At 40.4% G+C, this 144,179-nt stretch overlaps 3 protein-coding genes and 2 long non-coding RNA genes across 8 annotated transcripts; 1 reads left to right on the plus strand and 4 right to left on the minus strand.

Annotated features, from left to right (window-relative positions):
* Positions 1-10,722: 10,722 nt before the first annotated feature.
* ENY2 (ENY2 transcription and export complex 2 subunit) lies at positions 10,723-17,340 on the minus strand. 2 transcript variants are annotated; one of them, XM_066177305.1, is made up of 5 exons: positions 17,237-17,340; positions 16,739-16,832; positions 14,833-14,903; positions 13,305-13,379; positions 10,723-12,411 (listed from the first exon to the last, which is right to left on the minus strand). In XM_066177305.1, the coding sequence occupies exons 2-5, from the start codon at positions 16,804-16,806 to the stop codon at positions 12,335-12,337; spliced, it is 291 nt and encodes a 96-aa protein (XP_066033402.1). In that variant the 5' UTR covers positions 16,807-16,832; positions 17,237-17,340; the 3' UTR covers positions 10,723-12,334. The 2 variants fall into 2 exon arrangements, with proteins under 2 accessions (XP_066033402.1, XP_066033407.1); XM_066177310.1 differs by lacking the exon at positions 17,237-17,340 and adding an exon at positions 17,016-17,040.
* Positions 17,341-17,480: 140 nt separating this feature from the next.
* On the plus strand, positions 17,481-54,716 carry NUDCD1 (NudC domain containing 1). 3 transcript variants are annotated; one of them, XM_066177319.1, is made up of 10 exons: positions 17,481-17,663; positions 28,448-28,602; positions 38,425-38,610; positions 40,332-40,512; positions 43,137-43,322; positions 45,322-45,529; positions 47,609-47,753; positions 49,066-49,191; positions 50,859-51,018; positions 52,236-54,716. In XM_066177319.1, the coding sequence occupies exons 1-10, from the start codon at positions 17,546-17,548 to the stop codon at positions 52,526-52,528; spliced, it is 1,758 nt and encodes a 585-aa protein (XP_066033416.1). In that variant the 5' UTR covers positions 17,481-17,545; the 3' UTR covers positions 52,529-54,716. The 3 variants fall into 3 exon arrangements, with proteins under 3 accessions (XP_066033416.1, XP_066033424.1, XP_066033426.1); XM_066177327.1 differs by lacking the exon at positions 17,481-17,663 and adding an exon at positions 18,015-18,033; XM_066177329.1 differs by lacking the exon at positions 17,481-17,663 and adding an exon at positions 22,072-22,963.
* Positions 54,717-81,287: 26,571 nt separating this feature from the next.
* On the minus strand, positions 81,288-89,597 carry TRHR (thyrotropin releasing hormone receptor). The gene is made up of 4 exons (XM_066204494.1): positions 89,532-89,597; positions 88,575-89,422; positions 82,190-82,570; positions 81,288-81,373 (listed from the first exon to the last, which is right to left on the minus strand). Exons 2-4 carry the CDS (start codon positions 89,367-89,369, stop codon positions 81,368-81,370), a joined length of 1,182 nt encoding a protein of 393 aa, XP_066060591.1. The 5' UTR covers positions 89,370-89,422; positions 89,532-89,597; the 3' UTR covers positions 81,288-81,367.
* Positions 89,598-106,665: 17,068 nt separating this feature from the next.
* Positions 106,666-110,690, minus strand: LOC136301461 (uncharacterized). Its single transcript, XR_010723879.1, has 4 exons — positions 110,407-110,690; positions 109,954-110,187; positions 108,850-108,991; positions 106,666-108,325 (listed from the first exon to the last, which is right to left on the minus strand). It is a non-coding gene; the product is annotated as an uncharacterized lncRNA (long non-coding RNA).
* A 2,936-nt stretch (positions 110,691-113,626) lies between these two features.
* LOC136301466 (uncharacterized) lies at positions 113,627-116,273 on the minus strand. The gene is made up of 3 exons (XR_010723881.1): positions 116,190-116,273; positions 114,732-114,832; positions 113,627-114,072 (listed from the first exon to the last, which is right to left on the minus strand). It is a non-coding gene; the product is annotated as an uncharacterized lncRNA (long non-coding RNA).
* Positions 116,274-144,179: the final 27,906 nt, after the last annotated feature.

Genomic DNA, 144,179 nt, shown 5'->3' on the forward strand with positions numbered 1-144,179 from the left:
CACGGTGGTGCTGGGCTGTCCGCGGCCCGCCCCCGGCCGCCTTCCTCCCGCGCCCGCAGGGGCTGGGCGGGTCTGAGGCGGCTCTTTGGCCCTCCGGGGAACTGGGAGAAAAAGGCGTTGGACTTAAACCGCGTCGGGTTGCTGGCCGCGTGGCAGTAAAGGTGCTCCTCTGTGGTCGACAGGATGCTGAGCTGTATACTTGGATGTTACTAAAAAGCACACTTTGCTCAAGTTGCTTCTGAGAGGTGCAGCCCCAGTGTCCCAGTTTGTTCACCAACTGCTTCTCCACTTTAGTAGCTGTTTAAGTGATGTTAAGGTTAATGTAAGGCATTCCAGAGCTCTGTGTAAACCCCCAGTTGTGTTACACTCGGTAGGTGAGGTAAATAGGGGTTGTTTCTCTCCCATGGAAATCTAGTCAGTTCTAGAGCAGCACTAATACAGCATTTCTTTCAACTCAACTCCAAGCTGTAGCTCTCACTTCATTATGTGCTCTTTAAGTATCTTCCCCTAAAGACTTCTGTTCTGCCACTGGATTTACTCAGCTGCTGTGTGCCATGTGTGTGTCAGGCAGTGAGGAGATGGATGATAGGACAATGGCTCTCTTGAGGAGGCACTGGTATCAGATAGTTCCTTCATTTCCCCTTTCCCATGTCATAAGAGCCACCATGACTGCGCTTCCACAGCTCTTCATCAGGGAGCTGGTCCCAAAGGGACAAGGAGACAAACATGATATATCTGACCATGGGGCAAGGACCCTGCCAGCCAGGACGCAAGCAGGATGATCTGGGGGCAGCTCAGAGTCCAGACTACCAGGCACGTTTCTGGTGATGAGGCAGATCTGAGGACAAGCCAGTGAGTCTGCACTGGTCCAAGATCAGTAGAGTCCATAGCAAGTCAGGACACGGTTGTGGCCAAGCTTAAGGGCAGCATTCCTGTGACACTGTTGAGATGGGGGTTGACACCCTTATGCTTGCAGAACCCACCTTCAATAAGAGAAACCCATATGCAATGCTGATTTTAATTTTAAAACCATTTCGAAACCATTAGTGTAGCAGAGGTATACCTTTCAGTATAAGTTTCTATCTAAAACAGAAACTGGAAGATCATCTTTGTCTGCATTCACACAGAAAAGCAAAACTGCAAGTGTGACACACTGCGAAAGGTCAGGTTACAGAGATAGCCAGTTACATTTCTTTTGAGAACACATTCAGGTTTTGGCATTACAGTCTATATATTCAGTAGGGAATATGCCACAGTGAGAAGGAAGGATTCTAACATATGCATATAAACACCCACACAATGTAAAAACTGCCAGAAAGGCTCACCCACACTATCCTAAATGCTCAACAAACCTGTGTGTGGCTGTTGCATTAATGAAAAAATGCTGGAAATTGACTGACCACTTATGGAAAATAAGTCTTCTCTAAAAACATAATTATGCAGTTTCAAAATTAGTAATAATATAAACATGTCTCAATTTCTAAAAGCAATGTTCACAGGGATAAATACCTAATTGCTCAAAAATGTCATTAACCCTCAGCTCTGAAGTTTTAAACTTGGATTCCTTTGGCTCAGTTAATTTTCCTGAAGAGATGTCCTGAAGTCTTGGGTATTTCATTACCATATTGAATGCAGTACTGCTACAGTAAACTAGTCAAGTTAGTTAGAGAACTATGTATTTTTAATATCTTTTACAGATATTAAGACAAATATATTAAACCACATTACCTGACAACTTGCAAGCGTGCTAATGTCACTTCTTCTATGGCAATTTCCATCAAAGTTTGAAAGTTCCATTATCCTGATACATTCATGTCTACTTAATAACCTCATTCTGTCTGTAAAAGTGATACAATCTCTCTTTCAATATGAATTCTCTCTCCTAAGGGATATGTGCTTCATTTGTTTGTTTGTTCTCTCAAGTGGTTTATTAAAGCTACAAATAGCTTTTGACTAAGAGTACCTTTCCTCAATTACACACTTGATGCATTTTGTAGTAATTCAAGTTTTACATTTATGGAATTAATTTTACCTTCAACAAGTGTTTGATTAAGGTCAAAGTAGAGCTTTCATAGTTCTAACCACAGAAAAATTGGAGGTTTTAACTGTAAAATTCAGAAGTAATTTTATACACTGCTGCTACAAATTTTATCATTAAAACATCTTGAAACTCCAGATGAGAAGAGGCAGTTCCACTGTTCCATTTTCCATTCCTTTGTAGTATTCCTGAGCACATATTTTGGGTAATATCTAAGTATTGTCCAAACAATTTGCTTAAGTTTAGACAAATGTGTATCCTAGCTTGTGTGAAAATATGACCCAAGTAAGTAGCCAAGCAGTCACAAAAGCCTCTCTTCTCTCTAAAGGTCTTCCTGGCTGAAGGTGTAACTCTCCTCTGCCTCTGCCACTGCCAGCATACCTTAAATTCCTTCCCTTATTCCCACTAAGGCTTGAAATACCTTGTGGAGGAAAATTCCAGATCGGTGATCTTGGTAAGAGGCCTTTATAGGAAAATTCAACAAACTGACTTTTAGCAAGCATGTAATATATATAAAAAAAATACTTATAAATTTGAAATGCTCAAAGCAGCTTTTTTGGAAGCAGTGGCCAAAAGAGGCCAAAGATCAGCAATAACTGCCTAGGTCTCCCTGAGCTCAGACAACTGTTTAGATCTGGTCTTCTGCTGGACTGGGCAGTTTCATTGCACCCCTGAGAATGTTTCAGGGGTTCTTTCTCCTTCAAGCATCTCTCTCTGAGGTACTGCGTAGGGATGCATTTCCCACACCAGCAAGTGTTTTCTATATAGGAAAAAGTTGAAGACTCACCCCTTGCATTTCTTATAAGGAAAAGAACCCAGAAACTTCTTTGCAGTTCTCACAGTAATTGGCTCAGAGCAAGAGATAAGCGTCTATTGGACCTTGTCACTGTTCTTCAAACCCTGTATCTCTCTCTATGGGCTGCAAGCCAAATTATCCCTCCTAGAACATTCAGTATTTAGGAAGGAGCACTAAGGAAGTAAAGGCTTTTCGGAGTGTTTTTTAGCGAGCTGTCCGAAGTTTCTTGAACCCCTGTGCGCGGCTTTTCTTTTGTTTTCTGTAACGTTTGTTATTTTGTTATTTTTCCTTATTAGATCTTTTCCTTTACAAAACACCTCTGAAGAGCAGTCTCGCTAACTAATTTTAGCCACTTCTCTGCAAAGGCTGGACCCTCAGAGATTGATACATTAGCACGCAGTTTATAAGACTCTGGCCACATGCTAACCTGTATCAGTACTGACCTTCTGTCTTGGTTTAGGAAGACAGGTATCTGCTAGGTAAAATTACAATCAGAGGCTCTTTGGCAAAGATTTGGGAAATAGGAATAGCAGTTCTTTACTAGTATGTAATACAAAGCAAACAAACACAAAAAAAAACTCCCCCCCCCACCAAACAACTACAGCATTAATGTCAAACGACAACAGTACCAAGAACCTTGAGGGCTTTGTTTCACAAAACCCAGGGCAGTTTGGTTTCGGTGTCTCTGCAGGATCTTCAGAGCACCAAGCTGGAACAGTGGAAAAGTCCCGGGCTGGGAGCTGGGATGGCAGGGTGTCTCGGCAGGCAGGGGCAGGATGTCCCGGCAGCGCAGGGGGTGCAGGGTCACGCTGCAGCAAGAGGAGCAGCGCCGAAGAAGCCGAAGGCGAGGCAGAAAAGCGGCCCAGCTTCCGCGAGTGGCAGAGAAAAACTCAGGATTCAGGTCGAACCGGTGATAGTAGATTTCCCAGGACTGGATCCCTTTGGCCACAGTGAAACTCCTCCAGCCAGCAACAGCCGTTCTCCGCTCGGCGTGCTTTGCGGCGGCTGAGCTCCTCCAGGAGCGGCAGACACGCGTCTCCCCGAACGCCGGAAGCAGAAGAGCCCGCAGCTGCCTCAAGCTTTGTCTTTTACCTGCGTTATCTCCCCCTTCCACCTTTTGTCCACCTCTTTGTTTCGGTTAAGTACTCTCCAGTATCCAACACTTGGTCTCCTTGGTAACTTGTGGGGAAAAAATTCTTTAGAGAAAAAAAAGGAACAAACCTAACCCCCAACACCTTCACACTGGAGCCTGCTCAACTGACAGGACCGTTTATGAGGCAGAATCCCCAGTCAGCCTAGAGGAATACCCACCCCAGGTTGAAACAGGCAAGCTGGTTTTTTCAGTGTTATAAGAACTGAGAGGTGATAAGGAATGTGTGATTTTAGCCTATTGCTGAGTAATTTCCTGGAGACTATCCTGAGTTCTCTTGTCTGCTGACAGCATCAGCTCCTTCTTCCTAGGATGTTTCTGTATGTAATAAGTTAATATGCAGAATGATAGGAATGCTACCAAAACCCAGTTTTCCTTGTCCCTGCAATATTACTTATATTTCTCAACTAAAATATCTGGGAGAGGATAATGTGACCTCTTTTTTTATACAGTTAATTTATCACTTCATTACGAAACAGAAAATCTTCCTTCCATCCTGTCATATGCAGCCATTAAATAATCTTTCTTGACTTACACACACAGCCTGTCTTTTGTTCTTATAAGGTAAAAAAAATTATTAAGTTGAAGTTATCAGGCACCATGTTAGCATTTGAATTCAAATCCTCTAAATACATGAGTATCTAGCATGTTGCTTTATAAAAATATTTATTTACGTGGGTGTGTTTGCGTGTGCATGCCTGCAAATGTATTATTTGCAAGAAAACAGGAGAGAGAGGGCATAGCATGGAAACATAACATCATGAAATTTTATTGGAAAAGGTGTTTAGGAAAGCAAAGGGTTTTTTTCCAAGGGTTGTTTTTGGTTGTGGTTGGTTGTTGGTCGGCTGCTTGGTTGGTATTTGAGGGGAGAGAATAATGAAGATATTCTTTTTCTTCATACTTCAGCATTTATTAGAGGAATTTCTACAAATTTAGAAAATGCAAGTTCCTTTAATTTATGCCCTTTTCCAGATCAAATGGTTTAATTTCAAGCAGGATTACTCTGAAGTTAGGAAAAGAACTTAATGAAAAAATATTAATAATGAGTCCTCACTTTTCCCATCTTAAAACAGTTCAGGAAAAAAGACCTATGTTATAGCCCCAAAACTTCAAAACTTGCATTCTTATCTGAACACCAGTGTGCCAATACCAAGTGGCTGTTGGAAGTGTTGAGTTCCCAAAATTTGTCTAAAACAATGCTAGCTTCAGACAAACTTTACTGCCTCAGTAAAATTTGGATTGGGAAACTAGATCCCAGTTTTGATGTGGAAAAAAATCAACAGCTCATTTTGAATATAACTGTGTAACCTCATGTCTTAAGTCTTAAGGAGAGAGCAATCAAAGAACGGATATGAGGAAGTAAAATAAATAAAATTTTTCATTCATTATACAACTTCCTTGTGAGGGGAAGAGGAGGGGCAGACACTGATCACTTCTCTATGGTGACCAGTGGCAAGACTCAAGGGAATGGCCTCAAGTTGTGCCAGGGGAGGTTTAGGCTGGACATCAGGAGAAGGTTCTTCACCCAGAGGGTGGTTGGGCCCTGGAACAGCTCCCTAGGGAAGTGGTCACAGCACCACTGACAGAGTTCAAGAAGCACTTGGACCATACTCTCGGACACATGGTGTGATTCTTGGGGATGGTCCTGTGCAGGGATAGGATTTTGACTTGATCCTCGTGGATCCCTTTCAACTCACCTTATTCTGTGATTCTGTGATGATCACGTTTTCCTGCTCACTTCATGATAGTTGGGAAACATTTGAACGTATATTTATCATTACAGCAGTCAGTAGGCTGAAACCAGGCTTAAATCACACTCTTTTGGATCTTTATTCAACAAAGTAAGAACAGTCCTTTTCTGGCCATTGACTATTACATGAAACTCCTCCTGAAAAATGTGTATCAACAGGTATTTTGAAATGTAAGCTGAACCACTCAAATATTAGCAAATTAATCCAGGGTTTGGGGAGAAACTTAATTCAGAATTAAATGTGCATGAAAATGTTAACAGGTTAGCTAGAAGCAGCATTTTTAATCCAGGTTACAAAAAAGGACTTTGTAATGCTTCACCTTTTACTGCTTCTTCCATTGTAGCTTCCGAGACAATGCATTCCACCCAGCTACAGCTGTGTGTAGGGTTAACAACTTACACTTGTGTTCAACTAAAGAAGCATTTCTCGTTGTGGAAAGTGTTTAATCTGGCTTTCCTTTGTCCTCTGGAAGAAACTGAGCAACTGCTGCCAGCTCCAGGGAGCATGAATAGGTAAGTACTATATTTCCAGAAAGTTTGATTAACTCTGAACTAAAGCAGTTCTTCCTTAGAGGCATATTGTACTCAGGAAAGCCTTGAAAAATGAAGGATCCACCATACTTCTTCACTGTTTGTTCAAGTGATTAAGCAGTTGTTTTAAATTTTGTCATCTATTCTCATGTATTCTTTAATCCTTTCTCTGTTTAAGTTTCCTTTGTTTCCTTTTTTCTCCTTGAGAAGATTATCACACATCACAACCATATTTTGTATCAACTTTCTTTTCAATAGAATAACACTGGAAGATTTTTCAAGCTTAGCTAACAGAGTTACCCCTCGACAATTCCCTTTTCTCTTTCAGTGCTCCCTTTTATTCCTATTTCCTTTCAAAATTTCAAATTGAGCATCAGACTCACCAATGCAGCATTACAAAGCTAGGATCAGTGTTATGCTCATCTCTGCTCATATGTATTCAGCGAAACCTTAGAAGCAGATGATGAGCTTTTCCCTACGATTTCCAGTATCATTGCTTTCCAGGGACTTGTGTTGTTTTTGCCCTGAGTACTAGATGCAAAACCCCAACACTGTGCTGACCTTGTACACAGACAGTGGATGAGAGCCAAGCTGCAGAAGAGGCCAGGTTGCTCTGCCCTTGTCAGGGTTCACCCACAGGCTGACAAACACAGATTTGATCAACAGCAACTTTATATCTTACCTCAGGGTCAGTGATTGAAAGAATGGAACCTCTTTCCTAGTGACTCCAACAAACAGAAATTAACAGGGATTTTTTAGAGGGACATTTTTTATGATCTCTTACTAAATCACTAGCTAAAAGCTAAGCATAAAAAACATATTTAAGAATAATACTATTCAGATGGAAAGCATCATGGTAAATATGAAATACACTAAAGTGAGATTAGGCCTTTTGTTATTCCAAGCAGAATACCAATTAACCTATTTATTACACTAAGGTGGTAAAATATAAATTATTTATGAGGAAATGAATTTGTTTTTCCTAATTTTGAGCTCCAGTCATTACACATTTGGCTCTGCAGCCACAGCTGCTTCTTTTTTGGAGAATGAATAGCTGAGAAAAAACAGGCCAAGTAGAACACAACTCTGATTTCAATTGCAAATACTTTGAAATTTAAATAAAGCCAAAGAGACCCAGCAGGTAGAAACACTGTATATTTTTCATTGCTCCAGTGAAAACTCAATCACTAAGTTAAAGCCAAACTCTCAAGGTGCTACAATTAAACATATTCCATAAGATGATGGCATGGATGAGATAGTGCAGAGCTGTCACCTCAAAGGACCCTCCAAAGAGAAATGAGAAGCAGCAAATATTTTGTAATAGCACTGAAGGAATCTTACTGGATTTAAACAGACTTCAGATGTACTTGTTCTCCAAGTGATAAAGGGCCATACTGAAACATTATGGCAGTAAACAAGAATGAAGAAGGAATGGGGAGAAAAGAAGATAAATAATACACCCCCCCCCAAAAAAAAAAAAAAAAAAAAAAGGAAAAACCTATGATAGCAAAATCATTCTAAGATGTGAGTAAAAGTTTGACATCCCAGCAGAAATTATTGGTGATGTCACTGGCTTGTAACATTTTTTGACTGGACTATGTCAATATAGAGAAGTATTCATGGGAGAATAATTATCTAACAAATTAGAATCAAACAAATTTCAGCACATTGTGCATTTCAGACCCCTTAGGGCCTGACTAAGGGACAGGCTAAGTTAACTTTTTTTTCTATTGGCCTTTCATTGACAGCAGTAGAACTATTCAATTTGCTGTCACATGGAATCTGGATTAGTGCACATCCAGATACCAATACCAATTTACTCCAGCTGTTATCCAACCCATTATTTCCATGTCTGTTTAGAAACTATTTTATTTTTTGCGGACTTGTCTATAAAAAGAAGCTGAACCAGCTATTGGAGTGTATATGTACTAGGCCAGCTAAAAGAAATATATTCCCACAGTTGAGGTAATTCACATCAATCCTGAATTCTCACTTCATGGCTGTTTAGTTCTGGGTGCTGTCTGTCTTTGTATGGAATCATGACATTGAAAATGTGGAAATTTTGAAGAAAAATTAGTTAATGCATCTATCTGTCTGTATATGCTAGAGGCATGGAACCTTTAAAAACACAAATCATTGTATTTTTCAGTATGGGAAAAAGAACCTCAGCAAGACAATGCTCTGACTGAATCCTAAATGTTACTGTTTTCAATACTCAAACAAACTAGTAGAAACTGAGACTGTGCAGGGAACAGTTTACAAAACAAGCCAGCCTATGCATTTGAGAATAAACCTGCAGTTTAAACAAAAATATGAGGCCACAAAGAAACCATCTCTCATTGCTGATATCACCATCTAACTTCATTCTTAGAAGATCCATCAAGATAACTCTGACCAGGACACTCCACTCCAGTCTAATTTGGATCTGCACATGTTGTCCAACATGCTTTTTGCTGGCTACTGAATGGAGGTTGCACTGGTGTGATTAACAGAACTCACGCGGGGAACAAGTGACATTGGACTGCTTACGGCAAAGAGCAGCCAGTGGAACCTTGAGAGCCACTGCTGTGTCTCTGGAATGCAGTCACTCTCCTCTTCCTTCTTGGTCTCTGAACACTTGCATTTTAAGCCAGTCTGGGCAGAACTTTACAGCTTATTTTTGGCAGCATGTGAAAGAGCTTGTTGTCAAGCCTGTAGCTTCAGGTTGGTCAGCACAATTTTCTGAAAATTTGTACAGTATTCAGTCTTTATTTTGTGCCAAGTATGAGCTGACTGCAGAGGACTACATTGCACTTAGAGCAACTGCACTTCAGCTGTCATGTTCCAGGTGGAGCTTCAAATGTTTACAGATGAGACAAGTCTTCCACAGTTCAGTGCATGAACACCTTAAATCTGTCCCTCTCCCACCACAGCAAAGGTAATCAATTGGTGTTGTAGTGTACCTGATTCCCCCCCGTTCTCCCTCAAAGTTGGTCTTGCCCATAATGTTCCTGCCACCCGTCCTGTCCATCAAGTTGACCCTGCCCTTTGTTCCTGACCCTTCTATGCCAGTCCTCAGTTATGCCAACCCCCTGCCTATCCATCAAAGATCACCCCTTCCCCTTTACCCAGAATGTTCTGTGTTCCACGTCACCTGGTTGGTGCCTGAGCTTTGTATCCTCCCCTTTATATGCACCATTGGTTGGTGTTATTTGTACCTCCCATTGATTTTCCTGCCCGCTGGATACCCATTGGTTGTTGCTTTGTTCCACCCACTGTACCACCCCGTTTAAAAGCTGCTACACAGTAGTGTCTGTTCTTCTCTCCCTGACTCTTTTGATGTTAATAAGCTTGTGGAAACCTCCCAGAGAGTGCCTCCCTTGCCTCCTTTGTCTGGGTCCTTGTCATCGATTTCTTCACACGGTGTAGGGCTGAAAGCCCTAAAGGTTCGGCATTGGCACCGTTTGTGCCCTACCATTCCTCACGCTTGCCGTTCAGCTCCTTGCTCCTAGCCAGAGCTTTAGAGACCAATAGGAGCAGAACAACAAATTGTTAGCTCTGGAGCAAGTTAATTGTGTGCCCATGACATGCTGCAGCCATCATTAAGTGGAGACTTTTAAAGTCATGTGCAAAATATTGAAGAACATTAGCAAAGACCTCTAAGAACAAAAGGGTAGAAGTACTGATGGTTTTTACAGCTTTGACATGTAAAACACGCTCAGTAGCATATATTCTGCTAGATTGTGTGAAGAAACATAATGTACTCCATCAAGTACTAGTCTGGAATGAAGAACTCATAATCATTATACATATATGCAATTCAAATAGAACATACAGCAAATAAAGTTTCAAACATTGAATTAACATACTATGCTGGTTTGGCTGGGATGGAGTTAATATTCTTCATAGTAGCTATTACAGGGCTGTTTGCAAATTTTTACAGGCTGTGCTCAAAATGTGTTAAGATGTCTCTCTGCATTATTGCTGAGCAGTGCTTACACACCATCAATGCCTTTTCTCCTCCTCACCCCACCCCACCCCACCAGTGAGGGGACCGGGGATGCACAAGGAGTGGGGAGAGGACCCATCCAAGACAGCTGGCCCCAACTGGGGGTCAGCACATAAAGGTGGAGGGAGATTGAAAGGGGGGATATTTGGAGGGGTCGCATTTGTCTTCCATAATAACCAGGGATGGAGCCCTGCTTTCCTGAAGGTACCTGAATACCTGCCTGCCAATGGGAAGTGGTGAATAAATTCCTTGTTTTGCTATTCTTGTGTGCATGGCTTTTGCCTTACCTATTAAACTGTCTTTATTTCAACCCACGAATTTTCTAACTTTTACGCTTCTGATTCACTTCCTCATCCCACTGGGTGTTGGGGGGAGTGAGTGAGCAGCTGTGTGGGGCTGAGTTGCCAGCAGGGTTTAATCCATGATACATACCGAATGCAAAAACACATTTTAGAACACAAGATGGATATTTAAGTGAAAGAATTGTCTTTTTTCTGACCTCCACCATGATTTAACAACATAGAGGCAATGACATACAGCAAATATGCTCAAACTGACATGAAGGTAGATTTATAACAGTGCAGGCAAGGCCCTCGAGGAATATCTGCAGCAGATTCACAATCCTGGCTCCAGTGTTGTTTCAGTCTTAGCAGGAACTTGGTCTTTGTAGACAAGAGATGTTCATGACCATTTACATCTTGTCCCGTTGATGTTGGTATTGCCCTGTTTATACCAACTCCTGTCTACAGCCAAACTTCACCTTTGGCTGTTGCCAGACTTTTCTCAGGCCTGTTCCCAGTCTGAGCAGGCACTGGAGCCCTCTCAACCAGGCACTGCCGTTGTCGCCGTGCTCGGGGCTGAGCGGCAGTAAGGGAGCATCACTGTGCCTTCTCCACAGCCCTGCAGTTCTGTCCCCGCGGGCTGCAGGGCGGAACGGGAGCGGAATAGGAGCGGCCGGCACCCTCCCCGTGCGCTGGGCGCGGGTGCCCCCGAGCGGCTCCTCAGCTGGGAGCTCGCAGCAGTGATGGAACAGCACAACCCACTGGCACAGGAATGACTTTCTAAGTGGCAGCTTTTACAGTATTCTTCTAATTCGGAGTATGAATGTTATGTTGAGTCAGTAATTTTTCACAATAGCCACCGAGTCACAAGAATATCCGATTGCTCATTCAGTTTCTGCTTGTGCTTGTGTTTCTCCTCCCCTTTATAGCCTATTCTAAACCACAAATACAAGATGGGAAAAATTAAACGTTCTCACTTCAAAGCCTTTTTCTTGATCATCTCTATTCATCAAATTTATTTTTTGCAGCTATGTATAGACCTGGCTGATGTTACACTTCGAGATACAAGAATTAAAAATGCATCGTTAGGAGACATACAGTGGCAAATTATTGAACTATACTTCAATTTCAAAAGGCCCAGAAGATCCACATAAAAAAAAAAAATCAGTAATATGAGCAAAGCTAGAAAACAGTAGTTGTTGAGAATTAGAATAGCAACTCAAAGTAAATGTGAAAAGAATTGCTGATGAAAGATACAACTGCCTTTTTCTTGAAGAATTCAAACTCTTATGAATTGCTGAGTAAATACTTGCAACCCATGTCAGACACTTCAAACAACTTCATTCTCTAGAAAAGAAGTTCAAAAGGAACTTCACCAACAGTTTCACATAGTCTTAACTTTCTCCTGCTTACTCTGGGAAAATCAGAAAGGCTATGCTCAGCAGTATGTCATATCCCATTTTCCACACTTTTTTTTTTTTACACCTTTCTGCATTTCTAGTGAAGATACTTGTTAACTGTGTTTCTTTTCCGAAAATCTTTGCAAGGTTCCACAATTGTATAAAGTTACAGATTATTAAAAACTGGAACAGGTGACACCACACTATAGTCCACTGAGAGAGAGAACCACTTTAGAACCATGAGTCCACAAAATTTTTTATTAAAATAACAGCAAGTTTAAGAAATTGATGCAATGCAAAGAAAATTTAATGATTTTTCATCCTTAAGTATGTAAACTGCATTACAATCCTGACATGATTGATGTAATACAGGAAATTGTATCCCAGATGAATGTCAAAGTTAAAGACTGGCATGCTGAGCAAGGAAAGTTCTTATTCTTTGCAAGAGCTCTTTCTTTACACTGTCTGGTACCAAAGCTGAAACACAAATAAGAAAGCAAAAAGTAAAAAAAAAAAAGACAAAATAAAAAGTATTCTAAAACCATATTTTTACAACAGCCATTTCTATTCTTTCATTGTTCTTGCAATTCTGTTAATACTGTAAAGTAACTGAAACAACTTCATTTTCATATAGCACATCTGTATTTTTCCCATTTAAAACAGAGTAAAATTGGGATCTATTGAGAACAATGTTATTACTGGTAATTTTTTTTTTTTTTTGCCCATTCATAGTCCAGAAAATTGGAAAGTTTGAGGAAAAGGATTATTCAATGGCAAACAGGATATAATCGCCAGAACAAATGTGGTGATCCTACATTTTTCTTCACAAATTTAAGACAAAAAAGTCTCAACCCTGGCCTCTGAGTAAGGGTGTCATGCAAGCTATTTTGAAGGCCTGTTTTCATTTAGAACTTAATGAAGTTTCTACCACTAACATCAAACCCTGCTAGAGAGCCCGAGAGGAACAATATAAAGAGGACTGCAGTTTCCTTAAATGATTTATTTTTTTTCCTATCTCTATCCTATGTCCTTTACTCTTCCCATTCCCATTACATTAGAACTGTTAGTTCTGATTTTCCATCTTAAAAGATTTGGAATTTTCAAACATCTGTGTTGCATACACAGCTCGGGACCATTAAGTCAATTATAAAAATGAATATAGACATTATTAAATAATGTAATCTGAAAAAGTAATCTGAAGGCTGCTATACAATACAAATTCATGTTTAATTTGTAGTTAATATCAAGCTATTAACATTTTCCTTGAATCCAACACAGGCAAGCTCATGATACTGCTTTCAAAATATTAATGAAACAGAGATAGGTATGTTTATTGATGTACTACTCCATCCACATTTGCATTTTCTTACCTCTGCCTTTGGGAGTGATTTCTGCCACCAAATCATCGACAGTAACGTGCTCTAATCCTTTTTCTTTAATGACGTCTGGGGAAGACCAAGACCGATACTTTAAGTCTCTTAATCCATTCATAAAATGACAAAACCTGCCTACATAGTCATGAGAGAATATGAAGTAGCATGGGACCTAATATAAGTTATTAGCTTAGTACCTACTGCACTGTACAGTGGATTTTTGTCTCTCACTCAAGCCATAGGTTTAAGGATGGGAACTTGTCACTACTGATGCATCTTGATCAGCTCATATTTTAAAAAAAAACATTAGAACATTTTATCTCATCTGTGCATTACCAGATGTGCCTGTTAATGGAGTGCTGGAGCAGTTCACAAGTTGGCTCACTGATCTCTTAAAACACATTATTTACACAGTAGTAAGAAAGATGCAGCTGGAAAAACACTTTGGAACATACAATAAAGAAGAGCAAAGACAGTAAGTCCTTACTATTCTTCCAATTGGTTTACACAAGATTTCTGTACATATTTCAGCGAAGTCAAGAAGTATGTCAGAGAGAAAGGAATAAATCTATAGCAAAATAAAGGCTATTATTAATACACATCAGTATTAAAACAACTCTTATAGTGCCTTGCACACTACTGAAAAATGCACAAGTCAAAGCTGTGAAGTAATCTCAATTCAGTAGCATGTTTAAACATAAGTGTCAAGTTGCCAGGGATACATGTCGGAGTCCAGGGCATTCCTCTGGATGCCCTGGGAGGCCAGAGACCTGAGCAAGAGGGTTTGAGATCTGTTCAGGGGGGTTTGGAATCTGTACAGGGGGGTTGGAGACCTTGGCACAGAGCTCAGGAGGACACTGCGTTTGACTTCAGTCCATGGGAACAGCTTCCAACATTGAGGGAAGAATTACAAACCACAAAGATGTGAAAAAAAAAGTAGTTTAGTATACGATGAAAAATTATGTAGTTTTGAGTTTTAGAATATAGGTCCATGGGGGACAAGATGGAGGATTTAGGGTGTTGCCCTTAGTTCTTCCTTCTTCTCCCCTGGCCTCCATCTTTTGGTGACGGTGGCACAAAGTAGTTTAAGGAGATTGGATTAAAGTTGACCATTTTAGTATAGGTGATAGGTATTGGAATTTAAGTGTAAACAGGTGATATGTAACTTTCTGTATAAAGGGACTGCGACATCCCACTGTGGGGGGAGTCATCTCATGTCCTAGCTACTGTTCAGATCTCGGCTGGGCACGGAGAACATTTTAAGATATGAAATAATAAACAACACAAAATGTCACGAAAACTAGACCTTGAAGACTCCGCTTCTTTCTTGCAACCTGGCTTGGGGCTTTCAGAGGGAAAAAGACTTTTTATCATCTTTAAGCTCGGGTGCGGAGACCAAACCCGACAGATTCATTCCTCTTGCCCAGGTCTTCTTTAAACTGTCAGTAAAGCCGTAAATCTGGGGCTTTTATGTGGCCAGAATCTCAGTTGACTACAAAGGAAATTAATTAATTGACCACTGTACCTTTGCAATGTGCCTTCAACTGATCCTTCCAGCCACATTCAATTAACTTGGCTCTCAGCAACTCTTTAAGGCTGTTAAGACAATATAAAACTTGTTAGAACAGCAAACATTCCTGACAGCTTAAATACGCTCCACTTTGAAAATCAAGCCTACAATTACTACCCAAGAGCTCCCAGACCAGCAGCAGAAATGGCTGAACAGCAGGTGAATCCAAACCCAAATGAGTTCCAATTTCAGTTTACCATGTTGGACTATGAAGATTTGGTGCCTCCAGAGCTATCTCACAGAACAGCTTCAGGGAATGTTGATGCTGCAGCCAAGGAGAAGAAGGGAGAAGCCCTCAAACTGACTGAGTCTACTCTGGTAGCATATGCATGCAAACTTTCAAAACCGGAGTATTTCACCTAATACCACATCTTGAAAATAAGTAAAACCTTCTCCCTCACCTTTTGGGAAGAATTCTGCACTGCTCAACTGCAGCTTTATCTCCCCACTTACACATTACCTCATTCTGGGTGAAAATGAAAGATCCTATATCTTACTTTCCTAAGCATGGTTAGCTGTGTGAGCTTAAGCAACAAGGATTCAGGCATTAATGGAAAAGACACAACAATCTGCCACAATGAAGCATCTACTCCATATATCAAAATAGAATATTGAAAGTTAGCTAAAAATGTGAAAATTAGTATAAAAAAAAGAAGGGAAGATGAAAGTAAGATATGATAAATAACTTTAATATCTTTTACTCTTCTCTCCGTTAGCTAGCAAGCCTGTTTATCCTGTACTATCCTAAATAACTCTAGCAAAACCCTGTTTTTATGAAAGGATTGCAGCAAGAGGCAGAACAGTGTAGGTCTAATCCCTTTTACTCAGTGAATTGTGTAGGGGGCAGCTGAACTAATGACAAAAAGCAGAGTAAGAATACAGGTGAAATTGGCTGCCTTTGGATATTTCTCAGTTCAAGGAATACAAGTGCTCTGCTTCTGATCACAGTACAGCTCTGATAAAGCTATTTATAAGACAGCTTTTGATGTCCTGATAAAACCCTTCCCATTCTTAAATTAGCATAAAATACATCTCAATACCATTTCACGAAATTGCTTGCTTTGCTGATGCTCTGTGCAATCTCCAAGAGGATGGTCACAACCAGGAAAGATGTAGAGCAGAGATACCACATCAGGGTACAAAAGGTTACACCAGGTACAAGGCTATGCCATGACCCAGGAAAAAAAATTTCTTCTCATACAGGCCTTTAAAAATGATGGAAATAGAGCTTTCGGTGCATGGTGTTGCAAGCACAGTGAAACAATGAGGGAAATGTCATAAGCACTCTAGTGATATGTAAATACAACGTCAACAGAACAGACTGAAGAGACAACAGTAGGCCAAAAATATTGTGCAATTTACTTGTTTGCCTTTATTGGGATCTGTACAATGACTTGCGCAAGTGCTGCTTTATGTATTCTACTATGTATTGCTTTACCTAACAAGAGAAGAGCTAAAAACACAAGAAAATCTTAAAAGCAAAAAGGAAAGTTTTGTTTCATTTTCCGTATCAGGAAATAACAAGATTTAACTGCGATAAATTTTATGGAACAATGATTCTTACATGAATTTAGGCCGTTCCAACACAAACTACCTGCATAAGAGGAAGCTTTAGAGTTCATAAACCAATTACCCCATCCTTTATATCCCCACTATCTCTTTTCAATTGGAAAACTAAAATAAAACTGTTCAAAAGGCGTTTTTAAAAACAGTTTATGTAACACTCAAAACTTTCATGTGCAAGCATTTAAAGAATTTAGAGTTGAGCTTATTTTATTGAGTTTACTTTGCTTCTAGGTGCAGTACAAGTTTGATGCATTTTCAAAGCCTCTCACCGGCTTGGAGTAGGAAGTCAACTTACCGTTCTCGTTCTCCTGTTTCTATTAGCTTTTGGTTAATGGTTGCTCTCATCTGCGCATCTTTATTCATTTTGGAAATCTAGGTTTTCCACAAACCTACACAGAGCAAAGCAGAGTTTTGACAAGTGTTCGTGTCATTAACTCAACAACAACAACAAAAAAAGGAGTCACCAAAACAGAATGACGTGCAGTGTTCTGTCCACTGACACATCCCCGCGGTTAATGACCGGAGCACCAGTGTGTGACCGGCTCCGGGGACGAGCTCGGCACGGCACGCACCCGGCTGTGGCTGCCCGAGCGCCGGGCACCGCCAGGTCACCGGGCCGCCTGCGCGGGCACGGCCCACCCTCTCCGGGCGCGGCCTCTCCGCAGCCCGGCCCTCCCACCCGGCCCCCCCCCCCCGCGCCCCTGGCGCTCGGCCCGCCCAGCGGCGCCCCGGAGCGAGGGAGCGGCGCGGGGAAGGCCCGGCCCGGTTCGCTCCCGGCTGGCTCCCGGCTCACCGCCCGCCGCAGCCCCGCCGGTCCGTGCAGCAGAGGCGGAGCCGCCTGCAGGACGCGCCACGCGCCGCCAGCCCCACCGCTCCTGCGCGCGGGCACCGCCGGGAAACGTAGTCCGAGCTCGGCGACTACAGCTCCCAGCGCGCCCCGGGCGCACGGCTGCCTGCGGGCCCGGACTACGACTCCCAGCATGCACTCCGGCGGCTGGCGCCGGCGCACCCTCTTCCCGTGGTGCTCCGCGGCCGCTGCCGCGCGTTCCCCGAGGGCCCGCGGAGTTGCTAGCGGTTCCCGAAGTTTTCCCGGAGCTGCGGGATGGCGGGCGCCGCCCACTGTTCCCTGCAGGCCAAGCGCCTGCTGCTGGACCCCAAGTTCGAGGGATACAAGCTGTCGCTGGAGCCGCTGGCCTGCTACCAGCTGGGGCTCGACGCGGGTGAGGAGCGGGCGCGGCGCGGGGCTGATCCCGCCGGGCATCCCTTGGGCAGCGCGGGGGGGACGGAGCCCCCGCGTTCCCCTTCGTCCCCTCGCGGTGCTCCTTGGCCGGGCAGCGGCCCTGGGTGCAGGCTGCCCCGAGCTGGGCACTGCCCGGCCCGCAGCGCCGCGAGTCCCGCGCCTCTCGGACGGACGGCGGGGGTTTCGGAGACCGAGCGCTTCGTCTCGGCGTGTCTCGTTACGATCGCTGCAGCTGGCCAGGGGCCTCCGCCGTCCTCCCCGCCTGATGGCTTCTGGTGCGTCGAGGTCTCTCACTTGTCACGCCTCTGCCTTGTAGCTGCCTGCTCCTGGTGCGCTGAGTTCCTAAATGAGTAAGGAAACCTGTGTCCTAAATCTGGTCTTGCTTGTGCAGACGAGGTGAGGCCAGATGACCAGCTGAGGTAGTTCAAAGTGAAGTGTGAATGGAGCACATGGGGTTTAGAAAAATACAAATGATAGTAACATTTTATGCAAACTTCAGCAAATTAGCTGTTTTTCTTTCTTACTCTGCCCACAGTTCAGAGGTGGATCTTCATGCCATGTGTTCCATGCCCTGCTTTCTCTGCCAGGCATCATTAGTATTTGAGATCCTGGTCCATTAACAGGCTAATTCATTGACGAGTACATTAGCACAAAGTCCTGTTGGATATGTGCCTACAATCTTAGCCATGCCTTGAAATATCTCAGCATTTTGCATTTACTGATTTGTTATATTCAGGTCTTTTTGAAAGGTGAATGAATTAGTTTGATTTTCTTTGTAAAGGTGAGACAATAAGCACGATTTGTGTGGACTGATCTCTGTATATTTACTGAATGATATACCTGTCTACAGAGTTACCCATTACATGTTACTTTAGTTTTGTGTACAACATAATTGTACTCGTAGTAGATCAGAAACTTATGTTTGCCATGCTGAATTGTCAGCATTAGGAAGGAAGGTTTTAGATAAATTTTATCTTGAAGGTTAAGTGAATGAGACTGTGAGTGTACCTATGGTAGGACTGGAAAATTTAACGAGAGTAACGTTTTTACTGTGAGGCTGCTTTTGATGTCAGAAGGCCGCCCAAATGCAGGTGAGTGGGTGTGGGTTGTAAGTGTGGGGCAGTTGTGTCAGAGACAGCAACAGTGTAGCCTTGGTGCACTCCCTTGGCTTGTCTCTTACTTGCTGTTCTGACTATGGTCAAGCAACCTTTGCGGTCTTTGAATAGTCAGTTGTGCGCCTGTTCTAAATAGGTGAGGATTACAGATCTTCATTAAAATACATGAACAGTGGAGTTGCTACTGGAGAGATGGATCTATTCAGTTCTTGTCCGTTCAGATATTTTACATAATGGTTACAGTAACTCCTGTAATAGAGGATTGGTATGTGTGACTGCTCTTTTCTTTCCCGACTTCCCACTGCACATAGACACTGCCTCATTTCAGTCTAACTTACTCAACTGTCCTACAGAGTCACTGAATGACTTTTTGTGTTCTGTGTGCATATACATTGATATAGACACTGGTCCTCTGGAGAGTGGAAAGCTTTTATTGTTGTTCTTGTGTTTTGGAATTAATAACAGGAAATGTATCAGGCCTTATATATCTGTCTTCCAGATGTTTTGATTGCAGCCTGCACTTTGGCCATACAGCTGTGTCTTTCTCCTTGCTGGTTTTTTTTTGTGTCCTTCAAGGCAGTTTACTCACAGTGCAGAGATGTTCTGCACCTGACTTTTGTGTATCCCAATGTCAGTGATCTACACATGTGTTAGATTTAGGGTATCCTTCCAAAACTTGATTTTTGTGTTGTACAGGAGTAATGGGTTGAGTTGTAGAGGCTGTGGATGTTGTGTAGGCTGTGACTTTTTCAAATTTTTTCATGGGAGAAGAAACCAATTTTGTGTGGGAAGGCCAAGAACTTCTGCATTCCAGCATTCTTGTGTGCAGATTCAAAGCCTCTAGAACATGATGAGGAGCTTAGTAGTTTTTGGGTTATTAAATCAGTATTTGTCACTGTGTGAAGAATTTAGTTTCATTTCCTCAAAGTGGGATTGAGTGCAATAGCTGAAAAAAATCTCAAATGCTTAGGAACACTGTCAGTATAATTATTTCTGGTTTTATTCACGGCTATTTGCAAAAATATTGTAGTAGAATCTGGAAGATTAATGTAAAAAGGCAATTGATTTTTTGTTTTACAGAAAATATTTAATGAGTGTTTGTCTCAAATGACCTGAGATTTGTAATTCTGCCTGTGTGGCATCTCAAATTGGTGGCAGTTAAGAGGAATATGTGAGTTTTAGAATACTTGTAATACATAACAATAGAAAGAAATAAGTGCTTGTTCTTAAGTAGAACTGCGTTTTAACTCAGCTGTAGTTGAAGTCTTTATTAAGTGTTATTACAAACTTGCATAGTGAACTTTGGAGTATCAATCTTCTCTCAATATTTCTCTCTTTTTTTTTTTTTTATTTATCTATTTTCATGAATTTCACTGCTAGCTATAAAATAAAATGACCAAAAAAATTGCCCTGGGGAATGGATTCAGTCTTCTGCCCCTGGAGCAGGTGGATAGCAGCATGTGGTGTGTGACAGCTTGTGGTGGTTGTCATGTTCCTGAGGACTACAGTCAGCTTCATTTTCTGACCATCATGTAAAACTTAGTCTTCAGTTCTAATATGCCTTCAACTGGTTGACTGTGGTTGCCAAGAATTTGCTGTGGTCAGATGTGTGGTTGACAAAGAAATGCATTTTAAGAAACTTTTTATTTCTTAGATCTGCGATAGAAGGTGATTTTTCTAGTAAATTTTTTTTAAATGTATGGTCACAGTGAAGAACAATGGCTGAAGTGCAATACCATCCCTCGTCCCTCTTCCCTCTCCTCTCCTCTCAATTTCCTTCTTCTTCTTTTATTTCTTCCTTATTCCAACCCATTCTGTCCGAGTTAATGGTAAACTCACACAGTCATTTGTTTTCTCATCTCTCCTTCTGGTAATATATTTCAACTAGTAATGAGTCCTGTATTATTATGCTTTTAATTCCTAGCTCTTCATTGTAAATTTTGTCTTTCTCCTTACTTTTTTTTTAGTTTATTTCCTTATTTTCAAATGTTTCCTTTGCATTGAGCTTTGTAATGCCTTTTTATTAGATCACGAAACATTTAGGAGGGACAAATGAGCATCTTGTATGTGGTTATCTCTTCTGCCCTAATCTGATCTCAGCAGAGTCCAAAGCTGACACTGTGGGGCAAATCCTTGTCTCCAACAAGGAACATGTCCAAGCTGCACAACATTTTTAAAGAATTGAGACCTTTGCTGTTTACTGGTTAGATGTCTCATAATTCCTTTTCCTTTCCATAAGCTTAGAATTCATTCAGATGTGGGTGTCCCTGATCCCTTTCCTCTCTATCGTGTCTCTTTGGCAGGACCATTGTACCTGTAATGTAGTAGTGGATGCTTTTCAATATAGCTACAGCTGGAGGGCAGAGTAAACATTTGCTCAGAGATGGAGCTGCTGTTGCAAGCAAGGGGAATGTGCAGAGAATGCATTCCTTTGATCACATGCATTTATCAATTTTATCACTTTTTTTGAAAAATTATGGTAATGCATGCTGTTTAGAAGGTCTGCTTCTGTGAAAAGCTGCTCATTAGTAGTGCTACATGGAAAACATATGTTTGTGACTTTTTATGGAGCAAAAGGCGCTAGTATATTTCGAAAATTTACAGAGATTTTCATTTGCATTTTCCATTTGCATTTGAGAAATTAAATATTAAAAAAGTGTTTAATGTATGGGAAACAGTAAGAAATTGAGAGCTTTTTCAGACATTTGCAGCTGTAATTCATAGAAGTTTTGGTCTCAGGCACATGTTTACTCAACAACGAGATGCTGCCTTTAACAATAAAAACATGGTTTTTATAATGAAAAGAAAAAGCATTAATGCAGTGTTAAAAGGATCTTTGAATACTGATACTAGAAAACAAAGTATCTCTTCCACTAACAGACCAGTGTATCTGCAATACAGAATTGCGTCCACTGGGTGGCATTGCAAAACAAGGCATGACATACAAGCATATAATATTTGATGCCACAAAATATGCTGGTAAAATTACTTTGCATATTTTGCAGTAAAGTTGCTTTCGTGTATTTAGGAAAACATCTAAAAATGGAGGGGCTGTTTGGGGGTTGTTCCTCACCTTTTTTTCCTCTACCTTTCTTTTTTTTCACCCCAGTTCTTCTTCATAGTGTTTGGTAGCAGATGTAAGACCTCTCTATTCATTTAAAGTATAAGTTCCTTGATAGTGTTCTTTATTCAGAGGAGATTTTTTTTTTTTTTTTTGCATTACATTGCACACTAATAATTGTTATAATATCCAGCTAAGGATCTTATAGGAACAGGTTAGGGATGTGTTATTTCTTCTGTTGATTCTTATGAATTAATTTGTGTTTAGTGCTTTTGCTTTTCAGTAAAGCATTGTGAGTGCAAATCTTTTCTTAAATTATGTTTAAACTATTTTGAGTCAAAAGCATGGAACTAGTAGAGGTAAATACAATTCTAGAAAAGTAGCATAGTTTTCTTTATACTGGTCCAAAATTTCCCATGTAACTGGGATTGTTGGGAAATAATATTGAAAGCTGAGATTTAGTTTATACATTCTGAATACTTTCTTTCTTTTCTGGTATGAATAACGGTGTATGAATCAATTTTTCTGGGTTACCGTGGTGCAGGTGTATTTATCAGAAATTTGAAACAGACCACGTATGTTTCTGTTGAATAGCTATTGTTGACTGCTAGTTCTTAATTGAACCTAAACAGACTCGTGAACCCATTGAGACTGGTGAATTAGTCTGGCTCTTAAAAATCACATAAACAAAAAAACCCAAACAAACAAACAAAAAAACCACCCAAAAAACAAAAGGGCAGGGAAAAAAATTAAAAACCTTAACACAGAACAAACCCAAACCAAACAACGACAAATGAAAAAAAAAAAATCCTGACTAAACAACCAAATTAAAACTCATAAAACTAACTGTGAGACTGAATAAGGTGATGACTAATTGACATATTTCTTTTTCTCCATTTATATTAATTTACCTTTCTCTGAATTTACTTTATTAAAAGTCTCAGTTTCTTTTCTCTATTCTTCTTTATTTTTTTGCACTCAGCTCTATTGGTTTTCTGTTTTTTTCAAAGGACCATCAAGAAACCTTGAACCTTGAAGGCTGTAGAAAGGAAGGAATGAACTTCACCTTAGTGTAGAATCTTCTATAAACTATCAAAGCACATGGTATGTGATAGCAGATGGCAGTTGTGTGCAGATTTCACTTGGTCACAGTATGGGTTTCAATTAATGGAGAATGGAATAGCTTCTCTAGTTGCTTCAGCTTGGCAGAGCTACACATTTGTGTGATATGTTCTAAAAGCAGTTGGCTGCCTCACTGGGAGCATTTCATGACAAGACAGTACACATTTGTCAGATTTCCTAGTTTAAAATCACCTATGAATTGTATAGTTTCTGACTTCTGCTTATGTTGAATTAATTACATATTGCAATAATACAAGGGACTTGGATCTCCTATTCCTGACCCCCTTTATTATTCAGGGCTAGTCAGAGCTACAGTCTAGAAGACTCAAGGACAGAGAATTCATGTTCTTCCAGATTTTATAAAGTTTATCACCTTACAATCTATAAAGTTTATCACCTTACAATCAGCTAATCAGCAGTTTATTGTTCCAAGAATTTTCATGAATAGTTGTACATTTACTTTAGCAATCATCTGGTTTGGAGTATTTGAACTGTTTGTTTAGTTACAGTTCTGACAGGAGCTACATAACCAGGAGGGTGGGGAGGGAGAAGTAGAGAAAGGAAACCTTACCATTTTAGGTTTTTTGTGCTGAAAAAATCTTTACATGTTTCTGCATGTATATTCTAAGTTCATAGGATCAGCTATACAGAAAGTAGATGATATGTGCTTGGTTTCACTGAAAATAATTATCCTGGATTATATTTGGTTTGGTCTTTAATTGTTTGCGAAGCACTTATGTCATCTCTTGTTGTGTTGGGAAGAATATCTCTGTGATAAAGCTTGGTTACACAGACAGATTTAAAATGCATTTTCACAATATATTCTTTTTTTTACAGCGTTATTTACAGTAAAATATTCTAATTAATTGAAGTAGGAATTGGAATGGGTAGCAGTCCTTGCCATTAAAACAGGTGTATTTTCTTGTCACTCCTTTGCTGATTTTCTAGCTTGTTTTGAAGGGCCGTAGCTTGTGGAACAGTAATTTATTAATTGCAGAGGTACGGAAATCCCTCCTGTGTGGTGAATATGAATAATGATTTGATCTGAGTGAAATGAAAACTCCTGGTTTGCAAATATCAACAGTGATTAGGAGATTAATTGCTAAATATGCTATCATTTTCAAGCATTTTATATGGTAGGACTGAACTTTTTATTAATCAGGCAGTTTATCTTGCATAGTTTCCTAAAGCCACTTTTATTTTAATAGCCAGTGTCTCTGATGGGGTCTGCTCTGAGCCATATAGTGATTGTCTGTTGAGTTTGTGATAGCTGTGCAGTGGTGCTGATGGCACTGCCAAATGAGCTGCTCTTTGCAGGAATTGGTGTTCTGACACGGTAAACTACTTCTGCTGCAGTAGAATTTAAGTAGATGCTAAAGAAGAGTAAGAAGTCTGAATGCTGCTGCAGAGAGTTGTGAATGGTCGCTGTTATGGGGTAGGATGGAAGTGAGATATTGGAAGTAGAAATTGAAAGATGAGGAACTAAAATAACTGTGAACTGCTGCTATGAGAAGGATTAATCTTGAGGTGCTTTCCCTGTACTTTGGGCTTGTGTGCTAATCATCATGGACTGACAGAGTTTGCTTGTAACTTTCTAAAGGATTTTTTGTGCGTGAGTTTCAAGATAAGTTCCCTGCAGAAAAGCTAAGAATCCTGGGTTGACTGATGCCTTGGGAAGGCTGACCTGAAACAGAGACTGGACAGAGCTAGAGAATAAAGTAGATGTTTATTGAAAGGCCTCCAGGATCCACCTTGGGTAGGACAAGAGCCTGGCATGGGCTACACCCAAGGTGGACTAAGAATGGTCACAAAATGGACAGCCAGTCACGAGATCTTACATTTTTATACCTTTTGGTTCATTTGCATATTGGGGTTTAATTGTCCACTTGCAGCTTCAGGTTGTGAGGTGTCATCCTTCTTGTTTTCTCCCTTCAGTATATTGTTTATGCTGTTGGGCTGAAAGTTGTTTTTGGTCCTCAGCAGGAAAAGGATTGGTTTTGTCTACCTACTCTGAAGAGAGCTTACTGGCACTTAATATGCCAGAACTACACCTAAGCAGCAAAGAATCTGAAAATATGAGAGCGAAAGCTTAAAGCATCAACTGTACTGGAGAATGAAATGGAGTTTTGGTCTATCTGAGACTATTTACAGAAGGAGGGACTACACCTCTGCTAATGTTTTTTTGAGATGTTTGGACTACAGCTGCTTCATCTCTGGATAGATACGGAATAGGAGGAAAAAAGCTGCACCTAATTTTAATAACAACCTGGTTAGTCTGTGACAGATAATCCAGTTCTGATTATTGGTAGTGTTGCCTTTTTCCCAACCTGGAAATGAAACTCGAGATAATTTTTGTAAGCAGGTAATATAAAAGAGGATCTTTATTTGAAGACTATGAGAGGCAGTTACAGAAAGATGTCCACAAAAGCCCACTTCCCCCTAGAGTGAACACATTTTTATAGGTTTTAGGAAATTCCTGTAATTGATAAGCACCTGTTAGGAGGACACGTGGGGATGCAATTTCCCCCCCAGGTCAAACCCCTTCTCTGGAGCCCCCCTTCAGCACCAGTTGTACTTTGTCCATGAGAATGTATCTGGAAGAGTTGTTCTTGCCCTTGCTTCCCACAAAGAACCAAGATAATACAGAGTCTTGCACCTCATGGGGCTTGGAACTCTGGAATTTGTTTCGTCTTTCTGCTTAGGGAAAGGCCATGGAAAAGTACTGGGAAAACTGTCACTAATACAACAGGCTACAGAGCTATAAATATAAGTGTGTAAAACACACAGAACATAGAAAAAGAAAAGCAAAACCCAAACGGCATCATTTCCCCTTTTTTACAGACTAACAAGACTCCATCCTGTCTAGTCTCTGCTCCATATTTAGCCATACTACCGGTTTATATAATCAGTCATCCCACTGGTTGTTCTACAGATGCCAACTAGAACTACAGCTACTCTGAATACTTTTTTATCCAGGCTCAGTTTGGTAAACATGATGTGAATGTATTGAAGATGCTCAAGGTTCAGTGACCTCCTTTGAGAGCTACCTGGTGTAGAATGAGTTTGCTTTCAAATTTCAGCCAAATCCTTAGCAATTCTTTCACTCGATCCGCATAAGAACAACAACCAGTGTTACTGATTTTGTGGTTAGTAGAAAATTAAGAGCCATTCTGTTTTGTCAATAGCTTTAATATTATTAAATATTATATTTGGAATCACAGCTTCATGGACACAGGCCTGATCTTTATCTAGGGGCAAAACCTACCAGGGCAAATTTTCATATCTGATACCACTCTGACAAGTTGTTCTAATGGAGAGTTTTTGGATGCATTTTGCACTAGAGCTATATCCAAATTTTTAGGGTCAATTTTGAATCATGGCTACCAGCTACATAGATAAGAGGTATAAAAGAATACTTTAAATCACATTGTCTTGATTTGTGTCAGTCTCTGTTTTCCAGTTGTCTCAGTAACAGAGGTGTTTTTAACTCTGGAGCAGTGAATTCAGGGTTCTCTGCCAGCACTTCTGGCATCACTAGTTGAGTAGATGTTTTCTATTTGGAAAAATCTTTCTCAAGTGAATGACTGTAGGTAGCATGCTTCTTGCCTTGAAGAAGGTAGTATTCTAGTGAGCAGCCATTCTTTGCAGCCTCTTTTAATTAAAAAAACTTAGTCTGAAATTTTGATGGTATCTTGGGCATTTCTGGAAATTTCAGCCTCGGTGAGAGTGCTAAGAACATGGTGGGGGTTTGTTGTTTGTTTGCTTTTGATTTTTGTTGTTACTTTGTGCTGTGGTTCTGTTCTTGTTTTTTCCTAAATACTGCGAGCTAATTCTGCTTTGTGCTGTTTTAATCTTTTGCCTTGCAAGTGTGGATGAGAATTGTTCAGAATTCAAGACTATGAAATCCGTGTAGTTATAAGGAATGTTTCTTCTGGCTGCTGTTTTCCTAGATTTACTATAGAGCAGACTTTTTTCCCTTAGTGTAATATAAAGTAGGTTTGACATTGTTGTTGCATGAGTGTAGCTGTGTGTTTCATCCTGTGAGGGTTGTTGATAAACTGGACCTCAACACATGCTGGTGAGAGACACGGTGGAGGTATATTGGGTTTGCATGGCAAGGTTTTGGTAGCAGGGAGCTACAGGGGAAGGCTCCTGGGAGAAGCTGCTGGAAGCTTCCCCCATGTCTGACAGACCCAATCCCAGCCAGCTCCGAGGTGGACTCGACATTGGCCAAGGCCGAGCCCATCAGCTGTGGTGGTAGCACCTCTGGGGTAATATACTGGAAAAGTATAAAACGCTGCTGCACAAGAACTGCAGCCAGGGAGAGAAGTGAGTCTGTGTGAGAGAAACCACTCTGCAGACACCAAGGTCAGTGAAGAAGAAGTGGAAGGAAGTGCTCCCGGTGCCAGAGCAGAGAGTCCCCTGCAGTCTGTGGTGCAGACCATGGTGGGATAGGTTGTTCCCCTGCCACCCAGGGAGGCTCATAGGGGCGCAGAGATCCACCTGCAGCCTGTGAAGGACCCCATGCCGGAGCGGGTGGATGCACCTGACTGAGGCTGTCATGGCATGGAAAGCATGTTCTGGAGCAGGCTTCAGGTAGGACCTGTGAACTGATGGGGAGAGGAGTCCACACTGCAGCAGGTTTGCAGGCAAGACATGTGAGCCCATGGGGCACCCACCCTGGTGCAGTCTTCCCTGAAGGACTGTGACCTGTGGAAAGGAGCCACTCTGGAGCAGTTTGTGAAGAACTGCAGCATGTGGTAAGTCACCTTAGAGAAGTTTGTGAAGGATTGTCTCCCCTGGAAAGGACTCCACACTGGAACAGGGGAAGAGAGTGAGGAGGAAGGAGAAGCAGAGAGGTGACGAACTGACCTCAACCTCCATTCTCTGTCTCCTGTGCCACTGGAGAGGGGAGGAGGGAGTGACCACTGGGAGTGAAGTTGAGCCTGAGAAGAAAGGAGGGCTGGGGGGTAATGTGTTAAGATTTGGTTTATTTCTCCTTACCCTAGTCTGATTGGCAGTAAATTAAACTAATTTCCCCAGGCTGAGTCAGTTTTGCCTGTGACAGTAATAGGTGAGTGATCTTTCCTTGTGCTCATCCTCCCTCGTGAGCTCCACTGTCATTATGTTTTCTCTCCCTTGTCCAGCTGAGGAGGGAAGTGATAGAGTGGCTTCAGTGGGCATCTGGCATCCAGCCCTGGCAAACCCACCACAATAGGCCACTGTAAATGGTAATGGTGATGAGATAATCAAAGTAAATGACTGCAGTGGCCTTTAGGGCAGATGACTTGCTTTCCCAGTTTATGGTGAAATTTTAAACTACGTATACATAATGTATTTTTCTTCAAATAAAGCGTACCTGTGGAATCAAAATGGAAGAATTATTTCTAAATTATTGTCTGGAATTTTAAATCACTAAAATGTAAATAAATAATTGTTAAAATAGTCTTTTTCTTTTCCCTCCAGCTGTAGCAGAAGTGCAGCTTCGTGATGATCAATATACCCTTGACCACATGCGTGCTTTTGGCATGTATAATTATCTTCACCTTGATTCCTGGTACCAGGATAATGTCTACTATGTTGATCAGTTTGGAAGGGTTATGAATCTGTCAGTGACTCTGGTAAGAATAAAATCTTTTTTCTCTAAACCACTAAATTGGAAAAGATGGAAGCAGATGAGATAGAAAATATTGCAAGTAAGATCCAAATGCAAAAACTGGGGGAAGCTATTGTCAGGAAGACAGGTTGGTCAACAAAAATGCATTTCACCAGGAAATAAATGTAGAATAAAGAAGATTAAAAGGATTTTAAGTGAGGTTTCTGACTTCTTTGTGTTAATAATATTGCATTAGTATTGCAGTAGTGTGTGGCATCCCACCCTTAAGGGGACGGGAGTACTCAGGAGTTGAAGATGCTCTTAGCCAAAAGAGTTCACAAAAGCTTACAGAGTTTTTTTAGTGAATTACACATTTGACATGGAAATTGAAATGCCAGTCCCTGATCTCCTGGTATAAACACACAGCAGTGGGCCTATGGGATGTCCAGTCCTGAAGGTGCTGCCTGGGCTTGGTGGGGGTACCTGTTTATGGGTGAGTTTCTCCACTTGGAAAATAGGTGACTCGCTTTCTATACAAGTTAGTTACCATGTGCAGTTTGTTTTTCCAGTCCCTTCTGGAAATAGCATAGAGGGCTTAAGGGGTCTCTGGTGGTCTTGATGTCCCCCCTGAAGTCCATGTCCACATCCACTTCTCCACATTATTCCTATGTATGTGCTGTACTGTGCTGTGCTTATCTCTAGGAGCCAAAACAACAACGTTTGTCCCAGAAAAGTGCTGTCCTATCTCTGTGTGGCCCGTCTCCAGCCACATCCTTGTTCTTTCTCACAGTGTGTTATTACCAACAAACCTTGGTTGAGTCCACAGCCTATGGCTATCACTGCTGGAGACATACACATTAGGCCTTTTCTTTTAGCCTTTTACAGAGTGTTACATCTGCTTCCATTCTGGGCAAGATGGACATGACAACAAGCTGAAGGAAGGGGAAGATGCTTCTTTTCTAGTTGCTTTTCTCTTTCTCCCTGACATTACTTGATGCTTGTTTGCTAACTTGAAAACCCAGTCATTGTAAATATGTTAGAATTAGAAATGCTTATTCTGGACATCATTTGCTGGAGGCAAAAAGATGCTGGTGGCCATGAGGGAACTTGAAATAGTGTAAGCAAGCTGGGCCAAGTCTGAAATTTCTGCTTTTATACTGGTGGTCCTAAGTAATCAAACTTTGTATTTCTTTTGAGCAATTTTAATGCACGGATGCTTTAGTTTCCCTTTATAAAACTATACTTCATTTCAGAGGGGGAAGGACGTGGTTCTATAGACACCATGTTTCTGGCACATACAATTGTAGTGCTTGGGCATTAAGGAAAAAAAGACTGTGTGGGAAGGAAGATACCCATTGTCATACTACCAGAGAGTTTGAGTCGTAACCCTGTCAGGCAAATGAAAACACGGGCTATATGTGAGTTTTTGAGAGCATGTGGCTTAGTCTGTGCAAGGTTTTGGGGACAGAAATTACTAGGTCAGAACTAAACTAAGAAAAATTCTGAAACTGTAGTTTTAGATTTTCAGGAAATACAGGTTTCCAGTGGATGATAGGGTGAGAACTGAAGCTTCAAAATAGTTCCTTTGCTTTTCATAGTATATGGCAATTGGAGACTTTGGCAGACTCTTACTGTGACAAAATAATCTTCTAGGACTTCTTCCAAAACTTTTGAGATCATCTGGATTCCTAGTAGAAACATCTAAAAGAAAGCCTTCTCTTAACAGTGGCTTGTCACAATCTCATTTTTTGTTTTATCCTTGAGGTAGGTTAACCCTGGCTTGCTGCTGCACACCCTCCCAAACACTCTCTCACTCCCCCTTTTCAACAAGATGGCGAGAAAAAATGAGAGGAAAGCTTGTGGATGAGGACAAAACCAGGGAGATTACTTACCAGTCACCATGATGGGCAAAACAGACTTGACTTGGGGGAAAATTATTTAATTTATTGCCAATTAGAACTAGTGTAGGATGATAAGAAAGAAGGTCCCACAAAGCTTGTACCAGGAATTTGCTCCATCATGTGCTTTTCCATGGGCAGCAGTGTGGATATCTGTCCTCTGTGGGTTTCAGGAGGACAGTCTGCTTTTCCATGGTTTGCTTTAAGGGCTGAAGGCAAACCCCTTTTCCATACCACTGTCTTAGCTGACAATCTCGTCTCTCTCCCATGGACAGTCCAGTGGAGCCAGCTGGAAGGGGCTGTAGGTGCACAGGGTAGCCTTGGCCCCTCCTCACTGAGGCCACTCCTGCAGGTCCCCTCTGCCTGCACAACACAGACACCCAATGCATTCCTTTATTAGGAGGGCACTATGTGTGTGTGTGAATTGATTTCTTAGCAGATGAAGGATTTTACAACAGGCTATAAATTGACATAAGAAATATTCTTCCCCAGGACCTATTTCAAGATAACGGCACTTGATTAATACCTGATCACAAGTTTTGGTTCCACCTGAAGGGGGAAATAAAACTAATTAAACTGAAATAAATAGGCACCATCTTGTGTCCTAATACATGATACCGTGCTGTTTTGCAAAGGAAACAGGTTTGCATATGAATAAAAAGGAATGTGTGTTCAGAAACATCAACAAGGTGTCTCATTACAAATGTGCCCAGCCATATATTAGTTAAATGTATATTAAAAATAAGATTGGTTTTGGCCAAGTGCAGCTTACAATTAAAATGAATGTCAGTCTTCTTTAAAACAGAAGATGGAACAGGGTAATGTGTTCATCCTAAAATCAGAGTGAAAGAACACATAGGCTTCCTAGCACACCATTACTTATAGTTTTATTTCTTATTTTAGTTGCAGCTTTGATTCTAATATGACTGTGTGTTGGTTATCCATATATAATGAATTATTCCTGCAACTTAGGTGTTTAAAAAGATGTCATCTAGGAAGGAAAAGAAGTGCATATAACACCTTGCCACTTGCTCAAAATCACACATAATTGAAAAAAGTGAAGTGATCAACACAAGCAGTTCTTCTGTGTTGATGGATGAGTATTCACATAGGTTTTTTGTACCAGGCTAAAGAAATTGTTACTCTGACTTGGCTGGAAATACTGTATAATAGCTTTAACCTTCTCCTATTACAGCTGTTGGACTTTTTTCATTCAGTATGCCAGCAGCAATCAGTACTTTGCTTTAAACACCCAGTGGGTAGGGCAGTGATGGGATTACTGACTTGAGATTTTTTTAATTGGTCTTTTTTTTTTTACATCTGACTCAACTTTGTTGATTGCTCAGTGCTTATAGCATTCAAATATAGCTGTGAAACATTCAAAGTTTTCTCCTTTAGCAGTGGACTTGATTTCTTGACCATAAGCTCTTCTTGCAAAGACAACTTGGTTTCTTTTTATGCTTAAATAATCAATTGAAAAATTGTGGCAATAGGAACTCTTCTCACACTTAATTAAAATCCTTAATGGTGAATATATTTTCATCTTTTTAATTTCCAATAAGAATTAGCTATGGAATACTGTTTCTGTAACTTTCAGTTAACTTCAATTGAGAACAACTGTTAGTGGCACCAGACACAATATGGGAATTTGAAACAAGTCAAAATAAGAAAGCAGATAGAGAACAACAAAATCCTTCAGAGTTGTGTTTCAGGGTTTTAAATACTTGGCTCTTTGTTATTCAGAATGCTGGGTAAGGACATTTTTTCAGTTGAAGATATGTGTCAAATGCCTAGATATTTTGACTTTTCATAGAAACATAGTCTTGTATTTGTTGTTTCTACTTTGTGGGAATTGCCATATGACTTATAACTTTTTTCTTTTCTTTTTTATTCCTTTATTCCTTTCTCATTCTCTGTTATTTCCTTGATAAAATTAATTTTTATTTTAAATCTTTTATAAAATATCTCATGTTTGTACAGTATTGTCATTTAACCCCAGCTGACAAATAAGTACAATGCAGCTGCTTGCTCACTGCTGCTCCTCCATCCTCAGAAGGATGGGAAGGAGAACCAGAAAAAGGTAAAACCCACAGGTTGAAATAAGAACAGTTTAACAATTCATATAAAGCAAAACTTAATAGTAATAACAACAAAAATAATAATGATAGTGAAAAGAGAGAGAAATAAAACAAGGCAAAACAAGTGATGGACAACACAGTTGCTCACCAGCACTGACCAATGCCCAAGCAGTCCTGAGTTGTATTAGCCTGTTCACGCTGGTATAATACAGGACTACAGACTCACCATCCCCTCATGCCTCTAAAGCAGGGAGTTACTGTTACCCCAGTTAACCACCTGATAAGGAAACAGTCTCAAAATCTAATCTGACACAAAGGGATTGAGAGGAGGTTTTGTTTCATCTTCGAGGAAGTCCATCCTTTCCATTGTCAGAATGAGATTAGAGACTGTTCTAATAAGTGCCTAAAGTTAAATTAGCATGCAGAAAGGTTGTGAATAAGATAATTTCCTTTCTTGCTTTTTGAAAGAGAGGCTTTGTAGTAAAGATTATTTTTCATTTTTTCAGGAGATTGAGTTCTGAAATTCCTGCTCAATGCTGATAAATCTGGTGTGAGCTTTAGAAGATGAAGTAGTTGATAGTTTTTTATTTTAATTGCATCCAAAACTATTTAAAATTCACTTGAAGGCTGACAAATGTGTGGTCTTCTGTAATGTTTTATGATATACCGCTGTAAGTCACTGTTAAGAGGGATGATGCTTCCTCTTTCCATGATAAGATAAACAGGATTTTGACCTTTTTTTTCCTAGGCTCAGTAATCATTGCTAGTTACAATGGAAAACTTTTCTGCTTAGTAGGGAAAAAAATGCCTTTCAGTGAAATCTAAAAATTAAATAACATATGAGGCAGCCAAAATTCATTGTATCTAGTGATTGTGTGATATTTGTTTGGGTTGTGGGTTTAGTTTATTTGGGGTTTTTTTTCCCTTTTAATTCTTTCGTTCTCCCATTCTGAATGTTTTATAAATTTGCAGAATAGTCCAAGGGGTGTAGTGATACATCTGACTCCAGAAACTGACCCTGAATGCTTCTAATAATTAAAAATTTGCAAATTTTCCATTGCAGGTTTCATAATCTTCTTGTAGCACACAGTAATCTCTAATACGAATTTAAGTAGGCCTGTAAGGCAAGCAGGCCATCTTCTTGTTATCTGGCCTTTTTTTGCTGTTGCTTATTATAATGGTACTTACCCAAATGCAATTCCTCTTGCTTACCTTTCAGCATGTGTTAAGTGCACATCTGATTTTACTAACATCTGGAAAATGGGAAGGATTTGAAATCCCCTCGAAGGCAGGATTCTCAATAAATCAATAAATGCACGTTGTGCATGCACAGTGTGCTCTCTCTGTATTGCATTCATGTGCCCAAGTGCAAGGACTCCTTTGGAGACAGTCCTTCGTATGTATATTTTTGGCTGCTTTATTTCACAGAGCAGAGTGAGGAAGTTTCTTTTGCTAGAAGTAGATTATTCCCCCCAAGCTACTGATTGTTTGAGTAAAAAATAGAACAGATGTTTAAATGATTTGTGGCTGAATGTTCAAGGTCTGCAATGAGACACAGTTTTAATCTTGAATGTTTTCACTGTTATTTCTTAGTTCTCATGCTTTACAACGTTAAGGATGGGCCTGAGACTAAGAAACATTTTGTGTCACAGAATCGGTAATTACTTGTTTCCCACCCAGGTTGTCAAACAAAAATGTGCTTCTGTTTGTGCTTCCTTTTACATACTCGTAAATATCTTCAAAACTGTCCCTGTAATATTTTTCAAATTTTGTTTTTCTGTTTTTACGAATACATTTCTTTGTAAATATATTTTCATCTTAGTGACAGCAGTGCTGATTTTTAGTAATGAGGGAAGAATTTCCCTCCTGTTAAACAGAGGTTTCTGATTTGTGAACCTTCATAAATAATTGTAGATCAACTGACTGGAAATGAGCTTAGTAAAATAAATCAAAAAATAGAAAATAGTTTCATTGGCTCTGTAACCATATTTTATGTTCTCAACATGGTCTGTTTGTTGTTGGATTAAGAAGATAGATTGGGTTTAAAAAGGGATGCTCTCTAAAAGTCAGTCAGGCACCTCTTTTTTTTTCTGAAATAATTTTATTGTTCAAATACGTGTAGGTACACTAGCTTGTAAAATAACTGTGAAACCCATTGTATCTAATTTTGTTTCATATAATTTTTGTTTCATATATGATACACATACATATATATATGTAAAACTCTCTGTGAAATTAGGGGAAACGACCATTACTTCCTGAGACGTGTTTCCCCAAAGATACAGAAAAGAGGAGGAATTGCTTTTCTTTGTTACTACTGGAAGACGTCTTTGAAGACTGCAAGTCAGATTTTGCAGTCTAAGAATCTGTGAGAGGGACAAAGTGGTGAATATGGTGTGGGTTTGGATTTTTCAAATTATATTTTTTGTTTATTTTAGATGAAGCGATCTCAAAAGAGCATATAGTCCAAGCTCTCATGGCAGATGGAGCCTAGATGAGGTTATCTAGCACTCTGTCCAGTAATGTCTTGAAAACCTCCAGCGATGGAGTTTCTGCCATGTCCCTGGGGAGGTTGTTTAAGTCATTGATTGTTCTCATTGTAAACATTTTTCTTATGTCTAGATGAAACTTCTCCTAATGCAACTTATTTTGTTGTTCCTTATCTTCTCTATGTGACTTCTTGTGAAGAGAGAGCCCTTGATCTCTTTGTGGCTGCCCTGGAATATTGTGATGAGGTCTCCCCTGAATCTTCTCCAGGGAGATGAGGAACTCCTTCAATCTTCTCACAGAGGGGAGATTCTCCAGTCATCTGATGGTGTTCATGCACCCTTTCCAATCTGTCCATGCCTTCTTTCAACATTTCTCCAGATGAAGCCTGATAGCCACTGGGTAGAGTGGGATGATCACATCTCCTATCTCTGCTAGTGATACTTCTGCAGATGCAGCCCAGGATCCAAGATCCAGTTTACCTTTGGTGCTGCAGGATTGCACTGCTGACTTGTGGTCAGCTTGTTATCCCCACTGGCCTCATGTCCTCTTTGTCAGGGCTTCTCCCTGCCACACAGATCCTGGCCTATTCTGAGCTCTCTGGTTGTTCCATTCCAGGTGCAGGACTGTGCTTGTCTTTGCTGATTGTCCCAGCATTTTTGCTGCCCCACTCTTCCAGGCTCTCTGGCTCTCTGTGCCACATGGCTTTCCCTTGTAGGTACACGTCTACCTCACCACCTAGTTTAGTTTCATCAGCAAATGTGGTGAGGGTGCTTTCAATCCCATCATCCGGTTACCTTATGAAGATGTTCAGTGTGTGGGGCCTGGTATCAATCCCTGAGGAACCCCACTTGTGACAGACTGCCAGTCCACTGTATTTCACAGCTTCTTAGTTCAGGTGAAAAACTTCAAATGATTAAGTTCTATTTTGGTTATTTAGAAGATTATAGAGATGTGACTGCTATGTTCCTGAATCTCCAGTTTGCATGTTATATTTTTCTGTGAGAATATTTTGTTTGTGCTCTTAATACTGCAGCCTTATCTACTTCATAAGTAGCTGACCTAGCTATATTGCTGATAAAGCGTACTGTCCTGACTGGTTTTTAAACTGTCAGCCAAATTCTTTTCAAATCATAAAGATTTTGTTGGAGTTTTCTTTTAGCCTAAGAAGCCTCTTGGGTATTCAGAGATTACTTCAGCACAAAAAATGGAGGTAAATCTTAGTCCTAAGAAGGCAGCAGCATGGCTGACATTCCATGAGCCAAGTAATGAGCAGAAAGTCAGTCACAAAGTCTTATTCAGCACAGAAAAAGCTGTATGTGGGAGTGAAGGCAGAAGATAAAGAATAATCCCTAAAAGATATGCTGGAAGACATGCCACTGTACTTAATGAAAACAGCTGGAAATCCAATTTTCAGCATAAAAGCAGGTTTTTTTCTGTTAGAATTAGCAGGAAATTGAGAACACAACACAGAACTAAAGCAAGACTTATGGGAACAATTGCTGGAAATATAGATGAAATTGTTACTCTAACATCCATTTTGCACTGTTATTGAATCAAGCTTATTTGTGTAAAGTTAACAGGGCAGGAAATAATGGAATTTTTTGGAGGGGTAAAATGTAGTGGTATGCATAATTTTTAGAAAATCCGTATGTCTTGATTGTTCATTGAAGAATTATATCATCTGTGCAATTTGTTCACAATAGTGTCTCCGTTTATTCCTGCTCAAAAGCTATCTGTAAAAGAGCATGCAGTGTGGCACTGCAACAGGATGCTAAATAAACTTATCCTGGCGTAGTAGAATTAGAGAATTGTTTAGGTTGAAAAAGGCTTTTAGGATCATTGAGTCCCACCAGTCACCCAGCGCTGCTAAGTTCATCACTAAATTGTGTCCCTAAGGGCCATATCCACACATCTTTGAAATATACCCAGGGATGGTGATTGCGCCAACTATCCTGGGCAACCTATTCCAGGGTTGTTTCATTCTGGAGAGGAAAGTTTTCCTAGTATCATCCAAGCCTCCCCTGGAGCAACTTGAGGCCATTTCCTCTTGTCCTGTCACTTGTTATTAGTGAGAAGAGAGCAATCTTCACCTGACTACAACCTCCTTTCAGGTAGTTGTAGAGAACCGTAAGGTCCACCCTGAGCCTCCTTTTCTCCAGGTGAAACAACCCCAGCTCCCTCAGCTGCTCTGCCCCTCACAGGACTTGTGCTCCAGACCCTTCCGCAGCTCCATTGCCCTTCTCTGGACACACTTCAGCCCCTCAGTGTATTTCTTACAGCGGAGGGTCCAAACCTGAACCCAGGACCTGAGGTGCAGCCTCGCCAGGGCCCAGTAAAGCGGGATAGTCTCTTCTGTAATCCTGCTGGCCACGCTATTTCTGATCCAGGCCAGGATGCCATTGGCCTTCTTGGCTGCGTGGACAGATGCTGGCTTGTGTTCAGTTACAGTTTTACCGGCACTCCTGGTCCTTTTCCACTGGGGAGCTTTCCAGCCACTCTGCCCCCAGCCTGTGGTGCTGCCTAGGATTGGGACCCAAGGGCCGGGCCCAGCACTTTTCCGTAATGAACCTCATACCATTGACCTTTGACTCAGCCTACACAGATCCCTCTGCAGAGCCTTCCTACCCTCCAGCAGATCCACATTCCTGCCCAGCTTGGTGTCTTTTGCAAACTGACTGAGGGTACCCTCAAATCCCTCATCCAGATGATTGATAAAAATATTAGACAGGGCTGGCCCCAATACTGAGGCCTGGCGAACACCATTCCTGAGCAGCCACCAACTGGGTTTCATTCCATAGTATAATAATAATGGGATAGAAAAGTTATTTGAAAATGTGATATGAACTAGCACAGGTTTTCTTTGCTGGCTCATCATAGGTGTTACTTCTCCTAATTTACTGAATCAAGTGACCACTGAATAAAGCTGAGAAATTATATTTGCCAGTTGTGCAACAGAATAAGCTAAAATTCTTTTAAATTTACAGGTGAGTTATATGTACTAGTTTGAGTACAGTTCTGTGACTTTCAGTTCTTTTTAAGTGTCCGCATTTTTCCTGGGACTAGAATTATTTGAGGTAAATGATTATTATATAGGAATGCTAGGGAAAAATAAAAGCCTTTTCTAATGCAAAATATATTTACTGCTTAAAATTGAAGAAAAAAAGCGCTGAAATATCAGTTAGAAACCAGTTTGATGAATTTCCACCACCTTTTCCACATATGTGGGAATTATGCTTGCTACCTTCTTTTTTCCAAATATGCTTAATTATACACAAAACTGGTACGTTGCTACTGAGATTTATTATTCTTAATTTGACTATAATATTTACTGAAATTAATAAATACTTCGTAAAATCTTTGTTCATGACTGTTTGTTTATAGGACACAGCTCTACAAAAGCCAAGAGAAGTTTTCAGGCTACCTACAGACTTGACTGCGTGTGATAATCGCCTTTGTGCCTCGATGCATTTCTCATCCTCCACATGGGTTACCCTTTCTGACGGTACAGGAAGACTGTATTTAATTAAATCAGGCAAGCGTGGAAGCAGTGCATCTGAAAAATGGGAGGTACGTCCTGCAATGATGTGTTTAGGAGTTGTACATATATCCCTATCAAAGTGATCCAACTGCCTTAATAATGGTATTTGTTATCCTGCTTCCACACAGCAAATATAATCGTTACATGTCTAGAAACTGTGTCTTATGTTCTGTGGTTAGTTCCTCCTTGTTTATGAAAGATGAATCTGGTAAAAAGTGCCCACATTTTGCATCTATTTTCTTTATTAGAGTATAGTTTCCTAAGAAACCACAGATGTTTTAGTATTGGCAGAAATGTAGGTGTATATACTGAAGTGGAAGATTTCAACATGATGGATTAGCTCCTTTCTCTACACCTTTTGAGAGTTCAGTAAAGGAAATTTTTAGATGTAAAGGAAAGTTTTAAACGCTTGGTAATAAATACCATCTGGTTTTTATTCTGTTCTTTGTGAGAATGCTGACACTTATTTAAGTTACATTGAAGTTGTCAGTGTAACAAAAATAAGAGATTTATATCTGAGGTTCTGTCATCATTTCAGTTGTCTTGTTGAATATGTAGGGCACGCAGTGGTTTAGGGTTGTGTTAATGTGACAACTCTATAAATCCTCAAACTCTCAGATTTCGGTAACAACAGCTGGATTGAGTCTATACTCATTCAACTGCTGCAGCTTGAATTCTTTATAAGTTATTCTTTCATTTGTTCTTTTGCTTCCACGTGTTTATCTTCTAGCAAATAATGTTTCTTTTCTTCTTCTCTGTTGTTTGGATTAATTTTGTTTTTATCTGCTTTGGTTTTTTGCCGAATGAGTACTTTTTGAAAAAAGCTGGAATACATGGGACTTAGAATTAAAATTTCCAGCTGTAGGTACCAAATGTGTCATGCTATAAGATATGGAATCCTTCTGTATGAAATTGATGAAATAATTTTCATATTATATAAATAATATTCATGAATTAAGGAAATTTATAACTTTAGGTTCATAATTAATGACATTTTATTTTCAGTGGTGCTTATTAGCCTTTCAATATGACAGAATATGTATTCTGCCTACTTAGTCACATTCAAATATCAGATGGACTTTTCCAATCTATGTGCATAAATAAAAATTCAATAACTTCTAACCCTAGCTTCTCCTAAACGTGAATATTATTCTCCTTCATTTCATTATAGATTTTGTTTCTTACTTCATATCGGAGGAAAATGGGATCTTTTTGCAAAGCTAATAATGGCATGTTTGATGATTGAAACTGGCAGTGATGCCTTGGACCTTTATGTCTTGTTTGCGCATGTCATGGTCTGCAAAGATATTTACAATGTTGAAGTATCTAGAGAACAAGTGGGGGCCTTGGGGAAATGCCTACATTTTCTTGAGTGTGAGACTGTTTGTCCAGTTGATAGGCAGTGTTGATGGATCCTCTTGTTTTCATCAGTTGCTGTACCTCTATTTATTGTAGTGCTAAACAGCCACAATGCTGACAGGTTTGGGGATCTTTGTACTTTGTTTAATGGGCTCTTATAGTGATTGTTCAATATAGACAATAATGTTTAAAAACATTTCAGTACAGTAGCTTGATAGCCACAGAAGGAGGAACCAGAAATGTGTGACATTTGTGGGTTCATATTGGCAGAGAGATTTGTAGACTAACTGTTACTGATTTGACATTCACTGAAGCCCTTCCCTGCTTTCTATGAAAGTGCAAGGCTTTCTGCTTTAACTGTCAGACTTTTTATTACATTTTTGTCTTCTAGATTGTGTTTAATGAAGAATTGGGAACTCCATTTATTGTAGCACACAGTGTTTCGTTTATAAAATCTGATGCACATTCACTAACTGTGCTGCTGCTTAAGGTAGAAAAAGATGAGCTGGACACAAAAGGAAGTGGATTTCATGTTACCTTGGAATGGGTTACAATTGCAGAAAGAAAAGAGGGTAAGTGTTTTACATTTAAATTACTGGTGAGTAATGTTTAAAAAAAAGAAAATCATTTGTTTTATTCTTTGTCTTAGAAGTTATTTTTTCACAGGTTCTGGTATTTCCTTTCCACAGCTTAGATTTTACGTTGGTAACTTTTTCTTATATTTTGAGATCAAGTTATTGGTTATGGACCTAAATTTTGACAGACATTTGGAAAGCTGGAAGAAGTTTTGCACTTGTGTCATTAAGCTAATTAGAAAACAAGATAGCACTTTACTTGAATATTATGAAATGCAGTTTCTGTTTAGCTTGGTCTTGTAAAATTGAGATTATACAGAACTATTTCTAACTAATGTCTGCTGCATTTTTTACAATATTCTACAGCTAGTTATGGGTCTTTGGTTATGTTTTTTTTGGTGGTGGTTTTTTTAGCTTCCAGTTAATGATGTGGGATTGGAAGTCCTATGAGATAAATGTAAAACCTGTAGCATAAGAAGTAAATACTGCATATTCTAGGTTTTCCTGCAATAGGAGTATGAAGTTATTCCATTAATTTTAGAGCAACACATTGAAAACATATTAGTTAGTATATTAATACCTACTATTTAATATTTTATCCTAATAAAATTTGACAAATGACACTCTATATATTCAGTATGACCATATATATGTACATTAAATATGTACATATATGTATGACCATATATATGTGTATTAAATATCTACAGTATAAATGTACATATGTATGTGCATTAAATACCATTATTTATATGTAGGATACAAGACCTCATGTGTCACTGTCTGATTTAAAGATGTGTAGATTAAATTAATAGACATTCTTGGAATGATTGTGATATAGGCCTGCTCATTATGTTCCAAGAAATAAAATTTTGATACTGACAGAAACAAGGTCTTTAACTAGTTGAACTAAAGTAGTTTAGGCATACTGTGATGCTACTAGCCAAATGTTCTTTCATCTCCTACATATATAGTATGGATAACATAACATAGAGTGGAATAGTTCATTTGGAAGTGACCTAAAACTGTATTCTAGTCCAACTGCCTAACCAGTTAAAGCCTGTTGTTAAGAGTATTGTCCAAATGCCTCTTAAACACTGTCAGATGGGGCTTTGCCCATCTCTCAAGGAAGCCTGTTCCAGTGTTTAACCGCCCTCTCAGGAAATAAATGCTTCCTAATGTCCAGTCTGAACCCTCACCTAGTGCAGCTTTGAACCATTCCCACATGTCCTGTTAATGGATACCAAGAAAAAAGAGCTCAGCATTTCTGTCTCCACTTCCCCTCCTTAGGAAGACTGTAGACAGCAATGAGGTTGCCCCTCAGCCTCATTTTCTCCAAACTAGACAAGCCTGAACTCCTCACCTAGTCTTGACAGGACATTCTTTCCAGCCTATCCACTACCTGTGTTGCCCTCAGTGGCTATAGTTATGTTTTCTGCTGTTGAAACCTTGGATGACAGAAATACTTCTCAGAAAGCCACATGAGGCCAGCTGCCTTATGCTTTTGTGGGCAGCTCGACAAGAGAAAGAAACCTCTGAACATTACTGTTTATAACTTAGAAGGAAAACTAAGTCAGTAGCATGCCAGTCTGGAACTGAAAACTGTTACTCATGAGAGCACCAACACAGACTTTTATTATATTTTTTAATACGGTACACTTTCATAAAAAACTCTTTTTTACATTGTGTGTTTTATAACTTATGACAAATATTCTTGGAATCCCTTAAAGTAGATTTTAAAATCTTTCAAAAAGCCTTGACAGTTCTCCAGCATTTCCAGGGAACAGAAAATTTTTGAAATTACTGTCAGTAGAGATGCAAATAACAGAATGCAAAGCAATCTTTAACTATGAAGAGAGAAATAAATTTTGATTTTATTTAAACAAACATCCCACAAATCACACTGATGTATGAACTGGTCTCAAAGATAAAAACTGTTTTGAGGAATTACAATACTTGACAATCTTTCATCAGTTGTCAATGCTGTTGCTTGCCTTTCCTTGAAACTCTGCCTGTGGATGCGCTTTATCAAATCAGATTTTAGTAAAAATAACTAGCTAATCAACAAGCCATTTCTTAAATTGCCAAAATCTGTGGTTCATCAAAGCAAAGCCTTAAAACATGGTTATGTCTATTGACACCAATAAATGTGAGACCTCTGCTCTGCTTGGCAGACTGGACAAAGGGATCAACACTATTGTGTTACCGTAGAACAAAAAAATGGAAGCATGAAAATAAATCAGAATGGGGGCCGTGGTTGGGTCTTTTCATATCTTCTGTGGTACTTCAGAGGACTGTAAAAAAGGTATACCCTTTCCAAGTTGGTTTTCTTTCATTAACCAATGAGATTCAGAAAATGTGACATGCTTAGCTTTCTTTGGACCTTCTCTACAAGAAAAAAAAATATTTGTATACAGGTTGTGCTGGGCTAACTATGATCAGCAAAGACATCATAAGAATAAAAGGCAGTCTTAGATTAATCCCGTGTAACTCATTGGAAAACCATGGTACTGTGATTTAACAGGTACAATTGCATAGTATTTCTAAATGTGATGAGTTCCTTAGATAATAATTTGTCTTCTAGAACTGTATTATGACTTTTTTTAAATTTTATTTTATAGGTGATCATAGATATGAAATCATTAAAAGGAGAGTTTTGCAAGGAAAATCAGTCCCCCATTATGCAGCAATAGAGCCAAGTGGGGATGGTCTAATGATTGTTTCCCACAAACCATTCACATTTATGCAAAGTGAAAGTGACAAATTAGAAGAAAATGATGATGCAAAAGTATCAAATGAAAAGAAAGGTAAGACTTATTCTGACAGGTTATGATAGGCTGCTCTCTGGCTTAGGACATACCTTGTTAGTTCAGCATTTGTTCAGAAACTCTAGCAATAAATGTTTTAATATCTATCTTCTGGACAGATTGACTTTGTTTGTTTGTCTTTACTATTGTATTGTGAATGAACCTATATTAGGTGCTTTCCTTTGGATAGGAGACACTTAAAGAATTTAGTTGTCTTAAGGCAAAGGATGTTTAGCAGATGGACGTTTACGAAGTTTTTGGTATTAGTTGGGTTGCTAATGCCTAAATTTAGGCATCTGTCTGAAGTACTCAGATTAATAAACCAGTCTTCCTAGATGGGAGGGGGGCACTGACCTCCCCAAACTGTTGGGTTTTTTAATTATTATTCATCAGAAAGCTTTTTGATATGTAATTTATTCCTGCCTTTCTAAAATATAAATAATTACTTTGAAAAATCTTTTTAAAGAAGGAGACTTCTGTAAAAGATTCTCTTTTCTCCAGTGGGAAAGCAGTTCAGAAAAACTTGAAGAAAATGCATTCAAACATTTTTTTCTTACTTTGCAGTCAAAACGAAGTATGTAAAAACCTATTAATAGAGTTGTTTATTCCTAAGTATCACTAAGCTCTGTAATGTCTATGTTTATGTAATTATGTTGGATTATTTCACGTTTGATTTCTGTTTCTGCATATGAGGCATTGGTTAGTGTACAAATTCTAACTGAAGGATAGTAGCAGAATCTTTGTGAAATTGTGAAAATCTTTTTCAGAAAATAATACTAAAGAATCAAATTTCTGGAATGTGTTAATGTTAAACACTGTGACAACTGTGATATCGTACATGTAATTTTATTAAGAATAGTCTGTACATACAAATCTTGAGGCAGAGGAGTTCTTTAGTGCGCTGAGCACCATTATGCAGTTGCCTTTTGCTAAATGTAATGTAGGCTCTAGTTTTATTTGCACAGTTATATAAAATTGCATTCATAATGGACTTTTAATATCAGATACAGTTTGTGTCAGTGTTCAAAATTTTAGGGGCTGTCATGTCTCAGATAGTAATAGTTTCTGGGGAAGTATAATTGGAGCACCTGGGACTGATCCATTGCAACCAAGGCAGTTGAGTCAATGGGCAACAGTGCAAGAGTCCTTCTAGAGTCACAGTTGCTGGTATGAGGCTTTGATCAGTGGAATCTTGGGTTGGATCATGACAACTTGAGAGCTTTTAAGGGGAACCCATACTTTACTTTTCCCAAAATAGAAAAGTAAATTGTACAAGATTGCTCTTTAGAAAATATATTTATCTGTATTTGTATTTTCTGTGCATTACCCATTGATGCTGTCATAGCCTTCCTTTTTTATAAATATTTCGCTTAAAATACCATTTCTTCTAGCAGTTTAATAATCAGACAGTTTCTAGACACAGTAGAAAAGGTCAATCACTACCTCTGGGCAGGTAGCTGTATTTCATCTCCATTAGCTGAGGCAGATTAAGACTACTTAGTCTTATTTCCATTGAGTAGTCAGCATAGCTTCTGGCAAAATATATAGGAAAAAAGTGTTCACATCTCTAAATGGCATGTACTTCTAGCATGCAGTAGCTTGTCAGTATACTGCACCTGATGCCTCTTTAACCAAATTACTAATCATTAATTTTTTATTGTATTTAAGTACATTTTGGGTTCCAATTTCATAATGCTACAGTAAGCTTAAGAGTAATAGTTAATGCCCGTTGTATAACTATCAGCATATTTGAGTATAGACATGAATATAAATTACTTTTGGAATGAGGAATACAAATGAACTTGATTGCTAAAAAGGTGTTTCTTCATTGTGTGATCAGAATATATTTTGTGTAAATTTTTCAGAGTAAAATTTAATTCCCACTCTTTCAAAACTGTAATTTCTTTCACAAATCTTCAGATGTCTCAGCATTGAAAGCTGTGGAATCCAGTAATCCTTGTAATCTAGTTCATATTTTCCTGCATGTTTCCAATTGTAGACCCTCTCTACTACTGGCAGCAGACTGAAGATGATGTGACAATAACAGTTCACCTGCCTCAAGACATCACGAAAGATGACGTAAAAATACGGTTTTCCCCTGATAATATATGTGTTACACTGAAAGATCAGACTCCTTTGATGGAAGGAAATCTCTATTCATCTGTGGAGCATGAAAGCTGCACATGGATAATTAGAGAGGACAAAAGGTATTGTATATTTTTTTTAGTTTTATTGATAGGAACTGATTTCCAAACCTACACTGTATCTGATTTCTGGCCCTTTGGAATGGTCTCATTTAATGCTACACCCCATGTCCCTTCTTACGAGAACGTCTCCTCTCCTGTAAACAATTCACTGGCTTTTACTGTCTCAGTACTGTTGCTTTATCTAATTGTGAGAGTAATCCCTTTCTTTTGAAGTTATTTTCCAGGAAAAAACTCACCCAGTGTCAAAATGTTAAACATACATGTGTAAAAAGAGTAAACTTAATTGGTTCAACAATTTTTTTTTTACTATGTTTTAGGATTCATTAGTCTGAATGTACCTTGTTGTTTGTGTTATTTTCTCTTCTACTTTCCAAACAAGCATTTTAGTAATAATTCAACAGAAATTCTTTAGGCTTGACTTATAAATTCCTTATTATTTTTTTCTTAAAAATTATATAGTATGTTCATTATAGAAGATTAATCTGTGTGAACTTAACATGCTGTAGACCTCAAATAGAAATGTTCCTGCTTTTATTTGACAACTAAATTTTAGGGGATTTTTTGATTTTTTTTCAAAGAGAGAAGAGGGTGCAAAAAAATAATTCAGAGCTCCCTAAAACGTAGTCAAGATTTTCTTTGTGTGTTGTCTAGTTTTCATACTCTGGCTGGGCTGAGCCATGTATTCACTTACCCACGCTGGTCTGGTTATCTCAGAGATGTTCACACTCTTTAATGAACTCAAGAAGAAACATATACACCACCAGGTGATCCACTCAACAGCTCATAGCTGTTTGTCTTAAACAAAGCCTACCCTTTGAGTTGTGCTAAGATTGGCTTTTTGCAGTTTCCAAAAGGTTAAAAGTAAAGGACAGTAATTCTCAAAAAGAAAATTCGAGGGACTGATATTTTTTATAGATTATATTAGTACTGTATATTAAAATTTGACTGTGATTAAAATGTGCAGAGTTGTTGGTTTTTAGGAATCATGCTGAAAAGCAACTCAGCTGAATAACTTGATTTTTTTATTACTCATTCAAGTGAGTGTTATTGCATGAATCCCAGGCTTCTACTTTATTGAGAAAGAGTAATTCCATATTTCAGTGTAGTAAGTTGCACTCAGTTCTCAATGTTTGTACTGCAGCACCACTATAAATCTATTGATTAAAAGTCAAAAACTTGCTCCAAATGTCTTCTGTAAAAATATGCTTTTCCTAATACCAGAGTAATTGCTTTAGAAACTGATTCACAGTTCACTGAAGAGTTGCTACTATGGTGCAGTAATTAGTAACTTAGAGGGTTTTCTGCCAGGAACACTAATGCTGTCATTGCGCGAGAACCTATAAGTGTATCTAGAAAGTGAGTATAATAAAAGTGTCTTCAGCTTTATCATTATATCACTATGTTTGTCCAACACAGTATTTAAATTGAATTACTATGTTGGTGCATTGGGCTGCGTCTTATTTTTCATTTACTTTCATTAGTTATTCCTAATAGTTTAGTGATTATACTAGGTTTTTGTTGTTTGTGTTGGGGTTTTTTTACATATTACAGAAATCTTATATCTTCTGAGATACTACTTTAGATAGATAGTATAGATAATTAATTGATGCAGTATTTCTGAGGTCTATAAAATACAAATATTTTTGTCCCAGATGTTATATAGAGGTAGGGCACACTTAAATAGCCCTAAGAAGTACTACTTATGTTTCAAATAAACCTCTCTATTAAAATTCTGTCAGTCTTTGAATAGATTGCTTTACAAGTTACTTCCTGCCATATTTTGAGATACTGAAATATTTTAATGAGGCTGCTTCAGGGTAAACTACACTTACATTGAAAACCCCGAGGTTTGTGTTTAGGCTATTTGAAATCACATACTTGGTCTGTTTTTCTTAAGAATATTTTTTGTTAGTATAGTGTATTTTATTATTTGAAGGCTAATGGTTTCTGTGATTTTCATTATTAATTCAGTTTGAAGAGGAGAAATGCTCTTATCTTCATTTAGACCCTTTTTGGCTAATCTAACAAATGAATGTAGTGTTTTCATGTGCCATTCTTTGTCTTTTCTTTGCATTTTAGTTTGGAAATCTCTCTGATTAAGAAAAATGAGGGGTGCCGGTGGCCAGAGCTAATCATTGGTGACACAAGAGGGGAATTAATTATGGACCCTTCCCAATGCTCTGAAATAGCTGAAAGTCTGATGCATCTTACCTCTGAAGTTATGGTAAAGAGTCAAGAATCAAACAGTTAAAATTCTTGTACTTTTGCATGTTGTCTTTTCTTGGTACCCTAATTTGCACTGCATTGGCCCAACTCATCAGTTCATTTGCTATTAATTCATTTTTAATTGCAACTGTAAGAAACTAATGGCACTAGAGTTGTGAACGTACTTTCAGCTGTAAAACCACCTTCAAGGGGGATTGAATTTAACTTATATGATCAGGCACCAAACAGAAGCCTGATTTACCATTATTTGTTCCCACCAGTTAGGATGTGCTACTTTGTTTTAAAGCAATTAATTAAATGATTTTGAAAGATATCTGTTTCTTGTTTATCAATAGGTTAGCAAAACTTTTATACTGTCTTCCTAGGGATGCTGTACTTGACCTACAGACTGTGAGTGTAAATGAAGTGTTTAAAAGGAAAATTTAGGAAACTATAAATATGACTCATGAACGTTCTGGCATTTTTGTTATAAAGGAAGTCTACTTAAAGTAAAATTTAGTTTTTAGCTGCTATTTGCTTGATACTTTGTTTAATTAGAAAATGGCATCTCATCTGAAACTTGTGAAGTATGCCTTCCTGTGGCTTTTGATATATTTGGATTTGGATTATTACTTTGTCTTTAATAAGGCTGAAAAGTGTTATTAAAATAAATTCTATTTAGTACTTCAGATTGATTTCCCTCCTCTCTCCCTCAGTATTTGTGAGCAAGTTATTGTAGTAAATCTTTTGACCATGGATTTATTTGGAACTTCAAATTTAGTTTCTTTTGTACTTCATACTGAGCTTAAACTGATGATTGTTTAATCATAAGTTTTCATTAATTTTAAATATATTTTAATAAATTAAAATTATTATTAGAAAAACTAAAATGTGTCATGTAGAACTGTTCATAAAATGAATTAATCCATTTTTTAAATAGCATTACTGATGGCAAGCTGAAACAAGTTTACACTGATGTATGTACATTTACTAAATGTGCATATATTTTCAGGATTGTATACTTTTGCTACTTAGAGAAGGGAATTTATTGTCCATATTTTAGTGGCTTATGTACCTTTCCTCAAACTGAAATTGATTTTATTGTACCTACTACTTCTGCAGTCCTCCACAGCAGAAATCATTCCATTAATTTTGAATAAGTACGTAATAGCGTAATCATTCAGTATGGATGGATATGCAAATAATTCTTCATCTTCAGTTGTTCTTTGGGTTGGTTTTTTTTTCTTTGTGTGTGTGTGTGTTATAAAAAGGATTCATATATTATTTTTTCAATAGTTTCCATTTTCAGTGTAGTTCATTGTTTTTTTCAGAATCCAAACCCTGAAAAGGAAAACCCACCTTGTAATGCTCAAGAGTTAGAAGAATGTGATGCTTTTCTTGAAGATGGTGCGAGCTTGTGCAGATTTGATGGTGATACATTGAAAGTCACTCATATAGTAAGCACTGCAAATCATTACAGAAATGCTTTAAAACTTTTTTTTTTTAAATTTGACCTCTATTATCAGTACAAAAATCTGTAGACTGTTGAAATGACAAAAATTTCTCCCATAATATCAAATCACAGTAGCAACAGAAATTGTCAATCCAAATGTGTCCTTCAATGTCATTTTAATATAAAAACAAAGCTCCTTTTGTTCTGATAAAAAAATGCATGTGCTTTCACAAGAGAGCCATTTTTAAAAAGCAAAGTTACATCAGAGTAATTATTAGAAAAGGGTCTTTTTCAGTGGCATAAAATTCTTTAGATGACTTAGTTTGCATTTTCCTGTAGTTTTTCAGACAGCCTGACCTTTTTTACTAAGAAGCTGGAGCATAGATCACTTTCTAGTACTTCTTTGTCAGTCACACTGAAAATAACAGACTGGGGGCAAAATGCATCAATAGTGGGCTTGATCTGGGTTGTAAGCAACCCTGACTAACAGTAAGCCAGGATTTGATCTGGTCTGTTGCCTTGAGTTGGAAACTACAAAATCATATGAAAATATTACAGATTAACTTGTTGTCATGGGGTTGTTTGGGCTTTTTTTTTTTTTTTTTTTTTTAATGGAATGAAAGCAAAAACTACATCATGGTTGTAGCATGGTTTGGGTTGCCTAGTAAGTTGTGCAACCTCTGTCCTTGAGATTTGCAAGACCAGAGTGGATAAAGTTCTGAATAACTCAGCCTAATCTACTGCTTCTCACGCTGAAGGGTAAGAGACATTGCCCCAGAGGCATTTCACAGCTCAGGAGGAACATAGGATCACAAAGGGCTGCTTTCTAGTAGTCACCAAGACATAGTGGAGCAAGTTAAAATGGGTGGCATAAAAGTAATTCAAAGGTTAATGTGTTTAAAGCATTATGGTCAAAGGACAGTTACTGTGGGTAGGAAATTGTAATTTCAGCCTCTTCTATGGGAACTTGCAGTTTTGGTCCTTGTTAGAGTATGTAGAAATACGAGTATTTCAGTATATTTTTCAGCATAAAGGAATATATTTTCACTTTAATTTAGTTCTTCTTTCAAGTTTTTTGGGGTTTCTTGTTAGCAATTATGGGGCCTTTTCCTTCAGAAATGGTGCTGGTACAGCTTTTTAACAACAACTATTACAAACATTTTTGTTGAAGAGTGGGCTAATCTGAAATTTAGTAATTATCCGATTGTGAATAAATTAAAAAATGTTGAAATTTCATAATTTTAGTATTCTAACTAATCCTTGTTTCAGTGCTTCCAGCTTTTACCTGAGAGGGACAGTATTTCCTTCCCTGTTAGCCCTGCAGAAAACCAGATGTGATTACTTAGAGAGAATCCTTCCCTAACATGAGAAGTTGTAGGTTAGGATCTATCCTAGAAAATCATTTCTACACAAAACACATTCCCATTTGCTTCTGTAGTGGCCATAATGTTTCTCGGAATATTACTCCAACAGTCTTAAGTTCATCTCCTTGAAGTGTGTGAGGCACCTCTGATGTATTGAGCTGTTGATCAGTGGGATGCAGGATGATGTATTCAAACATTTTGTCAAGTAGCAAACATAAAACGGTTGATCATCTAACTTAGGCAGTATGTGTAACAGAATCTGTTATTTGTGCTTTGAATCAATATTTTGTATTTGTTTTGTTTTCAGATTAATCTTGGAAGCAACCAGTATCTTTTCTCAGTTGTTGTGAATCCCAAAGAAATGCCATGCTTCTGCCTGAGGCATGATGTTGATGCTCTTCTCTGGCAGCCTCACTCCGACCAACCAGAGAATATGTGGGAACACATTGCAACTTTCAATGCTTTAGGTAAGAAATTAATTTCTGTGTCCCACACCTCTGAGATTTCTTTATCTGAATACTTCTGATATGGCTTACGTTGATATTTCACTTCCTTAAAGCTGAATTGAAAGTTATTATAATTCTGTTGATAGCAGCATGGTAGCTTAATTTTAGAAATAAGAGAACGTAGAAATGAAATATTTATGCCCTAGGAGGAAACCAGGCCTTTTCAGACCATGTGGAGGACATAAGCACAGAACTGCATAGTAAAAAGGAGAGTTCTGTGGATAAGTGACCTTGAGTTAGAGACTGAAAAGCATAATCACCACCTTAACACTCAGACATCATCAGGGCAATAGCTGCAGTTATATGTCTAGGTGTGTCTAATCTTATGGTAAGGTGTTTTAATAAGTGGTTTCTAGATTTTTCCTGTCTTGTTGACAGGAAAATGTCTTGTTGACATGTGAAAACCATTGGCATCCATTTTACAATGGAAGTGAAGCAAATAACCTTGCAGAAAGATGGTAGATCACTTTGTAAAGATTGTATCTCAATTCTCTTTACAGAAGTGTGAAAGGAAGTCAGTCTGAAATGAATCTATTTGATACTAGAGTCCTGTAATGAAAGTGGAAAAGGGAGGGGTTTTTTTCTTTCTGAGTGAATATTAACAGAAATTACAGTGTGTTAAAAAGTAACTTTTTTTTGGGCAGTTCTAAACAGAAGACAGGTTTTAAGTGTCTGTTCAAGATTAGGTAGGTTCAGAAATCCTAATTCTTAAATGTAATTTCACACTGGGAGATCAGGCAAGACAAAAGATTTATTCTATTAGACCACTAATATTAGGCCAAGATTACCCATATGGACCATGTCTGTGGCCTTATGATCTTGCTGAGAAAAATGAAAGACCTTGTGAGGCAGAAAGGAGCCAGATGTGGGAAGAGTATCTTGCTGTACATATGTATCCAAAACACCAGTTAAGATGAGGTACACGAGAATTGTATATTGGTATTAAACTGGTTAACGCATCCCTTCAGAAAGTCCTGGCTTATGTAATAAGAGTGGTTTGGTGGTTTGGGGGTTTTTGTTGGTTGATTGGTAGGTTGTTGTTGTTTGTTTTGAGGTTTTTTTTGGTTACAAACTGCATATTATTTTTCAAGTTAAGCTTGGGTTTTTATGAGCCACTTAAAAGTTCTGTTGAAACCCATATATTACTTATCCCTTCTACTTGGTTTTGGGCTATACAGGTTATGTCCAAGCATCAAAGCAAGACAAGAAGTTCATGGCTTGTGCTCCAGATTACTCCTACGCTGCTCTTTGCGAGTGCTTGCGACGAGTTTTCATCTATCGCCAGCCAACTCCTCTGGCCACAGTTCTCTACAACAGGAAGGAAGGAAGACAAGTCGGACAGGTTGCTAAGCAGCTGGTAGCAACCCTGGAAGCCAATGATCCTATCTTAGGCTTTCAAGCTACCAGTGAGAGATTATTTGTTCTCACAACAAAAACCTTGTTTTTAATAAAAGTGAACTCTGGCAATTAATTATTCAGTGTGCTCTGCTGTAGTTTGTGTTAAGAATTTGTTATAGAAGTGAATAGGTAGATGATCTGACAGGTTCATTACAATTTGCTGAAAATCAAAAGGGATGTTTTACAGGAGAATCAAATTTCTTCATTAGAATTTTTCTGTAAGAAAATGAGTTTTTTGACTTTGCTGCCATGAAAGTAAGCTTTTTCAGAGCTATGGGAAAATGTCTTCTGCATTAACATCTTTGTCAGAGTAATTGTCAGATGCTGCTATTGCACAGGTGAATAGATTTATGCATTGCTTTTTCCAAGTGACTTTATTTGCTATACTTCTGAGGTTTGAGAATTCATTACTGTTTTTGAATGCCATGCTTACCTATGAAAAAAGTACTCAGATAAAGAGTTACAAGCACATGATGTGCAATGTAGAATGTATCACAAAGAAAAAAAATCTCCAGTTCAAATACTATTGACCAAAAAACTGATTTGATATTTTGACATTCAGTAGTTCTGAGTGAAATGGGAGTGAAATGAATGGGGTTTTGTGTTTCTTGTACAGGTACTTAAATTGAGAAATTTTACTCTGTATGCACATTTTAAATTATTGGTTTGGCACATATTTATACTTGCTGTAAAATCTGTTCACAATTCTAGAATATGTTTCAGCAGCTTTATCCAGAAACCAAGTAAGGGTCAGTGTATAGCTGGCAATTGTACATCAAGTGCTGCTTGTTAGTTAAGGTCTTGTCAGACTCTCAGTTGTGCCATTTTCGTTTGACTTTATTCTTCATTTCAAGTGACTCATTTACAGTGAGGAAATGGCTGACAGAAAAAGCACCAGTATTGTAACCTGGGATGGGACACTCAGAGGTGCTGCTTCCGCCTCAGATGCCACTGTAAATGCTGCAGTGTCACTTAACTGTTCTGTCTGTGATGCCTAAGTCAAAATGTGGTATATTTACAATGTAAGAGTACTCAGGCCAATGAGGATACTTTGGTTTAACAAACTTGTATGGTTAATTGAACTGAATAGTTGTATCTGAAGATTTCTGTTTCTTATTTTAAATTGGCATTGTCAATACATTTAAACCAAAGAGTCAGTTGTGACAGCTCCAGTGTGGGTTGGGCTTTTTCATAGTTGGCTTACAAACCCAGCAAAGAATGCCTAATATGTTGTGTACTGGCAGGAAAGCTGCTGTCATCTGTGGTACCAAAGTACTGAGAGACACAAACACAGGTGGCCTTTTAGTTTGCATCTCCCTACGAAGAGTATTTCAGAACTCTGTAAGAATCTATTGTGACAAGTGTTTCTTTAGTTGTGATTGTTTTGACTCTCCTGTAAATTCTCCAGATTTGTATCAGTGAATTGATTAAATAACAAGAGGGAGGCAAGCAGTTGTGGCTTGCAAAAACCCTCCAAATGCAGAAGCTTTTCAAGGAACCTGATTTTCCTTCTCCTCGTTGCAAGATTATATCGTACATCCAGTATTGAAAAGCTTTTCTTTTACTTGAGTAAGGTTAAACAGACTGGATTTGTAAACCTCTTTTCCTTCTATCCTTTTGAAACTGTCTTGAAAATGCTTTTTGGAAAGGCTCAGTGAATGTATTACCATTGCATGACTGTTTTGCATCTAAATTTTATTTGTTGGCCAATAATGTCAAACAAGGTGGTAGAATTCCTGCAGAGGTCCTATAGAAAAAAATATGTAGCTTATTACTTTGCAGCATAAATTAAGTTCTTTTAGATGTATATGAATATTACTTAGTAACCTGAGGTTTAATCTTTGGGAACACAAAGTTCGGAACGTGATATTTGGAGATGGAGGAATGTAAGAGTAAAGGAATCATTCTCAACATGCCTTTGTCACCTCTGGTCTACTGCAGGCAGCTTCAATATAGATGAGAGTTTCAGCTGTTCTTTGTCAAATTCCTCTTGCTGTGAGTTACATGTTTGCAAACATGCTCTGCTGTCTTCTGCAGCAGAGGAAACAAAGTCAAGTAAAATGGTTATCTCTTCACAGGTATTACAATATGCAATGACTACAACTCACATTCCAAATGTGTGTCTGTTTCAAGGGATTTCTTGTCTGCATCTGGAAATAACTGAACTGGTTATAACTGAAAAGGTTCATCCCTTTTCCATGTTACTCATCTGTTTGTAATCATGGCTCCCAGGAGCAATGTATAAAATAGTCTCTCTCTCATTTTGCTTCTGTGAGAGTCAAGCATATTTCATTATTTAAATTATTTTTTACCTTAAGGAACCTGGAGTGCTCTTGCACAGCAAGCTATTGTGCACCTGAGGCAGGGCCACCCCAAGCACAAAAGCAGGCTGGGCAGAGAACGGATTGAGAGCAGCCCTGGAGAAAAGGACTTGGGGGTGCTGGTAGATGAGAGGATGGACCTGGCCCAGCAATGTGCACTTGCAGCCCAGAAACCCAAACATGTCCTGGGCTGATTCATGTGAAGCATGGCCTATAGATCCAGAGGGGTGATTCAGCCCTTCTGCTCTGGGGAGACCCCACCTGGAGAAATGCATCCAGCTCTGAGGATCCCAACATAATAGAGACATGGACCTGTTGGAGCAAGTCCAGAGGAGGGACACGTAGAACATCAGAGGGTTGGAGCACCTTGTCTGTGACAATGGGCTGAGAGAGTTTGGGGTTTTAACCCTGGGAAAGGAGTCTCTGGGAGACCTTAGAGCAGCCTCCTAGTACATAAAGGGGCAGGAGTGTTGGAGAGGGGTTTTGGACAAGGTCATGTAGTGGTAGGACAAGGGATAATGGCTTTAAACTGAAAGAGGGTAGGTTTAGACTAGATACTGGAGGAAATTCTTTACTGTGTGGGTGCTGAGGCACTGGACTAAGTTGCCCAGAGAAGTTGTGGATGCCCTATTCCTCAAAGTTCAGCACCAGACTGGATGGGGCTTTGAGCAGCCTGGCCTAGTGCAAGGTGTCCTGATGCATTTACGGAGAGTCAGGTATTTTTTAGCTCCTCACAAGTGTGTCACCTCTGGGTTTGGCCAGCAGCCCCAGGATGGCTTAAAATATTATGATTCACGATGGCATCATTGGAGGTGTTTTAAAAGCAAAAATGTTTTAATTGAGATGAAAATAACAAACCATACAGGAAAAAAAAGCTGTGCCAGGTGCAGGGATTTTCCTTGCACCTGCTACAACGCTCCAAAAATGCACTGAAAGTCTTCATGCACTCTCTTAAGTATATAAGGAGCAAGACAGGATTCTTGGCATCCTGCCCAATAGAAATAGTAACAGGGTTTTGAGGTACAGCTTCAAGGATCCAACAGGTGTCTTTGTGCTGGAACATGGCCAAGGAAGGTATCCAACTCTCTGGTTTTTACCTTATGAGTGAAACAAAAGAATGAAACCCAAATCCTTTCCTAAAATGGAAACCCCTGCTACTCTGGGGGTGCAGGCCCCACCATGTGAGGTGCACTTCTACAGTGTCCCTGCCCATGGCAGTGGGGTTGGAACTAGATGATCTTTAAGGTCCCATTCCAACCGTTTTATAGTAATTAAATGGCTGCAAGCCACCAGGAGACACTCCCTATCAGCATTTCCATTTCTGTATTCAGTTACTCTTAAGGCTTATTTGTCCAGGATATCCTAAATAGGCTTATACAAAGTAATAAAATGTGGATATTTAAGAGAGATTGTTTTCTGACAACGATGCTTAATTTTTCTAGGATTTTGTTCCTTGAAATCTTACTTCTTCAGACAGTTCTTCCTGAGATGTACCCATCACAATCTGTTGCAGAATTTCTGAGAAAATATTTGACTATTGCAGGCTTACTTGGTTGTTACTGCACTATTTGATTTTAGTATTCTTTTTCAGTGCTTTCCTTGACTGCATGTTTGGAATTCATAATGTATTCTTCTGCAAGTTTAAATAAATAGAAAAAAAGTTAAAATTTTAAAATTATTTTGAAGGATTTATATCAATTTCAAATGTATAGCCTTCCTATGCTCCTAAAAAACAAAAACAAAAAATCCCCAAAACAAAACAAAACAAACAAAAAAAAGAAGTAGAAATAAGAAATTCCTTCAAATAAAACTTGTGTTAAGTTTTCTGCTAGGGCAAAGTTCTAGCAGATGTCTGGACTACAGGGCCAGGCCTGTTGCCAAGACGTGCACTATTGCACTCCTTGTTTATCTCTCTGAAATCGCCTGTACAGCCTTGCTAATGTTGCATTTCTGCCAGCACACAAACTTACCGAGGTAGTTGCTGGAGGAGATTGATAAATATTAGGTGTATTCTTGTGTTAAAGTGCACACTGTGCCTCTGATCCTTGTGTCTTCTTTATGTACAAAACCCAGTGATCTGGACAAGCCGTTCTAGATGCAAGAGAGAGATCTGTCCTTTCTTCCTCTCCTCCTACCGCAACCTTTTTGCAGGAAAGTGAAGGAAAAGAGGGAGGATTTGGTCTGTATGTCTGTCCTTTGTCAAAAAGTGGCTCTTCATTAGTGAAACAACAGATCCTATGAGAGTAACAAACAACATTAAAGCTCGTGTTTTATTTTAGTTTTTTGTGCTTTGTTTCAATAAAGAGCCACTAGAACTTTTTCATTTCCTTGCCTTCTGTCAATTTATGTTTTCTATTCTCATTATGCAGATTAGATGACCTTGAAGCCTGCAGTCAGTCACATATTAGCCATGTAATAAAAATTTTGGTTTAAAATCTTGTTTTGTCAGTCCTATGGGCCTATATTTCTGGAAATCTGGTGGGATTTGTTTCCCCTCCTCCCTATGCAGTACACGTTCATTTGTGCTATGGATAAAAATCAACAAGGTCTAAAGATAACTTGACATCTTTAACGTAGAAGAGCCAAGCATCAAGCAAGCCTTTTCATTAAGACTATTGCAGTACTTTCAAACTCAAGTCCCTTTTTCTTAGAGACGTGTTTGCTGGAGTAATAGTTTTTCCTTTGTAAAAGGTTTAAGGTCCTTTTAAAAAACCTTCTTTACACAAAGATCTTTGTCATGAAGTGGTAGCTGGATATAGATTAAAATAGATCTAATTAACAGTTTCAGATGCAGACCTGGAAAATACTTATCATAGTCTTTACCAATCTAATGCTGTCTGCAAAATATTCTTTATAAACCATTCCAGTGCATTTTTGCAATCTAATGTCAGTTGCAAGTAGTTCTCAAAAAAAACCACAGGAAAGCAAATTTTAAAAAATTAATCATCTTAAAATGTGACTTTCATTTTGCTGTGATGAATATACACTTTCTAATAGTGTATTCCAGTAATACATTTCTTAATGTGTTAGTTATATTCTGAATGTACAGGACTTGTGTATGTACACTTGTATTTTCATCTCTATATGCACACACCTGTATGAATTCATACAGCCTTAAGGTACTGGGGAGGGTGGAGTGGCTTTTGGAGAGGAGAATCTTCTAGCTTTACTGACAGCAAAGCTTGGATTCTTTATTAACATGTTCATGAGTCTGCCATACATACGTTGTAATGTCATGATAACTACTTCATGTGAAAACATCAGTCATGAATCCTGTGGTGGTTTCCTCTGCTGAGGATTAAATATGAGATATCTCAGTATTTCATTTTACCCAAACTTAAACAGCTCAGAGGCCAAGTATTGAGTAGATGCCTCAAGTTGACTGAATTGATGCAAAGTGATAAGCATTTATTTTTATCAGAAGAAATGATGTTTAGAGGAAAAAGAAATAAGACCTGCTGAATAAAAATTCAGTCACTTTTAGAAGTGAAATTGCAACTGATTGACCTTTAATGATTTTGGTCTTTGAAGTTACTCATTCTCTCTGTTGCATGTGTCCCCTCTAATAAATGTAGAGTACCTTATGGTAATTTAAGGTTGAGCAATTTATAGGAGTTTTCTGAATAACTGAATTATGCTTGCATATATGGTATCTAAAATATGGGCTTGAGGTATAAGATGGATATGCCCACTCATAAAGAGACCAGGAACTCAGGCTCTTGATTTGATCAAGGGCTGGTGACCATCTGAGCAGAAATAAAAATTGTTGCTTTGAAGACATTTTCGTGAGTTGCAATTTCAGATTCTAAAAAGAGTAAAAACATGGGAATTTGTGCAGAATCATTGGAGAATGATAGAATGGTTTGGGTTAGAAAGGACCTTAAGGATCATCTAGTTATAGCACTCCTGCCATGAGCAGGGGCACCTTTCACTAGACCAGGTTGCTCAGAGTTCTGTCCAACATGCCTTGCACAATTCCAGGGATGGAACATCCACAGCTTCTCTTGGCAATCTGTTCCAGTGCCTCACCACCCTCACCGTAGAGAATTTCTTCTTAATATCTAATCTAAACCTGCCTCTTTCAGTTTGATATCCTTACACCTTGTCCTAATCACTGCATGTCCTTGTCCCAAGTGTCTCTTCAACTCTCTCATAGGTTTCCTTTAGGTACTGGAAGGTGCTCTAAGGTCTCCCTGGAGCCCTCTCTTCTCTGGGCTGAACACTGCCTGTCTTCACCGGAGAATAAGCTTGCTTAGGCAAAATAAAACATACACAGGCTCCCTTTTAAATCTAGGGATATTTGCAATACCGTATTCAAAGCAGCTGGATTTTGTTACCAAAACCTCTTCTATTGTCATTTTCTTTGCATGTGGCAAGGGTAAGGTAGCAGTAAAACTGCCTGGATGCTGGTATGATTGGAGTCACTCCTTTTGTCCTGTTTCTTACCTTATCTTTCTTACCAGGTCCGGGTGGTTGCTGCTGTCTGAAAAATTCAGTTAATAGTCCTATAATATATAGTTAACTATAGAAATAGCTGTAGATATAAGTATAATGATATATATAATTATAGTTACATAATATAGAGTTAATAGTTATAAGCCAGAAGAATTAGCTGCTGTTGGCAACACAGTTCTGAGCCTCTTTGCATCCAGTGTGACATCTGATAAAATCTGCCTTTTCACATAAAACAAATGAACAAAAAAGAAGACCAAAAAAAACCCCAAACAAACCAAAAAACCCAAATCAAAAAACTAAAACAAAGAGATAAACACCCCCCCAATACCTAAAACTCAGACTACTTTATTGTTTCACTTTTTTCCTGAGAAGTACACTAATAGTGTTTTTATTTCTCCTCTTCAAAATGTTTTCCTGTGCTATAAGGAAGGGTGTAATACCCTCAAAGTTTAAACCTCATGTCTCTTAATGCCATGGGGACAGCAGGATATCTGTCATGGGTTCAGTTGTGTTTCAGGGACAAATTAGCATGCAACTTGGTTAGACTGCCAGCTGTTCCCTTAGGAAGTGGGGAAAAGTGAAGTCAGGTTATTTTAATAGGTTCACCGTGTCTGTTAGCATGGCTGCACTCTCTGAGGTCCATATAGTTCAACATACTGGAAGGTTTGGGTGCCCAAACAGGGAGCTGTGAGCACATTTCACTGCGTGAACCCATCTGATATATCTACACACTTTGGTGCTCTTACTCAGTTACCTGCATCTCAAAATATTTTCCATTGTCTGTTTTATTTGATAACAGAAATAAGTTAACTTGCTGACTCTGCAGTACCTGCTCTGGAAGGAAAGAGCACAGAGTAGATTCTTGAAGATATACTTCTATATCTAATGTGACTTACACCATGACAAATCAGTTACATGGTTTTGACTTCAAGTTGATTAATGTTTACAACTAATGAATTCCCACAACTCCCATTTTCTGCTGGAATTACTCACAGATTTGTAAGCAAACATATGAGAACATTAATTCAGAACTAGAGCTAATTAGCACTTCTCATTTAGTTTTCGGTTGATTATTCTGCCTTCATTATATGAACTAAATTTCTTGAAACCTATAAGAACTAGTTCACTTTGCAATCTTAAGTGATACTAAGAAAGTGGAGCTTTGCCTCCTAAGTACTGGCAGTGGTCAAAGCGCACAAGGCCAGAGAGCACTAAAGAGAACTTCATGGTGCTTTAAAAGTATCCTGTTAAAAGCAACCTACCAATGTAAAGGGATGCAGATGCTAAAATCCCACCACTTCTGGATACTTCCTGAGTTCAGCAGCCCTCATTGTTCCAAAGCAAGATTATAGCCTAGGAAGAAGCATCCTGCAGTGCCCAACCCCTCCTTCTTTACAGCTCTGCAGAGATTCTGACTGTGTGAATTAAAACAGTAATGTGTTTGTACCAGTGATGTCCAGCTGTGTCCATACCCACAGCACATTCCTCTGAAATGAGTGTGGTTGGATGTGGGATATAAAACATTAAAAGATGTTCAGGCCAAAGCTCAATCTGTCCATCTCTCATTTCCCTTAAGCAACTGCTTTTGGGTGCACGATTCCTCATGCTTTGTCATGAGCAAACAGGCAGTGCTCTGCTGTCTGCAGCCCTGAGCCCTTCAGCTTTAGGCTGCTGGCTTTGTAGCCAGCTGTCGTGCTGGTACCAAATGGCACAACTCCAGCTTTCCTTGGAACCTGCCAGGTTGTGCCCAGCTCTTGGTGTCTGCCATTCAGAGGAAACTGTCATGTGTTGGGAGATACAACCACACACCACAGCCAGGGTTTGCCTTGTGTGGTTGTGGCTGTTGTGGTTTAACAGAGCAGGGAGCTGAACACCACACAGCCACTCCCCTCACTCCCCACTGGCAGTGGGATGGGGGAGAAAATGAGGGGAAAAGAAGTAAAATCTGTGGATTAAGATTAAAATGGGTTAAAATACAGAAACTGAAGAGAAAATTAGTAATAATAACAACAACAACAACAATATGTTGGTTTGTTGTTGTTGTACAGAACAAGTGATGCAAACCGTAATTGCTCACCACTCACTGACCAATGCCCAACCAGTTCCTGAGCAGTGGTCCTCTGTCAGATTTCCTCCTGATTTATATGCTGAGCATGACACCATATGATATAAAACATTCTTTTGGCTATTTGGGGTCAGCTGTCCCAGTTGTGTCCCCACCCAGTTTTTTGTGCACCCCCAGCCTCCTTAGTGTCAGGATAAGGTGAGAAGCTGAAAAGTTCTTGCCTTAATGTCAGCACTGATCATCAGCAACTAAAACATCAGTGTGTTATTAAAATTATTATCATCCTAAATCCAAACCACAGCACAAACAACCAGGAAAAACATTAACTCTATTCCAGCCAAAAGCAGGACAATGGCAAAACTGAGCCCTCCTGGGCTTCAGGCAATGGCTCTGTGCATCCCAGCCACATGCAGGCAATGGGGGTGTGCTTGAACAGCCCAGAGGGAACTGCTGAATTGTCCACTGGGGCTCGCTGGAGGATTTCCCCATCTACGTGCACAGGTGAACTCTAAACATGTTTCCAGGAGCAGGGGAGTGAACGCTAAAAGATGTTGGGAATCGGGAGTGTTGTAAGAAATGAGTTTAAAGGTAGCATGATAGGTATGAGCAGGTCTGGTCCAAAGGGTTTCTGTAAGAGACAGTGCAGTTTTTGGAGCCATGGCTTAAGCTGTGTTGCTTTAATGTCCTTTTTAAGCCACTTCACTTCCTTCTCTATTTTAATGGTGGAAACTTTTGTGCCTTTAGCTGTGGTGTGGGTTAGAGTTCCTGTGATTACAGCACAGAGCCCATATTCAGGAAAATTTTTCAAAAGCCAGGCCAAGGAAGCTACATTGTCTTTTAAGCTGTTTTAAATTTTTTTCCATTAAACTTGAGTGGAAACAGGATATATGATTACTGCCAACTGAAAAAATTATTCAGAGGAAGACAAGAGTGCATTTTAAATAAATTGAGGATCATATGTGTTTATATGCATGCAAATGTGCATGGAAGATGAGAAGAGAAGAGAGCCATATGGCAGTGGGTTACAAATGGCTCTGCTGCTCAGGGAAATTAATAACTCTAAGCTTTGATATATATGAGCTTGATGGGGTTCAGATGTTCTCATGCTGGTGCTTTAAGAAACCAGCTGAATCAATAAACAAACATTTGAAAGACAAAACACTCACCCAGGATCCAGCTTAAAAATTCAGAGAAGATACACTTAAAAAAGGCCTTAGAAAAAGGGTTGGGGCTTCTGCTAAGACTGAAATACACATAAGATTAAAATGAGCTTTTTTATATATTATGCTGTTCTGTAGCTACTGTACATCCTAAGTATGTTTTCTGCTGTTTACAGGTTTTTTGTCTTAGCCTCTAAAAATATTGTATTTAATCAATATTAACTTCTTTAATTACTGAATCAGAGTAATTAAAAGAATCCTTTAGAGACATCAATCACTTTTAGTCAAAATACAGGCTTTCCACCTTCATAAAAAAAAGGATAAAATTTTGTATACAAGATTCCTTCCTTTCCTTTGTGTATTTCTCAGAAGACGAAACATTTATCAGGAAAGACATGCACTGGAAACTGCACAAAGGTAAATTCTCCACAGCAGAACATAAACAACCCAGCAAAGTTGCTCAGTAGTGGTTTCTTTGCACTTAGGCTGAGACCTTGCAAGGCCTATATGCTCTAACCCACATGAGTGGGACTTCTTAATGTTGTGCTTTCTTAGGAAAGAAAAGGAACAGGCGTGGTAAACAGTGACAGTGCATCACACTGTTTGGGTAGATTTACTCTGAAGGAATATTAAAAATCACATCATATTCATGTGAGACTGGAGAGTGGTATCACTAAACTTATAAGGACATGTAATCAGATATTAATTAACATACAACCAGCAGCATCCAGTGTCTCCAGTAACCTGAAGAAGTCCAAGCCATGAACAGCCAGCTTTTCCAGGGGAGTGTTATTGGAAGTGCCATCAAAGACTTTTCTAAAGTACAGGCAGACAAAATCCACAGCCTTTCCCTCATCCCCCAAGCTGGTCATCTTGTCACAGGAGATCAGGTTAGCCAAGCAGGACCTACCTCTCCAAAACCACAGTGGCTGAGTGTGATCCTCTGGTTGTTCTGTTGTGCCATGTGATCCACTCAAGATGATCTGCTCCATGACTCTCCCTGGAACTGAGCTCAGGCTGACAAGCCTGTAGTTGCCTGGATCCTCTTTCCCACCGTTTTTGTCCCTGGCTGTCACACTTGCTGACCTCTAGTCAACTGGGACATCCTGGATTGCTCAGGATTGCTGGCAAATGATGGAGAGTGGCTTGCTGAGCCTCTCTGACAGCTCCAATTTGACCTGGATAGACTTGTGTCTAAGCGATGAATATAAAGAGTGTGCTCTAGTCTCAACACATTGCTCATACCCATTGCTGATGTTACTGTCAATAACTTGTCCTCACAAGTATTTTTTTATATAGGTACATCATCTGCCATTTTAATGTTTTTGTTTCTCTTGGGGAGAGGATAGGGGATGCATTGATCTTTAGATGAAATAACTGTGCATATCCATTCTGACTTCCTTTTCTGCCTGTATTCTTTTACATCAAGTTCGGAGTTGTCTTGTTTGAAAAGATATGCTCTGTGGTCATCCTTTTCAGATGCCGTCTCCTGTTTTTCTTGTTTTGTTTTTGGAGGGTATTTTTTTTATTTGTTTGTTTGTTTTAAATTACTTTTTTTTTACCATTCCAGCTGCTTGGTAAAATGCATGGCAGGCTGAGGAGTTCCTAGCCAGGCTTAGTATCACAGCACAGGTCTATACCACCTTCTGAATTTCACTGTAATCAAGAGAGAAGAATGTGTCTGGCTTCTCCTGAAAGGCAGCCACGTACTGTAAATCATCAAACAGGGACTGCACTAAGTTGGCAGGAAAACCCCACAAAATGTGATGTCTTCAAAATTCAAGGTCCTTTGTTCAGTCAATAAAAATTTGAGTGGCAGTAGAGATACTGAAACATGTTCTTTGTTGCTTCAACTTTGATTTTTTTGCCCATGATATTACTAGACAGATTAAATTTTTGAGCTGCTTTGTTGACACTGAATCCCAGGAATTTATGGATCCAGTGATTTCCTCAATGAACTAAAGACTCAAAATCCAATAGAAATCTTCAGGTTTAGAGTGTGAAAACATAGGTCAAGATTCAATATGGGTAGAAAGCTCTTGCTTGTAAAGATAAGACATAAATCATCAATTACTTGGTTCAATTATTATTCTCCATATGGATCTCACTTCTTTTTGCTGCTAGTGATTTTGTCTGGCTTTCATTTGCATGCCAGAAAGTAAATATTGACAAGTTCAGACTTCCACATCATCAGCTGTTTGGGATCCTTGTATTTGTAAAGTACTCTGTACACCTAGCTCTATATACAAATAAAAATGATTTAGCTACCACTTATTGAGGATCAATGCTTAGGATAAATTATATTTTCACACTGCTTCCCAACTGGCTGCCTAAACTGGAGGACTTAGTGATTCCTATTTATGTAGAGCCATTTATTTATGGTGCTTGCTGATAAAAACATGAAACTGGTGTCTTGCTTGGCAGAGCTTGTTTGTTTCTTCTCATTTTAAGGTTTTAAACACAGGAATGTGAAACCATGACAGGTTTCCTCTGCTGGCAGGGGTGGCTCAGGTGGCACCTGTTTGGTCAAAGCCCTCATGCTGAAGTGTATTGTGCTGGATTTTCCCTTGGGCTCAAATGCTAATGATGCAGGGTTAAAAAGTGATCCCAAAGGAAAATGCTAAATCTTGATTTTCTCAGTCTGCTCTGGTGTTGACTGAGATGAGCAGTTTGTAAGTGCTTGTGAGTCATCTGGAGAAATGGATGCATGGGTTGCCTTTTCCCTGGCATAAACTGGCTCAGATATACCTAACACAGGGTCATATCCCAGATTACAGCACTTTGCAGCTGCTAGAGTTTCTCCTTCCTGGATTCAGACTTACTGACTTACAGACACACTTGGTCTTTCTAGGATGAGGCCAAAGGAGCACTAAGGAACTGGGTCTAGGTCAGCACCACTAACAGATGAGTTCTGGAGTTCATCTCTGCAGCCATATATGAAAGAAAGAGGAAGAGCTGTTTGGCAAAAGCTAAGAAAGAGAAAGATTTCTGCTTTCTCAGTAAATTACATTTCGAAAGGTCTTTGATTTACAGTATTAAATATTTCTTAGTCAAGCAGATGCTCTTGTGGAGAATACCCAGGTCCACCATAAATGAAGTTGTGCTAAATTTATGCTATGAGTGGAGGCAGGAGAACTTTCATCCCACCTAGTTCTGCTGATGGAGTTTAGGTGTTTCTTTATGATTGCTCCTCAGTTAAGTAGCTGAAAAGAGATGGTGGTATTCTCCTAGAAAGTCCTGGAAGCTCACAGCAAAGTTTTGTTGTGAGAGGAGTTAAACAGCACAGTTAGAACCGTTGGGCATTTTTTAGTGTTTTAGTTGAAATCTGAAAATGCAGTAATTCTGGAAAGCTCTCCTTTTCAGTGTGTTGTTTTCCCTGCATGGATTCTGACCTGCCCCTGCTACCATTCCCATCTCTGTCCTGCCCTCTGAGACCCTCACTCAGAGACCACCAGGTGTGCATTCATTCCAAGGGATAATTCTCTGGTAGGAGAGAATTTTTCCTTTTCTGCTGCCAGAACAGAACAAAATATTGAAGACAGTCAAAACTGAGAAATCATTTTTGTGGTTTTCATGTGCCTTTGGGGGCAGCAAGCCAGCCCATGAGAGATTGCTTTTTGTGTGCTTGAGGAGGTTTGTACCTGCAGTGGGCTACTAGAAAGACTCGAGGGGAGAAGGAAAAAAAAGATCAGTCCAAACCCAAGAAGAAGCACAAAAGAGAGATCTTTTATGTCCTAGAAGTATCACCTCTGTAGGAATAAACCTATTACCTTTCTTTCTGTGACACTTGGAGAGACTCTAGTTGACTAGTTTGATTTCACTACATCAAAAAAAATATGGATCTTGGCAGCCTGGTTTATCCTCTCTCTTTCTTTCATATTTTTATCCACAGAAGGAAATTGATATGCTTTCTGTGGTATGCTCAGGGACACCTCAAAAGACGATGTTGCAAAACTAGCATGTTGCACACCAGCCATTCATTCTCTGTGAGAAAAATCTTTGATCCTTTGATACGCGATGGCATTCAAGTGCCATTTACAACTGTTACTCACTGAATTTTTGGAAGAGATATATTTTTTCACTAAGTGTAAAGAATGCTCTCAGCTTGATTGTGATCTCAACTAAATTAAAAAACATACATTCTTACTAGACGAAAAATTAGTTTAGTTTTTGCTTGGTTTTCTACATTGATTGATTTACACCCAGTTCAACGGTGACATGAAGAACTCTACAAAGGATGTTTTCTATAAATTTTATGAAAATAAGATACTGAGAAGAGGAAATAAACCCTAGTAATGCCACAGCAGAGGCAAAGCTCTGACATCTTTAGTCAGAGCTACTTTCCTTTCTCACCAGTGTCAGGAAATCCCTCAAAGAAATTTCTGTGAAACAGGATTGACTTCTCTCTTCTTAGTAAGTGTGGAACAGTTACTAATCTATTATTAACTAAACACTTAAACACACATAGGTGTAATCTGTGTCCAGTCTGGAGTCTGGCTGAATTGCAGAGACAACATGAAAGTGCATGGGGATGGAAAGGACACCAGACTGTTGGACAGCATGGACCTGGAGGAGAGCTTTAAACAGGACAATGGAGAAGATTGGCTATAACCAGCCTTTGCAATCAGGCAGTCTGTAGAGATTTTAGAAACTTAACACTTGATGTGATATCCCTAAGCCCAGTCTTGCCCAGGAGTTGGACCTCCCTGCATGAAATGCACCATTTGTTGTTGGCACAGACAACACTGGGAGTGAATGCAGCCAGTCAGGGACCTGCAAGTGCTCTGTAACACTGAGCACAGGGAGGGGAATTATTTACACGGGCAGAAGCACCATCATACAGATGGAATTCTGTCCCCCCTTCAACTGTGCTGGCACATCTGAAATGCAAGAGGATTTTCAGATGAGATTAGGACTGGAAAACAAGAGTACCTCTGCTTTAGTTAGTACTCGGCTAAACATAGTGAAGAGGAGCTGCAGCACCCAAGTACTCATTGCTCATTTAGATGGATTCCCTTTATTTTCTTAGAGAGAGAGTGGGTTTGTTTAAGCTCACTTTCAGCAGTGATGACAGGAAGACATCACAAATTACACTCCAAGTTATCATGGCTAAAAATCTAGCTAATTATCTGGGTTTGAATTAATTGAACTTCTGCCTTTTCAAGTCCTGACCCAGATGCCTGATGATGGTTTGTTGGGTTTTTTTCCTTCCATGCTGCTCATATCTGTTTTCTGTCACTTCATATCTGGATGCTGCATGCTTTCTCCTACGGGTCTTGGATGATGCACTGAACTACTTTGAAGCTCCCCTTCCCCATGTAATACCCATCCTGCCTGGTGACCCCGTTTTGTGTCTGAAGTGCTTGGAATTGAAAAACACACCCACAAGTACCAGGCACTGGTGACAAAAATTACCAAGTCCTCCATTACTCTAATATTTACTGTGCCTGAAGCAGGTGGACCTAATTGTGTGGAATTATTTTCAATGTTTCCTAGCTGAAACAGATGGAATCTCTGAAACAGCCACTGTTTAAGAGATATCTTCCCCCAACTTTGATTACTTTGAAAAGCTGAACTTCCACTGGCAGAAAATAAATCCTAATTCAAAGCCTAGATACTTACGGGGCTCTTTAGTTCTTCCTCTCTAGCTTCACAGATGATTCACGCTGCTAATACTAAAATATTTTGCAAATGAGGCCTTGAGTATCTCATTTTGCACAGAAAAATATTCCATTTTAATTATTCATCTTAACATGAAAGCATATCTAGCTCTAAGCAATGAGGCAGTTTGCAGCTCTGATTAGCCACCAAAACATATAAGCATTTTGCAGCTTTGATTACTCATCCAGTTAGGAATAGTTTAGTTTTAATATAGAAAGATTATATTTGCAGGAATATTAGCAAATGTTTTCTTTGAAAACAACTAACTTATGTAAGGTCAAGGATGTTCCTTGATCAGTCCTCATGCTGATTTATTCAAGAAGCAGTGGCAGCTGAAGGGAGGAAAAGGAGCTGGAAGTGGTACATGTTGTGATGGACTCTGGTATCTTTAATCTTATCTGATATCTTTATCTCTGGTTCACATACTTGTCTTGTCAATTTGCAAGTTCTGAACCATGTTCTTGATATAAAATTCAGATTAAAAATATTTCTTACCAATTTTTATTCTCCAATTTCATGTGGCATCATTAAAGGAGATACAGTGTAGTGCAGTCTTGTGGTGCTCCTCGGTCCAACACTGCAATTCTGAAACTACTCATCCTGAAAGGCAAATTCTGTGCTGCACAAACTTTTCACTGCTTTCTTTCATTTCTGTTACCAGCTGGATCAACAGTCAGAGTAATTACTCTATGCATAAGTAATTAGTACTCTATATTTCAACCAACTTGAAAAAAACCCCACCAATTTTTCATCTATTTCTATTTATTGATGGGATTGATGGTAACAGATGTAGAAGCAGAAGGTGTTTTTGCCTTTTCCTTCCATTCCTGATCAGTAAAACATGACAGCAATTTTCAATTAATTCTAATTAATTTTCAATTAATTTCCTCAAATGATGGACTATGAAAAATGTGATTCTGAAGATTGGAGCAATGATGGATTAGTTTGGTACAGCTCCTAGTCATGATGACAAGAAATGATTCATGTGACATTCTCTCTCCATGTCACAAAATTTAGGTTTAGAACTCCTTAGTCATTCTGTAAAAGATGCCACAGTAACACACCACTTCAAACTTTACAGTGGTTTATAATTTTATTAATGAGAAAATTTCCCCTTTCCCCCTCAGAACTTGTTTGTCTTTTAGAGAGCTCCCTGGGGAAAATAAGCAGGTGGATCTGAACATTACTTCTATTAATCCTTTGCCAAATGAACTTTGCAAACTTTAAGTACTCAAACATCATGCGGACACAGTCCCTGGTAATGCAAAGAGCCTGTTGCTTAGTCACACATTTTGCAATTCATACATTAGCCTATTCCAGACACATTACTGGGGAAACAACAATAAAACAACTGAAAAAAAAAAATAAGTTATGTAGAACCCAGGACATAAAGAAATGCTTTACAGATCCACTCTAAGTAGCAGAAACTTTCCTGAAAATGAATAAACAAACTGGAAGAAAATTTCTGTTGGAAACAGTCCCAAGACATTAAGAAGATTGGAACTTTTAACTGCAAGAAGAATTTGTGTTCCATACAACTGCCTCATCTGGCATCAGGAAAATTCTCAAAAAAGTTTGTTTCTTCTGTACCTTTGCACAGCAGGGCTCCCCTCACTTACCCCACCGTGCTGACCTGTGTCAATGCCTCAGCAGCAGACCCTGCCCTGCAGCACAGGTCTGAGGGACAGGGGCAGCCTGGCCACTGCGGCCATCCCTCTGTTGATCAAATTTGGGCTGAGCAGGGACTCAGGAAGCTGCCTGTGGGTCTGTGCCTGGCAGCCAGGAGGGCCAGCACTGTCTTGGGGGACATCAGGCCCAGCATGGCCAGCTGGGCAAGGGAGGGGATTGTCCTGCTCTTCTCTGCACTGGGTCAGCCTCACCTTTAGTGCTGGGGCAGTTTTGGGTGCCACAATGTAAGAGAAAGATTAAACTATTAGAGAGTATCCAAAGGAGGGCAACAAAGATGGTGAAGGGCCTTGAGGGGAGGCTCTGTGAGGAGCGCTGAGGTCACTTGGGCTGTTCAGCCTGGAGGAGACTGAGGAGAGACCTCTCTGCAGTTACAACTTGGTCATGAGGGAAAGTGGAGGGGCAGGCCCTGATGCCTGCTCTGTGGTGAGCAGTGACAGAACCCAAGGGAACGGCCTGAAGCTGCATCAGGGGAGGTTTAGGCTGGATTTTAGAAAAAAGTTCTTCACCCAGAGGGTAACTGGGCATTGCAACAGGCTCCGCAGGGAAGTGGTCACGGCATCAAGCATGACAGAGTTCAAGAAGTGTTTCAACAATGTTCTTGGGCACATGGTGTGAGTCCTGGGGATGGTCCAGGCAGAGCCAGGATTTTGACTCAATGATCCTTGTGGGTTCCTTCCAATTCAGTTTATTCTGTGATTCTGTGTTTATAAATGTATTGTGCCTTCATCATGGGCACAGTCTCAGGCTCTCTCAGCCTGTGCTGTGGCAATAAGTGCAGCCTAGACCATGAGCTTCCCAGAAACTGTGATAACCACGTTACGAAATGTCAGAGCAGCACTCATTGAAATAAATGCTCAAAAACTTTTTTGGCATGGGCATCCCCATAAAGACTCACTGATTCTTACAACCATTATGATGAGGAGCACTGGCTGCAGGATAATGCCCCATGATGTCCTCACTGATGCCAGAATTAAGACGGTGGCATCTTTCATGAAACTGAGACACAGGATTTACCAGAGACATGTACCTGTCAAGTGTAAGCTTTGTGCAAAGTCAGTCTCTTAAAACAGCAGCTCCACAAAGCAAATGTTCTGGAGAGCAGAAAGGACACTTGGATTGTGGGGACTTGTGCTAATTTTAATGTGTCCCAAGAGTTTCAATATTTTGTCTTAGTAAACAAAGAAAACCAACTGAAGTCAGAAATCAAACTTTGACTTCCTCCCAGCCAAAAAACATCAAAAGAGATTTGCAGCATGAACAGCACAATTAGGGGTAATAAATGGCCTAGAGCAAGAGGGAAAGGATGCATGAGATAGTATCCTTTGGGGGAAAAATAAATAAAAAAAATCCTTCTGGACAGATTAGAGAGAAAAATATCTTCACCCACAAGTCTGGAGATTGAATCCATGCTGCAGAGCTCAGAGATTACCTGTTTTTCATTTCTCTTATTGATGTCAATGTATGTGGATTACACCCACTGTTAATAATCAAGGTTTTAGTTGTTAGCCTTATGAGATATACATGCTAAATTTACATTTAGCTGCTTTGCTGATGTCAGCTGTCCTACATATCCACGATGTTCACTTGGGTTTACTGAGGGGTATCCCTTCAAAGGGTGTCTTTTGAGAATTGAAGTAGAAAGAATTAAAAGAATGTGTTTCCCATTTGAGGTATTTTTTGATGCAGTCTTTTATTCCCCACTGTGCATTTAATATGCTCATTTAGACTTGCTGCTCCTGGCACAGTCTTAGAGATAAGATTTCTGAAATACTGACAGAAGTCCGGCTATTTTGCTGAAACCATAATCAGAAAAATCTGGCTTAAGACAGCTCTCATTAAGTGGGAAAAGAAAATCCATTCCAGTGTCTTCTTATTTAAAAATAAATTTGTAATTAATTAGCCAATGCTGTTCTGCAAAGCTTTTAAGCACACAGAGGTCACCAAGAGTATATTTGTGTTTGATGAATTTGGTGGTAGAGAGAATTTTAATAGCACTTCAGCATAAAGTCAGAATCTTTGAGACGGGCACTTACAAAACTGTAATTATTTAGTGCTATAACTAGATGGCATTTACCCCTTCAACACTGTTATTTAACCATGTCTGGTTGGTCTTCCTTGCATCATAATACTCATTTATTTTGTCCTTTCACTAGCCTCTGGTGAACAACAACACAATCTGCAAACACTATAAAACACTTTTTCTGTGAAAAATGTAATTCCATATTATACTGAAGTTTATTTTCTTATTCTTGTTTATAATAGAAGAATAATATTTTTAGGGAGAAGTAGTATCTTTTATCTCCTATCTCATCATTCCAGGCAGGAGACAGTACACAGGTCAGTCTCAGATATGAATGTGAAGGATGAAACTGCTGGCACAGAACAAACAACTGCTCAGAGTTTAATTTTGTTATGGTGCCTGGGGGAACTTTTGGAGGAGTCATAAATAAAGGATAGAAAAGTTCTTTAGTTCCCATGAGGTAGAGTGGCTGTGCTTATGCTAACACTCAGACTAGACCACCATCTGCTTGCCAGCTCCAGACCCAACAGGCACCACATGGTCTGTGCCTGTATCATATAAATTCCTTTACCCTCACAAAGGGGGTGGCAACACCCAAAGTGCTTATTGGGAATGTTGCCAGGTCAGGCTATCCCCCTGTGAGAGTGTCACTTTGCTGGGGACTAGATGTGCTCCAGGGACTGAATAACAGCTTGACAGCTGTCTCAGTTTGGAAAGGCAGGTGTCTGCCAGGGAAAGCTGGAGCTTCCCTTGGAATGGAGAATGTAAACCCCCTCCCTCCAAATTATTATAATTTTGCAATTAAGGGGTTTTTGGGCAAAGTCATGGGAATAGGAATAACAGTCCTTTACTAGGAATATTAAAAATGAAAACATTGTAGTACAAAAACCCCAAAAAACAGGCAAACAAAAAAAATGCTAGAAACACTGACAGAGTCAGAATGTGACCTGACACCCTATTGGTCAGGGTGTTGAGAGAAGTCTAAAATGAATCCTCCCGGAGTGACAGATATGGTTCTGTTGGAGTAGAGATGATCCTGTAGAACGGTCCAGTGGTGACAAGATGGTCCAGTCTTCCTCTGGGAATGCAGTGGAAACAGGCTGTCCTGGTGTTCTGGATCTCAGATTTTATACAGGTAGGAATGCTTGGGTCCTCTCACTGGGTGGAGCATCTCCAGCATACAATGGGATGATGTAATTTTATCAGTCATGCAGTGAGCCTAAATAGCCCATTAACAGCAGATATCCCCCGGAGGGAGGATGGGTTGTGGAAGGGATAAAGAACACTGCCCCACCTGGTTTTAACAGCTGGCACATTAACAGAAGACTCCTGTCCCCTCCCTCCAGAGTTATGAGGAAAGAAACACCTCCCCAGCTAGTTTCAACAGATGGCAATAGATTACATCTTGAATTGAACCCAAGACAACAGTGTCGGTGGTAGCAGGACAGTGTCCAGCCTGAGCTGCTGCTTCATTCACTACTATTCACTACGGGCAATTATCACCTGCAGAATAGTATTCCTTAGCACCAAAATATTTATTTCAAGAAGTCATAATAGAAGTAGCCTACTGAACTTCAGCCTGACAGTCCAGAATGTCATAGCATTGGGGAAAAAAAACTAGATTTTGTAATCTAGAGAAATGCAGTCTTATTATGCAAGCTCAGTCCATGGTCTCTTATGTTTTCTTCTACATCAGACACAACAGTCTCTTTCAAGCATCTTGTCACATGCTATTTTAGTGTAACAGCAACAGCTTGTGAAGTTTCTTTGATGTGCAACTTGTTACTAGATATGAACTCTAAAAAATTACACTAACCTGTTCTCACTGCAGTAGACATGGCCATCTGCCTCTCCCATACATCCACTATTTCCTCTCACAGCCTTATTCATTCTTTTAATTGTTTGCATAAACAGGGTAGGATACAATGTAAGGTTTTAAAAATGTCATGTTTACATTAGAAAGAATAAATTTTTGAAAACACTTCCTCCCATCAGAGCTGTCATTTCGTATTTCCTTCCTAAATGCTTTTCCAATGTGCTAAATAACATTAATCCTTTGTAATTTCTGCTCATTGTTCTCCTGAATGACAATGTCTGCCTGAACATAATACAGCCAGCCTTTCAAGATACGCTGGATCTTTCCATAATTACCTTCTAAGTGTGCTTCGCTATATTTCAGATATAAATCAGTGGCATATGAGACAAATCTGTTATCTCAATTTGCTGTCTGTACTTTCCCCAGACTCTGGGAGCTGCATTGTGTTATTGTTTGTTTTCTTTCATACAGTTATTGTCTAGAACGTGAAAGAAAAAACCTGTTTGTGATCAACAGGGATTTGATCCATTTTTACAGGACCTCTTTCTGCTGTGGAGCTGGCAGAAGAGTTGCATAATTACATTCTGAAATTAATATAAGCTCAAGGTATGTTCATCAAAAATAGAGCTCATCTCAAAAATCATACTTATTGGAGGGGTGACACTTATTTTAGACACAAACTGTTTTCTGTGCTTTATTTTATTAGAAGCTATGAGTTAAGTGAAGATTTTGGATGAAAGTCTATTACGATAATCTTATTTTCATTATTCCATATTTGTATATAACCAACCTATAGGATATAAATGGTTGTTAACAATGAGAAGGAGCATTTATCTCTTCTACACGAAATAGAAGTTTATCATATGAGATTGTTATTATTTTCCATGGTTTCTTGTACTTTGTTTTTGGTCCCATGCTTTGGCCTTGGCAGACCAGGAGCTTTTCTCTTCTGCCTGTTTGGATCCAAAACATGTGGAGGACAGAAATACCTCTCTGACTGTGCACTCAGGCTACAGCACTCAGCACAGATGTAACTTTATTTTCTCTTAATTTTTCCCCACTGAAATTAAGTGATGAGAGTGACTCCAAATGCCAGCATAAGTCTGAAGAGACTTGAGGAGTTCTGATGAAAGAGGAATGGTCCATCTGTCAGGTCTAATAGGTGTTTGTCAGCACTGCCCTGGTGCATTTCTGTAGAGTGTTGGGTGTTATATCACAATATTGCTTTTGGAATCAGCATCCCGTGGTAGGTGTAAGCACATGTATTCCAGGAGGGAAGCTCAGTCAGTTGAAGTTCCACATGGCTGAAGGATGCTGGGCCCTGCTTTGGGCTGATGCTCTGCCAGACACTGGTGCCCTGCCTTTGAGCACCCCCAGCTGAGACCAGGATGTGCCCTCTGCAGTGTCCTGCTTAACTCTACATTAAACCATCAATAAGAGCACACATATTATAAACTTCATAGAAACTCTCAAATCAAGCAGAAAAATTAATTCTTTCACTTGCAGTAAGAGAGAAATGCAGGAGGAATAGGACAATTACAGATGTTCACCAAACAAATAGTTCATTTCAGTGGTAGAAAACAAAAGTTGATTCAATCTAGACCTGTTAGGAAAAATTGAAAAAGTGAAGTTTGTAGGGAAGAACTTAAGTTTAAATCTCTGGGACATCTACTCCAGTGTTTGACCACACTCACAGTAAAAGGCTTTTTCCTAATGCTTAAGCTGTATTTCAATCTGTGCCCAGTGCCTCTTACCCTGTCACTGAGCATCACTGAAAAGAGCCTTGGAGCTTCTCTCTATCCAGTGTTTATACATGCTGATAAGATTCCCTGAACCTGCTCTTCTCCAGGCTGAAAAATCCCAGCTCTCTCACCCTCTTCTCATACGTCAGATGCTGCAGTTCCTTCACCACCTCTGTGGACCTGCACTGGACTCATCCCAGCATGTCTCTGTCTCTCAGGTACTGAGAGGCCCCAGCACAGTATCCCAGGTATATTTCCCCAGGGCTGAGCAGAGGGGGAGGATCACCCTCCTTGGCCTGATGACAATGTTCTGTCTAGTACAACCCAGGGGATTCCTGGCTGTCTTTGCTGCAGGTGGTTTTTGCTGCCTTGTGGTCAATGTGTTCACCAGGATCCACAGTGCCATGTGTCCCCAGAGCTGCTCTGAGGTCAGCCCCCACCGCCTACCAGTGTATGGGGTTATCCAGTCCCATGTAGACAACTTGGGTGGGGTACAAATGAAAAGATTAAGAAACCTACTACCTGGGATACACAAAAATCAGCAAGTCCTGACTGGAGATTGAGCCCTCTATGACTGAAGATAGAGCATTTACCTAAGAAATGAGAGGCATGAATTGGGCTTTAGTCTAGCTCTCGGAAGTTTAGCCTTTCTTTATATCCTGATCCTCAGGAGACTGAGTTTCCTATACATTACCTTGAGGAAAATCAGAGCAGATCAAGTAATTCCACTTATCCTCTTGAGGCTGGGTTCAAGCACAAGTGGCTGACATCACCAGAAAAGTCAGGCAGTACCCATTGGAGTCCCGGAACCAACTGTGCTGTTTGTAGTGACCAAAGAACCAAGTGGCTTCTGTTCTTTGCCCATACTCCCAAGATGTGGGATTTTTGCTCCTTTATTATTTGTTTGTTTATTTTGCTTAATGGTGTCCAATGAAAAATACATAAATAATCCTTGTAACAGGGACAAGGATTCATTTGAATCCCCTCCCTTTTAAGCACAGTAACTACTGCTAGACTACTGACACACTGCTCTTCCTTCAGGAAAATGACTGCATTTTTCAGGATCTCATTTCCCTACAGATGAAAAAGGATGTTGTTAAGGACAGCAAGGCAAAAGGTGTGTATTCAAGTGGTTATTTAAAAAATTTAAATCTCAGTATAATTATCTTGCTCAACATTTTATTAGAGTAGCAACAAAAATCCATTACAGATTAATCCCCAGAGTAGCATGCACCCAAGAATTACAAAATGCTTCTTTTGAACAAAAATTGTTCTACATTTATAAATAGTACATTTCTCTGAACAATTTCACAACATTTATAATAAAGAAACACACAAACCACATGAATGAAACTGGAATTACTCTCGGTAGGTGAAGAAGAAATTCCCTCTAAACCAGTTGCTCTTACATAGTTTGTTAGAATCCAAATTTCCAAGATTCAGCTACCAAATTAATTAATTCAGGAGTCCAAATCACTTTGACTGAGACAATTCACTGGCATTTGCTGTATCACTGTATCCCAGTAGTAATAAAAGAATTATGAGAAAACAAACTCTTATTGAAAAGAACAAAAGAGCAAAGAATCAGTCCTGTCTGAAGAAGATATAAAATAGAGAAAGATCATTTTCAAATTTCGCTGCAGTTTGTAGCTAAAGAAACAACTGTACACACACATTGTGGAGAAATAAATAAACACAGACAGCACTGCTGAAAGAACAATTTATCTTTTCACATTCTTGAAGTAATGATTTTTTTCCATAGTGACAGTGCTCAGATCTGGGGGGTGTGAGTGTGTCATTTATTTATTTTTAGAATAGCTTTTTAAAAAACAAATAAAATTGTCAACTTCCAAAGTGACGGATCCAAGCCTTTGCTGTGTAGCTGGAGAGGTACTGCAGCAGCTCCTGATGTAGAATCAGTCCTTCAGTCCATTTTGCTGGATAATTTTTTTTTGCTAGTGAGATCTTTTTCATTTGACTTGTGTCATTCATTTCCACAGGAGCATCATAAATCTTTTTACAGCACATTGGAACTTCTTTGGTAAATCCTTTACTCTGAACTCAGCGAGGTTGTGCAATAATTTGAACCAAAGTGTGTTACAAATACCTGACCTTTCTCAGCTGCACAATTTACCTTCACTGAAGGTTCTGAAATCTCAGCATTTCAGAAAGGAAGCAGCATAGCTCCCCAAGCCAGGTGCAAAAGCAGTACCTCTTCTGTCACATTCTGGATAAGCTTCTAAATAAATGTCCAATAAGAATACTATACTTTACACAAAAGATGTTAAATACGGATATAGGCATGGATTTCAATATTGCAACCAATCAGACAAGTCTTTCAGACTAAATGTTGCAAAAGAGTTTGCTATCCACAAAATAAATATACAAAGATAGTTATATTCCTGCAGTCAGTAGTTGACATCCAGCCACTTTCACCTCTAGCAAAAATAATTTGATATAATAATCAATAAATTTAAAACCACACAATGTTTTAAAAAAACACATGCTCACATATATGATTTACAACATCTGAGTACAAGAAAAAAGATTGCTGTTCTAAACAGAAGGGCAAACAGAAACACTCATATTAGCATGATGTCTGAAAAGGTTTTGTATTGTTAGCTATATATCAGTATAAAATTAGCATGGATTTCACAAATAACACCTATAAAGATATAGTCACATCACATTTCAGTTAAAATCACACCTTAATTTGAATATGCAATTTTAAATATTGCATTTTTGCACACAATTTTGCAATCATAATTATTTCTGTTAGCACAAATAAATATCAGAAAGAAATAATTCCTTTTCATTTGTGTTATTCCCAGTGATAGTGGATGCAAAGTTACCTACACAGATTTTAGCCTTTGATGAAGCATCACAAAGAATATGGGCTTAAACACCTCACCTGAGCATCTGGTGGAGCAGAGGCTGAGAAAGCAGATAGTTACTTTTTGAGTAAAAAGGCAAATAAAGGATCGAATCCACTTCTGGTACTCTTGGTCTATAAAAGCTGTAATTCAGTCTGCTCTGAAAGCATTTAGATAAAAGTGTAAGTTTGTATTACTGTTATTATACAAATACTGAGCTCAATTTTTACTCAGCCCGTTGTGCTCCTCATCAGACATCCAGGTTTCCATGGAATGCTCTCTTTTCCTGCTGCTAGTCCTGCACATCTCTCTTTTTAAGTAAGAAAAGCAACTAGTTCTAACACCTTTTGAGAAATTCTGGAAAGTAGTGCCTTCTCTGAAAGCACTGAATAGGTGCCTGACTGAAAACAGCGTGTGAAGGGCAAAAGGATTTCCAGGCATCAGCTCCCCCGGTGGCCGCCTCCGCGGCCCCTCCCTCCGGCTCCGGCCGGGAGTCAGCTCCAGCAGCTGCAAGCGGTGCTGGCTTCATCACAAGGGTTTGCAAAGTCAGTCAAAGGCTTTGCTCAGTCTGCCTTTCCTTTGAATGTCTCTTGGCTAAGCAACCATAAATTCCTGTGTAAGGGTCACAGATAATTTAATTTCTCTCTGACAGGGGCTTTGGAGGAAAGGTTAAACAGGTTGTGGTATATCTGCTTGACTTTTCCCTTTAAAGCAAATTGTAGCTTTTAGCAAGTTTAAGCAGCAAAATGCTATAGAACTCCATATTTTGACATCAAGCTCTACAGAGGAAAGGTTTGCCCAAAGTGTATGTCACAGCTACAGAATTGTATTTATGAGATTAATTAATTGCTAGGTACTAATTTGAGCATACATTGGTATCCTTCTCTATGACTCTTTAGCCCTGGCCAGCTTTGCTTACTTGGCTGACACGTGACTTTGTCATTTTAGTTCTTCCTTATTATTTTAAAAGCAGTCTGGACATCGCCCTTCCAGTCCTGTGGGGATTCAGACATCTGCACAGAAATAGACCCCACTGCATGTGCCTGCCTGGTGGCCTGTGCTGCTCAGATAGACAACCAGGCAAGCTGGGAAATGCAAAGGATTTGGGAAAGATTGCAACATGGCCTGCATGGGTCCCACTGCTGGCTCTTCTCCAGACAAAGCTCTGCCAACTTCTGGAATTTTGTCACACCTACGTTGCAGGTTAATACCTCCTTGCTGTTGGTCCCTTCCATGCCCTGCCATCACTCTGCCTAGCTGGAAAGTGCCTGTGGAGCTCTGCAAAGGTAGAACAGGAGATAAAGCAAGGATGCAGACAAAGCAGGATACAGACTGTAAAATCACAGAATCACAGAGTGAGTAAGGTTGAAAGGGCCCACAGTGGGTCATCTGGTCCAACCTCCCTGCTCAAGCAGAGTCATCCCAGGGCACAGGGCATAGGACTAAGTTCAGACAGTTCTTGAGTATCTCCAGTGAGGGAGACTCCACAACCTCTCCAGGCAGTTTGTTTCCTTCCTCCTTGCCATGTAGAGAATGCCCAATGGAGTCCTTCGACTGCATTAGACACAGGTTCACAGTCTTAACATTCCAATCTGAGGTCTATCAGGGTTTTTTTAGTTCTCTTTAAGTTTGCAAATATAGTTAAATATTAGTGAAGGTGGCTTGAATTAGGGAAGTGGCTGTGTAGGCAAAGGAATACTGGATAGGAGAACCTTACAAAGGTGTAAGAGGCTACCTCTTTCACTCACACTGGGCGGGTTTGTGACTCTTGGGGATGGGGCTGTGCAGGGCTGGGAGTTGGACTCGATGAACCTTCTGGGTCCCTTCCAGAAGGGAATCAGCTTACCCTGTGATTCTGGATCAGGTTTTTTACACGTTTTTAAATGTCATGTAGAAAAGCTGTGCAAAACGTCCATGACAAACAGGAATACACAGGCACTTTCCTGGGCTTCTGCTGCACGGAAGTGAGAAAATGTGCTTCTAGCAAGAACAAGAGCTGGTCTAGAGCAGAGCCAAAGCAATACATGATTATTGTCTGCAGCTACATCGGGGAGACTATGGTCCCAGGCTGTTTATCATAGACCTGTGTGAGAAGAGCGGGGGAGGGGCTATGCTGGGAAGTAAAAAGCCATAACTTCTCTTCTGACAACACTTTATGTCCTAAAGTATTCTAATAGATAAACTTTGAGACAAAACATTTAAAAAGTGTCATTTTTTCTCTGAATTTTCCTCTTTTCCCCAGATATTATCAATATTAAAGCCCTAAACCCCTTCTAGTGCTCTTAGACACAATTGATATTGAACCAAGATAAAATGAGCTGGTAAAAGCCTGTTGCATATTCTTCAATATCTGTCAAGTTCCAACAGGATTCAGTAATAGCTGACTTACATATAAAGTGGTACATCTATAAACATGATTGCTGAAGAAAATAAGATAATTTAAATACTTCCTACTGACTTTTAATTTGTTTGTTCCCTGCCGCAAATTCATTGAATGATCTCCCTATTTCACACTGCTCAAGGTAAAATTAAATCAAAGAAAAGAAAGATTTTATGCTCTTTGCCATCAGATACCTGTTTACTGAAGCATGCTATGATGCTGCAATGAGATTTGCACAGAAGTGGGATGAGAGAGTCACTGGCAGGTCATTACTGCTATTAGCAGCAATTTTGGCTGCTGTTAGAAGGTCCCCCAGGTACTGCCCAGTGCAGCCACATGCTAGAGCAGCTTCTCTCCTCACCTCTCACTTTCACAGGGACTATCATCCACTGCCTGCTCTGTGTCCATGGAAATGTCCTGGCAAGCCTTGCTCATTCTGAGATTTCAGACCACTCTTCAGTTAATGGGAAGAAGGATTTAGGTATTCTACTGAAGCCAACTCACCTGACTAAAGTTGGGTGTGTTAACTACTTCATTCAGTTAGCCTCAATAATATACTCTTTTCACTCCCCAAGATGCTGCATTTTCCTGTGGGGCAGAGGCAGTTATGTAAAGATTTATGGTAGCTTCTGGAAATCTGTGAGCAGAAAAGTCCTTACAATTCATACATTTGGTAGGAAAAGAGCATCCAAACGTCTTATATGGCTGCATACTCAAAACAAGGTGGGCCTCAGGCCTGAAAAGGAGGAGAGAAAAAGCAAACTGAGAAAAAATATTTTACATTCTCATATCATGTGCAAAAACAAATGAAAAAAAGCCTCTTTGTAGATCATCTATATGTTTAAGATCTTAAATGTATGGGTTCACAGACAGCATTTAGGTGGTATTGTGTAAAAAAAAGCATCATGAAGACAGTAACATGCATTATCAAAAGAATTGGGTTAAAGAGATGTGCTACATGAATAAGGATGCTTGCAGGTAGCACAGAAATGCAGGGGGCTTTCAGCAGTCTCAGAACAAGAGTGCAGGTGTGTGGGAGCCTCTTAGCACCAGCTCTGTGGTGGCACCAGATTATTTAACCCTCACCTAGAGTCAAGGGGACAGGCACAAGAAAATGCCCCACAGCCCTCCCTGCAGCCAGACAGAGCATGCCCAGAGGGATCACTGAGCTCAGACACCAGCATCACCCTCCTGCCAGATGTGTAAATGAGGCACCGTGCCTGAGAACCACTTTCTGATGTTCCATTAGAGCCCACTGTTCCTCAGAAAAGAAGGCTTAATCTGGCTGTTTCTTCCCATCCTTCCCCATGCTTCAGACCCTCCAAGTCCCATCATGCTGGGCACAAGGCACTTTGAAAACACAACTCTCCAGAGCCAGGCAGTTGTCCCTCCCTGACATGTCCTGTTTGGTGCATGGCCTGTCACTGTCAGCCCTCCCAGCCCTCTGCAGGGCTGCCCTGGCTGAAAGCTCTCCCAGCACAGACCCATGCCCAGCAACATGCTCTGCTTCTGGAGGACTCCACAGCAGACACTGAAATGTATTAACTATTACCTTGGATGACAAACACGTATCACCAACGGACAATTTTGCAGAGGATAGGTAGGTATTGGTAATATCTTCTAGTTCAGTGCTGAAATGATCAGAATCCTTGATGACATTATAATTTAGGGCCATGCTGTAACTGGCAGGTTTCTTCTCCTGTTTCTGCTGGTAGTTGCACAGTTTCCTGAAGGCTGCCCTGAATTTCTGAGACATGAGATTATAAATTACAGGATTGATGGCACTATTTAAATAAATACAGATTCTGCAAAATAGCAGGAACCAGTTTTCTTGGAAGGGTCTGGAGAGAAAGGAATTGACCACAACCAGGGTACGGTAGGGCATCCATAGGAATGCAAATAGGATGACAACCACGGCCAGCATCTTGGTAACCTGAGGGAATACAGAGGGAGACAGAAGAGGGGCAGAAGGTTAGTACTCTCCTTGGAATGAACACATGCATTCTTACACCTCTAGGGCCAAACCAAAACTCTGGACAGATCCTTCAGGAGGAATTTCTGATGAATATTTGATTCAGAAAGGTTTTCTACAGTAGGAAGTACAAAAACCTTAGCTTCAAATTCTTCCTAGTTTTTCTTAAATTACTCTTTCCAGATGATACCCCAGTAAGCTAACTGTTGTAGACCTTAGACATTTTTGCTTCTTATGCTGGAAGGGACTGTTGATTCAAATGGGAAAAAAAGGACAGAAAGTATTTTTTTTCCCAAACACATTAGATCTCTTCCTTTAGACTAATATAGCCTGTAGAGTAATTGAATGCGAAGCCTTTTTACATTATCTGGTTTAACAGTCAGCCTAAAACAATTTCCCAAAACCAAAAATAAGAAAAAAAGGAACAATTGGATTAATTTATATTCCTCAAATCCTCATTATTTAATGAGATTCTCATTATTTGATGTTTACTCTGAAAAGTCAAATAAGGTTTAGAGAGCCAGGAAAAAAAGGATTATCAACAAAACTTGATTGTGATAAGAACTTTATTCTATTATGTAATTTACTTTTGAAAAAAGAAAGAGTAACCTTTGGGAATACCCAGGATAGCTGAAATGAAGTGAACAAGAAATAATAAAAAATTATTTAAACCCACTTTAAAACAAGTCTTTCTTTTGTAAAGAATTTAATTATAATGTAGACATAGGAAACACACAATAATCTCTGCATTAAATAAAGTTTTAAAGACACTAATAAAGGAGGTAGAAAGTACACAGAAATGTGACATGGGATGATATGGTGCCACAGCCTCATGGAAGTCAGGAGATGACTTGGTTAACTGTGTGAAATAGAAAGTATTGGCACATATTTTGGTGGGCTACAACTGCTTTTTCTGATTGTAGATTGATAAGAGTTTCAAGAGGAGAAAACTCCACTAACATCACTCACAAACACATGCTAGTTTTAGAAGTGAGTTTTAGTTTGAAATTGTGAGTATATAATTCTCATGTCTTCTGAGCAGATAAGCTCATTACATAGAAACCTGCCATCACATTGCCTAATGAATGTATTTTCTCCTATCCATCTAGAAACATACACTTTGAAGCCAATTTGTTTGGTTTATTAAAGGTATTGTAATAAAGGATGTGATAAAAATCAAAGTTACTCTACAAATTGATGTATCTTTCTCTATGCGTCTTTAAATGTACATATTCAAAGGCTGCAATTTTATCTTATATTTCTCCTCCCTCACTCTTACTTTTGATTCCTCTACCACTGTGTTCAGTGGAAGTAAAAAAAAAGGAGAAATACGACCTCAATTTTTGTCACTTTGACTGATACGTTTCATTATGACTTCTGGACTGTTTTTTTCTAATTTTCTGTGCACAGTCATTGTAATAGAGCAAAATACAAAGTGAATGTTCCAGGTAACTCAAAGGATTATCTCTCCTTATCTCCACTTCTGAAAGGTCCATCCCTGTGAACATGGTGGCAAGGAAAGAGTTGACCCAGTACTGACCTAGTCTGGCTCTCATCCCTCCAGTTCAGCTCCAGCCTGTGCCTCCACATGGAGCAAATCCATTCAGTGGAGAACAATCATTCGCTGTAGAAAATAATCCACATTTAAAGGAAGAAAGCCACCAGTTCTGGAGCCTGGGTGAACAACGGGGCAGAGCCAAACCAACAGATGTATTCCATCAGCTCAGGCATTTAGTGCATAACAGCCTACACAGGCGTCAGAGTACTTTGCTACCAGAAGCTCAGCAGGGCACTCCATTATGGTACCTACCAGTCACAGGAAATTTACATTTCTTTCAGGAAAAATTGCTCAGAGGATCATTTGCAGTGTTGCAGCTATCAGCTTGAATCTGGAGACTGCTACTCCTCAAGTGACTGTATCCCATATACAGCAAATATATATATATATAATATGTGTGTATGCATGTATGTAATGTGCAAATTATTAGCTGAATTTGTGTATATTGGCATTTGGATGTGCATTTGCTTTCTAACACCATAAGCTTGCTCTGCTGGAAACTAAGCACTCTGTAGAGCTGGTTTTCATTTTGCTCAGGTCAATGAACCAATATGTTGGTTCATGTACTCATATGCCTCCACAGAGTCTTCATTCAGTGAAAGAGAAGAGGCAGAACCCATGGTTGGCATCTCTTTGGTGGCATCTCTTAGTGGTTCAGTCCATGTCAGACAATGAGGAGAATTCACTATAGTTTTAAACTGTCCGCAGTACATATCCTTCCAAAACTGCCAAAAATAGCAAACCTCTTACAAGATCTCTATTGCCTGTCAGAAATTCAGCTTCCTAATCCATCTGGACAGTTGTGGTTGTCTCTGAGACACACGATGAGGCCCTGAGTTCAGGTAGTTATTTGCTCATTGGTAAATGCTCCTTGAGCTGGCTCTGGAGTGGTTCTTTATGCTCAGCTCCCTCAGACCATGACCTGTGTGCAAATGACAGCAGCTCTCAGGAAGTGCTCTGGCAAGGCTTTCTTTGTCCCAGCATGGGGGTTGTCACCCCACTGCAGGGCGAGGCATCACTCAGGGTTTCTGACACAAATTCACCCCAATTTGCTTTATAGGTGAACCCATTATCTAAATTCATGACTGAAGCCAAAGCTGCATTCTTATCCACACCAAAAGTCTTTATTGCTGAACATAAATCGTTTAGAGGAAAGTTTGGTCCTCTTTGTTTAAGTAAAATGCCATATCCTTTTTCAAATCACTTCATATGAAACAGAGCTAAACATATATTGGGAGGAGGCTAATTATTTGACACCAGTGGAGTGCTAAGAGGACAAATTTTAAAAGAACATGTTGTTTATTACCTATAAGCATACACCAAACCTCCCTGAAAGAAGCAGCACTATATCCTCACCCTCACTGCTTGGGTGAAGGCAAGCGTACACTGATTGCTCTTTTCTTGTGGATGTGCACTGTATGTCCTATGCTCAGGGTACAAATTATTCTTAGTTAGGGAAATTGAAAACATGGTAAAAAGACTTTGAGCAATTTCAGCTTAGTCTAAATTTCAAGTGTAGTTTGAATGATAACAAAGTGTTTAAGACTGAATATGGCCTGGCTGCACACAAATATTTGTCAAGCCTTATCTTTTTAGTTCTGAGGATGTTCTAAAAAAAAATTTAAAATATATTTTACTAAACAGAGTCCCAATACTTTAATTCTGAACTCTAGTATCCTCCTTTTCCTTCCTGCTCCAAAAGCTTCTTATTCTAAGGAAGTGTTTTTTATTAAACATTTTCATTATCCTGATACAAAGAGGTTAGTGTTGCTTCCTTCTCCTTTGAGTACTAATCTTTCTTACACTGAGAGGTAAAAGCAATAGTCACTCTGGTGTTTTAAAGCCATATAATAACATCTTTCTTCTTGTGCCTGGTCATGTTCATTGCAACACACAGAGATTGTATATCCCAGCCCATGATTTCGTAATCGGAAAGAAATTGTGCAATGAGGAGGAGGATTAAATAAATAGAAGGATTAAGGTCTTGATATACTAACACCACAAGTGAAACCAAGTGATAAGACTGAGGATTTCATGTAAGCTGTGCAAAACTTACCTTGCACTGCAAGCTGGAATCTGTGCTTGCTCTGCTGTGAGAGAACAGAGGGATTTCTCTGGTGAGCAGGTCATCACAGACTGCAACACTAAGAGAGGGTTTTCTCTAGAGGGCAATCTACCTGTTATAAGTGACCACGACAGCCATGATGACCTTAGATGATTTGATTGGGCTAATCAACTAACAATGTGAGATACACATACTGTTAAGTAAGCTGGATTCCATCTCAAGTATAAACCAACATGTTTGCTATGTAAGGCTGCATTTATTTATCTCTCACCTTGATATCTGAGGAAAGTAGGAATTCCTTTGGGGAAAGTATGAAACCTACATACAAATATGTAAAACAGCATTCATATTATGAATGGAAAAGAAAAAAAAATCTGGGATTTGTGAGCTGCAGGACCCACACTGAAACAGAGGGAAATGGTGAGAAGGAACGAGAGACAAGAGACTAGCCTCTGCAACCTGACTTCAACACTCTCTGTCCCCACACTGCTGTGTGCCACAGGGAAGGGGCTGAGTGTAACCTGTGGCTATAAGAACAGGCAATAAATTGGCAATATTAATTTTCCCCAAGTCGAGTCTGCACTGCCCATGACAATAACTGATAATTTGTCTGCCTCTCTTTGTCTTGGACCATAAAGAATAGGAGCACTTCCCATTTTCTCCCCCATTCTCAGCTGGAGCCAACCCCCCTACAGAAAAATGCATACATTTAATTTTATAGACATGTTCTTGGATAAATATGAGAACTGCTACAGAAGTAGGAAGTGCACACCGCATTTTCAGTCATCTTTTCTACAGATCACATGCTGGATATTGTACACTACTCAATCTCTGTAATGCAAACACAGGTCTGAGAAGACAACAGAGTTTCACATTTCAGCAGGACTCACTGTCAGGCCAGACTGTATTGTCAGTCATACATGTCCTTGTCAGCGTGGCAGGAAATTTTCCCTTTTGTGTCTCACTAACTGTGGAGATTCTAGATTTTTTTGAATATGTACTTGCTTTTTCTCATTTTACACCACTACCTATATTTTGCATGCTGCTATTATACAAAAAAATATTAGTAATTATGACATGCTATCCTTCCCGTGTTGTACTAAATGCAAAATTCTATCTTTACTTATAATGAGCAATCAGGTTGCTTAGGCTTTTAGAGAAAGTCTTGCTGTATTTACAAAACATAAACGATATCACAATATAATCTTCACTTTTCAGTTTCATAATATAACTGTTCATATTAATCAGTGTTCAATGTAAAAGATTTGTCTTTTTTTGAGTGCTACTAAGCACATGTAATCAAGCATAAAGTGATATTAAGACCTTCACACACAGATTATCTTCTTCTACTAATTAATGGACAAAGAAAAACAACGTTAAACATTTCTTATCTGACTATTAACACAGTAAAATATAACCTAGCCCACGTATTTCTGTTGTGTGTTTCCAAGCATAGTTCCTAGTGCACTCTGAGGGCTCAGTGCTCTAGCAGGCAGCTCAGTTAACTTTTGAGGTCTTTGCCATCTCTGTGATAAGAGAACATGGTCCCTCTCATAAACAGTAGAAATTGATAGAAAATAAGAAGAATGTAAAGAATAAGAATAATATCCCCAGAGCCAGCTGCAAAGGATGCACCCTGTGTTTCCCATCACTGCACCAGCTGTGCTACCTTCTCCACACCATGTGGTTTACTGCGAATAGCCAGCAATTAATCTATTAACTATATTCCATTGGTATTATTACACACAGCAGCATACATATTCAACAATACAAAAAGAAGTTAGTCAAAGTTATGGCTCAGCTTTGAGCCATCAATACATAAAAATATTCTTGAGAGACAGAATAACAAATATATTTAGCATTTACTAAGCAATTTACATACAGACTTCCTTAAACAGACTTTTCACAGGAGAGTTAGAGACAGGAAAATTTAGAGCTTGACTGCATTTGCTGAGTGACATAGTGCCTTAGCTGGGACTGAACCTCAGGTCTCCCAAACTCCCAGGCTAGCTCCTTCAAATCCCAGAAATAAGTCAAGAGTCATGTATATCTGACAAGATTACTAACAAGCTGTAATAAACTAGAGTTAAAAATCTTTCATTCATAATTGAAACTTCCTAATTGCTTAGGAAATAAAATACTGCTTATTTTTTTGGTCCTTGCAGTAGGTAAAAATGTACAGGCAAGAAAAAAATACGTATTTTTATGTATATGCATATCACTGATTTTAAAATTGACTACTTAGAAAAAAGGAAGAATATCTTTTACCTCCTTCCATAGCTTCAGGCAAGTGAGCTTTAAAACCAGGGGTTTCAGAAAGACATTTCAAATACTTATCCTACCTGCCTTCGAGAAGCAATAGTGCTGTTGAAACTCCTGTTAGTCATCCTGGAATTCACAGGCTTGCTTTGGAGAGCCACATCATTCCTCCAGGTCTTAGAGTTTTCTTTTGGTTCTGAAGGGATGGGATTCAGGAACAGTATTCTAGCAATCAGGCCATAGAGGACAGTTGCCAGTACCATTGGCACAACATAAAATATACCAAAGTCCATCATGTAGATAGGAGAGTAATAGCTCCTGGAGACCTTGTAGCCACAGGACACAACAGTCATTTCTTTGTAGGCTACTGTGTTAAGGTCTAGCAAGAAAAACCAGAGCATACAGTATATGGAGGTGAAAGCCCAAACAAAAATAATTATCTTTTTGGCTCTTGAAAAAGTGCACAGGAGTTGAGCTTTGATTGGGTGGCAGATGGCAATGTACCTCTCAATGGTGAAGGCAGCGATAGAGAAAGAAGAAGCATTGATGCCCAGGTACTGGAGATAAGTGATGCAGAGACACCCCACGTAGCCATACACCCAGGATCTGTACAGGCTCTCTGTGATATTGGGTAGTCCTGCAGCCACAAGCACCATGAGATCTGCCACAGCCAGGCTCACCAGATAGCAGTTGGTGGGAGTTCTCATGTGCTTGGTTCTGAGGACCACCAAAACCACCATGATGTTGCCCACAATGCCCAGCCCGCAGATGAGGAGGACCAAGAGGATGGTAACCACTTGGTATTCAGCTGTAATGCTCTCCTGGCTTGATAGTGGCAGCCCAGTGTGGTTCTGCTCATCTCCTGTGCCATTCTCCATCTTCACCAGCTTCTGCCAAGCGCTCGATCTCAGCACCTGCTCTCCATGGTCTCCTGCAAAAGGGTCAGTGGAGCAGAGTGTGGGTGAGCTGCAGCCCCAGAACACGTTCTCCATGTAGTCACAGTCCCATTCCTGTACCGTCCTCCACTCCCCCTAAAGTACCTGGACTTTCAGTCTTTGTAAAGTCAACTATCAGATGGGTTAATCCCTCTAAGACTCCAGCACAGTTGCACAGGCTAAAAGGCTGTTTTCTCACAGCTGGTTTGAGGCATTCATGAAAAGCCAGCCTGCGGAGGTGGGAGTTTCCTGTCTGCAGCGGCAGATCAGAGCCCCCCTGCCCCGGCAGCTGCTGAGCATCCCCCGGGCTGAACTGATCCTGGGCAGCACACACCAGCAGCGCCGCTTGCCAGGAGGAGCCACAGCGCCCCGAGGGCGGAGGCAGCAGCAGCAGGTAAAACCAGAGGGTTTTGTGAACTTTTTCTGCTTCACGCTGCTCTCCCTCTCTGCTCTCAGACAGCTGTCATGACAGTATCGACCACATCGATCCACACCGGCAAACAAAGGAGAACTGACTGGCAACAAAATTGCACTGATTTTTAAAATTCGGACTGCCGCAATGCCATTGTGAAAGTAAAAGTGATTTACACTTGACTCCTGTTTTGCAAGGAGCTGTAATAGTCCCTTCAGGGCTTTACAGAAACAAATGCATCCCAGCTTTTGAAAATAGCAGGGAAAAAAATGTAGGGTTTGTTGTGGTTTTTTTGTGGTTTTTTTTTTTTTTTTTAACTTAATAGAAAATTCTGTTCAAAACCTCTATCGCTACAGATCTCATCACTCCTGAGTCCTTTCAATTCTTTTTTGAATTGCAGCAGAGCAACAATAAACTGATCGCAACACAAATTTCTTCTTAACGAGATCAGTCATACAAATGCACACATGTGCATGCACACAACACACACAGTGTCACTAATCTACCACTCTTTCCTCGATGTAGATTCTCATCTGGTTGAATAAACTCCTCCACGGGTCAATCAGGTTGTGTAAAACCACAGACAAATCAAAGGCAAGTGGAAACAACTGTTTGGAGCAGTGCAGATGAAACCCCACCAGTTCAGTAGTCCAGCTGCACCTGGAGACTGCACTTTCCTGTCTCACTTGCTATCTAAATGCCTTAGTGAGAGAAACAATGGCAAACCCTTCTGTAAGGCTCTGTGAAAGTGCCCTTGTCAACTCCCAATCATAGTCCCTCAGCCCACCATTTCTTCTTATACTATTGTGTCAAAAGTTTGCAGAGCAAATTTGTCTTCAAACCCATTATTCTTCTGCATTTGGGGCAATTGTTTTTGATCTTTGCTCAGGAAGGGATCAACAAAATAAAATGTTGCACAACTGAGGAAAGATATCTTGGATTTCAAAACAGACTGTAGTGTTTAGCACTGGCACATGTCTGCAAATGGATTTTAAGTAGGCTTAAACAACAGGTGGTGACAAAAAGAGACTATCACCTGAATCAGAGCTGAAAATCAGACTCAAACAATTCCAGAGATTTGAAGCCACTCAGTTAGGTTTTCCAGTCATTTTATTCCATTTGCCTTTTCACATTGCTGTTGTGATGACATACTTTTTATCTGTAGATCCAAAAATACCTAATGAACTAAAGCAAATATCATTTAACCTGTTTAATAGGTTAAGAAACAGGGGTGAAAACAATTAGATTTTTTTGCCAGTGGTCTTGCAGTGGCCTGTGGGAAAATGCAGGTTGCTGGTTACTTGACAAACAGTGTATCAGCAGAAACATATAATTTTTATTGTCCTCCATACCATCTGCAAATGCTGTTATTTTGGACACAGCTGAAAGAGGAAGAAGGTCAACACCAGTGTAATGCCTGGGTGTTACAGATAATATTCCTTCCAGCCCCTTTATACTCCATGTCATTTTGTCCTTCAAAATGGGCAGATTTCCCCATGCTTTTAAAGCTGTGTGACTATAGTGGGGGTAGCCCCAGATGTTCAAGCCCATAGCATAAAATGCACCATGAGGGAGCCCAGGACTGAGAGATCACAGAGTCAAGTGTCAGCACTTAGGGACCCAGCAGGGATCAAACCCAGCAGGGCACTGAATCAAAGATTCAATCCAGCAATCTGAGTGAGATGACACTGTGGATGAAATCCTCAATCCTCATGGACCTCAGCTGAATTACAAGTTTTTGGAACCTCCAGAGACTGATTTCTCTTTAAGGGGTGACTGATGCCTTTCTACCACATGAAGTCTTGCTGTTCATGTTTCTTGCTAGCTTATGTAGGCAACGTGTATGATCTGATTCAGCCTGAGAATTAGCACATCTGAGAGCATGTAAGTGTTTGAAGTGCAGGAACTAATGGCTGAGGACATGGCATGCAGAGAAGCTGTGGAACATTTAAAAGGCCAGGAGTTTGAAGTAAATATTGGAGCTCTGGAAAATGTGTTATCTGATGATTGCCTCATTCTTCTGCATCTGCTACTGGTCTGTGTCAGAGATAGGGTAGACTGTCTTAGTCACTTTTTATGATTTTTTATCAAATGTTGCATTCTGGTAGTGAAAAAGGTATAGAGTTGTCACTGTATGGCTACAAGGAAGTAAATCTACAGTAGGCATTCAGAGGATTCTATCAAAATCAAAATTTTAATACTTTATCAAAAAGTAAGTATTTTATCAAAGTATTTTATGAAAATAACATCAGTATTAACATACTAAAATATCAACATACAGTCAGTATTAACATAAGGAAACATTTCCCTTTTCTTTTTGTAAAATACTTCCACAATCTACAATATTTCTGTAAAACTTGCAGTAATTGCAGAAGGAATTTCAAGACTGGAAATATATATTCTGTGTAATTAGAGCATATGGTGTTGTGGATTTCACTGAAACATCATATGATGCACTTTGCCTGATACAGTCAAATTATACTTTCAACATGATTATCAGTCAGAGATCAGATACTGAATCTGGGAATCAGTAAACAACCAATCTTTTCTCCCAGCTGATGCTTTGTTAATGCAATTCTCAAAATATGCTGTCTAGTTTCAAAAGCAGTTCAGCAAGATTACATGCAGGCCAAGCAGCTGTGCCAGGGAAATTTAGACAGCAGATGGACCAGAGATTGCTGTCAAACCTTTACTGCATATCTGTTACTCCATTTTATACCTGCACCTGTGGGTCCAGCATAGCTGAGATTGCTTGTAGAAATGAGGATAGATGCAGCATGCAAGTCAACCACAAGAAGTAGTAAAACAAGCCCCGGAAACGTGTTCACTTTTGCCAATGCATTTCTGTTAGTACAACTCTTGGGGTAGAAGGGAGAGGGAAAGGCATGTTGGCACCACCTGTTCTATGTACACTTAGCCAACAGTATTCTTGTCCAAATTGTTTTCCCATTTGTCTCAATTAAAATGTGTCTCTGCTCACTTAATCACAACTAACCCATAACAAACTGTCTGATAGCATTAAGTGCACACTGAGGTGGAACAGTGAATCATTATAAACAGTTCACTCCACTAGTTATAAATTAATTCTGTTTCTCTAACTCAGATCACTTCCCCAGTGGGCCTTTTCTGTTTTGATAAACAACTCCAAAAATAGGCAATTTCATAGTCTATTACCTCCTGTACTCAGGGTTCATAAAAAATCACTGTTAAGTTGGATTCTTTACTCTATGTCCACCTCTGATGGAGCACAGAGCCCTTACTGCTATACAAATATTTCCAAGGCTGCATTTTTTGAGAACAGAAGCCATCATTGGTAATTGCTTTATAACCATCCAGAGGCTGGCTTTCAAAGTTTGTAACTAGCTACTGGCTTGATCAGCTCCAAATGTGTTTGGGAGATTTACACTTGATATGGTTAAATATTGTAGCAACTGTGGTCAACTAGAATTTATTGTCCTATACCTGCTGTGTCACACAGCTGTGCTTTTGTGCTGATGTAGTGGACACGTGGATAAGTGTTTGGTCTGTGGGAGAAACCTGCACCTGGAAAAGCCTTTTGTAAGTTAAGATTGTGAGGGAACCAAACCTATCTTCTGTGAGGTAAATCTCATTACCCAAGGCAGGGATTCTTCTTTCTAGCTTATTTTTTGTTGCCTGTCAATGGAGAACACTGAACTACTGCTGAAATCCTGGATAGGTTTTCCAAACATGCCTGTGTGGTTTAAGTTGGAGATCATAACCGTGTCTGGCAAATGCTATTTAATTTAAGGGCTTTTAATCTTCACGACAGTCTAAATCGTGTTTCAGAGGTGAGGGGTTTTATATCATATTTCTTTTCTTTTAGTCTTTATCTTGGACTGATATTGGCTCAAGGCAAGTGATAATGAATCTTTAATTCACTTGTTCTGAAAAAACAATTGTCACAAAAATTACGAAAAATAGCTTTAAGCAATCAGCTGGCTCACATGGGAAATTTGGTTGATCTCTTGCCTGTCAACAAGGTCACTGGATACTGTGGTTTGTTGAGGCATATCTGGGATCATGTGGCAAAGGAGGCTGAAGGAACTTTAAGAGGGCTGCTCTTTTTTTTCCCCCCTAATTTCTATCAACTTGGGTGGAGATAAAGTGTACAAGAGCCTTATGAAGGAGCAGGAAATTTGCCAGAATAAATATAGAAAGATCGCCCAAAACAAAAATTAAAAAGGGATGAGGAAGACTGCGTTTATGGGAGTTTTAATTGCTTAATTATTTGCATTCCCTTCACTTCTTAAGGGACTATCAGCTAAGCCATAATTATCACTGAAAGGTGATCTGAAGAAGGAGGAGATGCAGCTCAATGGGGAAAAACACAGAGTGGTACACATTGCCAGGAGCAAGTGAGTGCCCAGTTCTGTAGAAGCTGCTCATCTGACCCCAAGTCATGCAACCATCAGTACGAAGGTTGATGAGAAGCTGGTGTGAAATCCAACTTTCATCCAAAGTATATCAGCAGAAGCTGGGCCTTCTTCTGGCTTATATAATGTCTTTTCATACTTTAAACACAACTATTCATGCTATTTGATAATGCATAATTTCAGAGAAGAAAACATATACTGTCAAAGTCTGCTTTATTTCATATATGTACTTTGGGTTAAAATTGTTGCCCCTATTAAAAAAAAAAACCACTACAGAAAGTCTTCTGTGATTGTGGAAAAAATCTAGATAATAATTCAAAATACTTAATTATTAAAATAATTATATAATAATTTAAGATAAAACTATAAAAATAATTTTTAAATTATTTTAAAATTATGCTGGAATCTCATTCTTTAGGGTCCAGATTCTATGAGCACACTATGTTATAGGCATTAACACCAATTTCCTATAGAAGAGATCCAATATTTGAAACAAATGAAAAATATAACGGCTGAAAAGATCAAAGCAGAGCTCTTGTCTTTGGTGGTTACGAGTTTTAGATCTCACAGATCTCATAGTTTTACTTCAAGGACAGAACTTCCTAGTTCCTATGTAAAACCAATTTTCTGTCATCTGTTTGTGTCTCGAGAGAGCCTTGAGACTCATTCAACCATGACCCTGACTAGAGCTTTTTCATAAAGAATATAGTTGCTTGTCTATTATTCAAGGGAATAAGGTAATGAATGATCAGACAAAATTTCAGGATATTAATTTAAATTTATAATAGAAAGATTTGTCATAATTCAGCACAATACCAGCTTTTTATGCTCAGAAGAAATGCAACACAAGGATATTTATTCGCTCATTAGGATACTATATTTCTGATAACGTTTAATCCAAATTCTTCCTAGCTGTGTAAATTACTCATGTCACCTACGTACCTTGATCACCAACAGACAGTTTGGCATATCTGTAATAAGATTCTCAGTGGGTTCAGCGTGATAATCTAGGAGCTGGGAAGGAGGTTGACTCACTTGGTAGTGCAAAGCATTGAGAGCCAAGAACTATTTTCCTTGATGAATTATAACTGAACAAAAATCTTAGGAAAAAGTAACAGAAAAAGACTGTCAGGGACAGCAGCTCTTAGCTCATGCATTATTAAGATGAGTCCAGACCAAGCACAGTCCAACAACTCCCCAAGAATGGAGGGAGAATACCAGATCAGTGTGAGCCTTCTGGGTCCAGATCCCTAACTGATGTACAGCTTGGTAATTTCTGCCTAACCAGTGAAGAAAAACTTAATTATACTGAAAAGCATGTAAGCATCTGGTGTTTGACTAACCAGGTGTGCTCAGCTGTTTGCTGCTGATCCCTGTAACCGTGGTAGAACATGTGAGTCCACCGTGTGGAAGATGGGAGTTGTGATCCCATTGGTGTCTTTCCTAGAAAATGGTAAAAAGTTAGGAAATGTTTCTGTCAGTCTGAGATGGTCAGCTGGGGTGGCTGGTTGTCTGAATACAACATGGAGCAGACTGAAAGGTGTTAGTTCAAACATCAGAATACAATATGCTGTTGGACATCCTTGGCTCCTTGTTGTGTGACCTATTCTGCAAACACAGTGGAAAATTGGTTTATACCCTCATTGTTTGCACATACCACTCCCATAATGAGATGGGAGCATTGCTGCAAGGGCACAGAACTACTGGTATAGCCGAGTAAAGTGATCTCTAGGAATGTTTTGTGTAGAAACAAATATAACCAGGATGACTGAAACAAATTCTTCTCAATCCTAGTAAAGTACTTTTTTTGGGAAGAAAAAAAAAATCAGCAGTTGAATACTGTAATTTCAAAATGTTGAAGAACTTTTAGTAATTCAGAAAAGGATACTGTTCCACAGTTGAAAATGCAAATCTATTTGTTCATTACTTCTGAGCTTCATAAAATTTTGAAAACAGCTGTTTTTATTTCACTTCAGTTAATCTTTCTGGGCCTGTTTACTCTTTCATGCAAACAGCAAATCACAAAATCATTTACTCATTTATATTTAAAAGTAGAACAGTAGAACTGGAAATGCAGTAGAGTAGAGCCAGGGAGTGTTTTTTGTTAGAATTAGGATAAGTGCATGGCAAAAGATGCAGGAATGCTTTCTCTTGGGCCTGTACCAAATTAGAACTTGGCCCACTGATTTTCATCCTGGTATCAAAAAGGACTGAGGCTTGTGCCTCTTCTGTTCCTTTGTTCAACCTCAGTAATTCTCAGAGGCTTTAATGAACTTCTGATACATTTGACAGACAGGTTATCAGTCTCAAATAAATTAAGCCTGGCAAATATTAGATGTATGTACATAAAGGACAGAGGGTTACAGATGTGTCTGGAATGGAGTAAATTTGGAACAAGGGCATCAGGGAAAAAATACAGAGAAAAACCATTACAGACACCATAAAATAGAGGAGAAACTTGGGTCAGAATTTGTGCCTTGTTAGATACCAGAGAATTTAACCAAAACATGCATTTCTGCAAAGAGCAAGCTACTTTTTTCTGTTGCTCTGACAATTGCTCCCTTGATTTTGTAAGTGTAGGTTTGATAAATATGATGAAATGTGCAATCTTAAGGTCAATGCAGTGAATTATCCACGTGAAACAGATAGTTAAAACCACCACAATGATGTCAGATGATCAGAGGAAAAAAAAAGACTGAAGTTATTATCTAGGGATGGGCAAATAGGACTGAATCAAAACCTACCCAAGCAGTAATTCTGTGGGATAAAGCCAAAAAAATTCTGTTTCCTTCTTGGAGATTTGATTTTGTTCTATTTTAATCTTTTATTGCTTAGAATGCAGCAGAGAAAAAAACCAGAAAGTTTGGTCCATTTGGACTTCATTAATTTCTGCTGTAATTGCATTGGGAATGAACGGTGAACATGTGGCTAACATATGAAAATAGCTTTAATTCATTGTATTACACCATAGCTATAATAATGTCCTTTATGCAAAGTAAATATCTTCATTAGGAGAATGTAAGACCACAGTTTTTGGATGAATTGTATATGTATATATATACATTATTATGGAGTTAACTATTAAAAGTTGGTGCCTTAATTTACCAGACTGTAAAAACATGTTTTTGTTAACAGATAGCGTAGTTTGAAAGACAATTTCCTAGCACACACAGCTCTTTCCCTCTGCTCCCCCTTCTCTCATCCTTCTTTCTCCATAAACCCCATCATGACTGTGTGTGGTACAACACACAATTCCATGCGGTTTTCTCCCCTGCCCTTATCTCTATAAGCCTGTTACATTTTGTGAACATTTTTCATAATCACCTTAGCAGGAAGGATAAGAGGCTGCTCTGTCAGAGACACGTTCACAGCTGGAGACCTGTCCCTATCCTCCAGCTGCTCTCGGCTCAGCAGGCTGGAGCAGAAAGGGAGAAGTCTGTCATGGTTTCCCCCCACACCCACTCCATCAACCCCCTGAGATGTGACACGGTGGAAGCTGTAACAGGCACATGGGTGTTCTCACCTATTCAGTTGCAAAGCTGAAGACAGTGAAAACAGAGAGCAAAAAAATACTTGCAGAGTTGACTTCAGCCTGGTATTACCCCCTGCGGAGGTTGAACTGACTATAGTGCTCTGCCTCTTGTTTCCAAAGTGATCAGTTGCACAGTGGAGTGTCGGTGGCACAGGTGTAGCTTAAACCCATCAACACGGAAGGTAAATACAAGGCAGCAAAACATTTCAAATGGGACAGTAAGTGAAGAAGGGCTGATCCAGAGCTCAGTCACTGAAACGAATAAGCATCAGTGCAATCCCTAGCAGCCATTCCAGTAATTTTATAATGTATGGAGATTTAAGAGTTTAGTGGAGCTGCTCCTCTTTCTTTTTTTGTTATCTTTTGGTTTTATCTTCAAGGTGAACTGCCAGACTCAGATGTCGTGTGTTAGTAATGAGTTGTTACCAGAAAAATTTATGTTAGAATCACAGACTAAAATCAACTCTCCATAAATACAAACAGGACAGTAACAGAGAACCATAGACTCTCTCCCTGGTGCTGCTTTGTACTTGCACAGTGTGCATGTTTAATGAATGAGGTCATGAAACTGTGTAAACAACAGTTCCTACTGGTATTTGCCAGTATCTTGGAAGAATAAACAGCTTTACTGAGAAAAAGCAACCATCAAGAACAGGTTCAGAAGGTCTGACATATCGCAGAAGGGATGCTTCACACTGCAGATTATCATTTCACGTGTGGAGTCTAAAAGGGAAGGATACTGTTCCTGAGGACAGAGAGAAAAATGGGAGTGGAATAAAACAAGGAAGAAGGACACAAAAAACAGTGAGTGAGGACACAAGTAGCAGTGATAATGGATGTAATAGTCTGAAAGAAAAGTTAATCCTGTGCCTGTCTGATCACTATCATCTAAATTGCTGGCAGAGCACCAGCACAGGCTCTTACTGTGGAGTCCTGTGTGAAGCCCAGCAGAAGCCCTTGAAGCAGGGCTGGGAAGGATCCTGATCTCTCCATCATTCCAGAGTGCCCTGTTCTCCTGTGCTTATATATAACCCAGCACTTCACCTCCTCCTGCTTTTCGTCCCGCTGGAAATCTGGAAATGTTTTACAGATGGGAAAGGACTGCAGGAGGAGTCGCTTTGCTCCGCACCTGCACATGCCTGCCTGCTCCGGGCTGCACGCCGGCAGGGCGGGACAAAGAGCACGGGATACAGCGCGGGACACAGTGCGGGACACAATGTGGGACACAGTGCAGGACACAGTGAGGGGCACGGGTCCCTACACAGTGCGCGGCTGTCCAACAGGTGCAGCCCAGAAGCGTCCACCCCTGACCTGGCTCCCCCACGGACACCATCAGTCTGACATCAGAAGGCAACTTTCCGAAGCAGCCTGGCTGCTCGGGGGGCGTCCTCACTGCCTTCTGCAGAAGGCTTTGAACCAGCAGCAGAAGGGGATGCTCAATAAGGAAAGGGAATGCTAAGAAAAGCTGAGAGGAAAAGATGTGGGGGATAAGCAGCAGGGAAGGAAATACAGCTGAAGGCTATTTTTAAAGAGACATAGGATTGTTAAGAAAGCCACATAACTCAAAAAATCAAGAAACTGTGAAAAGAAAAAAACAAAACCACCACCAATCCTGTCACACACACACACACGCATGCAAAAACAAACAACAACAAAAGCAAAAACCCAAACAAACAACAACAAAAACAAAAACCCAAACAAACAATAACAAAAAAAAAACCCCACCACCAAGTAAAGGACAAAAGGCTAACTTGGTTTGGGACAGGGTCATGAAAGCAGCACTGGGAGGAGACCAAGCTGTGGGTGAACTGAAGGAGAAAGCACCTTCTTGCTGACTTGCTGTACAGAACAAAGCCAGCAAGACCTCCAGCGGGTCTTCCAAGGGCTGAGGACTGTTTCCTTCCCCCTACTCACCCAGCCCCAGCCCCATCACAAAGGATGATGGAGAAACATCTGGAAGGCTGATCACTATCGAGAAACACATCCCACTGCCACGTGGAGGTCAATCCTCAGCATTCCACCTGAAATGAAGGGATGGAAGTTCTGCTCCTCAAAATCAATAGTGAGTCAGTGCTACTGGGTGAGGTTGGGCTGTTTAGCCACAGTAACACTGCACTGCAGGTTCCATGGAAAACTGCTTGGATGACTGATTTGGAGACTCTAAGCCTGGAGGTTTTCATAACTTGCCTAGGCAAGGCTCTGAGCAGCCTGATCCACCTGTGAATGCTTTGCCCAGGAGGTTGGACTAGATGACCTTCAGACGGGGCTTCCCACCTGCCTATTTCCATGGCTCTAAAGGGAGGTGCTGTAAAAGACTCTGGTGTATTTCTGATACCCAGGGACTGGGAGGCTGTGCCAGAACCTGTGTTTGGTTGCAGAGCAGGTTGGAGCAGGGAACAACCTGACTCCATTACACCTATAGCGGTAAGTCTGACATAGTAGAGCAGCACAAGCAGAGTAATAAGGTTAGACTTTTTATAAACCTGGATGCATAAAATTCGGGGGTTTTGTCAGGCTCTTATTATTTTTCCTGTAATTGCCAAGGAACAGTTAGGTAACAGCTTGGTGACAAGGCTTGGTCATTTTTTAAAAACACATGCTACCTTAGCAAATCTGTTAAATGACATCCCTGTTCACATACACACAGAAGCTGCAAGGACCATGGAAAATTACATTCAACAAGAAAAACTACCTTTACCTAACACAAACCACAAAATGTGAAATACAGTTCATATAAACAAGCAGTTCAGAAGCCCAGAACTTAAACTAAACAAGGAAAAAATATGTTTCAGAATAAGCACTGCTAAGAGAAGGTGAGAATTTGTGACTCTTGGCCCCACAGTCATTGCTTGTGCAGCTAACCCTGTGATGCAGCAGCAGCAAGAATATTGAGGTGGAATGTGAGTTTTATATATTATGTCTTCATTTAACACCCCAAGAAACAAAGCTCTTTTAGGCAATTTCAAACAGCTCTTGTGAATCTTATCGTTACTTCACTCTCACAAAACTGGACAACACACAGACACGAGCCCTAAAATGTTGGGGATTTTTCCTTTAGCATGGACTAAAATAGTATTTTTTTCAAGTTGCCATATATTCAGTTTTTCAACCAGCTTGTTAGTTGCCATGGCCATTTGCAATCATAGAAGTTGTTGGTCTTCCTTTGCATTTTACACCATAGCAAAAGTTATTAAGAAAAAAAATATAGTCCTTTAATTCAGTGTAATGCCTTTTGATGGAATCAGCTCAAAAAAGTGGTGGGAAACATAGAAATGGCTGCACAAGACCTAGCATTGCACATGAGTTTGAGGAGAGGTGGTACAAACACCTTTTGTTAAAATGGTGTCCAAGGGAGGGGTCATACAGCTGTTTGCAGGGAACAGCACCAAAGCACACATATCCCAACAATGTATAACAGAGAATGAATGTAAAAGTAGAATTAAATTACTGCCTAAGGTCTTGAGGTCCCAAATATTTAAAATTAAGTTTAAAAATTAGGATGGTTAAAGATATACATTCAGCCAGATCAGTACTTGGCTGCATGTTGCAATGAAGATACACCAAGTCAGACTTGACAACATTCTAAGGCTTGTGATTTTTGATTCAATGCTGTGCACATCCCTTTGTGTGCTGAGGACAAGAGTCCTCATTTTTTAACTGCTTTTGAAAAATCAGAGAGGGAGGAAGCTTCCATCCTTACAAATATATCTGAAAAAGGTACAGCTAGCCTAGCAACAGGCACTTTATAAATTGTTTTAAAGCAAATAAGGTATTTGTCTGGTACACACGTATCAGAAGATGTCTGGAAACATGATGAATTCAGAAAAGAAGAATGGGCATTCATAATGCACACTGAACAAAGTGTTTCTTCATGTCTCTGTGTCTGTGTCAGCACATACTGGATGTCATTTGGGATTCACTATTATTTGATGTCTTATAATTACAAACAGGTGTCCAAACTCCATGAAAGCAAAATATAACACAGACTAAATCAGATCAAATTGATCTCATTTTGCATCCTTTTTCTGCTCACATTTTCCTGGGGTAATTACAGTTAGCCCAAATCCTGTGCAAAGAATTTTTAGTTGGAAAAAATAGCATTGGAAATTATTAACTGCAAATATTCTAGAATATCAACACTTTTATTTAAAGCCCATAAAAAAATTTAAAAAAAGCTTTTGTTTTACTGCCTTGCTAAAAGAAGGGTAGAAAACTAATTCAGTGATTCACCCTGATAGTTGAACACTGGGTATGCTCTGTGGATGGAAAGCACATAAAAAAGATGACAGTTTATCTCAGTATGTAATCTCAACACAGCAAGTTGTACAGGTACATTTCCAGCCCTGACACCACAATTTTAAATCATGATTGTTTATAGGATGGCAATTCTTGTGTTTACTGAGTAACTGGGGAAATGCATTTTGAATTGCATGTCCTGTCACAGCTTCATTACACTAGAAGGGCACATGCAGCCACAGCCCGTTGTGTTGACAAGTGTCCATGAAGTCCAATTCAGCTGGAGATGTTTAGTCTTGAAAAAGTAACAGAATAGTGACTTCTTCGAAAAGGGGGACTGCTGGATGGGACCAGTTGGTTGGAGAGCTCTAATATGGTTGCTAATTATTTCAATTCATTTTATATCATGCCCGGGAAAATTCTTTCTTTCAAAATGAAGGCCTGGCTCTGCTTCAGAGGTTGTGGCTCTTTCTCTAAGCCTTGTTTTCCCGTTTCACCTGCCTGAAACAACTGCAATCTGGATATGTCAGACCGCAGTTTCTGTGGGAAAACCAATATCTCAAACTGGTTTTGAATTTCCTTACACATCAGGAGAAGCCCAGAGTGGCTAACCATGTCACAACAACGGCTATTGCTAGGCAGAACTGGGATACTTCCAGCATCATTTTACCTGTCCTTTTCACAATTTGTTATAAAGACTCAAAATGGACAAGTTATGCTGAGATCATGTACAGCCTGTTCTTTTTACAAATTTTAAAGATATTTTTTCTTGGATGGCTGTTCTTTATTATTCTTTTTGGTCATGATCCTGTTTCTACACAGGACACAAAATGAGAGAGCTTTCCTCACTGACTCAAGAACACATCAAATCAGATCCTGACTGTGCAAAAAGACAAAGAAAGACTTTCTATCCTGTTATTGTTAGGCATGCAAAATATTTTCTTTCTAACTGGACTGCTCTTATAGCACATCATTGTCATAAATTCTCTTATGTTGCTACTGCAGTGATTTGCAGTCACAATTTGTTTTCCATCTTTTGCTCCCGGAAAGCCAAAAAAACCTAGAACACTTTGTCAGATATCTTCCCTAGGAGGTTAAACCCCATCCAGTTTGGGCACTGTAAAACTCTGACTAGGATAATTGATTTTCATGAATTTAGAAAGAAGGAATTAATGTGTACTGCTTTTTGTACAGCGCCAAGGATTATGCATGGATGCTCTTTTAAAATGAATTGTGTATGCTGAGCTTCTTGCTTTGCACACAGTGAACTCCATTTGAGAGAGGTCAAATAATCAATCTCCTTGACAACACAGCATTAATGGCCAGATCATTTTATCACAGCTGAAATTATGTTAAATAGTGAAATACATACACCTAAGGCACATGGAGGCTCTGTGGATTTTCTAAGTACGTGTAATACATTGAAACCTGCATCCTCTGCAACTTGTATAGGCTAAAGACAGCAGATTCCAGAAGCTTTAATGTTGCTTCACAAGGCATTTTCATAAAAGCAGAACCAAAAAATCCAGGGGCTTTGAGGCAGCATATTCAAGGTTGAGACAGAAGTGGATGTGAACAGAGATAAAATAGTTTTAGGCACCACTTCTCTTACCTTTAAAAAATAAAAGTTCAGCAGGTATCTGTCAGAATTCCCCTCTCTGTTCTGATGGTGATGCAGGGCAAGGACATCCTACTTGGCCCTGCAGATCTGGGAAGCTCTCCTCATTCACAACCAGTCTGTTTGAAAAAGGCATTGTCTCTTTCCAGAAGTGTCATTCAGTTTTCTGAGCCCCCAGACAAAAGAAACAGCCATTTTTCTTTACATCAAGATTTTGTTATGATTGAAGTTATATCAAGAACTGGAGGGATTGGTTTTTTTTAAAACCATTGTTTGAACACCAGACAAACAGTAGCTAAAATCTCTGGGAGCTACCAAAAGGCTTCAAAATAAAGATGAACTCTGTGGAGATGTGTAACTGGACACAGTGCTGCTGTGGCATGACTGTCTGAAAGCTTCTCAGAGCTGGGGCAGAGCCAGCAACCTTCATACATCTGAATTTCTGTGACTCTTGACCTTTGCTGGGAGTCTGTAGTGATGGAACAAGCAAAGCACCTGGGTTTTTTTCCCTTGTCACATCTCCACACAAGTTTGGTCCAAATTATGATGAGCTTGTGGTGAATAGGAAGGCTGACATTGTGAAGGCTTTAGCAAGCAGTGTGTGTGCTGGTCCCTTTCAGCAAATGTACTCTTCCAAAAGTCCTTGTCCCAAAACCATGGTGAATACCCCAAGACCAATCTTGGTAGTAGAGACAAGGAACCTGAAGAGACCATTGATCCTGGCACAGGACTCCTCACTCTCTTCCCCTGCTCCAGCATGAAGTTCCTCTAACAGGAAATGATCCACCACTGTAAAGGTTCTTGCTTCCTTTTTTCCTTGCCAAGGTCGGGATTAATACACAAGAAATGTGGGTTTCATGTTTGGACTTGGATGTTTTTTGTTTCTTATCTATTTACATACCCACGAGCTGTGAGTTCTAACTAGCAAGTTAGAGAAACCAGGTAAAATGGAGTGCTTCTAACTCTTCCCAAGGTTATTTAAGCAATAATTACCCAATAACGAGGTGACAACCTATATTATTTATACTTTTTACCCAATAATGACCACTCAGGGCCTGCAATCTGGACATTTTTCACCTGATTACAGAAAACCACCCAAAGCTATGAAGAAGAAGGAAGAAGGTGAAGAAAGATGTAGACAATGCCCAAAATCCTCCATCTTGACTCACATGTATTACTATATACTAAAACCCCAAATTCTAAGTTTCCAGAATTCCAACACACCACAAGCTTCTCCAACATGAATCTTCCTCACAGACAGCAGTTCTTCACTAACTGCTCCAGCATGGGTCCCTTCTGTGGTGTGCAGTCCTTCAGGAACAGGCTGCTCCAGCATGTGTCACCCATGGGGTCACAAGTTCTGCCAGCAAATCTTCTCCAGCCTGGGCTCCTCTCTTCACAGGACCACAGGTCCTTCCAGGAGCCTGCTCCAGCATGAGCTGCTCACAGGGTCACAGTCTCCTTCAGGCATCCACCTGCTCCAGCATGGGGTCCTCCATGGACCACATGTGGATCTCTGCTCCAGTGTGCACCTCCACGGGCTGCAGAGGCATGGCTGTCTCACCATGGTCTGCAGCACAGGCTGCAGGGGAATCTCTGATCTGGTGCCTTGAGTCTGTCCTCCACCTTCTTCTCTGAATCACGTCTGCAGGTTTCTCTCACATATTCCCACTCCTCTCTTTCAGTTTCTCTTGCACCACTTTCTTTGCCCTATTAAACATGTCACCCCAGAGGTGCTGCCACCAACATCCGTGGGCTCAGCCAGCAGCAGCTCTGTCTTGGAGCTGGCTGGTATTGGCTCTGTCAGACTTGGGGGAAGCTTCCACCATCTCCCACAGAAGCCACTCTTGTAGCCCCCTCCCTTGCCAAAAAGCACCCCCGTTACCAAATATTGTCTTGCAAAGCCAATACTCTGTCCATCCATCCTGGCTCCATCCATTACAATTTTTTTACACTTTTGTTATTAATATTGTTGCTGTTACTTTTTGTTTTCTTGTCTCATTGCTCTTTCCGGCACATTGTTCTTATTTACCCATGATCTCTGCTTTTTGTGCCTCTCATTGGAGAGGGGTTGTGAGTGGTGGTGTGTTCTTAGCCGGAGTACTAAACTGGAGAACACCATTCCTAAATTACAACATTCATTAACTTAGAACTGCAAATATCATTGCTTGCATGGGAAAATGGATAAACCTAGATGAAGTTCTCTGAACAGGTCCTGACTGCACCAAAGGGATTTCCAAAAGGCTCTAGAAGTTGCTCCATGGCATGTCTGACATATTTGCATAGGCTACAGCTTCATTCTGCTGACAAGAATAAGCACATCAATCACAGGGGAATCAACACGTATTTAGCAAGCCAGTTACGGTAAACATATCATTACTTTCACAAAATAATCTGAGAAGAGTAATTTCAGACCAAAGTGATAAAATAGTTTCAGAGGAATTTAAATGGCTAGTAAAAGTCATCAGCAAAGTCTATTTCATGTCATGATGCTTATCAAGCAAAAATAAGTGGATTCGAATAATGCTTTTTTGAGTACAAAAAGGAGATATCAGAATCAATTGACAGTAACTCCAGAGAAGTCTCCAGAATATAATTTGTAGATTTGCTGTTATCAGTCTGCCTCAACATCTTATACCTAGGAAATGCAGGTACTTCTGATGCCCTCAAAGCAAATAAGGAAAGGACAAAAGGCAAAGTAAGGTTTTACAGAAGACATCCTCCATGCCATTGTGCTGAAGATTCCAGTCCAAAAATGCAGGAGAGGAAAGAGGCAGAGCAGTTGAATAAACAGCAGTTCCCACGTCAAGGCAAAAAAACCCCCACCTGAGCAACAAAACAAGGGTTCATGGTATTATAAAAAACAAAAACCCAAAACCACAACCTAAACCAGTTCTGAAAAGAAAAAAGCCCTGGACCCATGAAAGGGAAACAATATTTTATCAGCCTCAAGTCAATGAAGATACTACTGTGCCGAATGACTCATAAACGAAGAGATGTCCTTCTAAAATACCTCTTCTTTTATAGGAGAAGCACAGCCTACCAGAAAAATAAGAAACCTGTCAAAATGCAAGCAGTAGTTGTGATTTTTTTGCCGTGTTAAAGGGTTTGGAAACACTTCAATGACACATCTATCGGTCAAAAAAAAATTGCTTATTTATTCTAGACAAAAACTAACATGAAAATGTGCTGGAAGAGTGCGGCCAGGGCTCATGTTGGAGAGCTGGACTGAGCCTCCTCACAGAGATGTTGATTTCTCCATGTCCCTTCTATTCATATGGGCTACAGAAGTTCATAGTAAAAAACAGCCCCAGGGAGACATACCACCAGTTTTCTGCTCCTGCTTCTTCTTAATTCACAAACTGTAACACTAGGTTCTGCCTTTTGCCTAAAATCCAAAGATTTTAGTCCCTCCTCCACCTGACTTTGAGGAGAAGTAGGTTTTGCTCTCAGCAGTCTATTTATGAGGCAAAATGGAAGTAAAAAGAGGAATGTCTACATTTTTAACTGGAGTTAAACAAATTTTTTTTGTGCAGTTCTTATTATTATTCCTTGATATTACATATTACCCCTTAACTGAGGGAAAGAGCTGCTTCTTGTTCTAGTGGAAGCTTTAATTTTTATATCCAAACCTAATGGTATTCAACTGTCATCAACTATTGATGAAATTCATTGATCCTGATCTTGTAAGGGTCAGGAGACCTTTAAGCAGAGTCAGCGTTGGCAGTTCTTAGTTTGTTATTTTCCTAGAACAGAATAGAGGTCTTTTGGGCTAAAAGTGCAGTAATATCTGACTTGATGTTTGTGCATCCAAAAACCTCAGATAAGTAAAATGTCTCTCAAAGAAAAATGTGTATGACACAAAATCTTCAAAGGAGAATAAGAAATAACATATGATTTTAAGTTAATGTTGATAATTTTCCATGTGGTGTGTCAGTCTGATGAAAGCAAACAATGACTTTCTCAATCCTCTGCCCATAACGAAACAGTTTTACATGTAGATTCTCCATTCTGATTTCCTTTGTGGAGGAAACAGCTTGTGGAAGATCTGAAATTTATTCAAATATTGTGACCTAGGCCTCTTTTGTTGTGGGGTTTTGTAGTTGCTGCTTCTCTTCTCCAAGCTGAGCAACACCAACTCTCAGCCTTTCCTCATAGCAGAGGTGCTCCAGCCCCCTGACCACCTTCTTGTCCCCGCTCACTCCAACAGTCCATGTCCTTCTTATGTTGGGGACCCCAGAGGTGGACACAGAACTCCAGATGGGGTCATAGCAGAGCAGAGGGGCAGAATCCCCTCCCTCACCCTGCTGGCCACGCTGCTTTGGATGCAGCCCAGGACATGGTTTTCTTTCTGTTTCATTTACAGTATCTTTACCTTATTAAAAAATATTTCCTTAAGTTGAAATTGGGCTTGGATGTTTTATGTTGAAATAGGTTATAATATAAGACAGCCATACTAGTTCAGACCATCATGAAAAGAAATATGTCCACACTCTTGTTTTTAATTTTCCAGCTTCTTGCTTTATCTGATCCTCTTTTCCTTGCAAGAGAGGCATTGAACAACTATTCCTTCTTCTCTTGCCCTCTGTTAGCCATCTTACAGACTTTTAGCATTCCACTTCAATGGCTTTGTAGTTGTTGAAATATATTATTCTATTTAATGGCCCCCTTAAATCCTTCTTCAATCTGGTTAACTCTCTCTGACCACTGAAACAAAACATAAAATGATCTCTTATACTTCCCAAAACTGCCTCGTGAATATTAGTAGCCAGTTCAGAGCCTTCAAACTTGAATTCCCTTCCTGCTAACTTGATAATGTGCATAATTAAAAAAAGCCTGAAAGAACACAAAATTATTTTTTCTTTCTTCTGACAGACTTCAATTATTTAATAACCAATGCATGAAAACAAGTTCTTGTCTGCACCCATATATTGATAATTTATTTGTCTAACACAGAAGTAAAGAAAAAGTGAGATATTAAATAAGTTGGAACTCATTTAAGGTATTTCACCTGCTTCTGACTCCATTGCCAATGTAATGATTTTAGATACATTTTTTTTCTGATTTTGTGGTTTTATTTTTAACTTGTGAATACACAAGAGAGACAAATAGAGAGAATATATCCCTCAGCAAGTTTGCTGATGTTATGAAACTGGGGCTGATACACCTGAAGGCTGTGCTGCCATTCAGTGAGACCTTGATTTTTTATAATTCATCAAAAAACCACAGACCTTGCTAAACTTTTCAGCTTCCAGCCAGGAGAGTCAGAAATGGTGACAAATTTCAAGTACTTCATCTTGGTCATATATATTTATTTCAAGTATTGACTCGTCAGCATTCAACTCAGTATCAGAGGAAGTACTGAAAAAGACACTAGAAAGGAAAAAAAAGTAGGAGAAAATATGGCAAGATAATTTTTTTTTTCAAATAAATTGTGTTTTCCTTCTCTTAGTGTGTTCTCATATAACTCAAAAGAGACTGTGAACACTGGTTTTGAATATTTAAATAGCTTTGGCTATTTTAAATTTCTTTTGCCTTAGTAAGATACTTTTGAAAATCCACCTAAGTAATAATTCCTTTTTTCTAAAAAGCACTAATCTTTTTTTTAATAGATATTATATGTCCCTGTTGTATGTATTTTTGCAGGAGGATAAGACAGATTCATTCATTATAGTATTCTGCTTCCTAGAAAAGAATAGCAGTGCCTGAAATTCTTTTCCTTGCTTTAAGGAGAATGGTGCTAATCACAAAAGCAGTTTTTGTAATATCTGACAAATGTATGACTGCTCAGGATTATGTCCCATTACAACATGCCAATAGAAAAAAAAAGTGATCTGGCAATAATGATACTTCTGCCCCCAAATCTTACAATTAAATCTCACTTGTTCATCATACTAAATTAATCTAAAAAAGAGCATTTTTGTCAATTTGTATGTAACACCAGTGTATAAAGCCCTGGACTAAGAGTTGAACCAGATCAAGAAACATTAATTCACACACATCATGACCTGAGTAAATGACTTAGTTATAGCTGGGTACCAAGGCACAGAAGAGCTGAGTACTTTTTGTCTCTGTTGCCTCTTTAGCCCACTGTCTGGCAGGTACTCACCCTCATTGTATGTTTGTATAGTACCAAGAACTAAGAGGGGTTGCTCTAAGAGTTAGTCTAATAAATGGAAAATAAAAGTGCAAGAAATTTGCTAATTAGACAATGTTTTGGAAAGCGGAAAGGACCACATCTTTTCCTCTGTCTTAAAAATGTGAAAATGTAAAAGAAAAACAAATGTAAAGCGAAAAGCAATCAATTCTTGCCATCCCAAAGACCTGATACTTACCAGTGTAAGAAATTTGCATAGAGACAATCGTTTTGTGACACAAAGAGTCCTTTCCAGTCCAGCTCGGTGAAACAGTTGCCAGTTCTTGGATTCACTTGCCATGAAAGGATTTTTCATGAGGTCAAGGTAGAGACTCACACCAGGATGTGCACCTTCTGCAACGGGTTCCTCCACTACATCATTGCACTGCCAGTTTTGAAAGCATCAGGGAGTTTTCTCTCCTTTAAGCTACATCTGTGTGGAACCGATAACAAAACATTCTCCCAAAGTAATTTTATACTCCTGGCTTGTTTAGCAAGTGGAAAAAAAAAAAAAAAAAAGAAAAAAAAAAAGCAAAAAAAAAAAAAAGCAAAAAAAAAAGCAAAACCGAGAAAAATATCTCTGCATTGCAGATGGAGCAATTGCTAGTTAACTCATTTGTCTGCAAATATTTTTAGTGTTTCTGAGTCTCACCTTCATACCAGTGACCCCTTAGGGTGCAGCAAACCATGCAGGTGTGGTGCACACTGGGCACAAATCAGGCACTGTAGGCTGCAGGTTAAGTGATTTCCTATTTCCACTGTCAGAAGAGAAGCTGACTGGCTGGTTTTGGAAACCACTTTCCCTACTGTTCTTCTGCATGGAGAAGAACACCAAATCTGATTCCTATCCTGTACTCTTCATCATACCTTTCCCTCTTGGACTGCAAGAGTGTGGCAAGCAAAGCGCTCAGTTTCCATCCTACTTCACAAAGGGCCTCACAGTGCTGGCTCCACCAGCTGCAGAGGAGGCTCAGCCATACAAGGTGGCCTCCACCAGCTGGTGCCCCTCCCTGCTGGCTGCCAGGGCCTGCAGAAGTCCACCTGCTCCTCCTTCACTCTAGATTGCTAAAGATGAGGGAACCTGGGAGAGTGAGTAGCCATCTCTTGGTGAAGACCAAATCCCTGCAGACATATTTAACAATCTTCAGTCAAGTAGCTTTCATCCATTTCAATTTCCCCTTTCTGGGATATGTTATCACCAGCTATTGCGGCCAGGAGAGGTGGGCAATTCAGCCCTATTTTCCTACCAAATTTGGTCATTCTCTTGGAAGCACATCCTTGCACACCTCACCACTAGAGCACAGTGAAACAGCAGTCTCTTCTAGTTCCCAAAAATAAAGTTGACAAAGTTTTCGTTATCCTGGATTAACCCAATCAGCTTCAGTTTTGTGTAGGGTCATCCTGGGTCCTTTATTTGGCATTTCTGTTGTCGTTGCTTGGTTGATTCAGCTCTTATAATTTTGGAGACTTGGGGTAGAAATGTTTGGTTCTATAATTTACCTGAACTCGGAGCTAAAGAAGGTCATCCATTCTAGTGGATAGTGCAGAGGGTTTTAAGTGTACTTGGAAAACAACAAAAGCCATTATGAAACAGTAACTGGTCTGTGCAGGAGAGCAAAACACTGGGTCATGAATTCATAATTATTACATTAATGGACTCCACTTAAATCGATATATCTAGCCAGAGGGAGCTGAAAGCATCATTTGACCTAGCACTCACATTTCCCCAGGAATACCAAACACTGTAGAATGTCCTCACATTCTGCACACCAAGAATTATTGTGGAGCCCTTGGAGGGAGGCAAAGGGCACAGAGAATCAAGAGGATGATAAGCAGTGCAGCCTGCCTGAATTCTGGGTTGCCAGACCCCAGCCTTCATCACAGCCACAGCACAGAAGTAACCCCTCATGCAAACAGCCACAGACCCCAAGCAGTTTAACAAGGCTCTTACTCATCATTCTCAGGCGTGGAGGCCGGGGAAGGCACACATGGGTTCATCATAGGTCAGAAGCATCTCATTATGGATTCAAGTTGCCATGAAAAGCAGAGCTGTTTTTCCTTACATTTCAGGTTATTCTTTCAATAAACTGAGCTCCAAGCGATCAACATTGACAATTGTACTTTGGAGAAAGTATAATGGAAAAATCACTGATATGTTGGGACAGTTCTCTCTCTAGAGGAAACTCTATTGCTTCTTGTCTTCCTATACAGTCATTCAGTATTTAAAACTATAATGACAGACTACTCTCAATAAATAGAATTTTTCTGTGAAGTTACTAGGCATTTAAATTATTCTGCTCTTTTCAAAGTACACCTGTAGTGTTTTAAGTTATGTTCTCTTTCGCTGCTGAAGATAGAGGTTAATCATGTCAAACATAAGGAGATATTTCCCTTCATCTCTCTAAATGTTCAGGTCATCAATTTCATCATGTTTTGGGGAATGCAGGGGAGGAAAGTAGGAGGTGAGAAACAAATCCATCATTTGGGACACAAGAGGAATATTTAACAACAACTTAAGATTCAGGAAAACTCAGTATTCTGTAACCTTGTTGGCTTGGTTCAAAAAAATGAATTAAATAATTTAGACAAAATGTGACAAGAGGAGGTGCTTCTGTGAGCTGGAAGCGCATTTCCTCAGCAACAGAGATATGCGTGTGTGGGAATTGACAGTGGTCAGAACATGGATTCCTAGGCTCCAGGCAGTGCCTTGAAGCCTGTGGGAAAACCAAGTACAGAACTCTCTCAGTCTGGCCTGGAAAATCATAAGGAGGAACCCAAAGCAATCTTGTAGATAACATCCTCCTGACAGCTGGTGTTTTTCCAACTTGTTTACTGGTAGAAATGTTTACAAAAAGGTGGTGCCCTAAAGGACCAATCCTATTCATTGTACCGAAACACTGTATGAAAAGAATCTGTCTTTCAATAAACTTTGCTGTTAGCCCTCTGAAGAAACCAGAGTTCTACATGTCATTACATGAGCCATCCTGAATCCTAACAATATGTGTGCTACCTAACAGGGACAAGAGAGACATGTATGCTGCCTAAATATGCTGTGCAGTACTTATGTGCTGGGCACTGAGCTGCCCTGTAAAGAACATACACTTTCACATTTGCTCACTAAAGCCAGTCCCAAGCAAAATTTTGTGCAAACAACAGTTAGAGAGGATTCCAAAGGGAAACTGACAGCAGAGAGAGTGAAGAAACACAGCTTTTGATCATTTGAGATGACATTTGAACTGACTCAGCAGTCTGGCCAGCTTGCTGACAGCCTGGGGACAAATAAAAGTCCTTGTTAAAGAGAATGACACATTTCATTTGCAGAACTTCAACATGATCAAGAAAATTCCCTTCTCTCTTCCCCTCTTTCCCTCTTTCAACCAGTAGATCATCAACCGCCGCTCCTTTGCATGTGCTTTGAGAGGGATGCTGCACAACTTGCCAAATGCCCTTTGACAAATGGCACACCTGACAGTTAGCTTGCAGGTGGCGGAGTATGCTTGCTTCAAAGGAAAGTCTCTTGAGACTGTAAAACCAAAAAAATATTAGTATTTCATTTTACTAGCTGACAGGTTTGCCTGTAGTGTAGAACTGCAGTAGCTCATTTATTGCACAAAGATAGGATAAGCTGACATATCCTATTATCACCAAAAAAAAAAAAAAAAAAAAAAAAAAAAAAAAAAAAAAAATTGGGGGGGATACAGTAGTGACAACGGCTTGGTAAGGGATTGCCATGTTTTGTAGCCAACACATTATCCTCCCTGCCTTTAGACACTTGAATTATCTGTAATTAAAAATAGGACTGCTTTTAGCTTAAAAAACAATAGATAAAATTCTAATAAATTAGAATGCAAATCAAGTTTATTTGGGATTTTTTTTACAGAACAGAATGAAAACATGACTCATTATTCATCTTGTTAGTGAAACATGGGTGTGAGTGTCAGTCACACCACCTGAAAAGCTGTGCTGGTTTCAGGCAGCTCAGCACTGGGGTCTTCAATGCTCCTCTGCTGCAGGTCATTCATGCCTCTGACCTGGTGGCAAGACATCCATTTGATGGGAACATATCCTGCTCAGCTGAGGGCACACTGCCCTAGCACTCTGCTGGGTGAGTCAGCAACGATTCCATTTGCCCGTTTTCCATGCTTTGGGAACGGTTTTGGAGTGCTGAGTTCTTTCTGTGTGAAACTGAATCCATCTGGATAAAATGAAAGCTGAGACACACTCCAGGCGTGCAGCTCCTACTCTCCAGCTGCCTGTGGGTGTTCAAAGCACAAGGTCTGGCCAGGCACACACTAAGGCAAAGCCTCCTGACAGTCTCCTGTAAAATTAGGATGACGTCAGTAATATCCACAATTCTAGGCACTTAATGAACTGCTAATAAATACATAAATATCTGCACCACACGTTCTCAGGCTTGCATGTTGCAGATATGGATTGTCAGAGTGCTGCTGCCCTCACCCTTCACAACTGGACACAGGCACCCCCAGTACCCTCAGGAACGATGCTTTGGCAGAGGTGTTCTGTTGTGGGGCAGCTTCCAGCTGTGTCAAACCCAGCTCTGTCTCAACTTTATGTGCATTTCATATCTCTTTTCTGTGTGACTCCTTTGTCTCAAAAGTCACGAACAATTCCCTGGTTGCTGCTTAATCTGACTGATGGCCATCTCACACATTAACACCATCAGACGGGGCCCGATGGCATCATCCCTGCTCATGGGATCGATTCTGGGCAAATGCCGTCGGGGCAGTGCTGTGTATTTGTTGCACACGCACTCTGCACATACTCACATTTGTGTCCTAATGTGTGGTGTTTTGCAGGCCAGTGCTGAGCATCCCCCAAGGTGCTCAGGCAACAGGCGCGAGGCACAATCCACATGGGAACCAAACAGACAGGAACAATGTAGAAGGAAATGTGCAGGGACAATGCTGCAACAGGGGCAGCAGAGAGCAACACATTCTTGAAGACAAAACTGCTCACCATTTCACAGCTATCTTGAGGACTATCAAATAAAATGCATTCCACTGTGGGACACTGCAGTTCTGCTTTAGGACTTCATCTTCTCCTTTCTATTCCAAAACCTAGAAAGACAAGTTTATCAAAGCATTTCGCCAGAAAAAGGAAAAGAAATGGAAATTAAATCTGGAGGGCCAATCTCTGAACACAGTGTTAACTGCAGTCAGTCTTCCAGGCACTCAGCTCCCTGACTGTCTGCAAAAGAACTATCCACATGCCATAACAGCCACAAAGAGGTCCCAGACTCCCTGCCATCAAGTTTAGGACACTAACTCCAAATGTTACTGATAATATTCCAGTATTTCCACCAATAACTCCTCAGCCAGGAAAGCTGGAACACAGGAGTCCACAGGTCTACCATGGGAGATGGTGCATTTCCAAATTAGGCTGAAACCCACCTACATTTCATCAGAAATTAGAGGAAAGAGCTATTTTCATGAACCATTTCACCTTGTAACTATCATCCAAAGCAGTGCTTTCCAACAAAATAAATTTTTGCTATTCCAATGCAGGCCAGCTCTTAATATGCTTTAGGAATTTGTGTGTCAGTCTCGTGTCTGAGAGTAAAACGCAACAGGAACACAGTCATTACTAACTCCCCTAATTAACTTGACCTGTTTAGTGGTTTGGTTTTTATTTATTATGCTACCTGGCTCTTACAATATGCATCCTTCCTCAGAGGAAAAAACCTCCAGAAAATAAGTGGTTTTAATTTGTAAATGAAACATTTTGTCTGAAAGATAAACCTGCTGTACCCTCAAGTTCTTCTATCTCCAATCTCCTGCATATCTGGCTTATTTGAGATGTCAACAGCTGCAGAGGTCCCTTGTTGATACATTTTTCAGAGCTGAAACACATCTCTCATGTTTCAGATTTCAAGAATGGTTTTTGCATTATTATCTATGCAATAAGATCAAAGAGAGAAGGGATATCGGAGGTAAGAGTCCCATCTATTGGCCAGAGGAGGAACATGATAACCAAATGCTTTCTGGATCTCAAAAATTTTCTGCTATGAAAAATTATAAGTAAAGAAAAATTATCTAAATGCTAATAATGGATATTAGTGAAGACAAAATTTAAATTCTTCTAGATTTCCTTCTTTTAGAGAGGAAAGAAAAGGAAAGCAACTTACTTTTTAGGATAATGAGGAGGGAATTTCTGTTGTCATGCAGTTGGGATTGTTTCTCAGGAAACTGTTTCTAGAGTACAGTCATTTTTAAATAACTGCTATTGTTTTACCCGATTTTCAATTCAGGAAAATTTATTCAAAGCAGGGACATGGTCTGTCGCCAACATGAAAATATTCCCCCAGCAGCACCTCCCCCCCCCCCCCCCCCCCCCTTCCCCCGGGGCTAGCTCTAGAGGAGCTTTGGAGGAATATCTCCGAAGGGACAGGACAAAAGATCCAAAAGAGGCTCTTACCCCCAGCTTATTCCAAGGCGTTTATTCCTCGAAGGGGTCCAGGGGCATGAAGAGAGAGAACAAAGAAATTACAGGGGTCTTATCTAGTCTCCTATTTTGGGAGGGTCCGGGCATTCAGCCAATTAGGTATGGACATGTAGAGAGGAAATTCCAGAAGGGTCAAAAGGTGAAAGACCATTCCCCTAAATGGTTACAACAGTCTGTTGCATAAACAACAGTTCTAGCACTATCTCATCACTCTTACACTTAGGAGAGTTGCTTTCGATAGCCTGTTAAGTTACACAACCAAAATCTGTTTGTCCATGCTTTCTGAAGCTCAGCACAGAGACAAATGTTAGTTTTACACGAAAATGCCTTAACTTGGGAATGTATAAAATTGTTTTTCTTAAGAAGACCACTGGTAGGTTTGGATTTGAGCAAGAATCTTCAGGGGTGTTTTTTCTTTTTAGTGTGTGTGTTGAATACCACCACCACCACACAATACAGGAACCTCTTAATTCTGAGCCAAACCACACAGTGCCTGGAAACCTGGATGTATTCAAAGCATTTGATACTGCCCTGCACAGTCTCTAAAATGGAGATAGATTTGACAGGTGGACCACCCAGTGGATAAGGAATTGGTGGGAGGTCCTACTCACAGAGTGCCAGCTCACTGCCTGTGTGGAGACCAGTGATGAGTGGTGTCCCTCTGGCTGTTATTGGGACCAGCATTATTTAACCTCTTTCTCAGGGACAGGCACCCTGGGATTGAACAGACATTCAGACACTTTGCTGATGACACCAAACTGAGAGGTGTCTTTGATAATAGAGGGACAGGATGCCATCCAGAGGGACCTTGACAGGCTTGAGAAGCTGGCCTGGGTGAACCTCATAAAGTCCAACAAGGCTGAGGGCAAGGTCTGGCACCTTGGTGGCGGCAGTCCCCAATATCAGTACAAACGAAGGGACTCAGTGATTGGGAGCAGCCCTGAGGAGAAAGTCTTAGGAGTGCTGATTGATGGGAAGTTCAGCATGACCCATCAGTGTGTGCTGCAGCCCAGAAAGCAACCATGTCCTGGGCTGCATCAAAAGCAGTGTGGGCAGGAGGTCAAGGGAGGGGATTCTGTCCCTTTGTTCTGCTCTTCTGAGACCCCACCTGGAGTTTTATGTCCACTATGCTGTCCTCAGCACAAGGATGTTGTCCTTCTGGAGGAAGTCCAGAGGAGGGTCACAAACCAGATCAGAGGGATGGAGCACCTCTCCTGTGAGGACAGGCTGAGAGACTGGGGTTACTCAGCCTGGAGAAGACATGGCTCCAGGGAATCCTTAAAACACCTTTTTAAAGCCTTTCAGTACATAAAGGGAGCCTATGGAAAAGATTGGGATAGACTCTTCATCAGAGAGTTTAGTGATAGGACAAGATGTAACAATTTTAAATAGAAAGAGGGCAGGTTTAGATTAGGTATAACAAAGAAATTCTTTATAGTGAGTGTGGTGAGGCACTGGACCAGGTTGCCGGGAGAAGTTGTAGATGTCCCCATCTCTGGATATGTTCAAGGCCAGGCTGGATGGGGCTTTGAGCAATCTGGTCTCAGGGAAGCCATCCCTGCATGGAATTAGATGACCTTTAAAATCTCTTCCAACACAAATAATTTCTCAATCCTTGAAACTGTTTCCTACCACACTCCCTTATGGTGGTTTCAGACACTGTGTTCATGCTCTGGGCTAAAGTCCTGTCTCTGTTTTGGCATGGTTCCACAGATACTTAGTGCTAGAACATAGAAGCAAACATACTGAATCAATCTAAAGTCAGAAATGGGTGTCTAGGCAAAAGCACAAGAAGAAGACTCACTGGTCTTCAGTTATTTACAGCTCATGAGCTTCACGAGACTTGTAATTTGTGCGCATTTAGGAAAGCCCAAAGGATTTCTCTTCCATGAAGTTGTCAAATCAACCCTCAACCCACATAAACTCTATCATCTGCAAGAATTGCTCATAAAAATCTATTTCCAGGATGCTTTATGGGTATCTTACCTTTCCTGCAACATTTGGTATTTTAGTGAAGAGGTTCAACTGTTTGGACATCTTGAAAGCATAAGACCTGTATTCTAGAGAAGCTTTGATATTTTATCAAAATCCAGCATAAAGGAGAGTTGCTTATTCTCAAAAAAGTTGGGGTATAAAATTTTTTTATGAAATGAGACTATACTAAATGGAAGCAGTTGAGCACAAAATGGTGTGGACATAAAACCATTGCGGTGCCATATAACCCAGTCCCATTCTCCTTACATCCCAGTGAAGGCCCAGAGGGTGAATTGCAGTTCACTGCAATTACCATGCTGTACCCTGGCATCCCTGTTTTCACTTTTCTGACCAAAAATAATTTGTAAAAAGGAAAATATGGAGCAAGTAAAACAAATAAAACCTGAGAATACTGCATGTATTATGTAGGAGAATGGAAGTTGGGGAAGAAAACTGAAGTCACTGAAGATCCCTGCCTGGGCTGCCTCATAGACCAGCCCACACTGGGAACTGTCATGCCTATAGAAGAGATAAAAATTGATAAGATAAAAATTGCAGTCAAACCCACTGCATAAATATTATGGCGTGCTGTACCTTGGGCACTCTCACAGGCCATGACTGGGCCTCTGCCTTGAGAGAAATGCCCATTTTGGGCATGGCTGAGGGGAGCCATTGGTGCAGGTGCTCTCCCACCAGTGCCACAGGCATCCATAACTCCCTTTTTACACAAATGGTCCCTACTGCCCCAGAGCACAGACACAGGATGTGGATGACAATTAAAAAAGCCCTATTTGATCTTATCTACTCATTAGAACCACAAGAGGAAAAGGCAGAGACTTACTCACTTGAGCAGTAAACTTGGTCACAAAAATGTAGTTGTAACATTTTCCATCTTAAAAGCTGCTGGTTCACAAAAATATGAATGTCTCATGGTGATGATGAAAAAAATCTCCAAACTCTAAAACCCTTTGTTTTTGAAAAATTGTAAAACAGGGCTAGCAGCAGCCTGTTTAGTACCATTTAGTACAGTGGAACTCAAAACAGGAGGTTCTGCATTATGGATCACTGGTATCTGCCTAAGCAACAAGGAACAAAATGTTTTTAAAGGTAATGCAACAGAAATGTGTATGCAGAATAATGCATTTAAGGGATTTAAATATGTATTTAACTGTGAGATGACCTCTATTTTTCCATGAAAATTGCCATGTCTGTTTTCTCCAGAAGGCTTATTAAAATTGCATCTTTCTTGGTGAAAGATTACATTTGTTCTTATCCTGATCGCAGATCAGGTGATGTAAATTGATACAGAATCCAATGTTTGGATCAATACTGTGATAATAAAACTAAGAGGACTGAAAAAATGGATAAAAGCACCACTCTCCACAGAAATGTTGATTCATTGACCATCTGTCTTATTTCAGCTAAGTGCTTCACCGCTTTAGTTTGGCATTAGACAAGTCAGTCAATAAATTAAATAACTGAAATCACACTATAATTCTTGGCTACCCTGCTCTATTTTTGAAGCTTTCAACATCTAAAATGTCACATGTATTCCTCTTCTGGGCATATAGTGAACATGTGCCAAGTCCTGTCTACTCATCCTAAGTATGAACACACACAGGTAACTAAAAATTCTGGTCTTGGTTTCTACTAGTCACCCAGCTGCCATAAAAACTCTTCAGAGTGCAAATATGTGACTTACATATATTTCTATTTATTTGCTTACCAACATACATGAATGCAGTCAGACTAAAGACACCTGCACTATACATACTGAGAAAACAAAAACAAATTCACTTGACATGTTGAAGCCAGGTGACCATATTCTGCACTCAGACAGCAAGAGAAGCAAGAGGACACACTTAGAACTTTAAAATACCACAACAGAAGGTTTATTTTTACAGGCCATTAGAATTCCATTAATCTCATCTATTCATTTCCAGGCTGCCCTCAGACTGAAAAGTGAATATCTAATAAGATGCTTTCATTAAATTAAAATGAACAACCCCCTCGCACCCCATCACAATCCAATATGATTTTAACAGAGAACATGATGGGTGGCTGCTTATCCAACTGAAAGGCTGAGAAGAAGCTCAGAATGATTTTTTTTTTTTTTTTTTTTTTTTTTTACAAATTTAAAGCATAAACAGCTGAGAGCAACATCTAGGATAAACAAATATTTCAGTGATGTGACAAAGGGTATATATTGATTTTAGAGTAACAGTAGCTGTCGACATATTTGATACCTCATTGTCTGCATAAAGAAGCTGTACCTAAATACATGAGAAAAAAGTTTACATTATTTCCTAGACAACATTTCCTTTTTGATCACTTATACAACATCAACAAATGGTTTAGATCAGATGCAGAAAAAAAAGTTAAAACGCTCACTGCTGGAGACACCAAAACCTGTGACTCCAGAAAAGCAAAGAACATAAAGAGATGATTAAGAGGGTGGTCAAGTTTAAACTTTCATCTTTAATAAGACACGTGGGCCTGTGTCTAGTGGGCTCTAATGTGCTCCTGTAGTTTTATCATGTGCTCAGAGAAGCTACTAGTACCTGTAGCCATCAGAAATGCCTACAGCTGTATGAGTCCATGCAAAGGTGTTCCGGAAAGAAGTGCTCTTTTAGTGCCTCATCTTTCTCTTGTAAGGTGAGTGTGACATCCTCTGCGTGGAACAAATTTCTCCCTCTAAACCAGCAGAAGTACCTACATCTTCTCTTGAGGCCCAAGGACCCTGCTGCTGCAAGAGCTCTGCTCACAGGCTGAGTCCTACATTCCTCAGCACAGGATAAATGCTGTGCTGGAGAAAGTCTAAATGGGCCCAGAGAGTGAGCACTGCTGTCCTCTGCAGAAAAGGTGTTTGTAGGAAGAAGAGGTAGAAGACTCTATAATTTTTTTAACATATCAATAGATGAGAAAAAATATGTGATCAAATAAACTTTCAATACCATATGGCAAATTAACAGGGAAAAATTCCAGAAACTAACCGAGATTTTTGGAGAAAAATACTATGATTCAGGACCAAGACAAAAGAGTTTAGTGGCTTCCTAGTAAAAACATTTTAAATTCCACACTAACATGATATATTTTTTTACATTTAACTGGAAAACACATCTTTGTTTCTAGTTTGGGAGTCATAATAATTAATATAAGGTTATTCCCATGTAAGAGGTTTCAGTGTTTAAGAAAGAATATTAAGCGCCTCAGTATTTATGCCACACCTGTGTCTAGAAAACAGTAGGTTTACAGAAAAGACTGCAAACAGCCCCCCTCTCATCCATCAGCCCCCTCCACCCACGAACCCTCCACCACTCCCATTTCCTGCTCCTTCTCCCCCCATGCTCTCTTTCCAGCTGTGGCAGGTGTTGTGAAACCAGCACTGGCAGACTGACACCTGGCGGTAGCTCAGCAACTCTCTGGCCTTATTTTCTGTGAGGTTTTTGATTTGACAAGCTTTATTTTATTTTTGAGGAGTGCTTGGAACCAAAATTGATATAAGGAACAATATTTTTACTAGAAGTTCAAAAGTAGGAAACATTAACAGTGCAAGGAAATTAAGTACACAGCTGAATGTCACTCTTGGAAAAAAATGCCAGGTAGCTGCTCCCATGCTTACAGATGCTCACAAAATATCTTTAAACACACTGCAAAATACTTTAATCTTAACAGATTTTAAAATATCGTGTATGAATTTTTAGTATTTTCTACATTCACAGCTTTTGACCATAAAATCTATAGTCTGTGAGCAGGAGTCTGTATGATCCTTCCTGTGCTCAGAGCATGGTATTTTAATCCTGTAGACGTCTTGACAGGAAACACCATGTTGTATCTTGGGAGTTTTCAAACCATTTCCTACCCTTGTCTGCAGCATCTATCTGTAGCAGTTGTGATTACCAAACTTCTGGGGCAGACCTGCCCACTGCCAGCCACACAGCACAATGTATTTGCCTACTGGCTTCCCATATAGTCCAGTATAGCAACCATACATCATGCCTATTCATATCAGACCTGGCATTTGTTTATCTATGGATACATGTTACTCTCCATGGATACCCAGCCATTCTGCCTGCTAACACCCAAATTTAATCTGCTGCTCTGCGTTAAACTTTTAAACACAGCAGAGAATTAGGACTTTCTATTTCATGCTTTTGAAAATGCAAACAGAACATAAGTAATTATTGCTCTCAGTACAGCATAAGCATATTTGTTCACAATTCCTTTAATTTATACAAGATTTTCAATTTTCATTATTATTCATTGTCTCACCAGTTTTGTCTTTATTAGGCATTCATAAAAAATATCTCATTATCATCTGTAAAGCACAGTTCATAAGCATGGCTGCTCTGTGAAGACAATTGTTTCTTCATTAGCACCAGCTCCTCAGAAATTCAGGCCTTTGATGCTTGTTTGAAATACTTGCATCTTTTCATTTCTTCAGTTGTGTTTCTGAAAGATTTCATTTTTTTCTACAGCTATTTACATTTATGAATATCCTTGTAAGCCCTGCACTTCTAATTTGTGATGCATTTTGCTTGTAACCACATTAGTTGTTCATACAAATGCATTGGCATAGAGTTTATTCATAGGCTTCATCCTGCATTTATGAGTGCTAATCTATTAACTCTCTTTATTCCATTAGGCAGGAATGAGAACATTTGTCCCTGAGCATGTTCCAGAGAAGGAGGCTGTAGTGGTTTGAAAGCAAAACAAATGAGAGGCTCCAAGTCAGAGATACAGTTTAAAAGGAAAAAAAGGAAAGAAAGTAAAATAAAATAGATGCAATAATACAAAAGACCACTGACAAAGTCAGAATACAACCTGAGCGGAGTGATGGAAGCAATCCAGAGGAGGTGGTCTTCCTGAAGCAGTGATCCTGTAGAAAGGTCTGGTGGCTCGGGTCCTCTGGGAATCCAGTGGGTAAGCGCCCCTCTGGTGTTCAGAGTCTCAGCTTATATTCAGGCTGGAATGCTTGGTTTCTCCCTCTGGGCAGAGCATCTCACAATGGGATGGTGAGTCATGTGATAAGGCCTGATGGGCCCATTAACAGGAGGTAGTCCAGGAGGGGGTTATCTGTGAGCTGTGTAGCAAAGGTGCTGATGGGCCCATTAACAGAAGATAAGCCAGAGTGGAGGAGGCAGGGAGCACTGCCTCACCTGGTTTCAACAGTTCATGAAGATGGTGATAGAATATACTTCAACCCAGGACAGAGGCATACTTTTGAAAGCCCCATGGTTTCACTGCCTTTCACTTGGATGCTTGGCAAAACCTGTATCAAGAACTGCATATATATATAGGCGAGACACGGAGATTGCATTTTCTAAATATTAAAAAAATAATCAAATCAAAAGACTGCAGAATGACTAAAAGTTTATTTTTCTTTGCTTGAGTGTCACTCTTCACATTGCTAGATGGTGACCCCACACACTTTCCCTCCTAGGCCATTGCCCTTTCCCACTAGGTTCTGGTGTCCAGGTGCTCTTCCTATTTCACGTCAGTGGGAGTTGGAGATGATCTCTGGTGCCAAAGAGGATCCCCAGCATGATCTGCTGCACCACCAAACTGCCTTGGCCCCAGCTCTGACCAGCCTCAGCCTTGGTTTCCAACTTGCCAACCACCTTTCTATCTTAATAAACCATTTAGCTGTGACTAGAACAAATATTTTTCTGATTGGAAATCCCTGATCTGACAGTGACTGGAAACAGGTTCCTTTCAAGAGCTGCCAAACTCAGGGAAATAGCCTAGAAATGTTTCTGAGTGTATTTTTTGTTTCCAAGTGTATTTTTCTTTTTATTCCACCACTCTTTTGGTATTTTTAAAGGTTTGTTTCTGAAATGGAGAACATTTCTTATGGGACAGATGGTTCAAAATTTTAGAATTATATAAACCAGGGAGGACAGATTTGTTGAACCTTCTCTCTATATGCATCTCACTTTTTTATGAAGAACCTAGGCATAGTTACAGCTCCCCCCACACACTCTTGAGTGTGAGATTGCTCCTCTTTTCTCTACTACGGAGGTACACAAAATACGTGCTTGAATCCAAGGACAGCCAAGGCTGAAAGATGCTGCCTTTGCCCTCAGCTTATTACAAATATTTAATATAAGGTCATATGCCCACATTCATTACAATGTAGCCAACCTCCACACAAACAATTAAAAAGGAATACAAGCCTTCTACTTTCACCAAAAACTGAGGCCAAGGTGAAAAAACCCAAAGCCAGCTGGCCAGCTTTGAAGAAGAGCTCACCTGCTGGATGGAAAGAAAGAAACCTTGTTGACATGGAAACCTATAACTTCAATATATATCTCTAACAGATAAAATAGCAATATGAGAGAGAGCTTAAAAAGCCACGATCAACTGCAGTTGTGAGAGAATTTTTAATACCCAAATATTAGGGGTGAAAATGTTAAAACAGCAACAAGGACGGTGTTAAAACAAGTTATTCCATGCAATTGTTAGAGGCCTCAATGGGAATGTGAGAAATGAAACAACAGTAATCTCATGCTGGAGCATGTTTCTGTATTTGTGTTCTATTGCTGCTATAAAAAAAGGACCTTCTTGTGGATTTCATCTATGTACATTCAAATGAGAGCTGCTGTCCTAAAAATTTCAATCAGAATAGATGGCAGAGAACGAAAGAGGGTGGAACATTCAGAGAGGTGCAGAGAGGCAAAAGATGCAGCCTTGATACAAATACAGAGGGTGCACATCCACAGTCATATCTGATGACCCACGAAGACACTGAAATTCCAAACTGGGAACAATCCTTGGGACAACATGATGGTAACAAGCCTTTGTCATTAGACAAATCCATACCAGAGGTGACATGGACTAGGTGGAGGGAATGAAACTTTCTGGACATTACTCTACATGGTAGGAAGAATTCTTCCACTCTGTATTTATATTTTTTCTCTTTCTGGGGCATTTTAAAGGCTACCAACCCCCAGGTAATTGTACAGGATGGTTAGACCCATTGTGTGCCTTATTAGTTCAGGTTTTGATATCAGCTCAGCAGTAGATCTTATTTCCTTGTAGAGAAACCTCTGAATAAGTATGTGCCCCATGCATCAGTCCAAAAAAGAAGGGCATAAATCACTAGAGCAAGTTAACATTTTCACATTCAGAAGTGACAGACTCAGTCCCTCTAAAGAGAAAAGTGTTTTTTATACTATTATCTTTGCTTAATATTTGCTCTTAAAATAATCTCTGTTCTGGATTTCAGGTGTTCCACTAAAATATTTGGGCATGCATCATCCTTCACAGATACACAAGCTCTATTAGAGGGAAGGGAGAAGAGATCTAATTAACTTTTCCATGTTCCATCTGAAATAAGAAGGAACATAAATTAAGCAGGCTTAATTTATGGTAGCAATATCTGTAGTGCAACATCATTTGTATGTCTCCACTTGCCAAATCTGAGGAGAGATGGTGACAAAAAAAATAATACAGAAGTAAAGAAACCATTAATTTCTATGTAAATAAAGCAAGCATAACAAAGACTAGCCGAAGTTACCACCTGCTGCACAGCTTCTTCACACAGAAGTAGTAGACAAATGGGGGTAATGTAACTCATCTTTTGGTGTTTGATGATTATTAGTCTCCTCATTTTTGCAAAAGTCACTGCAAATTTGAGGCACTTTAAAAGTTGCAGGAATCATTTATTTTTTTCTCTCCATTATGTGGATACTAGTGAGAGCCAAGGGAGAAGAAAAGATATATGTTCAAGATCACTCTAAGTATAATAAACCCCAGGAGTTAAATGACAAGCTCTATTTTGTTTTGCATATTTTCATTTTTAACTCTGCCTTTTTAATATTCTTGATCTTCTATTTTGTAAAATACAAAGGGCCAGAGGCTCTCTCACTGGAATAAAACTAAGTCCATTGTAACTGTATTGCTGATCTCTTCATCATTATTTTTATGGGCCTTGGGAAATTGCAAGGAGATAAAATTGTGGGGAAAAAAAAAACTGCCGTCCTTTCTCTCTGTGCAAGTGCTGATCATCAGGAAAGAAAGGCACGATTTGCTCTATATCCTGTTCTCGAGGCCATTACAGACCTCCAAGCTGTGAATCCCTGGGCCAAAATGCAGGCAATCATCAGGTTTCTAAATGTGGGGGATGTTTTTAATACAAGTCTTACATTAAGAGAAATAAAACCTTGGGGCATTTTAAATACATCTTTCTCTTTCATATCATTTAAGCTAGCCGAATGCTTCTTAGTGTTCAGTAAATATAAATGTATTTTGCCCCAGAGCCAGAACATGCTGCAAAGAATATTGTTCTGCTCAGGATGAAAACCTAGCATGGATTTCAATGTCTTCCTTAGACAGATAGTCTGTGCAATTGGCAGAGAAGCCTGAGCACTTTTCTGCCTTGTCATGTACAAGTTTTCTAATTGTGCAGCTTTGGAGGCAGTTGTCACTTCAGCCACAAGTTCCACATAAAGGTTGTACTCCTTGAGCTGGGTCATGCAGGTGGTGATGGGGTCAGGAGGAGAAGACCACTGGTCTCATGCTCCATGCTGGGTTTATTAAACTCTCATTGTGTGCAATGGTTCTGACTTTTTTTTCCCTGCCAAGATCGGAATTAATACACAGGAATTGAAGTTCGTGTTTAGACTTGGATGTTTATTATTTATCTATTCACAGACTCACGAGCCGTGAGCTCTAACTAGCAAGCTAGAGAAATGAGGTAAAATGGAGTGCTTCTCTATCTCTACCAGGTCTTTTCAAGGATAATCCATCCAATTATGAAATGCCACCTAAATTATTTTTATTTTAAACCCAATAACTAACTACTTGAAGTCTGCAATGCAGAGTCCATCAACCAATTACAGAAAACCACTCAAACCCACGAAGAAGAAGAAGGAAAAGGTGAAGAAGAAGGACCCAGGCAATGCCCAAAGCCCTCCATCTTGACTCACATGTATTGCTATATACTAAAATCCCAAAATCCAAGTTTCCAGAATTCTAACAATTCTGGGCCTTGGTCCCCTGCTTAGGCATACCAATCAGCCTGAGCATCAAAAATGGAGCTAAAGAGGTCAGAATCCAACGGGGCACATCCCAGGCTCAAACCTGTGACAGTAACAGCTTCTCCTGTGGTCATGAGCTATATCTTCAGTCAATGAATCTTCGCTAACCATTGTCCCGCAGAAAGAGTAGGTGTTTTAAAGTGGATGTGGCAGCCATTGGAGAGCATGAACAGCAATGCATGACTTCTGCAAAAAATGAACTGTATTCACACATCACAAGCACAAAGGTGATCAAATCCTGTGTTCTGTGTCTACTCCATCCCTTTCTTCACTAATATGACAGAAATTGGTTTGTTGTGCCTTTGGGACTCCAACAGCTGGAACAGGCATGGACAGTGAATGATGTCAGGGCTTGAACTACAGTGCATGGCTCAGACCATCTCTCTTAGAGGCAAATGAAGTGAAATACCATGTCCCTTTTCTTTTCTCATGTAGACAAATGATTCCTAATGAAAACGCTGAACTTCACTGTCTTTCAATTGGTACATCTGAAGCCACCCCATTGCTGATTATATGGGTCTGAAAGGGTATTTTGGGAAGTTTGGTGAGTTTAGTCAGATGGTGAAATATGCTGAAATAAATTTAAAAAACCCCCACTATTTCTTCAGGGCTAGAATTTCTCTGTGCATATTTCAATATAATAAATACCTCAGAAAACCATCCTTTATATTTTCCCTTCTTATCAGAATCATTCCCTCTGGGCAGCCTCAAAGGAAATGTATTTGGAGCCTGATCACATTTTCTATCCCTTTTATACTATTTCAATTAGCAAAAGTGGGATTCTAGATGCCTTAGGAGTTGGATTCTGCTTATTCTCACAGATTTCTGAGCCACAATACTGCATCACCTATTGATCCTGGGGACACCCCATACCATGTATGCACAGCCCATCACAGTCCCTGGGTGGGGTGGGAATCCTTTCCTCTTGGAATCTACTTATTGCAGCAAGCCACAGACTTGGAAGCCCAGGACAAGAAAAATGAACTGAAGATACGGAACAGGACTGTAACACTCAAGCATGGTTTTTGCTTAGGCAAAAATACATTAACTTCTTTCCCTGATCCATTCACTGCCATCCTTTTTGTCACAAGGTTTTTCACATCCATTTTGAACTGTCATCCTGGGTGCATACTGACAGGCACTGATGCCAATCTTTTCCTTTAGAATCAGATATAAAGTAGTTTGCCTCAAAGGAGTTATCTGAAGATACTTTTTACTTAAGTGTCCATCTTAGGATCCGCTTCAAAATGGGTTTTCATATACAGATTTGGAGTTTGATAAAATAATCTCTGAATTAGTTAGCAAATAGCTTGCCATTTGTATTATATTTCCATCTCCTTATTTTTTCATTTTTTTCATGGAGCACTTCAGGATAATCAGTTTTATTTGCTTATTCATTTGTCTTTATGCTAGTTTATTCAGAATTCTCTTAATCCTATTTTTGTGTTGGTGAAATATTGATCAGGTGCAGATGTGATCCATCTGTGAAATGGTCATTTATATGGGGTAGATGGAGAGGAAGAGAGGAAAAGTAGTATTATTTGCCTTCTTTCTGGAAGGACAGGAGAGAGAAAATAAAGAAGAAGGAAGTTTCTGCTGTAGCTGGGACTGGAAGTCATGGATTTGGGCATGAGTCATCCTGAACATGTGATAATCATGTTTTGGCATTTTCTGATTTTGACAAAAAATGTCAAAACTTTGCTATTCTAAGTGATTCTGCAGAGTGACAAAGAAAGACTGTATTGAAAACTGCATTGAAAATTCAGTTATTTCTAGCTGTCACAGAGAGTGGCTGTGCAGAGGGCTGAGTTCCCAAATAACTGTGTGCATTCAGAGAACTGCTTCTTTTCTGTGAAAACCCCAAACCAGAAATGTGCAGCAAAGGCAGCTAAGGATGAAAGTGTTTACTAATGGTATGAGGCCAGATGCTCCTGCCATGGCCCTTTTCAGGGAGCATATAGACAAAATCTGCAGCTCATTGTTCCTAACAGGATTGTATATGCATGTTCTGCACATTTATCCCAGAACATATACTGAAGTGGGCTTGGTGCTTTGCTCATCTGCAACTGCTGCATCAGTTTATGATGTGAAGAATCACAACGACACTCTAGCAGATGGGTCTATGCATGTCCATGCCAGAAAATCAGCATTGGAAGTAAGTTTCAATAAGACAAGTAGATAATTTGAAGACCAATACAAACCTCCTGGTATCCCCTGCTTAATTAGCTTTGAAAGTAAATGCTAAAACTACAGCTCCTTGAATTGCATGAGATACCTTAAACAGATGTACTCTGTTTAAGGTACCTCATGCAATTCCACCAATTCCAATACTTCCAAGGTTTGCTGTAGCACAGAAAGATCTTGTCAATAAACTTCTCAGCTAAACTACGTTTTTAACTTCAGTGGTATTCAGTTAATTCAGTCAGGCAACATCTGTGTAACTTAGGCAATTTAGTAAACTTGTAGCAATTGCTGGATGTTGTTTTGGGTTTCTACTTGGCTTTTTATATCTATTTCTGACATAAAAATTCTGTCAGAATGTATGAACCTTGATGAAAAAAGTGTTAAAAATTTACCTTAAGAGAGAGTTGAAGTACCAGGTAGGTTCTCTGAAGAATCTAAAACTATCTGAAGGCTGTCACTTGGAAATGAATAAACAACTTACCCAGCAACAGAAAATAACCTTTAGCTGTGACAATTTTGTCTCCCATTTTTTTACAAAAAGACAAGTGTTATTTCACAATTTTCTATGATAAAAATGTTTCTCATCCCAAAAAACCTTTAACTTAGCTCTAGATTTTGCCTGAAGAAACACATACATATATATGTATAATTTCAGCTGATTATACTAAGATCTTGATTTCGTTGCAGGGAGGTTGGAATTAGATGACTTTTACAAGTGCCTTCCAATTCAAACTATTCTATGATTCTGTATAGACTTCCTTCTCTTTTTTAAAAAAAACCAAGATTTTTATCTGGAAATATCAAAAAGGCTGGAGCTACCATTGATTCCCTTTTGCAATGACTGTGAAGTTTGCATTTGGACACCATGTCACGAGTGTGAAGGTTTTCAGGAGAGAGGAAAAGAATATTCTTTTGGCATCGCTGGCAATACATATAAATCATGTCTCATACCTGATTTTAATAGAAGAATTTCATTACCAATTTATTCTCTAAGGCACCATCCATTTTTTTTTTTCAGTGAATTACCTATTACTCACTTGAAGTCATTATTTTTCACGGGAAATCTATTTATAAGTACTCATGAAGACAACTAATTGGAAACATAATTAAAAATAGTCCAGAATCTTAAATAAATCAGAGATACTTTCTTCATAGATTAAACACATGAACCAGGCAATGCTTCTTATGTAACTTCCAAATAGTCCTGTATTACCATTTTACCCTGGACACTGACTACTGAAGCCATGTCATCCTCTGAGAAAAAGTAGTATTTCAGTTCTGCTTGGAGGGAAGAGGAAAGTCCATCTCTACTGCAATTGGTGCTGGTCCCTGTCCACTGTGGAGGTCTCTTTAGCCCCTTGCCAGCCTCAGGTAGTGCCAGTGGGGGCACTGGTCTGGTACTGGCTCACACAAGTCACACATGCACAATTTTAGCATGCAGTCTTGAAAGCCTCCCACCCTTGGTTTTCATCTGGTTGTCATCTGCTTAAAATAATTTTAAACGGCAGAGTTCCTTGAGATGGACTGGGGATAAGGAAACTCCCCCAACCCTGGGAGCAGGCTTGCCATGGTGGCACAGAGCCAGCAACAGATGGCACGCTGGGGCTGGCACGGCCCACAGGAGGAGCAGGAATTTAAGGAGATGATGGCTGGGAGTGACTGGTTCCAGGATATAAAAGCTGGGAAAGTCCTTCCCTGGGATGGTACTGTGCAGGATCCTGCTCTCCTCACAGAGGCTCTTTGGACTGTGCAGCCCCACCTTCCCACTGCCATTACAGACTGTCCTGCCTAGGTCTGCCTGCCCACTGCTTTGGCAGTGTAAGGACTGGTATTTATATTTGCTAGAGTAAATGCTAAAATATATAGTATTTAGTAAGAAATGTAAAATTTTTACTAATTAATATGCTATCAGATTATTATATTTACTTAATACATTAATGAATAAATGTGGTATTTTCAGCATTTATCTTTATTTGCTGCATTTGCCAATATTTTCATTGCCTGTAGACATTGCCTGCACACCCAAGTAAGTAACAAAGGCTATTCCAGACAGGGCTAGGTTTTTTAAACCAGCTAGTACCAAGCCCATCATTGGCTTCCTCAACATGCTGCTTTTCAGGGATGCTGAGCCATGACAGCACCCATTACCTTCAGGCCTAAATGTGGTGGCACTGTCCAACATGTTGTACGTATCTCAAATGTCTGTTGAGAAGAACTTTTCTATAAATGACATGGTGATGTTGCCTTCCCAGCTACCCACTCCAGAGCTGGGCTCTGAGTCCCTGGACAGCAGATCTGCTGCTGCAGCAGTGGCACCAGCAGCCACGTCCCTGCAGAACATTTGTGTGAAGAGTACATGGGGCACTGTACAGGAGCTGAAGAGTGACAGGCTCATAACTTCACCTCACTCCACTATAAGTGAATTTCTAAACAATGTCCCTTCTGAGGCTTGCATGAGTATAGTCAAAAAAGGCAGAAATTATTGTAGCATGTGTTTGAAAATGGCACTGTCATCTAGAATGTCCTATATCTCCAGCTGTTCTATTATTTTGTGCTCCTTATAAACTTAGGCTAAGCAATTCTCTTCCTCTCCAGTTAATTTAACATGAACTGTCTCAGACCAGCGCTGAATAGTATCGTGGCTTTCTTTCCCACTTCAGATTGTCCCTGCTCAGCACCACAGCTCCTCCTTACAGCTGCATGTGCTGCACCCCATCCCCAGCACACAGCACAGGGTGCTCCTGGCAGAAGCTAAGGCACACAGTAAAATCAGTGGTGTCCACCACACACAACAGGGACAGTGCAGACCAGATGAAGCCAGCTAAAACCCTACCAAAACATCAGTACTTACTGATTGACTCTAAAAATGAGGAGGTACTTGCAGTCCGGGAGGGGAGGGAAGGCTTACAGACAGAACCTGAGCCTGTGTGTGCTCAGAATCCTCACACCATTAGAAGAAAGTCAGTCTATTATGTCATTGTACAGAGGTCTTAGGAACAGACACCATTTTCAGAATCTCTATGGATAAAAAAGCTGCAAGCTTTAAAGTAGGCTACTATTCTCAATTGTGTCTGAGAAATTGAAAAATGAACAGGTAGACCAAATAATCTCTACTTTGTCAAAGCAACCTCTTATTTTCCAGCACAGACAGCATCCTTAAAAAACTTCAAATGCAAGTCACCCAGAGACCAAGAGGAAGATCATACTCTGCACTTTGCAACAGCAAGCTTATCAGTGGAGCAATGTTCAGGCAATAGGGTGGATTTGGGGATTAGAAGTGTAGAAGTACCACTATTATAATATTTCTATTGCTCAGAATGGATGTCAACAATGCATGTTCAGCTTTTCATTCTGAGCTCATTCAGAGCACCCAGTAACACAAAATCTTCCACTGTGAAAAACATACAATTGTCAGTGCTGAATTAGAATAACAACTGGCAATAACAACATCAGCAGATGTTTGGTTTTGAGTTTTTTAAATTCCATTCTACCTTCTGTCTGACTAATTTTCAACCTGAAAAAAGGTCAACATGAAATTTTCTGGACTGGAAAAACTACACCCATTGCAATACTAAATGGTAGTAATGACGTATCTTTTTCAGTAGAATAACATTTCCTTACATGTTATAAGCATAAATGGCATTATAAAAGCTTAATGAAGATGAGGACAAGCACATGAAAACCAGAATGTGGCTGAATCATTGGTTGTTTACCAAACAGTAAATAAATAGATTTAGGCATATAACTCAATGTCTGCAGTGAAATAATTTGAATTTATATTAATACAGACGTTAGAATTGGAATTTAAATTTTCTGTTAGTCATTTGTTTGGGCTTTTCCATCCTGATTTGCCTTCACTAATTATACTAAGTAAATTACAACCAGAAATCCACACATCAATAGCATCACATAAAAATTACAAAAGCCAATGTACTGCATCTAAATTGGTAGTGACATTGGAACAATCAAGTAACCTTAAAATACACATTCACATTCAATTCCTCCTTTTTAGGGGAGTGGAAAAGCAAAGCAGGACTGTGGCGGTGCAAGAGATTTTATAAGTTTAATGTATTAGAGTTTTTTTATGTACTTTGGTTCCATGTATTTCAGTTCACTGTTCACTGTACCCCAGTTCTATTTTTAGTCTCCCTCATGTCACAACCTCCCCCTCTGCCTCCCTCTGCCTCTCCTGGTTTTCCCCAGTCACAGCACCCGATTGGCTACCCTTTCCTGCCTTGTGCAACTGTCTCTCATCCCTCAGGGAGATTCCCCCTCCCGGCCAGTCACCCAGGGCCTGTCCCCCAGGTCTGGAAGCTTCGATAGGAGCTTCCAGGTGACTGGCTGGCTGGAGGGCTCTCCCCTCCCTCTCTTTGGTCTATGTTGTTGTCAGTTATGTTGATGGATCCCCTCCTCTCTCTCCCCATTGGTTATGTATGTACCCACCCCAAGAGTCCACGCCTTGGTTAAAACCCCCTGTCGTCGGAGGCTCTGGGTCTCTCCAAGGCTCTGGGCTAAAGGTGAGGATCCCCCTCAATAAAGCGTGACCCCCAGTAAAACCTCCGAGAGTCCCGTCTCTCATTCCCTCCACCGTAGCTAAGTGGCAGGACGAGGCTGGCCAAAAAGATCCCACCAAGATCCTGTGGGGGCGTGTCAGGGGCTAGCCTGTCATAAGGAGACATGCACCGCTGCACAGCACAATCTTTTGTGAAACGTGCCACTGACATCAGACACAGGCCTAAAGTCAAATGAAGACAGAAATGAGGAAAACGTAGGGGTCTCAGTAAGGGTGAAAAGACCATTCCTGTCTGCACCATGCTGGTCCCTTCAGCAATCACATGAATTGCTTCCTTCTCCGTTTTTCCCCATTCTCCCCTTGTTCCATCATTTTGTATCTGCCCAGCTGAGGTGTCTCCAGTCAACAAAATCTACTTTTCCCTGGGTGAACTTCTGTGCCATCAGTTATGCCCCAGTGAGGTTTTCAAAGCCACAGATTTTGGATTGCCACTGCCAAAGATCCATTGGCTTCTCTATTTTCCTGGAAGCACACAGGGCTTCTCTTAGCCATGCAGATCCAGGGAAGGACATTCCTCTGCATCAAGTAAAGGAGCTCTGAGCTATCCAATGCATCTTCTCCAACAGGGATTTTTTCCCAGTCTTTTGCAACACTGATAATGTAGGGAGACCTTCACATCTGGCTTCTGGCTGACCTCAACATCACATGCTGTCTTAGAGAGTTGTGCCTTGTTTTGGGTAAAAATATATTTTTTTTTTCACTGGGGATTTATCATCTATTAGAAAGAAGATGGTAACAGTTAAGATGGATATTCTGCAGGAATTTTTTTCTTGCCTTAGCATAGGAGGCCAGTATGACATTTTGTGAGATTACTTACGTTGCTTTTTCACATTTATTGAAAAATCACCTTGCTCCATCAAATAAGGTAGTGGGGTTTTTTTCCCATTTAAAAATGCCATACTGTCGGATATCCAGTGAGTGCTGTAAATGCCACTGACAATAATTTAAAAGCACAATTTTAAAAATTCATCCAAAAAAAGGCCGTAGCAGCAGAACTTGTCATACCTGTTCAAACTTTCAGCTAGATTAATTCCTCTCTCTTAGACATGCTTTGGTCTTTCACTGCTTCAGTCCACCAAGCTGCCCAATAATTTCTGAGCATGTTTTGCTTTCTCCTTGTCTTATAATAATTTAGAATTTTTCAAGGAAAAAGAGATCTTTTCTCTGTGAGCAAAATATGAGCCTGTTCAGGAACTCAGTCACAATGAAAAGGGATGCTGTCAAGGCCCCAGGGATATATTCCATCACTGGTCAAATTCATCTTTTGTTTTGGAGCGTCCAAACTTCCTTCAGCTCTTCAGACAATGATAATCATTTTGACACGATTTTTGACATGATTTCAAGAACTTGTTTTTACCTTGACCAAAAGATATCTCCAGGTTAAATGTGATCTTTTATCTGCTTAAATCGGTTTTCTAAACTGGCATTGGAATTGTTCATCTAATCAAGGTAGGGTCTCTGGGTGGGATTCTGTTGCCAGATGGATGTCTAGTGCCATTTTAGATGCTTTAGGGTGTTACACCTACCTGTTGTTCTAGACACTGGTTTTGCTGTCATGACTGCTATTTGGTAGCTAAACCAACACCAGAAGTCTGTATTTAGATACCTGAATGCTTCATTCTGTCCTTTCCTTTAACATCATCTTCAGAGATATTTGAACATCACTGTGGAGCTATTTCAACCCTGTATCTCTGTATAGCTGTTCTCTTTCTTCACTGTTCAGTATTGATCCACTTTATTTTCAGCATGCCTCTCTGAAGGGTAGAAACCTGGTTAGAATTCTCAGTGAAACTCTAGCTGGAGAATGGTTCCAAATTCCCTCCCTTATAAAATATATTCTTCTTAACAACATCAAAACACCGGAGACCCTTCATTAAATAAATGATTTATTATTAAACATCATAAAATTTATATAAAATTACTTTTTATCTAAGAGGCTTGAAAGAATCATAGATTACCATCTACCTAAATATACGATGAATATTTCTGTAAATTTCTACAGAAAGTTATTTTCTGAAACCTCAATTATTCCTCCAAATTACACCTCCTGCTTCTAGAGAAGCATCACCTGAAACAAAGAAATAAAATCTAGTGGCTTCATTTTATATTGCAGTTTTTTCCAGGTTGCAATTTAGAAATAAATTCCTACCATTTTGAAGACTGAGAACAACAGCAACGTCATCATACAATATTCAGATAACCTCATGGCCTCAAGATCAGCTTTATTTAACAGCATTTTTCCACAATAGCAGATGAATGTATTCTTAAATGAAGAATTGATAGACATTACACAGAGTAGAGTGTCAGAAGAGAACAATGTAACTACTTGCATATCTCTACTTTCAAGTTATGAAGAATTATTTGCAAAGTTAAATTCAACATCTGAAAGTAAGGCTATTTTCTCCAGTAATTGGTGTTAGAATGGACCCTGCAGATAGAAGTTAAATCAAGCTGCTGGTTTGCTGCAGCCAAAGATACAAACAGCACACATTGGAATAAGCAGGTATTTGGTATTACCTCCAGACTCAAAGAAAATGAACTGTTTGCATTTCCGGAAATGCATAAATCATTCTTGCAACACCTGCACAAAAGTGAATTCGCATTTAAATGTACACCAATATTTATGATGTAACATCATCTATAACAAACTCACAATTCATACTTTCCAAGGATAATTTTAAACATTTTCTTACATATTCTTGTCCAATATAATCTGCAAGATGCTTGCATGTTTTCAATATACCTAGATTAAATCACCATTTGTCCATACAAATCGAAAATTTCAGATCAAGCTTCAGTATGACCTGGGGAGTAAGAAAGTTTTATATGGTGCTGGTCCATCAATATATATTCATAATTCAAAGTTGTAATTTTATATTTTTGTTATGGGAAAAAATAAAAAGCTGAAGTTGTAAGCAAAAAAAAAAATATTGTTAAACAGAAGTGCAATTTAGTAGAAGAATATACGTTTACTCTGAAATGTAATTTCTAGGCTCATATCCAAAAGGCACTATAAACACATAAGTAGAGTGAGGCTATACATATGCTGGCAACCATACATATGTTTTAACACCTTGTCTAATTGGCAGCCTCCATTGTCTAATGCTCACATCTTCAAAATAGCATCTCTGCACCTGCACACAAAATCCATTCACTCATTTTTGTTGCAATAGCAAGTAATGCAAATTTATAGTCACATGTGACTTTGTAAAAGTATTGATCAGATCCTTATTAGCTGCATCTATGCTCTGCAGAATAAGGATCAAATATGAGTGATGAATAAAAAAATATATAGAGAGAGAGAGCAAAGTAGTCAGGTACATTCTCTCTTTCACTCACCCACCCATCTTGTAGAGGGGCATGTGGATGATGAGGTGATGATGAACACAAACCCTACACTTGCCCTGAGGAATTTACAAACTCAACAGTGGAACAGCAGGCAGTGAGTAGGACACAAGTCCTTGGTCGGTAAAATATATTCACTACTGCAAAACAGTGAAACTGCTATTTCTTATGCATAATTCTAGATTCTAGAGGAACTGTCACATGCCCATTTCACCATTGAATCATAGAATCATAGAATGAATCACAAAATGTTAAAGGGTTTGAAAGGGCCTTGAAGATCATCTAGCCCCAACACCCCCTGCCATAGACAGGGACACCTCCCACTAGACCAGGCTGCTCAATGCCTTATCCAGCCTGGCTTTGACAGGATTGATGGCACCCACAACATCTCTGGGCAACTTGTTCCCAGAGGGGTGTCTGACCACCCTCAAAGTAAAACATTTCTTCCTAATAGCTAACCTAAATTTCCTCTCCTCCAATTTGTAGCCAATACTCCTTTGTTTCAAAAAAAAGAGTCCCCCTTCAGATACTGAAAGGTGCTGTGAGATCCCCATACAACCTTTTTTCCTCCAGGCTGAACAGACCCAGCTTTCTCAGCTTGTCTAAATAGGGAAGGTGTTCCACTGTTCCAATCAGCTTCATGGCTCTCCTCTGGACTTGCTCCAAGAGTTCCACGTCCTTCGTATGTTGGGGACACCAGAACTGCATGCAGTTCTCCAAGTGGGGTTTCACAAGAAGACCTGGTCTCTTACACAAAGCAATGCTTCAGATATTGGCTCGAAATAGATTAAGGTCAGTAAAATATCAATTGTGTAGTCGTGGCTCATAGAGGTGAGAACATTCCCTTTTCTCTTTTGTAAAGTCATATTCAACGTATGAGGGAAGCACGGAAGAAGCAGAGAGGAGAGGAACAGGGGAAACCAGTGAGCCATGAGGAAGAAAAACCAAGCTATGAGAGAAACTGAAGCCATCTCACTCCAGATCAGGCATGGGGTTTGGGGAGCCTTACTGACAAGGAGGCAGGCAGCATTTTTAAAACGAGATTTTTACCATAATACCCTGAAAATTATTTATAACTACCCAATTATGGTGGGATTGATCTAAACACATCTGTCTACAGTGAGTGACAGTGTGGGACAGAGCAACATGAGCAGCAATTACAGCCAGTTAGGTGCATTATTCAACTAATTCCAAAGTAAGTGCCTACACGTGGTCAGATGAATCTCATCTTTAACTCTTTTGACTGTGTTGATCTTACCAGTTACAACCATTGTCAAGACAGCTGGCTCAAAGTATAAGTCTGTGTCCCAGCTCCATATTTAGTCAGGTTAATGCCAAACCTGACTCCACTGGATCCAGATCATTTTTGAGGTTGAGTAGTAGAGCAAGTCAGGGAAAAATCCACAGTTAAAAATACAGTCAGAAAATTTCAATAGGAAACAGAAGACAGTCTTAGCTGTCTGCACACAGTGAAGATGCCCAAGGAGGTAGGAACTTTTGGAGGCCACAGAACATCTTCCACTGATCTGCAAACTACAGTTCAAGGGTTTTAACATGCTAAATAAACAGTGTCATTTTCAAACATGAATAATATTAGAAATAAATTTAGATTTTTCTCCTGAACTCTCATTGTCTTGGTGCATTAGGTACATTTCCTAAATTTAGACTTTGCCATAGATGCTTGTGGTTATTAAGTAATTTTCGAGAATGGTCATAGTGCAGAATAAAGAAGTATCTTCATGATAACTTAAATATCAGTCATAATCTTTTCTCCTTCTGCTCCAGCTTCTAGTCAATTTGGGGAGTGATTCACTTTAAGTGGAGATGTTGTCTCATGCTGAAATCTTACCATCCTTTACTCACATTGAATCAGTTAACTCCTGCTTCCAGTGGGAGACATATGTTCCCTCCGCCTTTGGGTTCACACTTGCAGAGTTACTGGTTGCTTGTTTCTCCTCTAACACTTAAAAAAAAAAGCATCATTTCAGTTTAACTGCGTGTTGCAATGTTGAAGATCTCAAAATCATTAAAATTAATGAAATTGTTGCAGAAAATTGTAGACATCATCTCCTAAAAAACCATGGGGTGCCCCACGTGCCAAGATGCCCACTTCCACTGGCAGTGCATCCAGAGACTGGCTCTGCACGCTGGCATTGACTTCCAATGCCCACATTGCCTGAACCAAGAGCCATTCATGACGGAAATGCTCACCATGGGGATCCGACTCACCGAGAGGTTGGCTTTTCTCCTCCCAGCTCACAAGGAGTCAGGCACAAGCATGGTGCCAGCCTAGGGACTGCCCCAAAAAGCCTGGCTCCCTTCTGGCCCATGCCTCTTGCCCTCAGCTCCACTGAGGGACTGGAAACATGACAGGCAGAGGAGCAGCCACTGCCAGGATCGGCCTGATGCTGGCTAGGCTAGGCTCAACTCTTTCCCCTCCTTCTCTGGCAGACCCCTGTCATAGGAGAATGACCAAGAGATTGGACCCTCAGACTAGATGCACAGCCGCTGCGATGCTGCACTGTGCCTTTGTCCAGGAAGCAGGGAGCATGCGGAGGCAGACGGGTGAGATGTCAAAGCAGCAATGAAGGGATCTGAATGGAACCAATCTGACTACAGGCTCAGGGATGAAGAACTAACAACAAAGGCTCGGCCATGGGCAGAGCCATCCCTTGTTCCAGAGCATTGTCCTCACAACCAGTATCTCCTTTACTCCTCCAGACCCTGGCAACCCCAAGCCCAGCACTTCCAGACAGGCAGCATCACAGCTGTCCCAGGGCAAGTGTCCCATCAAGACTGGCAGCTCTTCCTCTTGCCCTCGGCAGACCTTCAAACGGGGCTACCCGGAGGAAGAGAGTGACTCAGGGACATCGTACGGCCGACCCGCAAAACGCCAAAGGATTGACAATGGGCCAGCCCACAGTGCTGAGGCCTGCAAGCCCAGCACTTCCAGACAGGCAGCATCACAGCTGTCCCAGGGCAAGTGTCCCATCAAAACTGGCAGCTCTTCCTCTTGCCCTCGGCAGACCTTCAAACGGGGCTACCCGGAAGAAGAGAGTGACTCAGGGACATCGTAAGGCTCAACCGCAAAACGCCGCAGGGTTGACAATGGGCCAGCCCACAGTGCTGAGGCCTGCAAGCCCAGCACTTCCAGACAGGCAGCATCACAGCTGTCCCAGGGCAAGTGTCCCATCAAGACTGGCAGCTCTTCCTCTTGCCCTCGGCAGACCTTCAAACGGGGCTACCCGGAGGAAGAGAGTGACTCAGGGACATCGTACGGCCGACCCGCAAAACGCCAAAGGATTGACAATGGGCCAGCCCACAGTGCTGAGGCCTGCAAGCCCAGCACTTCCAGACAGGCAGCATCACAGCTGTCCCAGGGCAAGTGTCCCATCAAAACTGGCAGCTCTTCCTCTTGCCCTCGGCAGACCTTCAAACGGGGCTACCCGGAGGAAGAGAGTGACTCAGGGACATCGTAAGGCTCAACCGCAAAACGCCGCAGGGTTGACAATGGGCCAGCCCACAGTGCTGAGGCCTGCAAGCCCAGCACTCCCAGAAAAGCAGCATCACAGCTGACCCAGGGCAAGTGTCCCATCAAAACTGGCAGCTCTTCCTCTTGCCCTCGGCAGACCTTCAAACGGGGCTACCCGGAGGAAGAGAGTGACTCAGGGACATCGTACGGCCCACCCGCAAAACGCCGCAGGATTGACAATGGGCCAGCCCACAGTGCTGAGGCCTGCAAGCCCAGCACTTCCAGACAGGCAGCATCACAGCTGTCCCAGGGCAAGCGTCCCATCAAGACTGGCAGCTCTTCCTCTTGCCCTCGGCAGACCTTCAAACGGGGCTACCCGGAGGAAGAGAGTGACTCAGGGACATTGTACGGCCCACCTGCAAAACGCCAAAGGATGGACAATGGGCCAGCCCACAGTGCTGAGGCCTGCAAGCCCAGCACTTCCAGACAGGCAGCATCACAGCTGTCCCAGGGCAAGTGTCCCATCAAGATTGGCAGCTCTTCCTCTTGCCCTCGGCAGACCTTCAAACGGGGCTACCCGGAAGAAGAGAGTGACTCAGGGACATCGTACGGCCCACCCGCAAAACGCCAAAGGTTTGACAATGGGCCAGCCCACAGTGCTGAGGACTGCAAGCCCAGCACTTCCAGACAGGCAGCATCACAGCTGTCCCAGGGCAAGTGTCCCATCAAGACTGGCAGCTCTTCCTCTTGCCCTCGGCAGGCCGTCAAACGGGGCTACCTGGAGGAAGAGAGTGACTCAGGGACATCGTACGGCCCACCCGCAAAACGCTGCAGGATTGACAATGGGCCAGCCCACAGTGCTGAGGCCTGCAAGCCCAGCACTTCCAGACAGGCAGCATCACAGCTGTCCCAGGGCAAGTGTCCCATCAAAACTGGCAGCTCTTCCTCTTGCCCTCGGCAGACCTTCAAATCGGGCTGCCCGGAGGAAGAGAGTGACACAGGGACATCGTACTGCCCACCCGCAAAACGCCGCGGGATTGACAATGGGCCAGCCCACAGTGCTGAGGCCTGCAAGCCCAGCACTTCCAGACAGGCAGCATCACAGCTGTCCCAGGGCAAGTGTCCCATCAAGACTGGCAGCTCTTCCTCTTGCCCTCGGCAGACCTTCAAACGGGGCTACCCGGAAGAAGAGAGTGAGTCAGGGACATCGTACGGCCCACCCGCAAAACGCCAAAGGTTTGACAATGGGCCAGCCCACAGTGCTGAGGCCTGCAAGCCCAGCACTTCCAGACAGGCAGCATCACAGCTGTCCCAGGGCAAGTGTCCCATCAAAACTGGCAGCTCTTCCTCTTGCCCTCGGCAGACCTTCAAACGGGGCTACCCGGAAGAAGAGAGTGACTCAGGGACATCGTAAGGCTCAACCGCAAAACGCCGCAGGGTTGACAATGGGCCAGCCCACAGTGCTGAGGCCTGCAAGCCCAGCACTTCCAGACAGGCAGCATCACAGCTGTCCCAGGGCAAGTGTCCCATCAAGACTGGCAGCTCTTCCTCTTGCCCTCGGCAGACCTTCAAACGGGGCTACCCGGAGGAAGAGAGTGACTCAGGGACATCGTACGGCCGACCCGCAAAACGCCAAAGGATTGACAATGGGCCAGCCCACAGTGCTGAGGCCTGCAAGCCCAGCACTTCCAGACAGGCAGCATCACAGCTGTCCCAGGGCAAGTGTCCCATCAAAACTGGCAGCTCTTCCTCTTGCCCTCGGCAGACCTTCAAACGGGGCTACCCGGAGGAAGAGAGTGACTCAGGGACATCGTAAGGCTCAACCGCAAAACGCCGCAGGGTTGACAATGGGCCAGCCCACAGTGCTGAGGCCTGCAAGCCCAGCACTCCCAGAAAAGCAGCATCACAGCTGACCCAGGGCAAGTGTCCCATCAAAACTGGCAGCTCTTCCTCTTGCCCTCGGCAGACCTTCAAACGGGGCTACCCGGAGGAAGAGACTGACTCAGGGACATCGTACGGCCCACCCGCAAAACGCCGCAGGATTGACAATGGGCCAGCCCACAGTGCTGAGGCCTGCAAGCCCAGCACTTCCAGACAGGCAGCATCACAGCTGTCCCAGGGCAAGCGTCCCATCAAGACTGGCAGCTCTTCCTCTTGCCCTCGGCAGACCTTCAAACGGGGCTACCCGGAGGAAGAGAGTGACTCAGGGACATTGTACGGCCCACCTGCAAAACGCCAAAGGATGGACAATGGGCCAGCCCACAGTGCTGAGGCCTGCAAGCCCAGCACTTCCAGACAGGCAGCATCACAGCTGTCCCAGGGCAAGTGTCCCATCAAGATTGGCAGCTCTTCCTCTTGCCCTCGGCAGACCTTCAAACGGGGCTACCCGGAAGAAGAGAGTGACTCAGGGACATCGTACGGCCCACCCGCAAAACGCCAAAGGTTTGACAATGGGCCAGCCCACAGTGCTGAGGACTGCAAGCCCAGCACTTCCAGACAGGCAGCATCACAGCTGTCCCAGGGCAAGTGTCCCATCAAGACTGGCAGCTCTTCCTCTTGCCCTCGGCAGGCCGTCAAACGGGGCTACCTGGAGGAAGAGAGTGACTCAGGGACATCGTACGGCCCACCCGCAAAACGCTGCAGGATTGACAATGGGCCAGCCCACAGTGCTGAGGCCTGCAAGCCCAGCACTTCCAGACAGGCAGCATCACAGCTGTCCCAGGGCAAGTGTCCCATCAAAACTGGCAGCTCTTCCTCTTGCCCTCGGCAGACCTTCAAATCGGGCTGCCCGGAGGAAGAGAGTGACACAGGGACATCGTACTGCCCACCCGCAAAACGCCGCGGGATTGACAATGGGCCAGCCCACAGTGCTGAGGCCTGCAAGCCCAGCACTTCCAGACAGGCAGCATCACAGCTGTCCCAGGGCAAGTGTCCCATCAAGACTGGCAGCTCTTCCTCTTGCCCTCGGCAGACCTTCAAACGGGGCTACCCGGAAGAAGAGAGTGAGTCAGGGACATCGTACGGCCCACCCGCAAAACGCCAAAGGTTTGACAATGGGCCAGCCCACAGTGCTGAGGCCTGCAAGCCCAGCACTTCCAGACAGGCAGCATCACAGCTGTCCCAGGGCAAGTGTCCCATCAAGACTGGCAGCTCTTCCTCTTGCCCTCGGCAGGCCGTCAAACGGGGCTACCTGGAGGAAGAGAGTGACTCAGGGACATCGTACGGCCCACCCGCAAAACGCTGCAGGATTGACAATGGGCCAGCCCACAGTGCTGAGGCCCAGACAGGCAGCATCACAGCTGTCCCAGGGCAAGTGTCCCATCAAAACTGGCAGCTCTTCCTCTTGCCCTCGGCAGACCTTCAAACGGGGCTGC

Source organism: Chamaea fasciata, unplaced genomic scaffold, assembly GCF_029207755.1.
Source record: "Chamaea fasciata isolate MVZ Bird 193981 ecotype frontalis unplaced genomic scaffold, bChaFas1.0.hap1 SCAF_1, whole genome shotgun sequence".
Classification (NCBI taxonomy): domain Eukaryota; kingdom Metazoa; phylum Chordata; class Aves; order Passeriformes; family Sylviidae; genus Chamaea; species Chamaea fasciata.

What these genes read in the sequence shown, in the direction of transcription:
- NUDCD1 (XM_066177319.1), top strand. Translation starts at nt 17,546, where the DNA reads ATGGCGGGCGCCGCCCACTGTTCCCTGCAGGCCAAGCGCCTGCTGCTG. An exon ending in AATTGCAGAAAGAAAAGAGG is followed by an intron (nt 40,513 to 43,136) that starts GTAAGTGTTTTA and finishes TTTATTTTATAG; the next exon opens with GTGATCATAGATATGAAATC. An exon ending in ATAATTAGAGAGGACAAAAG is followed by an intron (nt 45,530 to 47,608) that starts GTATTGTATATT and finishes TTTGCATTTTAG; the next exon opens with TTTGGAAATCTCTCTGATTA.
- ENY2 (XM_066177305.1), bottom strand. Translation starts at nt 16,806, where the DNA reads ATGAATAAAGATGCGCAGATGAGAGCAACCATTAACCAAAAGCTAATA. An exon ending in GAAACAGGAGAACGAGAACG is followed by an intron (nt 14,904 to 16,738) that starts GTAAGTTGACTT and finishes TTGTCTTAACAG; the next exon opens with CCTTAAAGAGTTGCTGAGAG. An exon ending in AATCACTCCCAAAGGCAGAG is followed by an intron (nt 12,412 to 13,304) that starts GTAAGAAAATGC and finishes TTTGTGTTTCAG; the next exon opens with CTTTGGTACCAGACAGTGTA.
- TRHR (XM_066204494.1), bottom strand. Translation starts at nt 89,369, where the DNA reads ATGGAGAATGGCACAGGAGATGAGCAGAACCACACTGGGCTGCCACTA. An exon ending in CTATTGCTTCTCGAAGGCAG is followed by an intron (nt 82,571 to 88,574) that starts GTAGGATAAGTA and finishes GTATTCCCTCAG; the next exon opens with GTTACCAAGATGCTGGCCGT.